This window comes from Desmodus rotundus, chromosome 4 (genome assembly GCF_022682495.2).
Source record: "Desmodus rotundus isolate HL8 chromosome 4, HLdesRot8A.1, whole genome shotgun sequence".
NCBI classification, from domain to species: Eukaryota; Metazoa; Chordata; class Mammalia; order Chiroptera; family Phyllostomidae; genus Desmodus; species Desmodus rotundus.
The window spans coordinates 58,382,889-58,527,067 of record NC_071390.1 but is presented as its reverse complement, the minus strand read 5'-3'; the positions used below and the strand labels follow the sequence as shown (position 1 = coordinate 58,527,067).

Genomic DNA, 144,179 nt, shown 5'->3' with positions numbered 1-144,179 from the left:
CCTGGGGGACTCCATTCTGCACGGGTTTCAGAGAGAAGGCCCACACCATGATGGGATAAAAGGCAGTTCAGAGATATTTCCTCCAGGAATAAAAGGTAGCTAGGGGGGAAAAAAAGAAATGTATCCTATTCTTTGCAGCATGTTTTTCTTGTCTTATAAACCATTGTATCTGAAAGGTCACTCTTCAAGGTTGATGGCTGCCTTAGGAATGCCCTTTCTTTCTATTCCTTAGGTGTGGGGTGTGCATGTCACAAGATAGAGAGGCTGATGGTGGCTACCCTTATAAAACCTTAAACTGCAACCACGCAAGTAGCTAAAATAAAACTTCACAGGGCTCTGAGGTTCTGGCCTTTTTAAAACTGAATTTATAGGTTGCTCTGCTTTCAGATGTCCCTTGCCAATTCTAGCTTTTGAAAAGGACCATAAATGCCAAGAGGGAGCCTGAATTCCAGATCATCTCAGGAGGCAGTGATTCTGGTTCATCCATCCATACATTTATAATGTACCCACCCATCCAACCACCCCCTTAGGCTCTCATCTATTCTTGCAATGATTGGCTATACAGCAATAAACTCACAGCTATGGTCCCTGGGCTCATGGAACTGGCATTCAAGGCAGATACAGACAAGTACACTAGTATAGCAGGATGTGTTAGAAATATACTATAACCTGGCTTAGAAATAACTGTATCTTTTTTCCCCCGCAAAGAAAAACCCAGGCTTTCAGTGCTGAAGGCTTGGGCTTCCTCTCTCTGATTGTTGAGTACAGGTAAGCTTTTGTTTTCAAAAATCTGGGCAAGGGGTCCTATACTGGCCACAGAGGACCACCCAGTAGCCACTGTCTTCAGCCTGCATAAGGTATTTAGAGACACTGGGTCTGTGCAGCAGGGAGACTCGGCATCTCGTGGTGAGGTTGACCACTCACCCTCTGCAGGCAGCTGGGTCTGTGAACCTTCTCTATGCCCAGTGACAAGAAATGGGGCTGGCAGTACCTCTCAAGCTTGGCTGTGGATTAAAATCACCTGGAACTTTTTTTAAATTTTTATTGTTATTCAATTATAGTTGTCTGTATTTTCTCCCCATCCCTCCACCCCACTCCAGCCAAATCCACCTCCCTCCGCCGCATCCACCCTCTCCCTTGATTTTGTCTATGTGTCCTTTATAGTAGTTCCTGTAAACCCCTCTCCCTAGTATCCCCTCCCCACTCCCTTCTGGCTATTGTTACATTGTCCTTAACTTCAATGTCTCTGGTTATATTTTGTTTGCTTTTTTCTTTTGTTGATTATGTTCCAGTTAAAGGTGAGATCATATGGTATCTGTCCCTCACCGCCTGGCTTATTTCACTTAGCATAATGCTCTCCAGTTCCATCCATGCTGCCGCAAAAGGTATAGGCTCCTTCTTTCTCCCTGCTGCATAGAATTCCATTTGTAAATGTATCATAGTTTTTGGATCCCTCATTTGCTGATGGGCACTTAGGTTGCTTCCAGTACTTGGCTATTATAAATTGAAAATCACCTGCAACTTTTAAAAGTCACTATGCCCAGACCACATGCAGGTCAATTAAATCAGAGAATCTTGAGGTGAGAGCCAGTCATCAATAGTTTTTAAAGTGCCCCATATGAAAAAAATAAAATAAAATAATAAAAATAAATAAAAAATAAAGTTCCCCATGTGAATCCAATGAGAATGGCCTAAGGTGAGGAGGTAGCAGCTTTGAGCCCTAGGGCCTAAGAGAAGTGCTGTTCCAGCCCCTCCAGATCAACTACAGAAGGGAAGAGTTTGGGTTTCTGCCCATACTGGAAATCAGAACATTACCACAGTGACCTTCCCAGGAAGCAGTGGCATTGTTAGCAGATAAAGCAAAGGAAAGGAAACAGGCAGCCACCTTGGATCATGTAAGCCTTGGGGCATTTGTCTAAGCAAAGACCAGAAATGACTAGACCTGGCTTCTTCATAAACTGAATCTCAGAGCTGGATTTTGCATTATTTAGAAAAATTATAAAATATGTTATTTTTTGTGCATGTTAGTAATTTGGAACTTTTACCCACTCAGTGGTCGTACAGGGTAGCAAGTGCTGCAGGAATACAGTGGAGGGTCCTCAAGCTGGCTAGTATTTCTTTCCTTTTACCAGCCCCACTCAGCCATGCCCAGGACTGGCAGTGGTAGAGAGGGCTAATCAGGGCCCAGAGGGAGATAGACACAAGCTTCAACATGGAGAGAAGTGGTAGGCGAGTTGTTGGGCTGCAGGCAGCCAAGTTCTCCTCAGGCTGTCAGAGTTCTTCCTTTGACTCTGAACCTCAACCGTAGATGCACTTCCTCATGCTCTCCTTCTTCCTGCCCTGTTGCCCCTGCCCTCCCCACCTCATGCTCCAGCATCCTTCCCAAAACAAGGAATTTTAGAGCATCTGAAATGATTGCCCCACCTTTTTTCCTTCTGCAAGGAGGCATCTATCCCATCCCTCTAAATTCTTACTCTTGGCAGCTAAGCCTGGGCCCCAATTTTCTCCTGAAGCATATGGCTTTAAAAACCTTCCTTTGTTTACTGTTGGGACTATTGACTGTATTTTATAGAAATAAAAAAAACATGAGCTTGTTCTCTTTGTTGGCACAACCAAAGAGGAACAGCTGGCAGCTTTGTAAATGACTCTGTAAAAGCCCAGCTCTGTCGTGGGTTGAAGATTTCCACAGCCTGGTGCTTCTCAACCTCAGCTGCAATTGTAATGATCTGGATGTGTTTCTATAACTAAAATGCCTGGGTCCCTATCCCCCAGAAATTTTGTTTTAATTAGTCTGCAAGGGGTAGGGAGGACCATGCATGAGGATTGCCTTTTAAGCCCCTCCCCTCCCACCGCTAGGTGGTTCTAATGTGTGGCCAAGGTTGAGAAGCACTATGATGTAGCAGGGCAACACCTTCTCTGCCAAGACTCCTGCCTCATCATTCAGGAAAGTATCTCTGGAGGGCCATGACCAGGGATGGGACATGATGAAATGAAGCTACACCATTCACTATTCTTCAGAGGTTCTGCAGGTTTCCACCCAGTACTCTCAAGGCCTCCAAACTCACCTCCAGTTGGTACAGATGCTGCTGGAACCGCCCCACCTCTATGTAAATATATTTCCCAGGATAAATTATGTCTGCTTGGTGTTCTTTTCAATCAGCAAACCTTTTCTGACCACGTAGGACAAGAGGAGTCCAGCCCTGACTCTTCCGCACAGAGGCCCTTATCCAAATGGGGAGATGAGCAGATGAGCAAGGGCTGACCTATACACAAATGCCTGTAAATTCAGGGTATACAGTTGGCTTTCAAGAAGGGCTGACATTGTGTGCTACAGTATAGACAGTCTCCTGAAGGAGGCAGGGCAAAGGCAGGACAGAATGTAGAGGAGGTAAGGCCAGGAGAGGGCTTTCTAGGAAGAAGCAACAGAGTAAGTAAAACTCTTACACACTGTGGCTTATAAGGCCAAAAGAGGGCAAGAAACATCTAACTGTATGGAAAGGAGATGATGGGGAAAATGGTAAGGTAAAAACAGTTTTGTGGTTCATCCCTTCCCACTAACCCTATCACACCCTTGACTGAGGCAATTGTTGTCATAAGAAAGGGACCTAGACCCTAAGATCTCCTTCTTGAAGCAGGGTTCTTTTTTTCTGAATCTTTTGGGCAGGAAAGGTGGGAGCATCAAAGGTTCCTTTTGAGTCTTTTGTTTCCTAATAAGCAGCTTAAAATCAATATCCCTAAAAAGCAGTTTCATAGTGGAAGAACTTTAGTACCTTCCATCCTGCCTTTTAATAATAAAATTTTAAAAATTCCAGAAGCAAAATTAGTAGATTGCTCCATATTTCACTGACTTGATTATTTATTTAGGTTGAATTGTTGAGTGTCATTTCAGGAGGCAGTGATGCAGATGGACTCCCAAAACTGAGGCATATATTGTATAAACAAGCAATCACGTATTTAATATAGGATATGCCTATGAAAACAGAAGGGAAAAAAACAAAGGTTAATGATCAAAGCAAATTATAAACCAGTTTCTGAGCCTGTCACGCTGTCAGTCAAGAAGATTTCTAGATGTAAGTCCCAACACTCCCTTTGCTGGAATGAAAGCAAACAGTGACAATTTGATAGATCCTTCTTATCCGCAGTTTGAATGTCTCTGATGATGTGCTCAGGTGACGCGGATCCTGGCCATCAGGATCCAGTATTGTGGTTGCAATATGCAAATACACACGGACTACAGAAATCCTGTGGAGAAAAAGGGGCTGCGTGGCCGCTCTCCAAGTTAGAGAGAGGGCCCCTGACTCCCACCTGGACAGGTTTTTATTGTTTTTCTGGGCACATTACATTGAGGATGATCCTCATTTACCATGCACAGGTTCACCACAGGTGATTACCTTTTAAGGAGGACAAAGGACAGAACACTGCTAATTACTTCAAAGAGAAAGATGTTACAGCTCAAGGGGGAAGCTGCTCATACTCCATACTTGGGTGGTTTAGCACAGATTTTAGGAAGATGAAGATACTCAGTAAACATTTGCTGCCTCAGTGTGAGGGAGTTTTAGCAAGAGCAAGTCTCATAGCAGTCAAGGTACAATGCAGGCCTGATTTCCCACTGGAGAACCTATCCATGGAAGTGGGTCCTGCCCGCCAACCTCGCTCCCCACTGGCTTTTCCAAGTGGGGGCTGAGCCACATTTCCCACGCTTGGAATGGTTCCCCAAATTCAGGTGTTCAGGTAAATTCTGCATGGTTTACACAGCATCAGTCACTAAGATTGCTTAAGTATGAGCTGTTGTGATTTCTGAAGTTTCTACAAAGTCCTTCAGCCGTAATTTGTACTGCAAACTCAGGAAAAAAAGTTTGAGTTCTCAGTAATTCCAAGTCAAAGGATGGGAGAAAAATAAAACATTACTCTAAAGGGTTGTAGCCAAATATTTAAGACAACTAGAAAAATTTAGGATCCAGTTCAGTTTATAGGTGAAAAAAAACTTTAAAGACAATTAACTGGAGTCTAATATCCACAACTGTGCATTACAGATTCTATTGAAACACAATTTCTCCCCCTAAAATCATCCTCATTTTTATCAGAGCCAAATTAAGACCAATTTACTTACTGGATTGAGTGCAGTTTCAATTTGGCCTGATCATTTGCATAAGCACAACAAATTTGCAATTGCTCATATAGGCCCTCTTAAATCTGCTTCGCTGAAATCTCATAAGGAATGTTGAGATTGAGCTTTCTTTAGCCTCCTAGGGCAAAGAAGACAAGCCACATATTTGTCACCAGGCTTTGCCTGTGATACCTATAAATTTGGGTAAATTCCTCAAGTTCTTGAGGTCCCTAAAAATGTCTTGAGGTTCTTTCTTTGCCATCTTCTAGGAAATAAACCTTTGTTCCTTACCTGGAAAGATTGCCACGAACCATGTAAATAAGCAGGGCGCCAGGCTGTTTCTCAAGGGACTTTTATTAACTTCCAAAGTCAGTCTTAATTTCTTAAAATGTTCTGGTGACATCCAGAGTGTAGGCATGTCTCTCTCAAACGTGACATTCCAATCAAAGTCTTGGTTAATAAAACCAGTTTCCAATTGTGTTCTGTCAAAGAGAACAGATTCTTATCAGATTCATGCAAACAAATATATTGCTATGAAAATAATAATACTCATTAAAAGTTCCCAAATTCTAGAGGAATTGGGTTGGGAGAAAAAATATAAATGCCTTAATATTGCCTATAAAGGTATAATTTACCAAACTCCTTTAAGAAAAAAAAAGTTTCCTTAAATCTGGAAATCAAAGAAAAAAATTTAAATCAGCAATATTTTGAACAAAGTAATAAAAATGATAATTATCCTCAGTTCATTCAGTCTCAATTTTTGTTTATCCTGATGATTTACCACTATTTCCATTAATCCAGTTATTTATTAGAGTTCTATAAATCTTCATCTAGTTTAAAGGTATAATCTAAAAATTTATTCTCAGAAAATTCTATCTTATAATAAGTCAGGGTCCTTTCCATGGATCTTTCTAAAGATGTAATGTATTAGCAAATGCATCAGAGTAAAACAATGACTATCTCTAAATGACAAAAACTTAAAATGACATGCTTATATATGTGATTATAATATAATTGATAAGGAACTTTTCTGTAACAACATTTTAAGATAAAAATTAGGATTACAAATAAAAGTATATCAGAACTTTGGAGACTCTTGGAGATTTTTATATAATCTTCAGAACATCCACTTTAATAAAAATATATGTATGCAAATAGAACATAGATTTTTTTAAAGATTTATTTATTTATTTATTTATTTATTTATTTATTTATTTTTAAAGAGGGGGAGAAAAACATTGACATGAAACAGAAACATCAAACAGTTGTCTCCCATAAGCACCCCAACCAGGGACCAAACCCACAACCCAGGTATGTGGTCTGACCAGGAATCAAACTGTTACAGAGCAGGGGCAGGGTGGTTCATGATAAATTATTACAGAAAGGATTCCGCCTTTCTGTCTCTGGAGGTTCAGTCCCCCACGCCCACCTGCTAGATTCGCAATGCCCGCCGCCAGAGGAAAGACGTCTCTCAATGCCAGAGACTGGTGAAAAGGAAAGGAATGGTTTATTTAAAAGTTACACAAACTTAGAATAATGACCTAATGTCTTCAATAAGATACTAAAGTCCTCTAGAATACCCACAGATGCACAGTCCTTCCCTCTCCCTGTGCCCAGTCCGGGGTACCGTGTCTCAGGAAAGGAAGTAGAAGTCCATGATTCAGGCTCCCGGCACCATCAGCTGTGTGGCTTCTGCGATCTCCAGTTAATCCAAAGCCATGTGGCACCTTCTCATGGCCCACCAGCAAGAGTCCTCTCTCCCCTTTCTCTATGGCTGCAAAGTCTCTCTTGCTGCCTAAGCCACGTGGCAAGAAGAAGCACTCCAAAACCTCGTGGTCCTCTCTACTCTCCTTCAGAACCGCGTGGTCCTTTTCCCCACTTCAGAACCACATGGACCTCTATCTATCTACTTGCTTCAGAGCCTCGTGGTTCTCCCATTTACTTCAGAGCCACGTGGTCTACTCCTTTCTCCCCCAAAACCTTGTGGTCCTCCCCCTTCTATGGCTGCCGCACCTAGGTTTAAATCCCAGCACCCACCTTCCTTTGCAGCCCCATTTCTGACTCCTCCTACAGTCAGTTACACCTGCCAGCATCCCCGTATTCTTCCAGCTTTACTGGGCTGCCATAGTAAGTCTGGGCAGGTGTGGCCCCATGGCATGGACCCAATCATCTCCACGCTCTCACGCAGGCCCTGTAACCAGGGGGAGTTACTTCCCAGTCCCATCCTGGGTGGAATTTGGTCCCATCCCCCTGGCTCAAAGCATGGCCACAGCTACTTAACACATCCATGAAACCAGTTAAAGGTTATAGATATGTTAAATGACTGTGCCAGGGGTTAGCTGCAAAGCTCTTGCTACCCAAAACAGCTCTGAATGGCCCTGTTCCATGTGTCCCATCCCCCTTGGCTCAGGCCTGTGGGGATGAGGACATCCTATATACATTTTTCTAATATTTCCTGGACACCCTGAGTCCTGGACCCCATTACAAATCCCTTCTTGGGGCCCTCCTCTTGGCTGCACCCTGCTTCAAAACCAGTGACTTTTTACTTTGTGGTACGACACCCATCCAACTAAGGCACACTGGTCAGGGCTAGATATCATTTTTTTATTTGACAAAGCTTCCCATGTACACCAAGCATATTGAATAGCCCTGATTAGTTTAAAGTTTCTCTTTTGTAAGGAGAGAGAACAAATCTTTGAGGTATTCCAAGGTCCTATTGGAACAACTCAAAGCCATTTCTAGGTTAAGAAAAACTCTCTTAGAATTTAAACCTTGGGAAGGTTTTCAAATATATTTGACCAAAAGATTATATTTCAATATGAAACAATATTAAATTATTTATTTACCCAAAGTGACAATAAAAGGTATTGAACATAAATAATGGCTGGCAAAATTTTATTACTTAGGATTGAGAAGATGGCTTCCTTAAGTAATCAAGCGCCTGAATAACACAATATGACACATAACTACTTTTTAAAATGGATAACTGGGGCAATTGCAGGGGGAAGGGGGTTATAAGGGTACTAAATGGTAATGGAAAAAATACAATAAAAAACATTTTTTAAAAGACAATAATATGAAATACAAAGACACTGAGTTTAGAAGAAAAGGAAATGTACAACACAATTAAAATAAAGGCTATATAGGTGAAGGAGAAGCCTTACACAGAAAACTGAAAAACTAATGTGAAGCACGAATTTGTGAAATTCTATCAGAATGCAAGCAAAGAAGTGGAAGAAATGAGGGAGAGTCTGATGCAATGTAAGGACAGAACAAAGGAATTGGATTGTTCCTAAAATAAATACATGAAAACAATTGCCATAGAACTAACAATTACTCTAGATGAGAAAACTCATCTAGAATAAAATACTGACCTAAATTGGCCTAGTTGAAAGATCTTACACTGTCCTAGGCAAAAAAAAAAAAAAAAAAAAAAACAGTAAAAGAGGCCTGAGGGTGTGTAATGGTAATGAAAACAATACAATAAAAAACTGTTAAAAATAATAATAATAAATTAAAAATAAAAGAGACCTAAATTTCAGAAGATCATGAGATTTATTGTTTGTTTAAATCAGTCTTATATTTGGGCTTCATGTTTACTTTTATTCAAGTTTGATCATTAACTTGTGGTGAAATGATCTTTGCATGATATTTTCTCTCAATGTCTTGGTCTGTGCTTTGTCACAATATTTACCTTTATGGACAACAATTTTACATTATGCACACATCCACATGGATAAAGTTCTTTGCCCAAGGATGTGCACAACTGATTTCCTAATCAATTTTTACTGTATTACTTCTGAGTATAACTGCCAACAATATATTTTCTTTTTAAAAAATAAGCTTTCAAATTAGGTTAATATCATAGCAACCCACTATAAGTTAGCATTTCTGTATCAGTCATGAGAAGCTCCATTACACTCTAATAATAAATGACCCTGTGAATTAGGAAAATAAAGAAAGAAAGAAATAGAATCTTTGTTTTCTAGGTAGAAAATTTTTATAATATTTTATCCGGAGTAGAACAATACATACAGGAAAATCCTTATTCCTTTAACCAAATATGGAACCAAACTCCAACTAAGCGATGTTGGAACCAAGCTATGTATTAGCTTACTTTTGATATTTAAATTTATTTACTTAAATAAATTCATTATTCAGCTTAACCATATAATTTTCTTTCAAGATATCTCTTCATAAACCTTCAACAACATTTCTAGTTCCTTTTAGTTTACCTCTTCTTGACAATTTTTGAGACAGGTAGCATAAAGAAAACTCACTAATTTAGAAAGGAACAACTGGAATAAGTACCTTGATCTCCTGAGATGGCTAAGGTCTTTTCTTTGTAATAAGAATTGCCTCCTACAAACTTGTATTTTAAAAGATAGCCCAGATAAGAGTTCTTGAAGAGGACCAGGTATTTCCATCTCAAAGGTACAGGGAAAGAAATGCAAGCTCCACCTGGAAGGACTTTGGTTTCATAAAGCCAGTTATTTACAAACCCTTTGAGATAAATAGTAGAGGTTTCTGGAAGGCAAAAGGAATTGGTGGGCTTTGAACTGTTTCTGGAGTCACACTTCTGGCACTGTAAAACACTATTTATAAAACAAGGACAGGTGTTTCAATGCCTCAAGAATTAAGTTACCACCTAAATGTTGGCAAATGAGTGACAAATCTGTCCACCCACTTTTGGAATGTTTCTTTCCATCTGGGTACCTATTTTTTTCAGGCTTTCATATTAATTATATATTAGTAGTAATGCTATTGGGAGTCAAAAAAAATGCACCACATATAATACACAGATGAACACATATCACACAAAAAAGACCATACACATAACCCAGATTGCTAATTTTGTAGAGAAGCCATAAGACTTTTTTTCTTTGTCCTTGATAAATTTTAAGGAGGCTGAAGAATGGGGATGGAAAGTCCCTTAATTACCTCAGCCTCATTTACATTCCTAATTACCCAGCAGGAAAACTTGTTGAGACTCTCAATGAACATTTCAAAGGCCTTGAATAAGCAGTGGAAACAAAAAACATCTCAGCTCCAATTCAAGGAATTACATACATAACAGCCTGAAGAGTTGTTTAACAAGAGTCTAGGCATTGAACAAAATTGAGAATATCTGGTTCCCAAAGAAGAGAGAGATATACAAGAAGAAAGTGTGCTTATAGAAAGCAGAAGCAAAACAAGGTGAGTCCTTTTGCTTACTAGGTGTAATCAGTTCCTAGCACAAACTGTTAATCTGCTTTTGTTATGCAATGTGCCTCAAACACTGTACTTTCTGCTCTGTGGGTATTCCTTCACACCCCTTTTGCACTTTTGCAGAATTTAGGGGGATTCCCATATTTTCAGGGGACCCATGCTCTGTACCCCATTACAGAAGGGAAGGCACAGAAGTGCTCCACAGAGAGCACACACTGGGTCCTTTGTCTGAGGGGTTTTTACCTACTTTCTAAAGGAGGAAATTTTAGGGGAGGATCTAAGTAAAATATTCATAAGCTTTCCAGGTGTATCCTTCAATATGATGATTCATCAAAATGAGCATATACTGGAGTCAGGGTCATTCTCTGGTCAGTTTCACCTTCAGAGAATGTCACCGAAGAGGGACTGGTGAAGCAGGGTGCAGCCAAGAGGAGGGCCCCAAGAAGGGATTTGTAATGGGGTCCAGGACTCAGGGTGTCCAGGAAATATTAGAAAAATGTATGTAGGATGTCTTCACCCCCACAGGCCTGAGCCAGTGGGGATGGGACACATGGCACAGGGCCATTCAGAGCTGTTTTGGGTAGCAAGAGCTTTGCAGCTAACCCCTGGCACAGTCATTTAACATATCTATAACCTTTAACTGGCTTCATAGATATGTTAAATAGCTGTGGCCCTGCTTTGAGCCAGGGAGATGGGAGTGACTTCCACCCAAGGTGGGTCTGGGAAGCAACTCCCCCTGGTTACAGGGCCTGCGTGAGAGCGTGGAGATGATTGGGTCAATGCCATGGGGCCACACCTGCCCAGACTTACTATGGCAGCCCAGTAAAGCTGGAAGAATACGGGGATGCTGGCAGGTGTAGCTGACTGTAGGAGGAGTCGAAAATGGGGCTGCAAGGGAAGATGGGTGCTGGGATTTAAACCTAGGCCCGGCAGCCATAGAGTAAGAAGAGACCATGCGGCTCTGAAGTAAAGAAGAGACCACTCGGCTCCAAAGTAGTAGGGAGGACCACAAGGTTTTGGGGAAGGAGAGAAGAAGAGACCACTTGGCCCTGAAGTAAATGGGGGAACCACGAGGTTCTGAAGCAAGTAGATAGATAGAGGTCCATGTGGTTCTGAAGTGGGGAAAAGGACCACGCGGTTCTGAAGGAGAGTAGAGAGGACCACGAGGTTTTGGAGTGCTTCTTCTTGCCACGCGGCTTAGGCAGCAGGAGAGACTTTGCAGCCATAGAAAAGGGGAGAAAGGACTCTTGCTGCTGGGCCATGAGAAGGTGCCTCATGGCTTTGGATTAATTGGAGATCGCGGCAGCCATACAGCTGATGGTGCTAGGAGCCTGAATCACGGACTTCTACTTTCTTTCCTGAGACACGGTACCCCGGACTGGGCACAGGGAGAGGGAAGGACTGTGCATCTGTGGGTGTTCTAGAGGACTTTAGTATCTTATTGAAGACATTAGGTCATTATTCTAAGTTTGTGTAACTTTTGAATAAACAATTCCTTTCCTTTTCACCAGTCTCTGGCATTGAGAGACGTCCTTCCTCTGGCGGCGGGCATTGCGAACCTAGCAGGTGGAGGCGTGGGGGAAGGAACCTCCAGAGACAGAAAGGCGGAATCCTTTCTGTAATAATTTATCGTGAACCACCCCTCCTCTTGCTCTGTAACACTGGGACTCAGGTGGATCTGCCTTGGCACCACCTGGAATGTGTAAACCATTTGCTCCTAAGTGTCCTTGGTTAGGGGAGATAAGACCTCACAATTTATTATCTGTCTGTAAATTAGTCAGCTTGTTTCAGAAACCTGTCTCAGTTTCCCCATTCCTCTTGCCAAGGAATTTTCTTAGCTTCTTACTTTCTTGCCTGATTGTCATCTGCTCCCCTGTATGTCTCTACAGTTAGGGGACATGAGTAGTAGGTAGTAGGGGGATGACCATTGCTAAACCAAAATCTAAGTTTTTACCATGTCAAACTGAGCCAAATTAATAAAAATTCTTTAGTATTGTAACAGGATATAGGCTTAACAGGGTGTAGACTTAATGGGGTGTAGGCTGAGAGACCACAGGGCACCCCCACAACCCTAGCTTGGAGACTGAGAAAAGCAGCAGCACAGGGATTGAGAGTTAGTTTGCATATCAATAATAGGCTAGCTTCACAGCCTGCTCAGAGCCAGGGAGGTACACATGACTTTGACCCATGATGTAGCTGGCAGGCAGCTCCCCCTGCCCCTTACAGTTCCTGCTCCAGAGCTTGGGGATGGTTCGGTCCACACCACAGGGCCATGCTTGCCTGGACTAACAATGGCAACAGAGAAAGGCAGAAGAAACCATACTACTGACTGGCAGGTGTAGCCAATTGTGGGAGGAGTTGGAAATGGGGTTATGGAGGAAGATCCTCGCAGGCACTTAAAGCCAGGCACAGCAGCCATGCTGGGGCTTAACCGTGCAGTTTTGGGAGGCAGAGAGAGGGCTCCCTTGACAACGTGGCTTAGGAAGCAGGAAAGCAAGATGTAGCAGCCATGTGGAGCTCTCTCTTAGTGGTTTGAAAGAATGCAGAAGGACTCCCACCAGCCCTCCATGAGGATGAGGTTTTGGATTAAGAACAGGAGTCTAGCCAAGCTATGGACTTCTATTCTCTTCCTGAGACACGGTACCCCTGACTGGCCTGGTTTGGCAAGGGGTGGCAGGACTGTGTGTATATTTGTGGGTGTTTTGAAGGGACTTTGGGATTTAACGTGACATTCCACCAGTACTCTAAACCTGTATAACTTTTGAATAAACAGTTCCTTTCCTTTTTACCAAACTCTGGCATTGAGAGCCACAGTTCCTAACACAGTAGCGGGCAAAAAGTACCATAGAGTAACAAGACTCCCAGGGCTGTGGGGGTGGTTTTGGAACAGTATCAACAAATTTCCAGATCATGTGCAAACATCCCTACATTTTTCACAAATGTCCTATTTATAGGTGACTTATTAAAATCTAAATCCAAACAATGTCCATACATTGCAATTAGTTGATCTCTTAAGTTTCTTTTCATCTAAAAATTACTTCTCACCCCATGTTCCTTTCATGTCATTTCTGTTTTTTAAAAGTCCCATAGAGTTTCCATTATTGTGATTTTTGGCTCACTACATCCTCATATGAGGTTTAACTTTTAAAAAATTAGGCAGAGAATCAACAGCACAGGTGAGAGGCAGAGAGACCTATCTGAGAAATATTTTCTAGATGAATAGAATAACCAAACATGAGCTTCATTTTGTACTAATCCTTCAATCTGTGGCTTGAAGTGACAGGGAAAAGTAGGATGCAACTATTTTTATCCCAAGTCTGCTAATTGTACCAGACTTTAAGAATATAGTGAGAAAAAGATAGTTGATAAGAACAAAGGACACATCAGATAGGAGGGAAATAACAGAGGTTTGAACTAGCTAACAAGTTGTGAAGAAGAATTAAAACAAGTGAAAGTTTTTCCAGTGTCCCATCTGCCACTGAAACATTTCCTGGGGGAAAATCAAAGCCTTGCTCAGCCACAGCCTATGGCTGTATTGCCCCCTCAGGTGAAAATCCTTCAGCAACAAGGATGGAGCCTAGATTTATCCATAGCTTTGGAGAAAGCAAGAGTGTAGGCGTGGCTTCCAGGAATATTCTGCATGCTGACTCGTTGACAACTTCTCATGAAGGGATAACACCACCAGTTCTACCTTCCTAGGAACATGTCCTACTATACCTCACACCAGAAGTAAGTTGACAATGGAGGAGAAAGAAGTGTAAAGCGTATTGAGCCAGAAGCCAATCCGTGAAAAGTCTTCAGATCATTAGGTATATACAACAGATGGTAGAAGCCAAAATTCTCATTGGCATTTAATCAAAATGGAAGTTTTCTCTTCTCAAGAAGATACTAAAGTTTAAAATGAAGCATATATTTTCCTCTGTGTTGATGGGAATTGAATGAAATTGATTTTTTCAAATTTTCTGTTTGAAAAGCACAATCTTATAGCAATACTATGAACAATGAGTATGTCTGCGTCTGAAGTCATATGGTTTGTATATACCAAATATCAAGAATAAAAAATAAATTTTGATCATTTCTGTTAGAGCAAATAATAGCTTACTTTTTCAATCTTTATATGGAAAACACTATTATATGACATTTATATGGAGAGATGATTAAAGAGTATTAAGCCAAAAAAATAAGATGAAAATACTATCAAGGTATATTAGGCAATTATTTGATAAACATATTATACCATCTTTCTGGATTGGAAGATGTTTGTTATATTTGGCAATTTATTCATATTTGTGTTTTGTTGTGGTTTTCATATTTTAAATTCACTTTTGTATCTAAAAATAACTTAGGCAGAAAAGAATGAAAGTTATAAAATAGATGAATTAGGGAGTCATAATTAGCTTTGCACAGTTTGATTTAACAAAAAACATATATATTATTTTAAATAGAGTGTTCTCCCGAGGCATTTAAATTATGATTTCATACAATGTTACAACTTGAAAAAAAAGTTTTAGGTAATCACATGACCCATATTCCTCAGGTAGCTGAGTGAACTAAGGCCAAGAAGAAAACTAAGTCCCAAAAGTCACACTGAGTTTCTGGCAAAGGCATAATTAGAATCCAGGCTCCTTGCCCCAGACTACAAGCTCCTGCCTCCGTGCACTGGAGTGATGCATTTACTTTTCCAGGAAGTTAATCCCATTGCTCACTCTGAAATGTACACAATGACAAAATCCCCCTCCAACTCTGCACCACAGTGCTACAAAGCCAGTTCCTGCAGGCCAAGAAAGAAAAGAGCAAGGCTTTTTCACCAGCGTGACTTACTCCCTAAATAACCAAATGCAGGTTTGGCTGCCCACCACTTCAAAAGCCAATATTCAAGAGGCAGGTGCTGATTTAAAGGAAAGTGCTTTTATTCAGGTGCCAGCAACCTAGAAGACAGGGGACTCTTGTCTCAAAACGCATCTTAGCATCTCAGGCATCATGGCTAGTTTTTATAAGGAAACTGTAGGAAGAAGGGAGCTAAGGAATCTGGTGACGTGCATTTTGTGAGCTCTGTCCTTGGGTGGTTTCAGTGTTATCTCCTGTGGGTGTCTTCATGTAGTTTCACAGCTCTGTCTGCAGTTTCACTCCTGATATCTGGGGATGGTTGTGCTGGCAGTATTCTGCTATTACTGACATGAGTTGCTGATGTTTGCCCAATTTCTTATGGTCAGGGTCATTCCTTAGTTAAGCAGGAGCTGCAACTGCTGATGTCGATAACATACTAATAGGGAAACTTTTAATACATGAATCTTCTACGAGTTTGTTAGTACAGCTTATTCTATAATTATCACCTGATTAGTATATTATTTTTACTTTAATCACTGTTTCAATATCATTGCACCAGGGTCTCAACTTCCTTCTGATCTTTCCTGCTGCTAGCGAGGCTGCTGTAGCAGATGCTTCAGATGCCCCCTGCTGGCCAAACTGAATATCACAGGTTTGACGACCCTCCCTTTTACAGATTTCTGTTCTCCAGAGGTTTAAACCCTGCACATAAGATATGGAGCCAAAGTGGAACCATTCTCCACATAAAGAGAAAAGGAAAAGTTCCATGAAACTTTTTTTCATGTTCAATTGACTATGGCAATTGGAATTCTATCCACAAAATCTAGAAAGAATGAAGCCTGGGTAGTATAGCTTAAAGCAGCACCTTGAAATTTAATGTGAATAGATATCCAAGATGGCGGGGAAGTTAAGTGGAAGAAGCTACACTAACCTCCTCCCAGGACCAATCTGGAATTAAAACTAAATTATAAAAAAATCATCCTTCATAACCAACTGACTACTAGCTGGAGAGAAGCCTTATAACCAAACATGGAAGAAACCATATCACCACTGTGAGACTGGTAGGAAGTATAGAGGTGTGAGCGACTGGCGGGGCTCCCATGGATGGCAGCTGAAATTCCAAAGGGATACTTCAGTGGCTGGAGGGATTTCCTCTGAGAAGGGTGGTGTCTAAGCACCAACCTGGGCTCCCCAGGCTAGAGCACCAGAACCAGAAAGGGACCCAAATAGAATCCAGCTGTGATGAGCAGCAGGGTTTCTGTCCACCAGGGAAAAATGGCTAGAGATGCAGAGAGCCTCTTAAAAAGCCAATGCACAAAAGTTTGATTGCAGCCACTTACCCTGGACTCTGGTAGAGGGAAGGCAGGGTGGACTAGAGCCACGTGAGAAGAGTTTAGGGTTGATGGCTCCGCAGAGAGAGCTGAAGGGTCAACAACCAGGACCCTTGTTCTGAGTCATTCCCTATACTACAGAAGCCATCTATCTCAGGAAAAGCACTACCCTTCATGTAGCATCAGCCTGAGGGGAAGCCTCGCCCCACCTGCAGGAATCCCTCTTGCCCCATTCTGTGGAGCTTAAGCCAGGCTGCTGAGTACAGCTAGAGGCCATTTCAGTGTTAAGTGTAACAGAAAGCCTGCAGGCAACGGTGGATCTCTAGGACAGGGGTGTCAAACTCATTTTCACAGGGGGCCACATCAGCCTCTCAGTTGCCTTCAAAGGGCCGAATGTAATTTTAGGACTGTATAAATGTAACTACTCCTTAACTAGGGGCAAGGATCATCGTGCTGGTGCTGGGTAGAAACAAGGTTCCAGGCCAGATAAAACAAGGTGGAGGGCCAGATTCAGCCCATGGGCCTTGTGTTTGCCACCTCTGCACTAGATTTGAGACTTTAGTGGACTTTCCCCCAGAGCTGGTGCTGGTACAAACCAGCCTTGGTGCACAACGTGGTTCTTTCTACACACACCCAGGCCCAGCAAAGGAAGCAACAAGCTATGGATTGCTGATAGCTCTAAGCAACTTGCCCAGGGCCACATATAGGTAGCATCTGATGTAGGTCTGCTCCACAGTCTTTGCAGATCTACCTAAAACAAACACAAAGAAGCAGCCAAAATGGGAAGACAAAGAAATAGGCCCCAAATGAAATAACAAGTGACTTCTCCAGAAGAACTAAATGAAATGGAGGAAAGCAGTTTATCAGATAGAGAGTTTAGAGTAATGATTATAAAGATACCCAACAGCATTTAAAAAAAGACACAGAAACCATAAAAAAGGAACAGTCAGAAATAAAGAATGTAATATCTGAAATAAATAATACAATGGAAGAAATAAACACCAGGTTAGATGAAACAACAGATCAAACCAGCAGTTTGGAAGACAAGGTAGTAAAAACACCCAAGCAGAGCAGGAAAAAAAAATTAAATTAGGAGAGTTTAAGAAACCTTTGGGACAACATAAAGTATAATAGCATCCCCAGCATGGGAATACCAGAAGGATAAGAGAATGAGCAAGGGTATGAGAACCTATTTCAAGAAATAATGACCAAAAACTTCCCTGACCTGGTAAGGGAAAAAGACACACAAGGCCAGGAAGCACAGACAGTCTCAAACAGGATGGACTCAAAGAGGCGTACATCAAGACACATCATAATTAAAATGGCAAAGCTTAAAGACAAGGAGAGACTCTTAAAAGCCACAAGAGAAAAGCAGTTAGTTATCTACAATGGAGCTCCCATTATACTGTAATTTGATTTCTCAACAGAAACATTTCAGGCTGAAAAGGATTGGTATGAAATATTCCAGGTGATGAAAAGCAGGGGCCTATAACCAAGGCTACTTTACCCAGCAAGGCTATCATTTAAAACTGAAAGAGAAATACAGAGTTTCCCAGAGAAGGAAAAGTTAAAGGAGTTTGTGACCACCAAACCGTATTACAACAAATGTTAACGGGCTTGGTTTAAGAAGAAGAAGAAAAAGAAAGAAAAACTCAGAGGTAAATAGTTAAAAAAAAATGTCACTAAATACCTATCTATCAATAATCACTTTAAATGTAAATGGCTTAAATGCTCCAATCAAAAGACACAGGGTAGCTGAATAGATAAGAAAACAAGACCCATATATATGCTGTCTTTAAGAGACACATCTCAGATCAAAAGATACACACAGACTAAAAGTAAAGGGATGGAGCCCTGGCTGGTGTGGCTCAGTGGATTGAGCGCCAGATGGAGAACCAAAGGGTCACTGATTCGATTCCCAGTCAGGGCACATGCCTGGGTTGCAGGCTAGGTCCCCAGTTGGGAGTATATAAGAGGCAAACACACATTGATGTTTCTCTCCCTCTCTTTCTCCCACCCTTCCCTTCTCTAAAATAAATAAAAATAAAATCTAAAAATAAAAATGATTAGCTTTTAGAAAAAAAAGTAAAGGGATGGAAAAACATATTTCATGCAAATGGAAAGGAAATAAAAGCTGAGGTAGCAAAACCTCTATCTGACAAAATAGGCTTTAAAACCAAGGCTGTAGTAAGAGACAAAGAAAGACACTACATAATGATAAAGGGAAAAATCCAACAAAATGATATAACCCTAGTAAACATTTATGCCCCCAACATAGGAACATCTGCATATATAAAGCAAATCTTGATGGACCAAAAGGCATAGAAACACAGTAATAGTAAAGGATTTTAACACCACATTGACTTCAATGGATAGATCTTCCAGAGAGAAAATTAACAAGCAGCCTTAAATTATATATTAGATTAAATCAATTTAATTGATATCTACAGATCATTTGGCCTCTAGAGCAACAAAATACACATTCTTTTCAAATGCACATGGAATGTTTTCTAGAATAGACCACATGATAGGACACAAAACAAGTCTCAGTTAATTTAAGATTGAAATCTATCAAGCATTTTCTCAGACCACAATGCTATGAACCTAGAAATCAATCACAAGAAGAAAACTGAAAAAGACATAAAGACATGGAAGCTAAATGGCATGTTCTTAAACAACGAATGGGTCAACAACTAGATCAAGGAAGAAATCAAAAGATACCTTGAAACAAATGAAAATGAGGATGCAACAATCCAAAATCTGTGGGACACAGAGAAAGCAATCCTAAGAGGGAAATTCATAGCATTACAAGCCTATCTCAAAAAAAAGAAAAAGAAAAGCTCAAATAAACAACCTAACTTCACACTTAAAGGAACTTGAAAAAGAAAAACAAACAAAGCCTAAAGTGAGTAGAAGGAAGGAAATAATAAAAATCAGAGCAGAAATAAATGAAATAGAGTCTTAAAAAAAGATACAAAAGATCAATGAATCCAAAGCCCAGAAATTGAATCCAAAAATTAAAAATGGATGTGCCTTATGACCCAATGATTCCACTTCTGGGAATTTATCCAAAGAAACCCAAAACACCAATTTGAATGAACATAAGCACACCTGTGTTCATTGCAGCTTCATTTACAGTCACCAAGATATGGAATCAGCCCAAATGTCCATCAATAGATGAATCCATAAAACAACAATGGGGCATTTACGCAATGGAATACTTCTCAGACATAAAAATGAAGAAAATTTTACCCTTTGTGACAGCATGGATGGACCTGGAGAACATTATGCTAAGTGAATAAATCCAGAGAAAGACAAACACCATATGATTTCACTCATATGTGGAAACTAATGAACAAATTGAAGTAACAAGCAAAATAGACTCACAGAGAGCAAGCTGACAGCTCTGGGGCGGGGGCTGGTTAGGGAGTGGAGGGATTTTTTTTAAATATATTTTATTGACTATGCTACTACAGTTGTACCATTTTTTCCTCCTCTTTATCTCTCTCTGCCTTGCACCCCTCTTCCCTCCAGAATTCTCCCTTGCCTTATTTCATGTCCATAGGTTGTACACGTAAGTTCTTTGACTTCTCCATTTTCTATACTATTCTTCACCTCCTCCTTTCCATTTTGTGCCTACCAATTATGCATCTTATTCCCTGTGCCTTTTTGCCCCATTTTCCCCCCACCCCCTCCCCACTGATAATCAATCCTTATATGATCTCCTTCTGTAATTCTGTCCCTATTCTAGTTGTTTGTTTAGTTTTTGTTTTTATTTTTTAGGTTCAGTTGTTGATAGTTGTGAGATTGTTTTCATTTTACTGTTCATACTTTTGACCTTCTTCTTTTTCTTAGATAAGTCCCTTTAACATTTCATATAATAATGGCCTTGTGATGATGAACTCCTTAACTTGACCTTGTCTGGGAAGCACTTTATCTGCCCTTCCATTCTAAATGATAGCTTTGCTGGGTGGAGGAATTGAGCAAAAAGGGAAAAGGACTCATGGACACAAACAGTGTGGTGGTTGCAGTATAGGGAAGGGTATAACAGGGGAGATGGTAAAGGAAAAAATAAAAATTTTAAAAAAGAAATTTAATGTGAATAGACATCTCCTGGGGATCCTGTTCAAATGCAAATTCTGCTTTGCTGAGTTTAGGGTGGCTCTTGGTATCCAGCATTACTAACAAGGTCTCAGGTGATGTGATGCTGCTGGTTCAAGGATCACACTTTGAGTAGCAACATTCTAGATGAAAGTGCATGGACCTTGGAGTCAGGCAGAGTGATCTGAATCCCATCTTTTCCACTTACCAGCTGCGTGATCTCAGGAGCACTTAACCATCTTGAACCTTGAATTCCGAGTCTGTGAAATGGGCATATCCACACCTACCTCACATTTTGAGTGGATTATATAGACACCATATATAAATACCGAGGGTGGTATCCAGAACATTATGGACATTCAGTAAATGGTGAGTATTACCATCATGGGAATTTCCTCACAATATTTTTTTGTTTCTTTTCTCTTTTTTATTGTTGTTCCAGTGCAGTTGTCTCCATTTTCCCGGCACCACTTTCACCCACCCACCTACCCTCACCTCCCACCCTCAATCCTACCCCCCTTTGGCTTTGTCCATGGGTCCTTTATTCTACATGAGTCCCCAGTAGCTCACTTGCTCATTAATACTATAAAAGGCTTTGTAAATCATAGCATCTCAAGTGTATGGATGCTACAGTCTCATTTATTAGCCTCTCACTGCCAAGGTTAGATCCCTAAAAGTGAGAACTCTGAGGCTTTGTTCAGTTAGAGGTGGTGGTCTCAGGCATCCCTGGTGAATGAATGTACATCTTCTCTCACACCCACACTGGAAAGACACAGAAGAAAGATAGATGCTTTATCACCACACGAGCAATAAGCTGTATTTCACATGTGCTGTAGGCAGATGCTGGAACATGACCTGCAAATAAAATCTTCAGGAAGTGCCAGGGAGACACTTGCTGCTGTGGAGCTAGAAGCTCTACATTTACACACTAGCATCACCACTGTGTCATTGAGCTTACTCCACAAACCTTATAAGTTTTCTGAGCCTCAGTTTCCCCATCTGTAAAACGAACTGATAAAAACAATGCATCCAAATTAGACATAGAATGTGAAGTGCTTTGAAAATAACCATCTCCCTTGCCTGTACTGCTCTTGTGTGATAGGGGTTGGAATTTCAGATAAATTGGTACCCTTTCTCCACAAGTTCTTGACCCAAGGATCCAGGAAGTTAGAGGCAGCAATATACAGAGTCTGGCACAAATAACACCCCATTTTTATTATAAAACCTTTTATTACAAAATCATAAGCATGTAATTCTGTAATATAACAATATTATACTCAAGCATACCATATGACATTTTAGGTGAGAAGTTCAAATTAAAACTATAAATTATTACACTCATATTACAACCCAGCCAACCACTCTCAAACAAGCCTTAATTCTGCCAGACCCTCTATATTATAAACAAAATGTACTACAATTTATTAAACAGTTAAAGAGCCTAAGTCACTAACTGTTAAAAACCTATATACCCATCAGAGTTGCATTTTAAAGCAAAGAGTGACTGAAATAACATAAGTCCCATCTCCAAACAGAGCCCAGAAGACCCTTCCACACTGGCCCTCTCCAGCTCATCCCTGACTCTATTCCCAATAATGCCAAAGTCCAGGAGCTCCCCAGATGCCCCCCAACCTGCCTTGTGCCTTTTCACATGCCCCTCTCCCCAACCCGTCCCAAATATCAGAAGAGTGAGAAACCAGTCAAGGCTCTCATTTGCAGCAGAATCTGTCTCTGGATGACTTAAGAGGCTAAATGACATATCAGAGGATACCAGGGGGAGCGCAGAATCATCAGGAAGGCTGCAGAAAGCAGCTGGGCAAGGGGATGAAATGAAGGGAAGCACAGACAGAACACAGCCAGGGTTGCAAGGCAAAACAGCCCAGGCACAATCCCTCTGCTGCCCCCACCGACACCAGAAGCTATAGGTGCACTGCCAATGCCACCAGCCCTGCATGCTGACGCTGCCCCCTCTCTGTCACAATCACCAATCTAGGAAAAGAGACTCATCAGCTGCAGTGCCAAGTTCCAGGTGGATCTGTCCAGCTGGGCAAGTTTTGGGGACTTTGCCTTTCTTACAAGTTGAAAATTGGGCTTTTCAACTTCTATGGGGCCTGCATTCCAGCCAGATCAACCAGGTAAAGGTCTCAGATGCCAGACAGCCAGAAAGATAACAGATCTACATGAAGACTCTACATGAGCATCACAGTGGTACCCAAACCCCCATGACACACTTTTCTCTGTGTGTGATACACAGCCTCTGGACAATGCTCCCAGCACCCCTGAAACTGAGTCAGGTGGTTTTGTGTTTTTCTGGCTAGGTTTCTGTGACTGCCTTAGGACAGACTCCTCAAAAGCAGGCCTCGAGAGAGGAGGAACCACGTACTTGTGATTTATGAAGGAAATTCTCCAGGGAAGGTCCATGGCAGAGCAGGGAAGCAGGACAGAGGAGGAGGACGCCGAGCAAGGAGGGGATCTCAGGGGTGGCTTCCAACTGATCCCACTGGGGATCTCAGGAGGGTAAATTATACCTCAGAGTTGCCTCTACCCAAGGGACTGGATGCTCACACTCCATGCCCAGCAGGCATTGATTAATGGCAGCCAGGGTTGGAGAAGGAAAGTACAAATAAAAACTCCAAGGCACATCCTCACAAAGGGGCTCCAGTCACCCTGTCACAGTCCTCCAGGAAGAAGGGCAGGTGCAAGCTATTGAGAACAAGACATTAACGGCAGCAATAGTAAAACGGGGTCCAAAGAGACAGAATAAACTCTGACAGTGTCTGCTCCAGTGCCCTCCCCTAGACTGGGAGCCCCCTCAAAACTGCCTGTGACTGATTTGTTGCCATGTTCCCGGAATTCAACATAGGACAGGAAATTTCCAAAAGTGAATAAATGTTGGCTGGAAGGAACTATTGTTTCTGAGGTGTGAAACGAAGCAATAGATAATTATAGACCCAGGTGGGAGTCAAGCAGGCAAGGGTCAGGAAATTCTACCTTGTATTTACTTTTTCTTCATTATTTTACAAGTCCTGGCCACACTGTCTCTGCCAAAAGAAAGAATTTGTGGTGTTTCCAAGGTCAGAGAGTCCTTATGGTTAGAAGGGATCCAATGTGAAGAGAACACTTGTATCAGGAAGGTGAACAAGCATTGGAGTTCTCAGGCACAGCCAGCCTATAGCCTCTCACCCCCTCAGGAAGAGAATAGAAGCTGGAGATAATGTGATGGCTTCCAGAATTCATATAAAGTACCCAAAGGACACAGGCAATTGGCTACAGCAGCTTGCTTCCCTTCACCTACCAGCAAGAGGAAGGCAGGACTAGACAGGAGAGACCCCAGCAGAATTCATTCAGCCTGACTCTGGAAAGGGGTCTATTTTTAATCATATGCTTTCAAATTGGCCAACACAGAGAAAGAGCAGAGTCTGGAGGCAACCTCCCTTTCCCATTTTAGGATGAAGAAGCAAGTGGAATGATTCAACAAAGGCTTGATTTGAGTTCTTCCAGTCTGACCACCAAGAGAAGGGACCACTGAGTAAGGCCCTTCTTGGCCCAGGTCATGTCATCAGCAGGTCAATGCTTAACACCACCATGGGCCTCTGGAGTTAAGGGCCACTGTGCTGGTTAATCTTATGAATCAACTTAACTGGGTCACAGTGCTCAGATATGTGGTCAAACATAATTATGAGTCTTTATGTGACAGTGTTTTTGGATAAGATAACATTTAAATCAGTGGACTTTGAGCAAAGCAGAATGTCCTCCCTCACTTGGGTGGGCCTCATCTAAACAGTTGAAGGGCTGGATAGGACAAAAGACTGACCTCCTTAACCAAGAGGGAATTCTGCAGCTGACAGTCTTTGGCCTTGAACTGTAGCATCGGTTCCTTCCTGGTCTCCAGCCTGATGGCCTACCCTTCCTATATATTTGAAGGCTACGTGGAGGTGCCCAGAGGACAGATGCAGGCAGTATCACAGAGTCCCCACATATCTAGATAGAGAGCCCAAAAGGAAGCAAACCTCTCCCTGTGTGGCTTTGAGACAGAGTGGACCTACAGGGGCTTTGGAGCCAGGGCAAGACTATCAACGGGTACAGTGGGAAACTTACGGCCACTTACAAGAACTAGATGGAGACTTCTGCCAGGGTCCAGCAGGAGAGCAGGACAAACCCAAAAGATCAGATAGATGGATGCTGACTAGGATGGAACATGTCCTAAAAGGCAGACACCTAGCCAGCCCCTTCACGCACCAGGAAAAGTCACAAATCCCCCAGTTCTATAAATCCACCCTGGGAGAAAAAAGGATTGTGAGTTGACTGAATTTAATTGTAATAACCAAGTTTTATTCAACAGAATGGGAACTGGATATAAACTACATTGAGCTAACAGAGAATTAAAGTTGCGCAGCTACCTTAGTGATGAGAATTATAAATGTTATCATCCTCACAAAGATAGCACGTTCACACTATCCTGCACCCCACAGAGGGGACTTAACGTCAGAAACACAGAGTCCCATGTCCTTGAAGTATACTGATGCAGAGGCCCCATCCCAGACCAAGAGCAGCAGCAACCCTAGAGTAGGAACATCATTACTTGTTCGTCTGCTTGTCTGTAAGGTCCCTGGATGATGCTCATGTGAGTACACCTGAAAACTACTTTAGATCTTCCTCTCGTGGCTACCATGTAAAATGCATGTAGACAACTTACTGGCAGATGATTGAGGATTTTCCCTCTTTCCTCATTTATTTTCTGTTCTTCTGTTCTTGCAAACTATCAAATGTAGCCATATCAGGCTCAGCCTCAAGTCCAAACTATATTTAAATTTCACTTATTCCTTCTAACTTGCCAGAGGTTACACTGGTAGTTTCATCCCATGCTCAGATTAACCAGTGAGGAAACGCAACAGCCATTTTAAAGGCCATCCCTTCGCTCTTCTAAAATCATAAAACAATGGCATGGAGCTGCCTAGCAGTACCGCCCCCGGGCGGGAGACCCAGCGTCCCATGCTCTCCCAGGAGCAGAGCCCCAACTTCCAGCCTCCGAAGGACCTGTGCAGGAACCCAGAGGTATGGGTTCAGGTGAAGAACCCTGGGGAGCCCTGAGTATACCAACTCCAGCTGTGTCCTTTTCTAATCTCACAAGTTTCCAACTGTTACTTTGTCTTTGAGGACCTAAGTAAGAGAGAATCTACTCCATGGGAAAATGGAATATGGTAGAAATGAAATAAATCTTTAACTAGAGACTGTTCAAAAGGTCACAACCAGGACAGAAATGTACCAAGAATGGGTTCATTGCTAAAAAATGAAACTAAGTGGAATACCAGAAAATTAATCAAAACTGACATATCAAAGGAATGTCAGAGTGTAAAGGATGAGGCAGCCTGCCAGCCCAGTCCAGTGACCACTGTCATGCTGTCTGCCTCCTCAGTACTGGTGATAAGGGTCACCTCGTGGTGGGGGCACCAGGACATCACAGCCGAGTTTAAAAGCTCAAGGTTTAGTAATGAGAAGACTTCTGCCTTCAAACCAAAATAGAGAAGCTCATTAACAGACTCTGCCAGGGGACCTAGAAAGGCGACAGTGGTGAATGGAACAGGAGAGCAGGCAGAGATGCAATCCCTGAATATGTGAGGGGACTGACGTTTGGCAAGAAAAGCTGCGACATTATCGGACTAACTCCTCCCCCCACAAGATTACTCTAGGCCCCCTCCACATTGAGAGGCTGACCTGTGTAGATTACACAAGAATTGTAGACTCTCTGGCTTGAGGCTAGTTCAGCCACAGGGGTGTCCAGAAGATATCAGAAGGAAAGAGGTGGGTGAAGTCTGGCAATTTATTTATTTATTGCCCTGGCTGCCTCTGAAAGGTCACCTGAGGCTGGCTCTGTTCCTGGACACAGTCCTGATCCAACTGTCTGTGTGTCTCCTGCCTCACACCATAACTGCTCCCTCCCAATCATTACAGCCTCGGAGATCACAGCTGGGATGCTACACAGCCACAGGTCACTGTACTTCCAGCTCTGGCTTCTACACCCAACCTGTGTAAATGAAATTTCATCGAATGGCCCTTCGTTGAGGGTCCCATTCTTTTCTATTAGAGCCCCAGGTAATATAGACACCAGTCGTCCTTACATTATTTTTCCTGGCCATTCTCAGGTGTCTGTGGAAAAGGACAGATTACATATTCAATGGGACAGAAAAAATATTCCACTTGAAGAAGAAACAGAGACAAGAGGAAAGGCTTGTAAGAGCCTTTGAAATGTCTCTTTTTCTCCTTTTTGAGTCTCCATTGTACTTTTGAGTACAATTGCTTAAAAATTAGTGTTCAGGGGCTTTTAAAGTTGGTGGAAGAGATGGTACCTCCCTTACACTAATAATGGAATTGCTTAATTGAGAACATAAATCTCTATTGTGAATACTGACGGTTTCTCTTTAACTGCTCTGTGAGCTACACCGATCAGCCTGGGCTCTATTGTTTTATAGATGTGTCAGGTAAGTGCTTAGCACACAAAGTATTCCTCCCTTGGTATATACTAAGTAATAAAAGTTAAGTTGTTCCTGAAATGATTTTGCTTTTCTGTTTTAGCTGTGAGTTAATGTCTGCTTTTTAAGATTAAGAATGTTTCTAATGCAGAGTGTCATTAATTAGTTTCCCGGTGGCCCATTTGTTCAGGGATTCCAGGCCTCCTGAACAAATTGCTAAGCTGTTAATGGAAAGTGATATTTTGTTAGGCAGACCTGTCTGATTTTTTCCTAAAACAGTGTGCTGCAGTCAGACTCTGGGCTCCTAGCTTATAGGGGTTTCTATGGATTTAGTTATTTATTAGAATGCTAATTTTTATGTTTTGGTATAATATTTTGGTTGTTCTGTTTGTTTTGTTTGCTTATAAGCTACAAGTGCTTCTTACTTTTCATAAATCTTTAGAAACTGGAAATGAGAGAAGAGTCTTTATTAACCCAAAGAACTTTCTGAAGTTCTGCTCAACAACCAGCTACCAGTACAAATAGGAGGCTGAACATACACATGCCATTTCCAGAGGGGTGCGTTCCCCTTGTCAAATTGCCCAGCAGCTGCCCAGAGGAAAAATAACTGTTAAAAAAATGGAAAAATGCAGCAATAATTATAGTGAATCAAAACAAGCCAAATGGAAAACTCACCAAAACCCCATGAAGATGTGAGAATAAAAGGGAAATTAACCAGAGAAATGCCAGCATAAGATATAAAAGGTAGACAGGAAAAGATATCTGGGGAACAAACAAAGTTATGGAAGTTCTAGGCTGAAATTTTGGTCCACACTCAAGTGACCGACACAAATTGCTGTTGCTCCATCAGCTCACAGAAGTGTCCAAGACTCTGGCTGATGGCTGAGAACCCGGGCAGAAAGTTTCCCTTGTGAGGAATTTTGTTGTGCAAATGTCCAGCTTGTATGATAGGAAGCAGTATAGTATGCTAACAAGCACATATCAGGCCTTCGCACATACACACATACACACAGAGCCTAGGTTTAGGTCTGAATGACCCAGGGGGTCATATTTAAGGCTTTTTGCCCTCAAACAGACACTTATGCACCTTCATGCCTCCCCGCCTTTGCTTATGCCAGTTGTTTCCTCCCTCTTCTTAGAAACCTCTTCTATTCTTCAGCCAATTAAATTCAGATCTATATTGTTGGCCCCTGAAGAATTACTCTTCCCACTACCCTCTGCTGCCTCCTCCTACCTGGGGGTAGAGGAGAGCAGGAGGGCTGTCCATGGAGGGTAGAAGCCCCATGGAATGGTTAAGGGTCCACCATGCACAAGCCCTGCTGGTCTCCTCACTCTACAGAGCTCTGTACTCCTGAGGCCTCTTCTCCTTCAGTTTCCCACCAGGGGCTTCCTTTGATTGCTGGGCCTCTGACATTGGGTCTTTCCAGGGCAAAAGTATTTCCCTGAAGAGGAACACCCAGAAGAACTATTTTGGAATCTGCCTCTGACTCTGCAACCTCACCAACCTCCACTTTACACAGTCTCCTGGGGAATGAGCTCACAGCCCAACAAACCCATGAATTCATCCTCTGAGATGAGGATATCAATGGGCACAAAATACTACTGACTATCAAGACTTACATAGCTGCTCTTAGCATGGCCAATGGGGAGAAGCATTCAGCTTGTATTAAGTTGTTATCACAAACCCAGGGTGTTACATATATCATCTTTTAAAAGCCCACCCAGAACACACACATAACCAAGTTAGGTTTATTAGCTTGTTGCAGCAAGGGAGAATGCATACCAAAGGAATCATGAAAGGTCTCAGAGGGTGGGAGCTAGGAAAGGTTACCTATTGAGACTGGGGAGCTGGAGTTGATCACAGAATGGCCTTGGCAGGGATAGGGCAGAATTGGTAAAGTAAGCAGTTGCTGAAGCCCTCAGGAGGTTGTACAGACACACAGGAGCCATACAGGTCTACACCCACGTGCATAGCAGCATTAGTCACACAGCCGAAGGGCAGAAGCAACCCAAATGCCCACTGATGGACAAATGGATAAACAAAGTGTGCTATACACATTGCAGTGGGATATTATTCAGTTTAAAAAAATTCTGACACATGCTACAGCATGAACCTTGAAGAAATTACTCTAAGTGAAATAAGCTAGTGACCAAAAGACAAAAACTGTATGATTCCACTAATATGAGTTACCTATAATCATCGCATTAATACAAAGTAGAATGCTGGTTCCAGGAGCTGGGGAGGAAAGAATGGGGAGTTATTGTCTAATAGGCCCAGAGATTCAGTCCAGCAAGGGGGAAAGTTGTGTGAAGGGTGGTGGTGATGGCTGCACACCAATATGAGTGCACTTAATGCCACTGACCTATACACTTAAAATGTTAAAATGGTAAATTGGATGTATATTTGTCCCTAATAAAAACAAGTCATGCAGAGTTACTATTAGATCAGTTTGTCTGATGTTTTATTAGAATGTATGGGTCTGCATAACTGGTTAAAGGGATTTGAGCTTGGACAGCTTCTCTGGCAGGCTACGGCTTCATTCAGTTCACAGTGGTCCTCATTATTCTCGGCGGATATGTCCCAAGACCCGCAGTGGATGCCTGAAACCATAGATAGTGTGGAACCCTATTTATACTCTGGTTTTTCTTGTATGTACATACCTACAATAAAGGTTAATTTGTAATTTACACAGTAAGAGATTAACAATACCTAATGTGAAATAGAACAACTGTAACAATACTGTAATGAAAATTATGTGAATGTGGCACTATTAAGTAAAATAAGGGTAACTTGAACACACTCTCTGCACCACCACACGACAGTAGAACTGATCCCCAGACCACTACTGCGTGACTCACTGAGCAACGTGGAAAGGCTGGACACAGGGATGAGTCACATCCTGGGCAGGCAAGATTTTATCAGCTACTCCAAACAGCTCACACTTTAAAACTCATGAATTGTTTTCTTCTGAAATTTTCCATTTAATATTTTCAGTTTTACCACAGTTGGCTATGGGTAACTGAAATTGCAGGAAGCAAAACAGCAGATAGGGGGGACCACAGTATCTGCTTTGCTAGTCCCAGAACGGTTTTGCCAAGATGTGACTGCTGTTCCAATTCTCAGTTCCCTCATCTCAGACTAGCTGTTAGCAGAGTTGTCTTTGACTTTTTCCGTCTCATTTGTTTGTTTATTTGTTCATCTGTTTATTCTTCTTAGCAACTGAAAGTAGTGGGTTCAGCCTGGGCTTCTCAATTGCGGGGCTCCTCTGAAGGTTAAAGCAGATCTCTGAAATCTGCACAGTCTAGTGTCCCCAGTCTCTAACGAATGCAATTCAACAACACTGACTCTTCCAGGCACCATAAAACGCAGAGGTAAACATGGCATGGTCTGACCTCCAGGACCTCACAGACTGAAGGGCAATAGATATATGCAGTTAAGTATAGGAAAGGATGATACATTCTAGATAGCAAATGATTCTATGCCTATATGAGGTATCTACATCTGTGATAGTACTTGCTTACATTTGGTTAAAATCCTTTGACAAAGAAACAAGCCTCCTTTTTGGTTACTAGAGATGAGATGAGATTCAAATTTAAAATGGGAACACTAACAGAAAATGAATGTAACACATTTACTTAGGTGTCTGAATAAATGATGTTAGAATCTTTCCTAAAACTAGATGTTTAAAAAGCAGAGAGAGAAAGCAAAATAATTCCTATTTATGCACCATAATTTAAACCTGGCATCAGCAATTTTTTCTGTAAAAGACCAGATAATAAATTTTAGACTTTGCAGGTCATTGCCAAAGATACCATGTAAACAGATGAGTGTGGCTGTGTTCCAATAAAACTTTATTTGTGAACACTGAAACTTGAATGTAATGTAATTTTCATAGGTCATAGAATAGTATTCTTCTTTTAAATTTCTTCCAATCATTTGAAAATGGAAAAACCACCCTTGGCTCTCAGAAACACAGGCACAGGCTGCATTTGATCTGCAGCCTCCATTTGCCAAGCCCTGCTTCCAAGGCTGGCTTCTCCAAGTATGGCCGGCAGCCCAGCAGCAGCAGCAGCATCCAGGCACTTGTCAGGAATACAAAACTCAAGCCCTACCCCAGATCCATGGAAGAGAATCTGCATTTTAAGAACATCACCTTATGTTTGATCTGCACATCCCGGTTTGAGAAGGACTGGCTTAAGGTCTACACAGACTCCAAAACCAGACTGATGAGTCCCAGTGAAATAATACAACTGCCCAGGGAAGAGGCCCTGGAAAAGTTCTGAGCTGCTCTGGGTCTCAGTCTCCCCTTGTGCAAGATGGAGATGATAGCATTGTCTCTTTCCGCATGGTTGTGAAGCTTGTTGTGAAACTTATACATGCACACACATACATACACAGAGCTGAAATAATATTTGTCATTACTGTTACAAAATCTCACATTATGTTATTTTCACAGCCACACTCTGAGACAGGCACTGTTTACCCCATTTCACAGAAGAAACCGTGGCCCAGAAAATTGGGGTCACAGAACAAACGTCTTTCTGTTTCCAAATTTAGTGCTAAGGATAATGGAGGTTTCATGGGTACAAAAGGGGACACAGTCCCCAGACACCCAGGTCTTCATAACCACATCTCCCTTCTAATGGTTCACTTGCACAGGCTATGCTGAGAACTGCCTCTCAGAAAAGTCCCTCCAGGAGGAAAAAGGGAGAAGAATTGATTTATTAGCCATTGTCTCCCATTGATAAAGGTTCACCACCCCTGAGATAGCCCCCCACTCCCAAATGCATGGCTCCCCAAATCTGCTACCCAGCAATCTCCCTAAATCTGTGCCCAAAGTTACTCTTTCATCCCTTGAAATACATCTTCCATTAAGTTGTATAGTATTTTTTATAACTTTTTCTAGTTATAGATTGTAAATTTTCCTTCTGCTGAGTCTTATAGCTGTTTTTTATTATATTTGTAGGGCTCAGGGAAAAAAAGGCAATTCCTTTATTTGAGCGTCCTGACATTTATTAGCATAATAAAATTCTCAGGATGAAATTGCAGTTTTCCAGACAGTAATTTCATTTGCAGGACAACTTATAAGAAATTTATTTTAAGGCCAGGTAAAACCCAAAATATATGAGACATGCAGAAAGTGCAGGCCCCAAATAAAGTGAAATAAATATGTTAGGCATGGACACCTCAGCTGTTGTCTCTCACATATTAATTAGGGTGACAGAAACCACAGCTCAGGGATTCAGGTTCTCAACCCATCTCGGTCAGCTTTGAAAGCTGCTGCTAGTTCTTGGAATTAAAACTTTCTCCTAACACCTGGAAAATCATCACATCCTGTCCCCTTGACCCATCACTGCTAAGCATGAAATAATTGTTGCTATTGTGGTAGTTTCTATTAGAAATACCTTTCACTTGGACAGAGATTTTATATTTACCATTAAACTGATCTGCCAAAAAACTTAGTGATGGCCCTCCAGAAAATTCTCTTCTCAGTTACAGTGAGCTTTAGTGTGGTTAAGTGACTTGAATAAAGTCAGACAGTGGGTGAGTAGCGGAGCCAAAGCTAAAATTTGGTTCCTCCAAGTCTAACAGAAAGAAGGTAATTTTAATAATATCAGCTATGGTTTTTAAAGCACTTTAGAGTTCAGAAAGGAGGTTCTTTCTATCACTGCATTTTATCCTCAGGGGCCTGTGAGACAGGCAGATAGGAGGGAAGCTATGGAGGCAGACTGCAAAATTGACATCACTAAGCACACTTGTATGATGGGTCCTTATCCTGGCTTTCCAAAAGGCAGAGCCTGTGGTAAGTGCTTACATGCTGCTACTTTACTCAGGAGTGCAATCCCAGGGGAGCAGGAGAAAGAGAAAGTGGGGTGAGACAGAGAAGGAGGAAGAACAAACAGGAGGGTGGGAGACTGACCTGACCACTGCTTGGTTTCCTTCTGACTTGCTGCTTGATTGTGCAGGACCGTCTTCTGAGAGGATATGTTGAGAACTGCCTCTCTAAAAGTCCTCCAGGAGGAGAAAGGGAGAAGAACTGGTTTGTCAGCCACTGTCCCCAGTGATAAAGGTTCACTGCCTGGGGAGCTCACTTCTCAGCTCTTCTTGGTTGCATGGTGTCCTATGCCTCTGTGGCAACAGCAGAGAGGCCAGAGTATCACATCTGGCAAGGTGCCATTGGCTCATGCTCACATGAAGCTGTGGACACAGTGGGGAAGAGCAGAGCCCCTGCAAAACTGATTGCAGTGGTGGCACCTGGGGTGAAACCAGAGGTCAAGGATCTGAGGAACAGAGGAGGCAGGACGTGAAGTAGAGCATAAGAGATGTTGGATACAACTATCAAGGAAGGTAAACCAGGCAGTTGACATACACAGAGTTCATTCATCTTTTTACTGTCACCAAATACAAAGCTTTCTCTATGTATAAATCTGTAACCTAAGTATGTACAAGTAGACACCATCTCTGAAAGTTACTGAGAAGTTATCAGGAGAGTTTTTTCTTAACAGGAAGACATAATCAAATTAAGTGAGCAGTAGAATGAAAAATCAAAGGACTATGAAGGCACAGGTAATCACTTGAGTAACCTGCATAAAAAGGACCAAATAATAGAGAACAAAGGACTTATCAGATGCCTACAAACCATTCTTAAATTATAATTCACCCTAGGTTTGGGGCACACTTAGAGAAATACATAAAACCACTGCCTCCATATTGCAAAACAAGGGCCAAGGTATGATTTCAGACAGAGGAAGGGTGGCAGAAGAAGAGGCAAATAAGGAGGGCAGAGCAGTATCAGTCACCTGCTCTAGAAGCCATGACTCAGAAGTCTTAGTGATTCCAGTGACACTGTCAATGAGGGTGATGATGAACATTATTAAAGACACAGCATCTATGTGTTCCACATAAATCCCTTACAATATGTCCCCTATAATCTCCATGACTATATAAGCAGTGACAAGTAGGAAATAACTTACTAGAAATCGTTGATTAATGGTGGAAACTTTCAGAAGTACATTCATTCAACAAACATTTATTGAATGGATACCATATGTTAAATTCAGAGTTAGGCACTGGAATTACTTTGGATTATAAAATCATAACCCATGGTCTCTAGGGGCTGAGTCTAGAGCAGATGTGACAAATAGGCTTCATCTTCTGAGGTCATATCTAAATTCTTCATGAAAGATTTGCATCAAAAATTAGCAATTTCTTTCCTGGGCACTGGGACAAGGACCAGTAGCACATATGCCATATATTTCATATCTCTTGAGACATTCGAATCTACTTAATCCTCTGAATGGTGATGAATCTTCCAAAAGGCCATAAGGATTTGAGCTGAGAAGTTCTTGGGTTCAAAAAAAGGATGCCCAAAAGAATCCAATTGATGAGAGGGAAAAAGTCATTCAAACAACAGATGGTAGTCTGGTGGGCTGTCCCTCTGTCCACAGGGTTCCTGCAGCAACTCTCCCCCTGAAACAGTGATAATTTCCTCCTGAAAAAGATGGAAATATTCACTTATAATCAAGGAAAAGAAATAGCATCCACCAGAGAGAAACCAGTTCAAGAGAGAAAAACTAAGAATATGTATCTGCCTACTCCTCACTAAAATTTCTGGAAATCACAGAAAATAAATCTGCTTTTAAAAATAAATAAATTTATAAAAGTATGGAAAAATAAGAAAAGCCACCAACAAAGCAAAAATGTTGAGGAGTACTTGGAAACCAAAAGATATACAGGGTGAAATTTTCAGAGGAGTTAATATGGGTCAGGGGCTACAGCAAGCTATCAGTGGGACATGTTGGGGACCCTCAGACAGCAGAGGTCTTTGTCTCAGGCAGGGCAGAAGGTGAGGAGAGTCATACAGAGACCCGCAAAGTTCAGAAACTCCCATTCCCAAAATATGAACTACTCCCTATCAACTCCAACACTAACAGCATAAAGAGACTGGGTAAGGAAATAGGAACTGTATCCGTGATGAAGCAACAACAAATTCAAAGTTGAAAGGTCACCTCCCGGCTCAAAATTTATAAATATTTAAGGAAAATCATAGCCATGAAAGAAAGATGCCAACCTCAACAACAGAACTGACTCCCAAGAAAATAACATGTTTGTAAAACAAACAGAAAGAGCCTGTAGATGTGTATTAATCTCCTCAGTGGAATAAGAAGACAAATCATCCATGAAACAAGAATGGGTTATAATTAAAAAAAAAAAAAAAGAATACCTGGAAGTAAAAAGGATGCCCACTTAAATTACATGGAAAATTTTAATAGAAGAACTGAAGAGCAAAATGGACATAACTAAAGGGCAATTTAGTCGCTGGAAGAATTGACACAGTTAATAAGAAAGAGACTAAAAAGAAAAATGGACAAAGGATATGAACAGACAATTCACAGGATAAGTCCAAGTGGCCATTAAGCATATGAAAAGAGCCTCAGCATTAGAGAAATGCATGTTAAACAACAGTGAGATTCGGTGTCTGCCCATCTGATGGGGGAAAAATGTAAGGGACTGATAATCTCCAATGTTGGCAAGAGTGTGAGGAAGCAGCCTCACATAGTTTTGGCAAGAGCATGAACTGACACTAGATTTTTGGAGGGCAATCTGGCAGATATTTTCAAATTAAAATGTGCATAGTGTTCTACCCAGCAATTCCAATTCAATGGATCCATCCTAGAGAAATACTCACACATGTGCCCAAAGTGACATACACAAGCAAGTCTCTGCAGCACTGTTTGTGATCAGGAGAACCTGGGAGCTACATAAGTGGACCTCGTAAGGAAGGTGGATAACTAAATTATGCATGCATACCATGGAGTACCACAGATTTTTACAAGGATGCAGTACATGGATTGACATGCACATACCTCAATAACAGCCAACATCCTGATAACTTACAAATGTCAAGTATTTTAGTAATATCTCATTGAAACCTCACAGTGACCCTAAGAGGTGAATGCTATTGTTATACCCATCTTACTGAAAAGGAAACTAAGGCACAAGAGTCTGAGTAGTTGCCCAAAGTTACACACAGTAATGAAGTTGGGATCAAACTTGGCAGCCTGATTCCAGGGACCACACTTCTAAAAAATATATTCTATGATATATTAAGCATGTTTAAAATCAAATTGCTGAGCTATTGGTAAAGGATTATCCAATTTGCATAAAAATAAAATGCTATGTATTTTCTTATGTACATAAATTTCCATGTTAATGCCCAGGAAATACTTTGCTTAGGTACATGGCAAACTGATAATTCAAGATGGAGAATGCAAACCAGGAATTGAAATGAACAATGCTTACATTTTGTATTATATTTGATTTTTCTTAGAATTTATTCATAAATTAATTGTGTAGTTAAAATTTTAACTTATAAGACTGGCCACCAGACCTCTACAGGGGCATAGATGAGCTCTCATTAGTGTTAGAAACTAAATTTGAAACCTCAAACCTTAGATTTGGAAAAAATAAACACTTTCAAAGACATGTGGTTTAACCTTCCTATTCAGGAACCTGTTCATAGCATCTCTGAGAGATGGACATTTACTCTTTGATTGAATATTTCCAAAGACACAGAGCTCACCACTGCTCAAGCAGCTTATCTTGAACAAGAAAAGCAAGTCAGGTGGTATAGTGGGAAAAGCACAAGCTTTAGAGGCACATAGCCTAAAGCTTAACTCCCAGACCCAACTGGTACCAGCCATGAAAACTTAGACAAATGGCTCCATCAGAGAGCTATGGTGAAAATTAAATGAGAACATGGGCATAGAGCAACAGGCACAGTGCTTGACACAGAGAAGGTTCCAATATCCACATATCTCCTCCTTTCTTTCTTCTGTAGTTGTGAGAAGGCTCTTCCCAATCTGCCTCAGTCCTGGTTAGTCTAGTTTTCCAGGAAGTACTTTCCTCCAAGTGTCTAGGTATTTGTAAGTGGGTGATTTTCTATGTACTTAAAAGATCAGGATAAGAGTTGTCCCTAGAGTTCTGTGGACACCCATGAAGAAAAAGCGATACAAATCCAAGAGTCCCTATTATAGAAAATCCCAGTGAGACAGTCACGTAATTCTGTGGACCTTGCTATATTGCAAAGCTCAGATAGATGGTGGACTCCTGAGCTACCACATTTCTGTTTCTCAGAATCCTTGGGTCCTGCCCTTCTGAGTCACTGAGTTCCACTTTTGTCTTTCTCCAAGTTACTACTGATGCCAACAGCCACATTAACAAAGAAATTGCTTCTTTCTACATATATTATTTAGAAGGCATCTTTTTCAATGTGAGGTCCACATCAGGGGAACAAATAAAAAGAGTTCTGCAATACAAGAACTTCCATACCACTTCACAGTTAGAGTGCTGTTATTGAATACATACATTCCCTCATTTAATACTCATAGGGTCTGAGCTAAGTATTATTAACATCCATTTGCCCAGCTATGAAACTAAAGCCACTGAAACTAAGGAATCTGCCCAAGGTCACACTCATACAAACTAGTAAAGATATAGTTGGACCAAGAGACATGGTAACTTATAAGGAAAGCCTCTCTAACTACAGGTTTGCTTGCTAGGTTTCAACAAACTCTACAAAGCTGCAAGAGGCCTTTCTAGACTGTCCCCAGGAGAGACATCCTGGGAATGAGTTGGGGATGAGAACTGGTCTTGGACAGAAGGCTGTCTGACCAGCCTCAAAGTGCTGGCGGTAGGGAGCACTCAGGCACTCAAAGTGAGAGAAGGGCTGGAGAGCCTCCTAACTTGCCTACATGGGTCAGAGGGTGGGCCAGAGAGAAGACCTGCATTGTCTGGTCTAGACAACCTCTGGTCCCTTCTGTCCCCCGATGTTCCATATCCCTGGGGCCCTGCCTGCTCACTCTCCATCCCCATCTATTAGAAGTCCTGCAGCCTGGCTCTCCCTTCATCTGAAGTTTCTACCATCTTCACCCCCTTGACCAGCACCTCTGAGAGCACTACCTTGTGGAAATCAATGAGATCGGTGAGTGTGGCATGACGATTGGGGTCCACTCCCAGGAAGCTGTAAAAATCCCCAGAGGCATCCACAAGAAAGTGCTTGAACCCTTTCTGCAGGCGATAGGACAGGGTGTATCCCCAGATTTTCTCACTTATCCGGACCAGAAATGCTCCCTCAGTCATGTTCTCAAGGAGATCTTCTGCGTCTTCTCGGCTAATAATTCCTGGTTTAAAAAAAGAAAGCAAGAAAACTTAGCAGGTTCTGTAACTTCCCTTACCACTCTCCACTGATCACCCTGCTCCTCAGCCTCTGTCAAAGGAAGGGAGGGGCCTTGGGGGGTGTCCAGCACTTGCCTCAGGCCACTGAGGGGCCAGTTTGGTCCAGAGCAACTAGCTGTCAGCCTGGGGGGCAGAATTTCTACAGGACCTGAGCTTAGCACCCTTTCCTCTGAATTAAGCCACACTAATTTGGATTCATTACAAAGAATTAGCAATGACCCAGAATTATAGCACCTATTGATTACAAATACAACTCATCAAGCAGTGCCCTGTGGAGAGCCTTAAGAGTCCTACTTTAATGATGAGACCAGGATGACTTAATATTCCTGCCCCAGTTATCTCTCTAGTAAATAAGCACCTGAAAACATTATTTCCTCTTAAGAAGTAAAAAGACTTCCTCTGTCTACCTGTGGACAGTAGGCAAACAGTTTCTTAATGAAGGTACATAAGTAAGCTTCACTTCAGCCATAAGAACAAAATTTTCTCAGGTTCTGCAGTCCTACTCAATGTCATTTTACCACAGTATAACAGCAAGTTAGAAAAACATCTCTCTCTGAGTGGCTGAATTAGAAAACAGTGTCTCTCTGGGCCAAAATGGCAAAGCTCACATTTCTGTATTTCAATTCTTCCTCCTCCCAACTAGCCCCCCATTGGCAGGATCCTCCCATTCAGTGTACAAACTGCTCAACCCTACCAGGAAACAGTTTCTATCCCAGGAACCTGCGGGGGAATATCCCACTTTGGGGTTTTCATAACATCCTTCCCAAACTTTACAGTATATTAGTAAACAGGTCGTGAATAGCTCAAAGAGAAAGCCTGTGGCCACTGTGGGAGCATGCTGCTCAGGCCTCCAGCTGCTACCTCTTCAGGATCCATTGCTGAGGCATGATCCATTCTGAGGCTTCCAGCACAAGAGACACTGGATTGAGCAGCCCCTGACTCAGAGCATGGGGGATTATATGACTGAGCACAGGGGTACAGAGCTGCCATTCCTACTAATGTGGGTCTCCTCTAGTGAGCAATGTTTGCTCTGGAGCTTTCCATCAGCCTGACTGGGATTTTCCCTGAGCTGTGCTCCAGTACCAGGCTCTTCCTCTAAATCATCCTTTCTTCGCTCTCTCCCTTCATAGGTGTCAGACCTGTACCATATCTGAAGAGTCCCCCACCTTCCCCTGCTCTGTGTCACCTTTATCCTTCACAGGCACTTCCCCCAATAAATCTCTTATAGTTCTGCTTCCTGGAAGACCCAGACGGGCATCAAAACCTTGTCTTTGCACCCCAAGTGCCTGGGAAGTAGAGGGATTGATTTGAAGCAGAGATCAAGTGCATGGACTAAAATCACAGCTCAGGGACTTGCTCAGTAGGTAGCCTTAGGTTACTTAAGCCCCTCTAAAACCCAGTTCAATGTTCTCATCTATTAAACAGTACTGATAATACTACCTACATTATAAGGTTGTTTGAGAATTCATTGTGCTTATCACAGTGCTTGAAAGTATAATACCTATCTAATAATTCATTTGCATTGGATTCATTAAGCATACTACACATGTACTAGTTATGGGTGCCACCTTGTGCTGGTAGCAGCAATATTCAGTGCTGCCAGGCTGTCCTGCTCACCCCTCACATAAGAATCCTCTCAAAGAGAGGATGCTGAGGGTGACTTCCTCTGAAGGGGACTGTCCCTGGGCCCCAACCTGGGCCATTCTTAGGAGACTCTCCAGATGTCTCAATAGTAAGCATCTGTGTAATCTCCCCCCTCTTTGATACTTACCTAGAAATAAAAATTGTTATTTGGCCCAAGATCAAAGGTGATACAGCCGCATAGTTCAGGATGACAAAGAACATTTCACAGAAATCCCAACCCCCAAAAGAACTGGTTGGTGGCTGGGGGAAACGTAGAATACTTGTAAGGATAGCCTGTTATGTTTTTTCACCTCATCCACTCTGCCCTCCCCATCTTCCCACCTCTGCTCACCTCCGTGCTTCACATAGCCTCTAAGCCAAGTATTCTGGGAACAAAGCATTAATCACATCCCACCCCATCCCACCTCTGCCCATCCTAAATGCTGTACAATCTCCTGCCTAAGGAAAGAGTAGAGCTCACCTCACCCCTTCTGGCTGGGAAGAGAGTACACCATATAGATCATAAAACCTTTGTAACTCAGCTAATGACCAGGGATGGCTGGGGCATGTGACCTTACCAGACAATGATCTGGGGTGGTTATTCTAGAATGATTACTGGAGAGTACAACCGCAGATCCTTTCTGAGCCAATTCTCACCCCCAAGCAATAGAAAATGCAGTTTTTCCTGTAGTTTCTCTCCTCCCTTTATTTTTCCTTTCTTTCTTTCCTCCCATTAATAAATATTTCTTAGGCACTATCTAGGAGCAGGCCCCATGCTGCACACCTAGAAGTCAGCACTGAATGAGAAACAGTTCCTGCCTTACAGAACCTATGACTCGGGACAGAAAAAAAGATTAGTGTAAATTTTAAAAATAAATAAATATATATAAATCAATAGGCTTACTGTAACTAGTGGTTATAAAGGCCACATGGGGTATGGCCTCAGCTGCTGTGGTTATATCTAGAGAAGGTGCCCCAGCCAGTTCTGGAATCTCAGGTTGGAAGTGAAAGTTAGACTGAGAACAGAAAGGTTAAAACACAGGGGCAAGGCCAGGAGGGCAGTTCACACATGGCTCTTTGTGGCTGGAGAGAAGGCTAAAGTAGTGGTGGGGCAGTGGCAAGATGCATGGAAAGAGGCAAGGGTCAGTCTCCAAAGCACTCTCCATATCGTTAAAAAGAATATAGACTTAATTTTGAGGGCAATGGGGAGATACTGATGTTTCCCAAATAGAAGAATATGAGAATGTTCAAGGGTGGAAAATGGATTCAATGGGTATAAACTAGAGGTATACAAGCCAGGGATTTCAACCCAGTGAGGGCTTTCTCATCTAAGGATTACTTCACAGCTACATTTCCAAAGCTGTTGCATTGAAATCCATCTCCCAGGCCACTGGACTGCCAGAAATGGCTTCCATTTTGAGGCAGAGAGGCAAAAGGACCCAGTAAGAGTCACATGAGAAGCTTTATGCCAGAGCCATAACTGGGCACCACCTGGACACCCTGTGGGCACCCTGTGGCCCTCATCTCATCAGTCTTCCTAATGACCCTACCATCATCTGTTCATAACTGGGGACACTGAGGGTCAACAAGAGCAGTGACTTACCCAAGGTCACAGCTATTAAGTGGTGGAGCCATAATTTGAACTTAGGTTCTCAGACTCCAAGTCCAGTGCTCTTTGCTATATATCATGTTATCTCATGAAGAGGACAGTAAGTGCTGTGAAAGACACAAGAAGGAGGAGATCAGTGAGGTCTATGGAAGTCAGGAGAGGCTTTGTAGAAGCAACAAAAGGGGGTGTGAAGTGGGACTGGAAGACTGGGTAGACTCTGAGCAGTGAGGAGTGATGATGAGGTGAAAAATGAGAAGGAAGAATAAGGTGAGTGAAGAGTCATAATGAACACTAAGAATGATACATCCATGGAACATTTATAAAAATGTAATGGAAGAGAAGTTTAATCTAAGTCTCAGGAGGTTAAGAGACATGGAGGATGAAATAAAAAAAATCTAACACATGTAAAATCTGAGTCACAAAGGGGAGAGGAGAATAGAGAGGAGGCAATATTTAAAGAGTAAATGGTGGAGAATTAATTAGAGACACATAACAGTGAAACTGCACAAAGCTGCTCAGTCTCTCACTTTGTCAACTAGAGAGAAAAAGCAGAGTACCTACAAAGAAGAAACAATTAAGATTAGTGACTGGACTTCTGGCCAAGATGGAGGCATAGGTAGACACACTGTGCCTCCTCGCACAAAAAAAAGGACAATAACAAATTTAAAAACAAAAAACAACCAGAACTGACAGAAAATCAAACTGTATCTAAGTCCAACAACCAAGGAGTTAAAAGAAGAAACATTCATCCAGACTGCTAGAAGGGGCAGAGACCAGCAGCCAGGGGGAGAGGACTCCCAGCAAGGTGGCGTGTGAAGGACTGGGCTGTCCTACATTCACGTGCAGATAAACCAGGAGGAACAACTGGGAAGTGGAGATAGGCCACACAACCCAGGGTTCCAACATGGGGAAATAAAGCCTCAAAGCCTCTGACTGAAAACACCTGTGGGGGTTGAGGTGGCAATGGGAGAAACTCCCAGCCTCACAGGAGAGTTCATTGGAGAGACCCACAGGGTCCTAGAATGTACACAAACCCACCCACCCAGGAATAAGCACCAGAAGGGCCCAATTTGATTGTGGGTAGCATGACAAGTGACTGAAAACTGACAGAGAGTGGAGCAAGCACCATTGTTCCCCTTCAGACCCCTCCTCCACATACTGTGTCACAACACAGCGATGTGGGTTGCCCCACCCTGGTGAACACCTAAGGCTATGCCCCTAACTACGTAACAGGCACATTGAGACAAGAAAAAAAAAGTGGCCCAAATGAAAGAACAGATCAAAGCTCCAGAAAAAATTCAACTAAGTGATGAAGAGATAGCCAATCTATCAGATGCAAAGTTCAAAACACTGGTAATCAGGACGCTCACAGAATTGGTTGAATATGGCTGAAAATTAGATTTAAAAAATGAAGGCTATGCTAAGTGAAATTAAGGAAAATGTACAGGGAGCCAACAGTGATGGAAGGAAACCAGGACTCAAATCAACAGTGTGGACCAGAAGGAAGAAAGAAACATTTAATCAGAACACAATGAAGAAACGAGAATTCAAAAAAATGAGGAGAGGCTTAGGAACCCCCTAAGGGACAACTTTAAATGTTCCAACATCTGAATCAGAGGGGTACCAGAAGGAGAAGAGGAAGAGCAAGAAGCTGAAGACTTATTTGAACAAATAATAAAGGAGAACTTCCCCAATTCAGCAAAGGAAATGGACTTCCAGGAAGTCCAGGAAACCCAGAGTGTCCCAAAAAAGTTGTACCCAAGGAAGCACAAACCAAGGCACATCATAATTACATTAACCAAGATTAAAAATAAGGACAGAATCTTAAAAGCAGCAAAAGAAAAGGAGAAAGTTACCTACAAAGGAGTTCCTATAAGACTGTCAGCTGATTTCTCAAAAGAGACCTTACAGGCAAGAAGAGGCTGGAAAGAAGTATTCAAAGTCATCAAAGGCAAGGATCTACATCCAAGATTACTCTATCCAGCAAAGCTAGCATTTAGAATGGAAAGACAGATAAAGTGCTTCCCAGTTAAGGTAAAGTTAAAGGAGTTCATCATCACCCAGCTCTAATTACACGAAATGTTAAAGGGATTTATCTAAGAAAAAGAAGATCAAAACTATGAACAGTAAAGTGACAACAAACTCACAACTATCAACAACTGAACCTAAAAAAAACTGACCTAAGCAAACAACTATAACAGAAACAGAATCACAGAAATGGAGATCATATAGAGGGTTATCAGTAGGGATGGGGGAAGAATGGGGGAAAAGGTACAGGGAATAAGAATCATAAATGGAAACAGTACAGGAAATAAGAAGCATAAATGGTAGGTATAAAATACACAGGGAAAGTTAAACTAGTATGGGAAATGGAGAAGCCAAAGAACCTACATGTATGACCCATGGACATGAACTAAGGTTGGGGAATGATGGTGGGAGGCGGGGAGCAGAGCAGAGGGAAATAAAGAGGAGAAAAAAATGGGACAACTGTAATAGCATAATCAATAAAATATACTTAAAAAACGAATATGATAAGTATGCATGTTAAATTACCTAAGCAAACCACTAAAGATAGGCTATGAGAGTGGCATAACCTCCAAAGAACAGAGATGAAAAAATACACTGAAAATAGATTTTTTCAATGAAGCACGAAACAAGCTAATAATTTGTTGAAAGATAAATGCATTGTGGTTCCATATATTACACTGAAAAGCCCAGAAAGCTAAACACTATAGTTTTTTGGAGATTAATATATAAATAGTAAATAAAGCAAAGAAATAGTGGGCAAAATATTCAGGATAAAGATCCTATCTGGTGGAAGGAAGAGGGCTACAATGTGAGAAGCACACAGGGCTTCTGAGAATAGGTGAATTTTCACTTCCTAAGTTTCTATATTCCCTTCACATGCATAAGTGTATATACTGTATATTTTCAATGTTAAATATTAAAAATATTTTAATATTGTTACTTTGCTATGATAGTCATTCAAAATCAACCCTTTGGGGGATGGGGAGATTATCACCTAATATAAGTGGTCACTACTAAGCATTAACTGTCAAAGTTGGCTGTCTTGAGTCTCTAGAGCATGGTTCTCAGCACTGTACCACTCCAAGAGAGTCTGGTATAATTCATTTTGAGTACAAGAACCAGTAATATTTAAACCCTTCACATATAATTCTAATATGTAGCCAGATTTGAGACTCACTGAGCTAGAGAGTAAATAGTCTTGCAAGCTAGGATAGGCAAAGAAGTAAAAAGTGATTTTTACATTTTAGAAACTCCCTATATATTTTCAGAGTAATCATCAGAGGTTTGAACACAGAGTTTTATAGACCTACTTCAGAGGGCTATAGGATAGATCCTATGAGAATTTTGTGCCAGAGAAAGGGCTTTTCCTGGGCTGGGGCTGGGGTAAAGGCCAAGAAGGGCTGAAAAGAGTGCCCTCCCTTACTCTTCTGTACCTCCAACCCAAAGAGATTGAGAAGGTAGCTTAAAGTAGAGGAGTCCTATGCCCCAATTTTTGCAGAGAACTAGCAGGTGCTATGTGCCTGCATAAAGAAGCCACAATCTACTAAAAGAAATGATGTGTTCAGCAAGAGAAGTCTGAAGATGGTGGCTACCAGCCTTCGAGTTCCTGTGAGTGCAGAGGGGGTCCAGGACTTCCTACCATGTTCTGGTGACAAATTTGAAATGTGGAGGGAGAGCAACCCTCAAGTAAGGCTACTGGGAATAGAGATTGGCTCAGCCTTCTGGAGAGCCACAGGCACTTCTAGTCAAATTAAATGAGTGTATATCCTCTAGCCCAACAATTCCAATCCTGAGATACCTTCTAAAGAAATCCTTATGCAGGCCCGTAAGAGTCCAGTGCAGGGAACTTAATTGATATTTAGGTTAATTTGTGGTGGTATTGAGTTGGAGGCAATCTGGGTACCCATGACTCAGGGAGTGATGGGCAAAATCAGGTGACAGGACCCTATGAATACGGTGCAGCATTTAGAAATATAAGACCAGAGGTACACAGAGCATGGATCTCATAGCAGCATGCTCAGTGAGATAAAGTAAGAAACACAAGTGGTATTAAAGCACCTCACCTTTCATGCACATGTATGTAAGTACAGGGTGAGAGGGGTAGATTCTGGGAATTGGTCATAGTGGCAGCATCATTTTTCAATCTCTTCAAATTGCCAAATAAAAACAAGAGCAACTAAAGAGCAAAACCCAAAGTCCACAGACTATGTTTACAACAAAACTAGTGCCAAGGTATCCCCATGAGCCCCAAATACAAATGGTGGTGGAAACAAACAATCAACACAGGACCTTCAAGATACCATATCAAAATTAGCCACAAAAAAGTATTAAGGTCAAATCACATACAACATTTCAAGAGAGAAAAGAAAATAAAGAACATATAAATCTCCCATAAATAAATACACAAGAACACTTTCAACAGATATAGTTTACACTTATCAGAAAGGCAACTTATTAAGGAGGAGAAGGAACATGGGTGGAGAGTGGAGATAAATGAGAGTAAGTGGTCCCCAACCAGTGTGGCTCAGTTGGTTGGGCATCATCCTGCAAAGTGAAAGGCTGCCAGTTTGATTCCCTGTCAGAGCACATGCCTGGGTTGGAGATTCATTCTCAGTTGGGGTGCATACAAGAGGCAACTGATCAATGTTTCTCTCCCTCTCTTTCTCCCTCCCTTCCCCTCTCTCTAAAAATAAATAAATAAAATCTTTAAAATAATAGAGTGTAAGTAAATAAAGAAACAAGAAGTAGCCTTATTTCTTCCCATAATAATAATAAACTATGGGGGCAGGGGATGGAAGAGGTAACCAATGAACTCAACCCTCAGGGTTGTTTTTTTTTAAAGGTATAGATTATTAAGGGCCCGATTCCTAAGGGCCCATGAAGAAAAGAGGCAAGGTGACCCCAGGACCTAATCTTTGAGGTGGGCACCTCAGCCAACAGTAGTTGATGGGAGTTGCTGAAACTCAGAAGCCTGAGTAGGAGTCAAGGTAGGATTAAGTCAAATGTGTAGGAAAGGGGCTCCCCACAGGCCCCAGTTGTGCTCAATATCTAACAGTCACAGGTGGCTTCAGCAGCTGTGGACCATTAGAAGTTTAGCTAAAACAGGACAAAGTCCAGAGATGAGCCATTGACCAGGGCCTTCTTTGGCTCCCTACCAAGGCCACGAATTTCCTCTGCATTCAGACACCATTTAGGGAAGAGGAGATAACTTTGAGAAGGGAGAGATAGGACTTTGAACTTAAAATGACTGAATATTTGCTAAAAGTAACCAAGTTAAACTAAGAGACTCTTAAATCAGAGAAGTCGGGATTATCTTTAACCGGAGATTTTAAGGGCTTTTCTTTTTTCAGGCATTAACAGGAAGTAAAAATCCAGAGTAAGATGAAATCACTTATAAAAGCAAGTAAACAAGTCATGCCTGCAGCATATTCTCCTAGCAAACATTTAAATGTTTAAAGGAGAGATAGATACAAATCTAGACAAACACCAGGGTTTCTTAATGTGGGCGCTCTTGACATTTTGAGCTGGATAAGTTTCTGTCATGGGGGCCTCCTGTACGTTGTAGGATGTTTAGCAGCATCTCTGACTTCTACACACCAGATGCCACACAGTTGTGAAAACAAAAGTGTATCTAGACATTGCCAGCTGTCCCCTGGGACAAAACCGCCCCCCATCACCACCACCCCTGTTGAGAACCACTGACATGGAGATAGACCTAAAAGATCTCTAATTGATAACTGGAAAAAAAAGTTATTGAAAAATAGTAACGTATGATGTAATTTATGCCAGAAAGGTGAATTCCACAACAGTTTATATAAAAATTATCATAATTTTGTAAACATAAAATCTATGAGACCGAGGGTTAAGTCTGCTTTGTTCCTACTATATCCTCATGTCTGGAACTTTCTGGGCCAGCAATATTATTGAGTAAGTCATTAATTAAAATTATAACCCCATATCCATCATTTATGGAATGCTTACACTATGCCAACCACTGTGCTAAGAGTTTCACACACACTGATTCATTCATTCTTCATAGTAATACTTTCATGTAGGCACTTTTACCCTCCCCATTTTACAGAGTGGAAAATTTGGCTGAAGATATTGAGTTATTTGCCCAAGTTCTCACACCAGTAAGTGGCAGAGCAGGAGAGAGGTACAGCCTTCTTTTCAATGCCAGTACTATGTGAAAGGCTTGTATTCCTATTAAACTGTAAACAGCCTGCTCTCCCATAGACGTTGTACTCCCAGGTGCAATCCATATCTTTATCTCTTTTCCAGGCCCTTTATATGCAGGTGGCCCTGGAAGAAAGTATGCACAAGGCATGGATTAGCATAACCAGCCCTTGACACAGGGCTTACTGTGCTCACAACAAGAACCATGAGGATTCAGCCAAGAAGCCTGCTGAGACCTCTCAGGGCACTGCTGTTCTCAAGGTCCAAGGTCTGTGGGCACTGAAAAATTGTAAAGTTGACCATGGTTCCACAAGCAACCCAAAAGGTCTGGCTTTGTCAGGGGCTATACCCAAAGTGGCCTAAGCACTGGGAATAGTTGCAAATCTCTGCAAATAGAAATTGTGCAGTTTAGATAGGCCTATCCCCAGGACCCACAAGATTCAGTAAACTATCCTGTAGAAAGCAGCACTAAACCAGACAAATCTGAATTTTCAATCAGGTCTCTGCCACTTATGGCCTGACCTTCAGCAAGTAAATCTCTCCTCAATGATATGTGAACAAAAAGGGGGCTATGTGGCAGGTATGACAAGCTCACTGACCAAAAGTAACCACACAGATCATTAATTCCTACCTGGGCAGGTCATGGTGGGAAGACACATGCTAGGCCTACAGCTTCCTTAGTAAAAAGTTCATCTTTACCTTAAGCTGGCCCTGTCCATTGTTCTTGTGCATCTAGGATAACATACCTTTAAAATGTCAGCGATCGCTTCTCAGGCTCTTGGTTAAGATCAAGTGTAAAATGTCAGAGTGATTTTCTTTGCCAAAGCCCTCAGAAACCCACCTACTACCAACACAGCACAACTATGAAGAAACTCATTATCTTGTTCCTGGCATACCATCTCTATTTGTTGCAACTGTTCAGTGTTAACTATCCTGTACCCACCAATGTAAAATAAGTATTGGGTTGGCCAAAAAGTTTGTCTAGTTTTCTTCTATACAATGGCTCTAGTAGTGCTTAGATCTCTTTATCTTCATTCAAAATAGTTTTATTACATTATATTGTGACACCTGTCATACCAACATGTATTTTTTAAAAACTTATGAAAATTGGTGATTTTTTGTGCAGCCATTTTAATATTGAAGATGGAAGAAGATACACAACAATTTTTGGTGTATTATGTTTTATTATTTCAAGAAAGGTAAAAACACAACTGAAACACACACAAAAAAAGATTTACAGAGAAGGTGCTGTGACTGATAAAATGTGTTAAACATGGTTTATGAAGTTTCTTGGTACTATCAACATTTTGGCCAAATAATTATTTGCTGAAGGCTGTGTTATGCATTGGAAGATGCTTAGCAGCACCCCTGGCCTCTACCTGTTAGAAACCAATAGCAGGAGATAGCCGACATACTCAAAATGTCCAAATCAGTAAAGTTATTTGTGAAAATGAAAAATGTGTCTTTCATTTTATGGAAAAAACTAAAAGGATTTTTATTTTACTGAAAAAACTAAACAGTCTCTCTCCATTTGCCTTTTTATCCAGTCATAGAGATTTTCCCGCTTTTGCTTTCTCCTGCCTCCTTAATCCACCACCAATGGATTTCAAGTTTCCTTAAATTTTCTCCTTTGATTCTAAACATATAAAAAGAACTGCAACACTGCCATTTCTGGAGCATTTTCTCAGTCCTTTGAGATTTTGCTTCCAGGCCAGGTTCTTAGCCCTTGGCTCAAATTAAACTCTTTAAACCTTTCTTTAGGTTTGGAATTTCTTCTGTGGACAATAAAATGGATTCACATTTGTATTACCCAAAGTTATTGGCCCTATTGAGTGAAACAATGCTGGGAAAACAATGGCAGCTTCGACCATGGTGGCTGTTCATGCTGAGCTACACACAAACCAACCAGCTTGGCCTAAGCCGCAAAAGTCAGGGGGCTGCAGCTGAAACAAAAAGAGCTGTAATCTACAAACTGAGGCAGAAAATCAACATATAGATCAGGGCTCTTGATAAGGACTAAAGGGCAGGGGGTGCACCCAATACAGCCCACAGGTACCCCAGGCTCCTCTGGGCACAAAGTATATCCAACTAACTGCAGCATCCCTATTGAGCCTCTGTAGAAAAAGACATGGCCAAGGTCAGGGTACTGACACCCTTCAGGGCAACAGCCCTTTCCCTATGGTTGCATCCAGCAAGGATGAGAAGGCAGAGAACACAGAAGGGAAGATGTACACCAGCACAGCAGAGAAGTCTAGGTTTACTTTCACTCTCCCAACATCACACATTAATATCACAGGCAGGTTGTTTGCAGTCAACAGCTCCTGACTCCTCTGTTACTGCACTGTGAGCATAAGTCCATGGTGTGTTCTTCCTGACACCTCGCCTGTTCCTCCCCCTGCCTTCCATGCAGCTGCTCTCAAACACTGCCAACAACTTCACATTTGCTATCAAAATATTTACTTCATTGGTGCTAATCAACAGCATCCCCAGGAAAGGAAAGGCACTTGAAGCATACTTTTAAAAGATGCTGTGCTGTAATGGACCAATAAATCCACATGTTAGCAAATCCTAAAGCAGATCTGGGATTTGGTTTCCAGCTCCTCCACCTCCATACTGGTCTCTGAAATCATTAGCTCAGAACTGAATCATAGTAACCAAGTGAGCTCCTTTTATTTCAGTTAGGACTTCTCCCTGAAAAGAAAGAAACGCAGGCAGCCCAGACACTACCTTTTACTTTTTATGGGTTTCAATTTGTCTGATGTGCATATTTCTTAAAGCTTTCACTGCAGCTATGCCTCACCAGCTGACAACTCCTCCATTACTGCTTAGCCATTTCTCATTCATTTCTGTGACTTTTCTTTCTTATTGCCATGCTATCCAGACGATATCATTAAGGAGGCTGGAATTATTAAGCTCTTCATTTTCAATAGTTTCTCAAAGCATCCTAAAGTCACAGAGATTGTGATGAATGAGTTCAAATGCCTTCATTTCTTTATAACTCCAAATGAAATTTAACTGCTGAGACAGGGGTTTCACTGGACAAGCTTCTTGATTCTGGATATATTTATTCACAAGAGGCAATATCCCATGCCCACGACTATCTGCTCCAAGCTGACGTGCCAGTTTCAAACCACTAATGCCACAGTTCATGACAGAGGACTGCAACTACCCAGCAGAATGACTTGTGAAACTGGCTACACAGGAACCTGTGTAGCACTAACCTCAACTGGAAGTATAAATTAGTTATTTGATTTATGCCGGTCTTACTGACTGTGCTGACAGTTTCACAAGGAGACAGGACAGGTTATTTCCCTCTCTGTGGTAGACATCAAATTGGTCTTGCCCATTCAGGACCATTTGTCCTTCTTATGGATAGGGAATGGCAAGCTTCTTTGGGGAAGCCATACCTTCTCATCCAGTCTATGCAGCTGCAATGGGATGGACTCTGCCCCATACCAGGGGTGGTCATATGACTCAAGACAAGCCAGTCAGAGAGTTTATCTCTCTGACTGTAGTGATTGGTTCAGGAGTGTGCATGTGTCCAAACCAGACCCAACAAGTCAGAATATTGGGACTAATATTGGGACTGTTGAAAGAGAAGTGTACCCTCTCTTCTGCTGGATTTGAGCTAAGAGAATACAAGTATACAGCCACAGCCAGTGTTACTTGAAAATGAAAACAGCACAGAGAGCAACAGAGCTTAGAGATGGAGAGAGGCCAGGACCTTGGACCGAATCAAGCAAAGCCTGAAGCTGGACCTACTTTTGGATTTTTCAGTCACATGAGCCAATAAATTCTTTTTTATTGTATTGGTTTGATTTTTTGTTAATTACAAGTAACTGTAAGTTCTATGAAGACAGGGAAGTTGTCAGTTTTGTTCTCTGTCACATGCCCTGTATTTAGCACAGTGCCCAGGACACATACAACAGAAGCGTAATATTAATAATCAGCAAATTAATTATTTAAATGTCTTACACAAGGAGCCTGCCTCCTAGTGTCCCTGCCCAGGTAATGCAGTAATGCCATACACCAACAATTTCATGTTTTACTACATTTATTACATGAGGACTTCACAGTGTATGGACACTTGGAAGGCATCCTTCAGGAAGTCTTTGGGAAGGGTGGTGCTGGCCTCAGGAGGATCACCAGCCAGGAGTAAGGCATGGCAGCTGAAATAGCTGACCCCATGATCTAGAGATGCCTGGGTGTTTCCCAAAGGAACAGCCATCTCTTCATCCTCAAGGGGACATCTTGGACAGGAAAGAAACAGACCCTCTGCCCCAGCACTGTGTGCCCCAGGGAAGTTACTTAACCTTTGGGGCTCTAATCCTCATCTGTGGGATGCCAACAAGGCTGAATTGCATCATGGATATGCACATGTTCTCTGAAGCCAGACCACCAGGTTTTCAACCCACTGCCCTCACTTACTAACAGTGAGCTGCAGGCAAGTGGCCTCACTTCTCTGTGCCTCAGTTCCTCATCTGTGAAATGGGGCTAATGCTAGTAGCAAGTTCACAGTGATATGATAAGGATTAAATAAGTTAATGTAGAATATCTCTAGAAGATGGTGGCGAGATAGGTGGGAGCAGAGTCCACTTCCCCCTGCACACAGGTGAAACACCTAGCCGATCTGCTGAGGAACAAAGCAAACAGCCAACAGCACCCCAGAGTTTATGAAGATAGGAGACCAAAAAGTATAGAGGACACTGAAATAACAGATAGTATGGGGATTGCTTCAGGACAAAAAGGTCCCTGGGACCAGCACAGGGACTGGCACAGGGACCAGGGCGACTGCAGCCCCAGGCCCGGCACCCACCAGGCCTGCCACAAGACTCCTGGGAGATAGCTGGGTTACAGCTCCCTCCCCTACCAAACAAGGCTTGAGCAGCACTGAGAGAAACCTGGTTGCTTGAAGTCGCAGGGAGGGGAATAAGGACAAAGTAGTAAACCCACGGAGACTATGGGCACCAGATGGGGAGAGTTGAGAGTTGGGCCATGTGGGGCCCTGACCCGGACAGTCCCCAGTCTAGCTGTAAGGTGAGCTGTGTGAGACGACAGGCCCTTCCTTGTCTGGAGTGGCAGGATTGAGCAGGGAGATTTCCTCACAAAGAAAAAGACACTCGGGGGCAGTTTCGGCAATTCTCCTGTAGCAGCAGCTCCAGTCTCCTCTCCAACTGGCAGCCCAGCGCTCCTTCGAGGGTGTCCGGGGGGGATCAAGCCCAAATCCGAAGCACCGAGGAGAGTGGACACCTCGAAAGGCCTCTGGGCACACATCCGAGGCATCAGGGAGAGTGCACACCTCAGAGGGACCTGAAACCACAGGCACCAGGGAGAGTACGTACCACTGAAGGCCCCTCCCCTCCTCATCGTGTGCACCCATAGCCCTGAGGAGGGTGAGTGCCTAAACGTGTGGGTCCAGGGGCTGCTAGAGAACTGGGCCAGAGGCTACCTGAGAGGTGGTCAGGAACAGGGAAGAGCTGGGCTAGGCCCCCCGAGTTGGCTTCAGCCACAAAGACCAGCAAAACTGGCTTGGCCAGATTGAAGCCAGAAGGCTTGTTGTTGTTGTTTTTTTAATTCTTTATTATTATTTTATTATTTTTCTTTCTTTTAGCACCTTCTTCCTCTTTCCTTCTTTCTTTTTGTACCCCTTCTTTCTCTCCCTTTATATCTCTTCTTCCTTCCATCTTTCTTTTTTTTTTTTTTAATCCTCACAAGTGAGACAATAAAACCTGGAACTGTGAAAAGACCAAAGTTGGACCCAAAGAGGGGGCATCCCAACAGCCGAGACAGTGAAACAAATTTCACTTTGCTACTCCAGAGAACTTGCAAGTTATGGTATATTTGTGTTATTATTTTTTTCATTATTCTTACATCACTCATTTTATTAGTATTTTTGTATCTCCCTTCTTTCTGTTTAGTCTTCTTCCTTTGACTGGTTAATTTGCACTGTTACACTGGTTTCCCCTTCTTCTCTGTTTCACAGGACATTGTTAATTAACTGTCTTTCACTTCCCTTGTGTTACATTAGCACACTACTCTAGGACCTATACTTCCTACTCTGGTTATCCAGATCACATAGATTCTGTAATATGATTGTTGCTCCATTACTATTGTCAATAATAGCTGTTCCATACATCTGTAAATACTACACAAAACCCCTCACAGATGTCAGCACACTTCACTGTTTACTGAACATTATTACTGTGTGGTTAACTCTATTCTCTTACATATTACACCTATTTTCTACCCTTTACTCTCACCTTACCTCATAACCTGACCTCCCACAAGCTCACAGCTTTCTAGATCCAACTCATACTCCTTCCTCCTGCCCAACAAGAGTCTTATCTTCTTTCCACCCTTTCTAAAAAGTGGCTAGGTGGGTGAATTATCACAGTTAACACTATATGTATCCAAAGGATCTCCTATCTCTTCTCTAAGGGCTGGTACTTTAAATATCATAGAAAACACTTCTGCTGTCTTAGGCCATTTTGCCGTCCCCCTACAACCTATCACAAAAAAGAGTAGGTAGAAGCTGTGAACACCAGGATACCTCCTGGAAGAGGAAACCCACCAACAGATAAGAACAGAAGGTGAAGGAGGGAGTGGAAGTCACACTAACTCAACCCAGGACCTATCTGGAAATACAACTAAATAGTGGAGAAATTACTCAGAACAAACAACTGAGCAAGAGCAAGAGAAAAGCCTCCAAACCTTGTACACATGGAAGAACCAGCCCCAACACAACCTGCCCACACCTGCACAAAAGAAAACAAGAGGTGTGGGACAGACTGACGCTCAGACAACCAGCTGGTGGGAAAGACCCACCAAAGAAAGACCCAACAACAACCAAAAAACAAAGACATACACAGAGCCAACATAAACCACAGCCCAAGATCAGTAAGATCAGGAGATCAAAGAGACTGTACCACTGAATCTCACGGGTATTCTACCACAGAAGTTTACACCATAAATCCAGGGCAACTAAAGAAGCAGAAGCTAACGGGAAGAGTCTCACAAACAATGAGAAGACAAAGAAACAATCCCCAAATGAAAGGAAAGGAGGAAGTCTCAGAAAAAATGCTAAATGAAAAAGAGGCAAGAGAACTATAAGATATTGAGTTCAAAGAATTGGTTATGAGGAAGCTTAATAAGCTCACACAGAATTATCAAAAACTACAGGGAAACTACAATGAACTCACTGCAAACGATATCAACATGAAACAGGAAATAAAAACTATTGACAAGGGCCAAGAGGAAATGAAGAATACAATTTCTGAACTGAAGAACACAGTAGAAGGAAAGAAAGCAGACTTGATGAAGCAGAGGATCACATCAGCAAGCTGGAGGACAAAGTAGAAAAAAACAACCCAGAAAGAGCAAGAAAAGGAAAAGAGGCTCAGAAAGAATGAAGAGGGATTAAGGGAAATGCACGACAACATGAAACATAATAATATCTGTATAATAGGGACACCAGAAGGAGAAGAAGAAGAGCAAGGGATAGAAAACCTGTTTCAAGAAGTAATGATGGGGGAGAACCAAGACGGAGGCGTAGATAGACACACTGTGCTTCCTCGCACAACCAGAACTGACAGAAAATCCAACGGCAAGGAAGTTCGACACCAAGTAGATAAAAAAGAAACATTCATACAGACCGGTAAGAGGGTCAGAGACGGGCAGCCGGGGCAGAGAGGACTGGAGTTGCTGTGTCGGGACCCAGACTGGCAGAGTGTGGGAAGAACAGAGCAGGCAGTCCAACCACTAGCAGACACTGCAGCCCTACATTCGCACACAGATAAACCAAGAGGGCCAGACTCAGAGTGGCAGAGAAAAGGGCAGGCAGAACGGTGGGTGCAGCCCCACATTCACGCATAGATAAACCGGGATGAACAGCGGGGGAGCAAAGCAGACCAAGTAACCCAAGACTCGAGCACTGGGAAATAAAGCCTCAAATCTCTGATTGAAAACACCCGTGGGGGTTGGGGTGGCAGCAGGAGAGACTCTCAGCCTCACAGGAGAAGTCATTGGAGAGACCCACAGGGGCCTAGAGCATACACAAGCCCACCCACTGGGGAACCACCACCAGAGGGGCCCAATTTGATTGTGGGTAGCAGAGGGAGTGACTGAAATCCAGTGGAGAGTGGAGCAAGCACCATGGCTCTCTTTCGGCCCCTCCCCCACATACAAATTCAGAGCACAGCAATCAGCGTGACCCCGCCCCAGTGAACACCTAAGGCTCCGCCCCTTTAAGTAACAGACACACAAAGACAAAAAAAAAAAAATGGCCCAAATGACAGAACACTTCAAACCTCCAGAAATAATTCAACTAAGCAGCGAACAGATAGCCAACCTATCAGATGCACAGTTCAAAATACTGGTAATCAGGATGCTCACAGAATTGGTTGAATTAGGTCGAAAACTAGATGAAAAAATGAAGGCTATGCTAAGAGAGACAAAGGAAAATATACAGGGAACAAGTAGGGATGCGAAGGAAACTGAAACTCAAATCAACAGTGTGGACCAGAAGGAAGAAAGAAACATCCAACCAGAAAAGAATAAAGAAACAAGAATTCGGAAAAATGAGGAGAGGCTTAGGAACCTCCAGGACATCTTGAAACATTCCAACATCCGAACTATAGGGGTACCAGAAGGAGAAGAGGAAGAACAAACAATTGAAAACTTATTTGAACAAATAATGAAGGAGAACTTCCCAAATCTGGCAAAGGAAATAGACTTCCAAGAAGTCCAGGAAGCTCAGAGAGTCCCAAAGAAGCTGGACCCAAGGAGGAACACACCAAGGCACATCATAATTGCATTACCCAAGATGAAACAGAAGGAGAGAATCTTAGAAGCAGCAAGAGAAAAGGACACAGTTACCTACAAAGGGGTTCCCATAAGACTGTCAGCTGATTTCTCAAAAGAGACCTTGCAGGCAAGAAGGGACTGGAAAGAAGTATTCAAAGTCATGAAAGGCAAGGACCTACATCCAAGATTGCTCTACCCAGCAAAGCTATTATTTAGAATGGAAGGGAAGATAAAGTGCTTCTCAGATAAGGTCAAATTAAATGAGTTCATCATCACCAAGCCCTTATTATATGAAATGTTAAAGGGACTTATCTAAGAAAAAGAAGATAAAAAATAGGAACAGTAAAAATGACAGCAAACTCACAGTTATGAACAACCACACCTCAAACCAAAACAAAAGAAAACTAAGCAAACAACTAGAACAGGAAAAGGACCATAGAAAAGGAGATCACATGGAGGGTTATCAATAGGGGAATGGGAGGGGGAGAGAGGGGAGAAAGGTACAGAGAATAAGTAGCATAAATGATACGTGGAAAATAGACAGGGGGAGGGTAAGAATAGTGTAGGAAATGTAGAAGCCAAAGCACTTATAAGTATGACCCATGGACATGAACTATAGGGGGGGGAATGTGAGAGGGAGGGGGTGGGCAGGATGGAGTTGAATGAAGCAGGGGAAATGGGACAACTATAATAACATAATCAATAAATATGTTAAAAAAATAAAAACTAAAAATTAAAAATTAAAATAAATTAACAAAAAAAGGGCCATAGAGACCCAGGAGGTCATTTCATAATACTCAAAGGAGAATCCACCAAGAAGACATAAACATTGTAAATATATATGCTTCCAACATAGGAGCATGCAAATATATAAAGAAAATCTTGGAGGACTTCAAGAAAGATATTGACAGAACACAATTATAGTAGGGGATTTTAACACCCCACTGTCAAAGATGGACAGATCTTCCAAACAAAATATCAACAATGATATTGTGGCATTGAACCATGCCCTAGATGAAATGGACTTAACATATAGAGAGAGAGCCTTTCATCCCAAAGAAGCAAAGTACACATTCTTTTCAAATGCACATGGAACATTTTCAAAGATAGACCACATGATAGGGCACAAAACAAGCCTCAACAAGTTCAAGAAAATTGAAATCATATCAAGCATTTTCTCTGACCACAAGGGACTGAAACTAGAAAAAAATCTCAAGGAAAAAACCCCCAAACACTCAAAAATATGGAGATTGAATAGTATGCCATTAAACAATGAATGGGTAAAGAATGAGATTAGGGAAGAAATCAAAAAGTTTCTGGAAACAAACAAAAATGAACTCACAACAATCCAAAACCTATGGGACACAGCAAAGGCAGTCCTGAGAGGGAAGTTCATAGTGATACAGGCTATGAGAATAGAAACATTTCAAATAAACCACCTAACCTTACACTTACAAGAAATTAAGGAACAACAACAAAGACAACCCACAGCAAGTACAAGGAAGGAAATAACCAAGATCAGAGCAGAATTAAATGACATAGAGACTAAAAGCACAATTCTAAGGATCAGTGAACCCAGATGCTGGTTCTTCGAAAAGATCAACAAAATCGACAAGCCTTTAAGCAGGCACATCAAGAAAAAAAGAGAGAGGACCCAAATAAACACAATTAGAAATGAAAGAGGAGAGATTGCAATTGATACCACAGAAATACAGAGGATTGTAAGAAATTACTATGAAGAACTATATGCCAAGAAATGTTAAAACCTGGATGAAATGGACAAATTTCTAGAAAAATATAACCTTCCAAAACTGAATGAAGAAGCAAAAAGCCTGAAGAGACCAATAACACCTGATGAAATTGAAACAGTAATCAACAAGCTTCCAACACACAAAAGCCCTGGACCAGATGGTTTCACAGAAGAATTATATAGAACATTTAAGGGAAAGCTAACCCCCATCCTCCACAGATTATTTCAAAAAATTCAAGAAGATGGAAGACTCCCAAACTAGTTTTATGAAGCCAAAATCATCCTAATCCCAAAACCAGATAGAGACATAACAAAGAAAGAAAAATTCAGGCCAATATCGCTGATGAACATAGATGCTAAAATCCTCAACAAAATATTGGCAAACCACATCCAGCAATACATTAAAAAGATCATACACCATGACCAAGCGGGATGCATCCCAGGATACAAGGATGGTACAATATTCGCAAATTAATATACATAATATACTAAATAAACAAAACAAAGGACAAAAATCACATGATCTTATCAATAGATGCGGGAAAAGCATTTGATAAGATACAGCACCCATTTATGATAAAAACACTCAGAAAGGGGGAATAGAGGGAGCATTCCTAACATAATATAAGCCATATGTGAGAGACCTACAGCCAGCATTATACTCAATGGACAATAACTTAGAGCTTTCCCACTAAGATCAGGAACGAGACAAGGATGCCCTCTCTCACCACTCCTGTTCAACATAGTATTGGAAGTCCTAGCCACAGCAACCAGACAACAAAGAGAAATAAAAGGCATCCAAATTGGAAAGGAGGAAATGAAAATGTCATTGTTTGCAGATGACATGATAGAGTACATGGAAAATCCTATAGACTCCACCAAAAAACTACTCAACCGAATAAATGAATTTGGCAAAACAGCCAAATGGAAAGTCAATACTCAAGTGGAAACAAGATGGCGGTGTAGGAAGACACACTGCGCATCCTCGCACAACCAGAACTGACAGAGAATCGAATGGCAAGGGGGTCGGACACCAAGGAAATAAAAAATAAATATTCATCCAGACTGGTAGGAGGGGCGGAAAGGGGAACCTGGGCAGAGAGGACTCGAGGTGCCATGGCGGGACCGAGACTGGCGGAGTGTGGGACAAACAGGGCAGGCAGTCTGACCACTAGCAGACCCTGTGGCCCTACAGTCGCGCAGATAAACCGAGAGAGCCGGACTCAGAGTGGCGGAGAGCGGGGCAGGCAGAGCAGTGGGTAGCACCCAGGGCCCCACATTCGTGCACAGATAAACCGGACGAACAGCAGAGAGCAAAGCAGACCACACAACCCAGGGCTCCAGCTCGGGGATATAGAGCCTCAAATCTCTGATTGAAAATGCCCGTGGGGGTTGGGGCAGCAGCGGGAGAGACTCCCCAGCCTCACAGGAGAGGTCATTGGAGAGACTCACAGGGGCCTAGAGTGTGCACATGCCCACCCACTCAGGAACCAGCACCAGAGGGGCCCAGTTTGATTGTGGGTATTGGACTGAAGGATTGAAGTCCGGAGGAGAGGGAGGTGGGCGCCATTGCTCCCTCTCGGCCCTCCCCCACGTACAGCATCACAGCACAGCTACCACCATTACCCCAACCCGCCCCGGGATCACCTAACGCTCTGCCCCTTTAAATAACAGACACCAAGACAAAAAAAAAAAATGGCCCAAATGACAGAACACTTCAAAGCTCCAGAAAAAATACAACTAAGCAAGGAAGAGATAGCCAACCTATCAGATGCACAGTTCAAAACACTAGTTATCAAATGCTCATAGAATTCGTTGAATCTGTTCGAAAACCAGATGAAAAAATGAAGCCTATGCTAAGAGAAACAAAGGAAAATGTACAGGGAACCAATAGTGATACGAAGGAAACTGGGACTCAAATCAACAGTGTGGACCAGAAGGAAGAAAGAAACATCCAACCAGAAAGGAATGAAGAAACAAGAATTCAAAAAAATGAGGAGAGGCTTAGGAACCTCCAGGACATCTTGAAACGTTCCAACATCCGAATTATAGGGGTGCCAGAAGGAGAAGAGGAAGAACAAGAAATTGAAAACTTATTTGAACAAATAATGAAGGAAAACTTCCCTAATCTGGCAAAGGAAATAAGACTTCCGGGATGTCCAGGAAGATCAGAGAGTCCCAAAGAAGCTGGACCCAAGGAGGAACACAACAAGGCACATCATAATTACATTACCCAAGATTAAACGCAAGGACCTACATCCAAGATTACTGTTTCCAGCAAAGCTATCATTAAGAATGGAAGGGAAGAAAAAGTGCTTCTCAGATAAGGTTAAGTTAAAGGAGTTCATCATCACCAAGCCCTTATTATATGAAATGTTAAAGGGAGTTACCTAAGAGAAAGAAGATAAAAAATAGGAACAGTAAAAATGACAGCAAACTCACACTTATTAACGACCACACCTAAAACAAAAACAAAAGAAAACTAAGCAAACAACTAGAACAGGAACAGAACCACAGAAATGGAGATCACATGGAGGGTTATCAATAGGGGAGTGAGAGGGGGAGAGAGGGGGGAAAGGTACAGAGAATAAGTAGCATAAATGGTAGGTAGAAAATAGACAGGGGGAGGGTAAGAATAGTGTAGGAAATGTAGAAGCCAAAGAACTTATAAGTATGACCCATGGACATGAACTATAGGGGGGGAATATGGGAGGGAGGGGATGGGCAGGATGGAGTGGAGTGGGGGCGGAAATGGGACAACTGTTATAGCATAATCAATAAATATATTAAAAAATAAATAAAGAAAGTCAATACTCAGGAATCAAAGGCATTCCTGTATACCAACAATGAAACTGCAGAAACAGAAATCAGGAAAAAAAATCCCATTTGATATAGCAACAAGAAAAAGAAAGTGCCTAGGAATAAACCTAACCAAGGAGGTAAAAATCCTGTACTCAGAAAACTACACAACACTGAAGAAAGAAATTAAGGAAGACACAAACAAATGGAAGCATGTACCACGCTCATGGATTGGAAGAATTAACATCATCACAATAGCCATACTACCCAAAGTGATTCACAGATTCAATGCAATCCCTATTAAAGTACCCATGACATATTTCACAGATATAGAAGAAACATTTCAGAAATATATATGGAACCATAAATGACCCCAAAGAGCTGCAGCAATTTTGAGACAGGACCAAAGGAGAAGGGATCACAATACCTGATATCAAAGTTTATTACAAGGGCACTGTCATCAAAACAGCTGGGTACTGGCATAAAAACAGGCACATAGACCAATGGAAAAGAACAGAGAGCCCAGAAACAAACCCAAGTCTCAACGGTCAATTAATATTTGACAAAGGAGGCAGGATCATAAAATGGAGCAAAAATAGCCTCTTCAACAAATGGTATTGGGAGATCTGGACAGCTACATGCAAAAAAATGAAACTCAATCACCAACTTACACCATACACAAAAATAATTCAAGGTGGATAAAAGACTTAAATATAAGTCATGACACCATAAAAGTCCTAGAGGAAAACAACATTGGCAGGAAAATCTCAGACATTCCACACACCAACATCCTCACAGATATGTCCCCTAAAGCAAGGGACATAAAGGAAAGAATAAACAAATGGGACCTCATCAAAATAAAAAGCTTTTTCATGGCTAAAGTAAACAGCATTAAAATGAAAAAAAACCAACAGTATGGGAAAACATATTTGCCAATGACACCTCAGACAAGGGTCTGATCTCCAAAATATATAAAGAACTCACACGACTTCACTCCAGGAAGACAAAAAACCCAATTAAAATATGGGCAAAGGACTTGAACAGACACTTCTCCAAGGAAGACATACATAGGTCCCAGAGACATGAAAAGATGCTCAGCATCACTAGCCATCAGAGAGATGCAAATTAAAACCACAATGAGGTACCATCTCACACCAGTCAGAGTGGCCAACATAAACAAAAGAACAAACAAATGTTGGAGAGGATGCGGAGAAAAGGGAACCCTAGTGCACTGTTGGTGGGAATGCAGACTGGTGAGGCCACTGTGCAAACCAGTATGGAATTTCCTCAGAAAACTAAAAATGGAACTGCCCTTTGACCCAGCAACTCCACTGCTGGGATTATACCCTAAGAACCCTGAAACACCAATCCAAAAGAACCTATGCACCCCAATGTTCACAGCAGCACAATTTACAATAGCCAAGTCCTGGAAGCAACCTAAGTGCCCATCGGCAAATGAGTGGATGAAACACTATGGTACATTTACACAATGGAATTCTACACATCAGAGAGAAAGAAGGAGCTTATTCCTTTTGCAACAGCATGGATGGAACTGGAGAGCATTATGCTAAGTGAAATAAGCCAGGCGGTGAGGGACAAATACCATATGATCTCACCTTTAACTGGAACATAATCAACAGAAGAAAAAAGGAAACAAAATATAACCAGAGACATTGAAGTTAAGAACAATTTAACAATAGCCAGGGAGGGAGTAAGGAGGGGACAGTGAGGAGAGGGGATTACAGGAACTACTATAAAGGACACATAGACAAAATCAAGGGGGAGGATGGAAGTGGGGGAGGGAGGTGGGTTCAGTTGGGGTGGGTTGGAGGGATGGGGAGAAAAGGCATACAACTGTAATTGAATAACAATAAAAATTTTTTACAAAAGAACAATCTGGCAGTAACCAGAGGGAAGAGGGAGGAGAAAATGGGGGAAGAGTTTTCGGGAACTACTATACAGGACACATGGGCAAAACCAAGGAGGAGGGTGGAAGCAGGGGAGGGAGGTGGGTTTGGGTGGGATGCAGTAGAGGAGTGGGGAGAAAATGCAGACAACTGCAATTGTACAACAATAAAATAATTAAAGAAATAGTAAAAATAAATAAACAAAAACAGCAAAAAATAATGAAATATAATTATTTTCTAGCTTCAAAAAAAAGATTGCAAAATATCTCATTAAAGTTTTTTTACATTCATTACATCTTTTTTAAATTTTTTTGATATATTTATTGATTATGCTATTACAGTTGTCTCTTTTCCACCCCTTCACTCAACTCCATCCTGCCCACCCCCTCCCTCCCACATTCCCCCCCTATAGTTCATGTCCATGGGTCATACTTATAAGTTCTTTGGCTTCTACATTTCCTACACTATTCTTACCCTCCCCATGTCTATTTTCCACCTATCATTTATGCTATTTGTTCTCTGTACCTTTGCCCCATCTCTCCCCCTCCCAATCCCCTATTGATAACCCTCCATGTGATCTCCATTTCTGTGGTTCTGTTTCAGTTCTAGTTGTTTGCTTAGTTTTCTTTTGTTTTTGTTTTAGGTGTGGTCGTTAATAAGTGTGAGTTTCCTGTCATTTTTACTGTTCCTATTTTTTATCTTCTTTTTCTTACATAAGTCCCTTTAACATTTCATATAATAAGGGCTTGGTGATGATGAATTCCTTTAACATGACCTTATCTGAGAAGCTCTTTATCTGCCCTTCCATTCTAAATGATAGCTTTGCTGGATACAGTAATCTTCGATGTAGGCCCTTGCCTTTCATGACTTGGAATACTTCTTGCCGGTCCCTTCTTGCCTGTAAGGTCTCTTTTGAGAAATCAGTTGACAGTCTTATGGGAACCCCTTTGTAGGTAACTGTGTCCTTTTCTCTTGCTGCTTCTAAGATTCTGTCCTTCTGTTTCATCTTGGGCAATGTAATTATGATGTGCCTTGGTGTGTTCCTCCTTGGGTCCAGCTTCTTTGGACTCCCTGGGCTTCTTGTACTTCCTGGAAGTCTATTTCCTTTGCCAGACTGGGGAAGTTCTCCATTATTTGTTCAAATAAGTTTTCAATTGTTTGTTCTTCCTTTTCTCCTTCTGGCACCCCTATAATTCGGATTATGGAACGTTTCAAGATGTCCTGGAGGTTCCTAAACCTCTCCTCATTTTTCCAAGTTCTTGTTTCTTCATTCTTTTCTGGTTGGATGTTTTTCTTCCTTCTGGTCCACACTGTTGATTTGAGTCCCAGTTTCCTTCGTATCACTATTGGTTCCCTGTACATTTTCCTTTGTTTCTCTTGGCATAGGCTTCATTTTTTCATCTAGTTTTCGAACAAATTCAACCAATTCTGTGAGCATCCTGATTACCAGTGTTTTGAACTGTGCATCTGATAGGTTGGCTATCTCTTCCTCACTTAGTTGTATTTTTTCTGGAGCTTTGAAGTGTTCTGTCATTTGGGCCATTTTTTTTTCATCTTTGTGTGTCTGTTACTTAAAGGGGCGGAGCCTTAGGTGTTCACCGGGGGTGGGGTAATGCTGGCCTGCTGAACTGTGATTCTGTACATGGGGGAGGGGCCGAGAGGGAGCAATGGCGCCTGCTCAACTCTCCACTGGATTTCAGCCACTCCCTCGGCTACCCACAATCAAATTGGGCCCCTCTGGTGCTGGTTTCTGAGTGGGTGGGCTTGTGCACACTCTAGGCCCCTGTGGGTCTCTCCAACCACCTCTCCTGTGAGGCTGGGAGTCTCTCCTGCTGCCGCCCCAACCCCCACGGGCATTTTCAATCAGAGGTTTGAGGCTTTATTTCCCAGCGCTGGAGCCCTGGGTTAAGTGGTCTGCTTTGCTCCCCACTGTTCATCCCAGCCTATCTGTGCACGAGTGTGGCACTTCGGGGTGCTACCTGCCCCTCTGCCTTCCTCGTTCTCTGCCACTCTGAGTCCCTCCCTCTCTGTTCATCTGTGCATGAATGTGGGGCCGCAGGGTCTGCTAGTGGTCAGACTGCCTGCCCCGTTCGTCCCACACTCCGCCAGTCCTGGTCCACCACGGCCATGCGAGTCCTCTCTGGCCGGTGCCCGTCTCTGCCCCTCCTACTGGTCTGGATGTATGTTTCTTTTTTATGTACTTGGTGTCAGACTTCCTTGCCGCTGGATTTTCTGTCAGTTCTGGTCATGAGAGGAGGCGCAGTGTGTCTACCTATGCCGCCATCTTGGTTCTCCCATTCATTACATCTTATAATAATATTTTGGATATATTGGATTAAACAGTACCTTTTATTGAATAAATAAGTTAACGTATGTGAATCACATAGAATAGTGCCTGTACACTCTAATTGCTGTGTACCTAATTGCTAGTATCATTACCTCTCCCAGAGAGAATTGTGTAGAGTAAAAAAATATATTTAAAAATATTTATTTAAAATATTTAAAATATTTATGGAAGTTCAATATTTACTTGACACAAGATCAGCACAAAGTAATGTTTAATAAATGATCAATTAAAACATAAAAGCCAGCGTGACCCCATAGGTGCAGCCAATCAATCACACCCCACAGATACCAATCATCTCACACCTGAGGAGTGGAACAAGGTGACCTCTGCCAGAGAAGTCACCAATTCAAGAAGCGTCTCTGTGTACCTCCAGATGGATACAGTCCCAGACAGGGTACAGTTCTTGGAAGCAGAGTGGGGATCTGGGTCTCAGCCTCTCTCACCCCCTCAGCCACACTCCCTCATGCAGGACAAAGTCTACACACCTGCATGGCAGCCCTGCCTCTCACCTCCTTTCCACAGTGAAGAGAAGCCCCTGTCATGCCCTTTTAGAGAGAAGCAGGGAGAGGGAGGAGGAAATCCTAAAGACTTAGTTTTCCCCCAAAGGGACTGAGTTAACTAAACAGTCTAAATCATTGAATAGGATGAAGTTAAAATGGACTCAAGTTTATTTTCTCCCCATCACCTGAAGGGGAAAGAGGGGAGGTGATGACTTCATGGGATCAGAGAAATTGTAGAAAAATTATAGAACTGCATTTTCTTTGCTTGAAATGTGGCAGCACAAATGTTAGCAGAGCCTCACTGTCTGTAGCAGACAGACAGTGCATTTGTGATGATTACAGGAGAAAACATACATTAGTTACATACACAAGTCATGCTGATCCCCTGCAGGATCCTAGGGCAGGGGAATCCCTCCTGCCTCATGCACCCCTGGGGGCTGGTGAGAGGGAGTGTGACTCATGAGGCCCAAAGGCAGCATTATTATTTTTAATGAAACCTGTAAGCAAGTGAGCCTGGCATGTGATTCTATAAATAATTTAATTAAATACTAAACAGAAGGTAATTCGAGTCTGATAAACTTTTAATAATTAAGTATAAATATTTCATGAGTCTTCACTTTCAGAAAGGCTTCTCAACTACTATCGTGACTAGACTTCATTCTCTAGCAAATGTCAAGCCACCATATTTGTTTCTCAGACAAGTAGAGAAAGAAGAGCTCATGGTGGGAAGTCAGGGAGAAGACTCATGTAATCTGATCTAAGCCTGTCACTCTGCATGGTCCATACTTTCATGGTCCTGACTGAGGGGCTATCTGGCCTCAGTTTATACACCCCAGCAGTGGGTGCTCACAACTCCTAGAGGGAGCTTATTCCATCCCAGGACAACTAACTGCTAAAAAGTCAGACTGAACCAAAGTTAGCAACTCGTGGTTTCACCAACTGGTCCGTGTCCTGGCCTTGAGGCTCTTTACATGATAGAGGATGTTAGCGGTTTGAAGACAGAGGCTGTGTCCCCTGTCCCAAGCCTTCTTGCCCAACCCCATGCCTGCCCTCACAAATACATGAGGCCAAGGGCTCTGGATGGGCTGAAGCCCTGGGTGCCAGGGCTGGGATGAGCTTATGCTGCAGAGTAGTGAGAAACTAGACTCCAGAGCCTGGAGCACAGAAAACCTAAAGGCAGCTTCCTAGAGTTGAAGAAGGGTCCAACCTATGACAGGGACTTCCTGGAGTTGGGGAGGTAGGAGGATCTTTTGCAGTCACCAAAGATATGATGGGACTATCAGAAGATGATGAAAGCAATTATATCCTCGTAAATCACATATTCGTTTATTGTTACCCTCTGCTTTTAAAAACCCAGATAGAAGATAAAAAATCAGTTCTATCAAACCCAAGTTATCTAGGTCCCCCAACCTCTGCTCCTTCCCTACATCTTAGTTACACACACCTGTGGGTCAGAAACCAAAGAGATCTCATCAGAATATCCAAACTAAAAGTGTTAGAAAGATAGGAGACAGAGGGTCTGAAATCAAGAGTGTGGAACTATAGAAAGATGAAAGAAAAAAAGTTAAAATCTTGTAAACACCATTATCATTGATGCTTTCTTAAAGCAAAAAGTAATTTCACTCTTTTTTGAGACTTTATAGCCAGTGCACAATTTTTTTAAGTAGAATAAAGAGACCTTTATTTCTTGGTTGGAACAGCTTAAGCAAGAACTTAAGTGGAAAGTAGATCAAATGACCTACATTTTTCTTTAGAAATTTTTGCATTTGGGATCAGAGCTGGTGGAAAATTTTCATTCCAAATTCTGTGTAAGAGAGGAAAATTATCAATCTAACTTGACGCGATGGGTCGTGACATGTTAACCATCCTTCCAAATGACCCATGACTTACCCCACACAGCTTTAAAGAAACATTTCAAAAAGAGTATCATTCATAATGAAAGAAAATTCAGACTTGCACTTTTTTTTAGATTAAATAAATATCATGGTCCTGTTGTGTAGAGTCATTATGTTGACTTTTTCTTTCTTTCCAAGTGATAGCAGCGTATGAAGCCACAGTTTACATGCTTCAAATGCTGACATGTATCTCCAAAGGCTACATGTTTACTCATTCCATATAATAAATGGGAGCATTTATTGTACATCAGACATGTTCTAAACACTTATAATTATTACGCATTTAATGCCCATAATACCACTACAAAGTTAGTGTTACTACTTTCTCTATCTCTGGTTTCTTCAGCTATTCCTTGCGTAACATGGATATAGCACCTGAGTCTACACTGCCAGGTCCCCCAGTCTAGCTGCTGCCTCTAAACAGGTTCCAAAGCCTCACCATAGTTTCCTATCCTCCTCTTGAACCTAGAAGCCAAGAACAGGGGCCTAAGCTGGCTCATCCTCTGCAACTCAGCCCCAGATATTCCAACTCCTAAAAGTAATCACAAAGACTAAGCAAGGCATTCTCAAATTTTCCATCAAGCTGGACCAGGATCCCAGTGGCAGGTCTGTTCTTCAAGGTCATAGAATGAGGAAGGGCAAGATTAAAATGAAGAACTCAGACTATGCACAAAAGTTCAAATGAATATATGATAAGGGATTGTAAATCCAGAGAAGTACTTCTTTGCCTCAATTTCTTTCCCTAGACAGCAATGTATTCAAGGAGATACCAGAACAGAGTAGGAAAAACTAAGAGCCAAAAGCCCTGTATCTTGTCCTGGCTCCCAACCTTACTGCTGGGTAAAGAGGGGTTGGTTTCTAGAGCTCCCTGAGCCTCAGCGTGGCCACCTGTAAAGGGCTAACCATGACCAACTCAAGATGCAGTTGAGCGTGCCCATGAGATGGTGCCCATCAAACCACTCTACATCTACACAGCCCAGGGAAAAACACAAGACTGCACAGCAGCAGAGTGTGAAGGATCACCAACAATCAGTGCTGCTCAGCTAGTCCAACTCCTTCCTATTCTGTGCAACTCAGACAAGAGACTTCCCAGTGCATGTGGTTAGAAGGGTCAAGCCTAGACTCCATTCCCACTCAGCCATTGTCTCCTAGGGCACAATCTTTCCCACCTCTCAGGGGGCTGCTTTCCTGTAGGACAGCATGGGGTGTCTGCCCTTTACCTGCAGGACTCCTAGAAGGACCATCCACATGGGTCTCCGCTGCCTGTGCCTCAGCTCCTAGACCAAAATGCTTCCAGCACAGAGAAATGAGCAAGGCAAACATGCCCAACTTCTCCCAAACAGTTGCCAGGAGAATAAACCCTCAGTCCTCCACAGCCCACAGACTCCCACACCCTGGCCAACCTTTCCAATGCTCCTGAACCCCTGATAAAATTTTGAAAGGTCAGCAGGGGCAGTGCTGATGGTCCTGGAACAATGACAGCAGAACATGGTGTCAGAACCATACTGCATCACAGATGCTGGGGTAGAAAGCTTCAAGGCCTCCATCTGAGCAGTCCACTAGCCATCCAGACTGCCCAATAGTAATCTGTAACCATCAAAAGGCCCTTTCTTCTATTGAAGTAAAATGTGTCTCTTCAGAACTCCTAGCCCCAAACCCTGGTTCTGTCCTCTTTAACAATCTCCCTTTCTCAAGACAGGACTACAGAGCCTGAAAACTGGCAGCTCTGTCCCCCATCCATCCCTCTGCAAGGCCTCTCTTTTCCAAGACAAACATCCCCCAGGTAATCATTAAAAATGACTACTGTGACTTTTATTTCCTTCCTTTCCTTCAAACACATTTGGCTGCATTATGGCCAAGAGAAAGGTAAACAAGGGGTCTAAAGGTATGGTCCATTCTAGAACCTTTCAGCCCTTTGACCTTCAACAGTCCTCTCCTCTAAATATGCTCTAAAGTCACAGTGTGGGAAGGTAGGAAGCAGTGCCCATGCCACCTGGGAGCATGGAAAGTCACCCCAACCACTGGGCTCCCTGCAGACCACGCTGTCTATGTGGGTAGGGAGTTCCTCCTCCCCAGCGAAGATCCTGCCTCATGCTCATCAGAAAAATCTCGACAATAACACCCCACCAGAGTGTAGGTGAGGCCATCCTTGAGATCCACTCCCAGCCCCTGAGCAGGGTCCTGCAGGAATAGTTTTCCAAGACCAGCTACACCATCCACTGCATAGCTCCATTCCCTGCTGAGCCCTAAGGGCAAGCCTCAAGACAGCCGGCGGGTTGTTGTCAAGACAATAAACCACAGATATCATCATGACTATTTTATAGAAGTAAAGCTCAGGAAGAGAAACGGTTTTCAACTGAGCCAATGTGCAGACAGAGGATGTTCTTAAATTAGATACATGTTGAAGTACAAAAATAGATTTCATTTCCCCAAAGCCAAGCTTATATGAACTCACTTTTCTCAGGAGTATTTTTAGATAACTAAAAGTCTCTCTTGTAAGCCCTGGGATGTAACAATGGGGGAAGGAGAAAAGAGGATTGACCTTACCACTTTATGTCTCTTTTTAACAGAAGAGATTCTATCAAGAACCCCATGGTAGCAGCAGGAAGCCCATCCCCACCAGCACCCACTCTGTCCTCAGACCCCATTTCCCAAACTCTGTTCCCTAGAGGACGTGAGGCCTCTGGTGGTTGAACTCAAACTCCAGAAGATATCAGCACTCACACCAACATGGCTCGTCATGGCAGGCAAAGCACGTGTATTGTCTTGATCTTTATAAGTATCCTGTGAAGTCAAAGACATAATCCCAGTTTAACAGATGGGGAATTTAAAGGACACACCCAAGGCCACAGAGCTACTCAATTCTAGAGTGTGCCTGTATCATCAGACCCCTTATCCACACTACTCTCTGCATTACACCACAACACTCCAAATGAGTTTGAGGGAAGAAATGGAAACAGAACTCACCATCGTCATTTTTTACCTATATCTAAAATCCAAATAAATTAACTAGGAACATTTTACTTAGAGGGGAAAATTGATTTATATTAGGATTATGATAGATTATATTATTGTTCAAATTCTCCTCCCCTCTGTCTTCACACCCTTTGACATATGGTTTTGCAGTTCCTCACACAAAAGGAGCAAAATATATTTTCCCACCCCTCAATTCTGTGACATATTGTGACCAATGGCATGAGGTGAAAGTGATGGTGTGCTGGTTCAAAGACTAGACTGCAAGATCTAGCATGCAGCCACTTGTCTGCTCCCTGAGAAGAGTGTGCCTGGGCTACCCTGCTGGTCCCAGGAGGAGCATGTGAGACACATGGGGCAGAGCTACCCCAGCCAAGATGCCCTGCCAGCACCAGTTGAGAGCAGAGCCTGCAGCAAGAGCTCCCTAACAGCAACATTGGTGTTAGGCTGCCTGGAGGGCAGTAGGCTTTGTCTCCATAAGGATCAGTGCAGGAGTCCTACCAGGAATGCTATCAGGGAATTCCTACTTTGGGAAAGAAGTTGAACGGTACCAGCAGCCCCAGACATTGGGATTTTAGGTATAAGTAGTTACTCTAAAGAGTTGGGAGACCAACATGGAGCTATTACCTTTTTGCTTCTGAGCAAAGGCAATATATAAAAAGAACTACTGTTTACTATCACCATCAAGTCATAAAAGATAGGACATTTTGACACTAAAACTGAGGAAAGAATATTATCTCGGACTATGACATAGTCCTTTCCAAGCAGAGAGAGTTGGCCATCCTCCATATGTGAGCCTTTTTCTTTCATTCTGTCACAGAACAATGAAAACTTTGTTACTAAATAGCTCCAGTCCACATATTACCAACTTTCCTACATGCTTTATGGGAGAATGTCAAAAGAACTTGAAATCAGTTACATAAATTGCAAGACTGAAATCATGGTTCTGTTTGTTCTCGGACAATATAAAACTTATGGGGTTTTTTTTTAGCAGGATAGAAAATAAAGCTAAAGATAAATTTGAGCATCTCCACCTCCATCTTGCCTGCTCTATTATCTGCCTCAAGCCACAGAGCAACCAGTGCCCTGTAAACCCCCATCCCACAGAAATTTGAGTTGCATTGTGTGGTGCCTAAGATGCTGGTGTCATGCTTCCATGGTTATAATAATACATGGATGAGAAAGAAAGCAGTGATTCAAACAGAAACTCTCCCAGCAGCTACAGGGACACAAAATTGGGACAGAGGTGAAAGGTAGTGAAGCCCTGGGACAAGCTCCAGGGACACATGGTTAAGTCACCCAGGAAAGTTGATTGTCTTCTTTCTGAGCAATAAAAAGCCCCTCTATCTCCTGTTGGATATGTGGAGTCCAGAGAGTAAAAAGCGGCCTAAAAGTGGATGATGGTTATAATGGGCTTTCCTATCATCCAAGACTGTTCATCTACATCACAGAGGTCAAGCTGGCTCTGGCCAAAGAAACATGAGCAACAATAGTGTGTGACAGTCCCACACAGAAGCTGCAGGAGCCAGTATGTGGCCTGTAATGCCTCTCTTTTCCCTCCGTCATGAGACCAGTAGAGTTTCCAAGGGAAGCAGCAACTTCAATCTGAGGCCTATATCAAGTTCCACAGCCCAATAGGGCACATAACATTGGTAGGAAATTCTTGGTTGGTGGAAATCACTCAGACTTTGGGATCATTTTTCACTGTGGCATAGCCAAGCATAATCTGACCGATTTAATGGGGATGCCATTAATTGAGTTGGAGAGCTCAACAACAGTGGCAGCATAGATAGATGGTGAGTTTGCTTTGGCCTTGTTTCTGGGCAGATGAAAAGCAGAGGTGAGGGTTAAATACAGAGATGCCTAAGGCACAGCACCCTGGCCCCAGTGAGCACATGGCCAACTGAGAAGGCTAGCCTAACCTCGTGTGTGGCTCTGGGTTTTCTGACTACTCTCAGCTCAGCCTCACTCACTGGGCCCTGAGCAGTTGCACACACTCACAAGGGCCCAATGCAGAGGAGCAAGGGCTATTCTTAGGAATTAGAAAGACTGGAATCTAATCTCACCTCTGACACATCATTTCTGCCTTCATCCACTCTCGCCATGGATACTTACTGTGGTAGGCATTAGTGAAATAGACAAGGGCCTTAGTTTCGTAGGCTTACAATTAGGTAAGAGAATAGGCAGTAAGCAAATGAGATAAATACAAATTGGGCGAGAAATAAATACAGTGAATTGAGAGAAATGGGTGAAGGCAGTTTTAGGTAAGGGTTTCAGGAAAGGCCTCTCTGAGGAGGGGATATTTCAGATGAAAAATGGGAATGTATTAGCCATGCAAAAAGCTAAAGAAAGAGCAACAGCAAGTGAAAGGGCTTGAGACAGAAAATAAAATGGCTTGTTTGAGGAACAGGAAAAAGCCAGAGCTATGAAAGCAAGGAAACAATTATGGCATAAAGTTGGAAGCCAGGTCCATCATGTGGGACCTTGTGGACCCCAGCATGAAGTCTGAAGTTCATTGCAAGTATAAAGGGAAGTGGTGGGTACTGAGCAGGGAGTAACAGGATCTGATTTGTATTTAAGATTCTCAGGATGGTGTGTGGAAGATGATTTGTGCAAGAGCCAGAGTGAAAGAGACAGACCAATGAGGACAGTCTTGCAACCTGGACTGGGTGGTGCCTCTGTGACCTCTGTGTCCTTGGGCAATCCCTTAACAGTGCTATGCCTCAGTCATCCCATCTGTAGAGTACAGCTGCTGCCTGCACTTCATAGTTCACAAACTCTTTTGGCCCTTGGAAATGAGAATGAAGCTTTGCTTGCTTCATGGCTTTGCTTGCCCCTGCATGATTTCTTCTAATCATTCCAGCTTCCCTTCCCAGAGCTAGAGCCATGTCCAGAGCTTGTCTGTGAAGGCTTCCGAACAGCCCTCAAGATCCCAGAGCCTCCAGTTCCTACCATGACACTGGATTATCCCTCCATTTGGATGGAACTAACAACACTTGGAAGCTGGCCAGGAAGTAAGACAAATGCAGGGGAAATACCAGGCAATATGGAGGTGATTGTTATACAACAATCACTAACTGATACAGAGGGTGTTGTGACCAGCAGCCCTTCTTATTTCCCTGTACCAAGTCTCTGCTAGAATCACAAACCTGCTTCCCTGGTTGAACCCTCTACATGTTCAGATCACTTGACTGAGGTCATGAGCCATGAGATACATTCTTGAACTCAACTTTGCAAGTCTCCTTGTGACCTTATAGAAACTTCTTCCCCTCTCCGGGCCTGTTTTCTTATCTGTAAAAATGAAGCAACAAAATACTTCCAGGAGCCTCCCAGCTCTAAGGTTCTATGTTTGGCTAACTCTAACCTCTTCATGCAGACATTCTGTCATTTAATCACCAGTATTTGCTCAGAGCCTGCTGCATGCCAGACCATGGCCAGAACCTGAGGATACAGGCTCAAACAACAAGATTTGGACCTGACCCACCAGGAACTCGTGGTCCACTGAGACTTCATTGCCCTGTTAAGTACAGAGAAGACACCTCTGAGGGCCCTTTGATGGCCAAGGAGGCTGTGAGGTGAGGGCAGTGGGCAAGAGTCATGTTTATCCATTCCCAGCAGAAAGAGGGAGTGCACATTCAGTATCCCTGGTGCCTCCAGTCTCCTGAGCTCCTGCACAGAGACGTTATGCCTTGGCCTCCTACGGCAATGAAAAAAGTTGCTTTGTATTTCAGCACATGCCCTGGGGAAATCAGACCTTATGCCTTGAACTCAGCATACTCACTGCACAAGTAAATGACAGACACAGGATTTCTGTCTACTCCAGTCACACCCAGGTGAGCCAGGAGAGCTGATCCTTAACCCTGGGAGATTTGCCCATATTTGTGGGGCAAAATGGAGTTAACAGTTGAAAGTCCTTCACTCCCCTGATTCTAACAGTCGTTCAGCATCTCTTTCCCAGTCTCAGGAAGAGGTGGAGATATGGAAGGTGTCTGCCCTGAGACACAGATAGCTGTCCTACCATGGAACCAGGGAGCGATGGATTTGGTGTTCCTCTCAAAACCAGCTTGGCGAGGCAGCTGCTCCTCCTTAAACCAGCGGACTATGACTTCTCTGGAGACAGGTCGCAATGGGCGCTCCCAAGTCCTGCTGAGAAGAGAGAGGAGTGTGGGAGAGTCAGGAAGGGAGGGGGAGAGGGAAGAAGAGAAGGAGTGGGAGGGAGAGGGAAGAAGGGGAAAGGAGGGAGTGAGGCCACTGTGAGACTGAATGAGCACAGAGCCCACACTCACGCCACCTGTGGAAAGGATTGAATGAGTCCAGGTACTTGAAAGCACTTTGCAGATTATAATGTACCAGCTGTTATTATTTTTCCCCAAAGAAAATTGTTATCACTTGATTTGAAAAAAGCCACACAGGTAGAAGCAGAAAAGAGGACAGGAGAGGATGTCTGAGGGAAAGAAAAGGACTATTTTCCCTCTAGGATGGCCAGGGTATAAACATGAGCATCCACAAGGAAGGATCCTAATGTAACAGGAGAAAAACTATTAGCATGTGAGTGTCCTCCATCCCCTGCCCACACCCCACTACAGAAAATTTTGCTTTGCTCCTCAGTGTGGCCCCTTCCCCGGCCTTCCACAGAGGACACCTGCCTTTGCCAGCTTGCTCCCTTCTGTGCTTTTGTGAGACTGAATCAGGACAGTGAACAGAGAGAGAAACCAGAGACCTTGATTTGCTGTGGATGTGACTGAGATTCACCGCCAAAAATTAAAAAGGAGGACAGACAAAGGAGGTTGGTTGACTTTCACCAACCAGACACAAAGGTGGTTGACTTTCAGTAGATTTCATAGGGGATCTGGTGAGGGTCTAAAGGTACTGGGAGTGAGGGATATAGAGGCACTTGAAGAATTGGTGAGTAATGACATTTTTGACATTTTCTCACAAATAAGCCAAGATTTTAATTGTTTGGGGGTCTGAACTGTGGTTCTTGGCCGCACACAGAGACTGCGCCAATGAGAGCCCTGTTATATTGGAGCCACGCTGACAGGAAGCACCGTTAGATTTCGACGACACATGGCACATAACAGGCACACACCACTATTGGTTGAGTTAATATGAAGCAAGATCACACTGCCCTGAACTACAGAATGAAAACACAGCATATGAAGGGCAGGCCTTTGGCCCAGCTTGAACAAACACCGCTTTTCACCTTTCCCACTGAAGGATAGAGCCTGATAAATTCTTACTTTTTCACTGCTATCTACTTACTAGTCATGGCATTTATAATTCACCACTGTTGTCATTGTTTTTTTATAAAATGAGTTGTCCTCTCACATATTCTAATTTGCCCTGAATCTGCACTTTGATGTGGATCAAAGTGCACATCCTTGCAAACCCCAGAATGAGTTTATATTTTTACTTGCCCTAAAATGAATCCACACATACACACAAATAAACAGTAGCAAACAGTGTGATTTTAGGAAAGTTGTTATAAGAAAGATAGTGGATAAGGTTCCACTGCATCGGCTTAAAGCCACCAGCAGTGGAGTTTGTACTCTAAACACCTTTCCCACAACTGCTTCCCTACGCTCTTCTTCACCCCCCACTTTCAGTGTTGCTCCCACTGATCCACACTTTGGGGTTTCCCCCTTGCAGTAACCCCAGAGGCCTTTCCTCTTTATTAAGCAGCACACTATAGCCTGCCCAGCTTTTTTCCTTACTGCTCAATGGCAAAACTCCTCTGGTTTCTAGGACTCATTTCCCTTAGAAGGCAAGAGGATGTTATAAATAACAGCAAAAAACAAAAACAAAAACAAACCATTCTCACTCTTGTCCCTGTGTTTCTAAGCAGAGAGTCTGATTCACCAGCATATAAATGCTAGGAAGTTTTTCCAAGAAGCCACCTGGCCAGAAGCTTCATTCCTGCACCTGGAACTCCCAGAAACAATATGTGTCTGTCCCTCAGCAAAGTCAGATGAGGGTGGGCTGGCCAGTGCCAGTACTTCACAGCTGGGGACAGTGAGGCCACAGGGACCTACCCCATGGGGCAGCCACAGGAGGGAGGCCGATGCATGGCCTCTGGGGCGCCTGGGTCCTCCGTTCCATCTGCATGGCTCCTGGCCCCCTTGATGGCTCACTGTAGTGGTTGCTGCTCCCCTACTGACAGCTAGCCACAGCCAGCCTGGAGCCAGGCTGAACCACCATCCATGCAGCTCCATCATGGGGGCCTGAAAGACAGATCACCTATTCCCTTTAAAATGATGGATTATAATTTTCCCGGGGACATACAAAGAAGGCTTTTCTTTGTCTCCAAAGCCAGAAAACATAAAAGAAAATCTGACCTCATAAAAATCAAGGATTTTGACATGACATAAAACATCATTGCAAAATTCAAAAGACAAATGACAAGGAAAAAAGTATTTATCACAGACAAAAGGATCCTCTATCCTAATATTTAAAGAGTTCTTAGATATGGGGGACGAAGAAAAGAGTAATAGCACAATGAAAAAAACAGGTAGAAGAAAGAATATACAGATACGGAAATAACGATGGTCCTTAAACATATACAAAATACTTAATCTCCCTCATAGTATAAATGCAATTTTAAATGATCACTGAGATATAGTTCTTACACAAAAGTTTGACAACATACTGTTGACAAGGCCGAAGGTTGAGTGTTCATTGGTACAACACCTGTGAAGAGCAAGTTGAGATAACTATCAGCACTGTAAATGCACACAGCCCTTAACCCAACAATCCCACTTTGGGGAATCTCTCATAGATAATAGTTGTATGAGTATAAAATTAATGTATACAAGGCTATTCACTAAGGGCATTGTTGGTAATAACCAAAGATTTCAAACAACACCAACTTCATTAATAAATTTTGACAAGTAAATTTCTTGTCACACATCTTTGCAGCAGAATACTATGCAGCTATAAAAAGAAAACTAAATAAAAATTAATAGTTAAGAATTGGTACAAAAAGATCTCTAAAACATAAATGGGGAAAAATTCATGATGTAGAAATCTGTAGAATATGCAAATTTTAGGCAAAAAAAAAAAAAGAGTGAGATACAACTCTTCATGCTGGCAGTTACAAAAGGGGACTAGGCAGATACCTGCAGAACGGCAGTTCCCTTGGGGAAAGACAGAACTGAGTAGAGAGGCAGCAAGGATGTGAGTCAGTCATTTTTCCATATTATCTTTTTAAATTTTCTGGTTTGTAAATCACAGTGACAAGGGAGGAAAAGAAGAAAGAAGGAAAGGAAGAAATGCAGACATGATCAGCTCTCCCTAAAACTGCAGGGAGAAGGGGAAGGGAGGTATGAATAATTCTAAACCCCAATTAAAGCAAAATTCTGACAGCCCTCCATCATCTGGGGGTGAAAAAACTCTTCTGCAGATTAACTGTGGCTCAGGAAGCCAGCAGGCACTCACCACCACCCAGCCTCTGAGCTATCATTAGGGGAGGCAGTTGCTTGGCAAAGATGGGGACACAAATCTTGGGGCTGGCCTCAGGTGAGTAAAAGCAGAAGGTGGAGAAGCTCCAGGCAACCACTTCACCCTTGGGCCTGGCAATAATGAGCAGTCACATATATACATATAATTGCCCTTGCCAGACCCCTCCAGTGATGCCAGTGTGTGTGAGCCTCCTGCATTCCACAACACTCGTCTGCCAACCTACTATCAGATCTCAGGATGCACCAGCACTGCCTGTGGTTACAGAGGCAGCCAGCCCAGGTTCCCATGCCACCGGGCCATATTTAATCTACTCAAGGTCTGACATTTCAAGTTCTTAACCTGAGATCTGTGGACCTTTAAGAGCTTAAAATTGTATGCAAACATTTTGGGGTATATGTATACACACATCTTGGAAGGAAGAAGTTACACAGCTTCCTTTAGATTCTCAAAAGACTCTGAGACCCAAAAAATGTTAAGAATCCCAGAACTCCAGAGTTATTAAAAATCTCCAACTCCCACCCATCCCCCCATCTCCTGACCCATTACACAGTCTGGGACACTGAGGTCCACAGAGAGGAAATGACTAGCCCCGAATTTCACAGTAAGTTACAGGCAGAAGCAGGACTGGGTCCCGGGTTCCCCATGCTCCCATCCAAGACCCTGTCCCTGGCCAGGCCTCCCCATGCAGAGCCCCCTAGCCCCACCAGACCCACCTGACAGGCATTGTGAGGGGTAGTGGTGGACCTGGGCCTGGGAAGTGATGGTAGAGTCTGGCCTCCTGTTCATGGCTCTGGCCAAGCTCTCGGAACATGAAGCTGAGGCCAGCGACAGTGCCCTTCTGGATGGCACGGAGCGAAAGGCGCCGGTACTCATCTCGGGCCCGCTGGGCTCGGCGGCTTCTTTCCTCATCAGCTGCCTTGGACCTACGCACTGGGAAGGGAGAGAGCACGTTTTCCTGAAGCCGAGGCCTAGGCCATACACTGAGCAAACCAGAATTGGGCCAGGAGCCTGGGGTCTTTCCCAGGGTCCCAGGATTCACGGGATTCCTCCACATGGGCTGCATGAAAGCTTGGAGCCCCCAGTGGCAAGGTAGGTCAAGCCCAGCCCTAACCAGCAGCCCTGAACTAGCCTGTCCCTGTGAGGATAAAGACACTCATGACAGCTTGGGGTCATTAGGTTGTTCCTGTGACCCCATTCCAAAATGAGCAAGAAACTGTTGGATGGAATTTTACATCTCCATATATATATTTCTCCTTTGGAGTACCCTGCTCAAACTCTGTGCCTACCCACCCAGCTTCATGAGCACCTTTCAAAGTGGTCAGCATCTCCAAACAGCACTGCCATCACCCACATTGACTGTAGGCTTTCTCTGCGCCCAGCCCCAGGCTGCCTTCTTTCTCCAATATCTCATGATAGACACCTCCCCCAACCACCCAGTGAGGAGGGCACATCACTATTTCCATATTAGAAACCTAGCCTCCAGGAGCGTAACTAGCTTGTCCAAAGTTAAATAGTTAATAAGGGGCAGAGCCAGGACTGGCACGTCTGACTCTAGAACACACGTAGATCCTTCTACCACATGGACCCCACCTCTCAGACTTTCTTCATTTTAAAACCAGGTGCATTTGACATCAGAGCCCCTGCTCTTCCCTACAAAAAGCCAAAAGAACACTTAAGACCATGCAGTCCAACCTCCTAATATTAGTCGCATGAAAACTGAAGCCCAAGGAAGGACAGTGACTTGGCCAGCTGGGCCAGTGGCCTCACCAGACCAGGAACCATCAATTCTGCTACCAGGATGAGTTGTTGGAAACACTGATATCTCAGTTCTGGGGCCCTTTCTTTCATTAGTTTTCTGTGGGCTTGAGAGCTGGTGGGTAAGTGTGTTGGGTGAAGGGGGAAAGGATTCTTTGATAGCTTTGTTATGCCACAGATTACAAAACTCCAAGATGCTCCTCTCCCCAGCCTTCTGGCTTTTTCTGTTTCTCAAGGCAGGGCCCTGTCTCAGTCAAGTGGCCTTGAAAAGACATCTGCATGTTACTGCTTCTAAAACTTGAGTGTCCTGGAACTGAGAAAATGCCAAGAGAAGCAACAAAACCTGTTGGAGGCAAGGTGTTAAATTAAAACCAACTATTTTGTAGTCTGATTGCATCTTGTCAGGCCTATCTGCCTCTAAAATCCAATCCCTTCATAGAGAACTCTTGGACCTGGTTGTGCTCTTCTCATTGTTCATAACTAGTGAGCCCTGCCCCAAGCAGGTTAACTTCCCCTTCTGGAGTAAAATCTTACCCAAATATTTCTACTCCAACTCCATTCAGTACACATGCAGCAAGTACCTACAACCTACCAATGTCAGAGTCTGTTCATATTTGGAGGTCAATAGCCTTGGACCTGAAAGAAAGCACTTCTAATCTGAAGTTGCCAAAATCCCCTTCTTGAAACGTGACATTCCCCGGAACTGAGGACAGCAGCATGAAGTCTCAGCTGGTAATTATGGACATGGGGGTCACAAGCAGAGGCTCCAATGGTCTGTGGGCTCAACGAGGGCCAGTGGGAGAATTTCTTTGGTTTATTCATTGCTGTATTCCACTGCCTAGAACACATATGTGTCAAGCAGGTGATAACATTTTGGATGACTGTGCCCAATTAAGTATTTAACCAGTGCCAGGTCTGTGCTAGATATAGAGAGAACAAAGACCAGACCCTTTCCTCAAGACACTTGAGCCTAGCTGAAAAAATAAACAAGTAAATATCTCTAACAAAATAAAAACAGGGACTGATTCAGCACTGTCAGAGTTTAGGAGCAGCAGTGCTCCCAGGTAGCAAGGGAGCCAGAATCCATCACAGGGCAGGGAGCACCTGACCAGGTCTGGAAAAGTCAACAGGGGTTTTCCAGAGAAAGGAGAGGGAGGGAGCCATCCCTGAGAGAAAATCCAGGTTGTGGTGCCCAGTCGGCTTGTCTGTAAGTTCCAGGTACTAAGACACAATAATGTCTGCTGTGCATGTGATAAAAGGCTCACACAAGGCTCATGCCTCATTGTGGACTTTGCAGTCACCAGGCTACAAACTAAGCACAGAAATTTGTGCCCTACCAGGTCCGGTGACCTTTGAGAGTTTACAGCTCCTAAGAGATGGCAACATTCAGTGACAAGTTGCAGAATGAAATCATATACAGACTAGGAGACAAGGTTTTAGAACTCAGCTGGGGAGGCCCTGCGTCATTGGTCAAACAGAGACTAAACCTAGCCTCCCAAAGCCCAGTTCTAATCCCACCATTGTCTTCCTCAAAAGCCTCCACTGGCTCCCACTGCACACAGGATAAAGGGCAAACCCCTTGGTCCTTAAGAAGTATCCCGCCCACCCCACTTTCTTCCGGCACATTAGGGCTTTGAGCTCCTCCCCACGCTGGGTGCTCTGGCCCCACCAAGCTCCCCACTTCCCCCTCTTCTGCAAACTCTCCTCTGTGTTATGGTGATATGGGTTATGAATGGGCAGCCAGGCCAGCTCAGAAATGCCAGGTGGCAGCACTGAGGGCACTGATGTGCTGCAAGCAGGAAGCCAGGTCTCTGCTTTGGAGTTAACACTTCCATCACATCACAATTATATATTTCAGTTTTGTGATGAGAACATTTAAAATCTAGTCTCTTAGCAACTTTCAAGTATATAATACAGCATTGTTGACTATAATCCTACACTGTGCATTGGATCTTCAAAACTTACTCATCTTCTAACTGCAACTTTGTTCCCTTCAACCAACATCCCCCCAGGTCCTCTACCACCACCTCCAGCCTCCAGGAACCACCATTCAACTCTCTGCTTCTATAAGTTTGGCTTTTTTAGATTCCACATATAGCATTTGCCTTTCTCTGTCTGATTTACCTCACTTGGCATAATGACCTCAAGGTCCAACCATGTCTCAATGGCAAGATTTCCCTCTTTCTTACAGCTGACTGATATTGTAGAATGGGTGTGTGTTAGTGTCCCACATATTCTTTATCTATTCATCCACTGTTGTGAATAATGCTTCAATAAATATGGGACTGCAGATATCTTTTCAGTATCCTGTTTTCATTTCCTTTGGTTATATACCCAGAAAATTGCTGGACCATATGGTAGTTTTGTTTTTAATTTTTTGATGAACATATACTGTTTTCTATAGCAGCTGGACAATTGGCATTGCCCCTACAGTGCACAAGGGTTCCCTTTTCTCCTCAACCTCACCAACACTTCACAACAGCCTTCCTAAGAAAGTCTCTGATGTCTCCAGGCCTCAGTTTCCACCTCTGTCAAAATGAGAATGACACGAATGTCCACCTCACTGAGTTGTTATAAAGAGCAAATGAAACGTATAAATACTATACACTATGAAATGTTTTGGGAAAGCAATGTCTTACTAAATCAAGCATCTGAACCTGGCCCTATCTTCACATCTCCCAATGTCTGGAGCCAGATCCCAGTACCATATACCAGCTGTGTGACATGGGACAAGTTACTTAATCACCCTGGGTCTCCATTTCCTCATAAGCAAAGTGGAGATAATAATGGTCATTACTACATAAAGTGGTTATGAGGATTAGGACAGCTAATAACATAAACCACTTAGAATCAGTAAGCACCATGGTAAGGTAACTAAAATTTTTATTTTCATTAGCTCTGGTATTGCTCTGTCCAAAACGGAGCCAAGAACAGTTCTTGGCCTGTCCAGCAGGGGGCGCGCTTGTTGGTCTGTCACCTGGAATCTGCCCTGCGACAATTCATAAATAGCTTTCCTTAAACTCAAAATCTTAAAAGCTTGCTTTTAGTTCCTTCTCAGAATCAGGGAAGTATTTTGGACTGTATCTCATGCATCTGCCATGAGGAACCAGAATTCACAGAGTACTTTTTTCATCTAACCCAGAGAAAAAAGCCAAAATGAACACTAGGAGCCATGCTAGGAGCAGACACAAGTAGCTTTCACCCTGAGCCAGCAAGTTTTGGACTGTCCTTGTACTCTAGAGGATCCACTGCAGGGGAGAGTGCTCAAACCTAGTCACCTTCTGCTTCCTCCCACAGCCCAAAGTCTGACCCATGGGGACCTTCCATAGGCCTGTCCGGCAGGCACTGCAAGGGCCCACTGTGCACACAGAACAGAGGGGGGCTGTGATCATTCCCTGTTAAGGTAGGTTCCAGGGACTCCTTTCTCCATCTCTTAAAGGGAGAGTGAGCCTCAGCTCACAGAAATACCATAAAGATGACTGAAGACAGCATGAAAACACTGAAGACTTCAGAAGAAAGGCTGAACTTACCTGTTAAAAAATGGACCAACCACCATGAGATACCACTTCACATCCATTAGAATGGCTACTATTAAAAAATGTTTTTATTAACAAAACAGAAAGTAACAAGTGTTGGCAAGGAAATTGGAACCCTTGTGTATTGTTGGTGGGAATGCAAATGGTACAGCTGTTGTGGAAAATGGTATAACAATTTCATAAAAAATTAAACATATAATTATCATATGATCCAGCAATCTCTCTTTAGATATATACCCAGAAGAACTGCAAGCAGCGATTGGAACAAATGTTTGTACACCTGTGTTCACAGCAGCACTATTCACAAGAGCCAAAGGTAAGAGCAAAATGTCCATCCATGGATGAATAGATAAATAAAACATGGTATATTCATACAACGGAATATTGTTCATCCTTAAAAGGAAGGAAATTCTGACACATGCTGCAACATGGATGAACATTGATGACATTGTGTTAAGTGAATAAGCCAGACACAAAGGACAAATATTGTATTGCATAAAGCAGGAAGTAGAATGGTGGTTGCAAGGGACTGTGTGAAGGGAGGAATAGGGAGTTAGTATTTAATGGGGACCAAGTTTCAGTTTGGAAAGGTGAAAAAGTTCTGGAGATGGTGGTGATGGCATCACAATGTGAATGTATCCAATGCCATTGAACTATACACTTAAAATGGTTAAAATGGTAAGTTTTAAGTTACCATTTATTTTACCGGTTTAAAAAATGGACATTCTGTAACATTCCAGTTTGGCAAGCACCAGGCCAAGAATCACGAGCCTGGAGCATGGCTACATGTCCCCATTAGCTAGATGTGTGCCCAGCTGTGGGCCCACCTTGGACCTCTGTCTCTTATCTGCCTATCAGAAGGAAAGGTCCCTTCCAGCTCTGCCCTCCTGTCACAGCATGGTCTGGCCGAGGGTCACCTTCTCAGAACTGAGACATTTCTCTCCAGTATTGCCTAGATGGAATAAGAAACCCAGAATTTCATAGTTTTTGGAGTCCAACCTCACCCATATCAGACCTGGGAATTTCAGCTGCCTCCACTCAGGGGTGGGGAGTCGGGGGATAGAGTGGGGAGGTAAGCATTCTGCTTGGCATGTCTCCTAACTCTCTGTCTAGCCTAGCTAGCCTAGGACAAGTTTTCATCCTTCTGGGTCTTAGTTTTCCCTTCATGGAAAAGTACCATCCTTGTCCAAGGGCTGCCAAAACTCCCGGCTGTTCTGGATCATGCATGTCCTTATCTGTGCCCAAGGCTCCTGCTCAGTTCACAAGCACTAAAAAGATGACAGAGTTGGTTTTCCTCTTGGCAGAATCTCTGTGAACATTTACATAGCTCCAGAAATACAACCAGGCTCATCATTGCAAGAGGAGGGGTTTTTTAACACTTTAAATAATAGATTCAGGCAGGGTGTGCACATTTATTCAGCACGTATTTAGTGCCTACTTTGTGCTGTACAGGACAAAACTGTGCATTGCACAGCTGCAGGGGGTGCAGTCACTGCATGATCATCATAGATTTGTACAGATGTTGCAATACTTTTCTGGCAGATGGCAATTCAGAGTCTTAAGGAATGGGCACCTTTTTCCAATTTTCACAAAGGCACCATATCAGCTGGCTGCCTGGCTGGTGCTAGAGGATGTGGGTACAGCAATGAGCAAGACACAGTCTCTGTCCTCAGAGATCTTACTGTCTAGTAGGGGAAACCCACCAGCAAATGGTGAGTGGAGCTGAGGTGGGGTGTTCACAGGAGGCTGTGGGCTCAGCAGAGAAATCCTGCAGAGAAGAACCTCTGAGCTGACACCTGGGGACACACAGGATTCAATCAGGAAAGGCTGAGCAGAGGGTATTTTAGGCAGAAGAAACTCAGGAAAGGAGACCCACATGTGAGAGGGAGTTGGGGCCTTCCCCTGGGAATGGGCCAGTATGACTCATAGAGGGAAGCTGTTGTTGGCAGGGTCAAGAGGTGAGGATGCAGAAACAGAAAAGGCCATTTAAACCAGTAAATACTGGCTAATGAACTTGAGTGCTTCACCAAGGAGTGACTGGAAGCCACTAAAAAGTTTTAAGTGGGAGAGCAGGATGCTGTTTGCACTTTTCAAAGACTGATTTGGCCCCATTGTTGCAAGTGAATCTGACAGGGAGAAGAAAGAAGGCTCAGAAAACCGAAATCAAGGCAAAAAATAATGGGGGTCAAAGTTAAGACAGTTAGGACAATGGGGAGGATGAGTGTAAATTCAAAAATTATTAAGGAGGTTGAATCCTTACAACTTGGTAAATTTGGGGATTGGTAGTAAGCAAAACAGAGAGACCAGAATGACAGCCAAGTTTCTGCCTTTGAGAGTCAAGTGATGAAGCAGGTTGGAAGGAAGAGGAAGAGGAGGACTGAGTTTGGATGTGTTGAGGTAGACATGCCTGTGAGATTCCAGGAGGAAAGGTCCTGTGGGGCACCATGTCCTGGAAGATCATTCATTGCTGCTCTTCAATGAGACCCCTCCCTAGAGAATTTACCCATGTTGCCTGAGCCCTCTCCCAACCTCTACCAAGGCAGAAAAAGACTCCATTTTTTTTAAGGATTTATTTATTTATTTTTAGAGACAGGGTAAAGGGAGGGAGAGAAATGCTATTGGGTTGCCTCTCATGCCTTGACAGGGAATTGAACTGGCAACCATTTGGTTTACATGACAACACCCAACTCACTGAGCCACACTAGTCAAGGCAAGACTCTGTGTTTTACAGAACCCAAATAATCCAGTTACATCCTACAGAGAGACTGAATGCTTCAAAGCAGTATCAGTTTGTAGTAACCCTTGGGTGAGTAAAATTGAATGTTCCTGAAAATTAGTGAATAATTCTCTATATACAAGGCACCAATACAGATTTAAATTGCGTACAGGTGTGGATGTGTTTAAATTCTTCTCCATTTTCTACTCCATATGACCTTGGACAACTTGAATTACCATCTTTTCATTTCCTCATCTGTAAAATGGGGGCTTCATAGGGCTGCTTTGAGAGGTAAATGAGAGTACATAGAAGGGCTTGGACAGTTCCTGACACATATTAGGGGTTCATTAAATATTCTCTGTTGGGTTGCTGTTATTGTTGTTGTTGTTATTGTTGTTGTCATTGTTGTTGTAAGGGGACTAGAATGGGGTCTTTAGAAAGGGCCCATTTTGGTCAAGGCACAAAGAGGTGGAGGAAGGGATGACATGGGGTGGGATGGAAGCTGAGTCAAGAGCGCTTGTTAGGAAAATGGGAAAAATGAGATCTTGGTAAAAAGGAGAGCTTTCCTGACCCCCTGGGAAAGGAAAACAGGCAGTGCAGATATTGAAGGATACACACACACAGGCCTCTGGTGGCTCAACCTGCTGGAGCAGCCTTCACCTAGGGAAGAGGTGGGTTTGGCACCAAGATAGGGAACCCTAAGAGATGAGCCTCAGGGAAAGCGAGCAAGGTCCACCCACAGCTTAATGCAGGCCACGGAAAGGGACTCTCTTCACCCTGACTGGAGGCTTCTGAGGTCAGCTGCCAACCATCCTTGTCCAGCTGGCAAATCCTGATGGCTTCCAACAGTGACCCCTGGTGGTCACCAGGAGCAAATTCAGGGGTCCCTTAAGACCAGAATCCCCTGAACAATTCTACTTTGGGACAACATTTAGCCTCTGAGGAATCTTGAGCAATTCAAGAGGACAGAAAAGCCTAAGCAGGACCCAAACTACACTTGTGGGGACTCATACTGGCATTATTCTGAGTCATAAAACCAAAAACATGTGGCACCAGAGTTTGAGGAACAGTTTGAATGGGTTATGTTGAAGGAGAAACTGCACAATTTCCCATCCCATCAGTGGATAGAAAAGGCCCTTCTTTTGTGATATCCTTCAGCTCTCCCTCCAGCCCTAAATTCCACTCTGCCCCACACCATCTTCAGGCCACATGGCATCTCCACAAGACCCCCACATTCTGCCTGTCTCAAGCAAATGGCATTTTGGAATCACTGATGTTAAACCCAGACTCCAAAGCATACTCTTTTCTAGGAGGGAAGAGAATGGAACCCGTATCACTGGACACCATACCGGGCTTTGGCACATATTTTCTCACTCAGCTCTAACAACCCAGAAAGGGTGAGATAACTGGAGTGCAGCTGTGGGTGAGGGGCCACCATCAGAATCACAAAGTTCAAGGAGGGAGGGAAAGGGTTAACAATATACAGGTCCAATTTTTGTAAACAATATCATTGACCAAGTCATCCTGCCTCATCTCTAAATCTCTGGGCAGCTAGATGTTACTTAACCCCAACAAGTTCACAGTTGAGAAATAATTAAATGAATCTGCCTGATATACTCAGAGCTTCTCAGAAGTCTGAGACTGCTCTACAGTTTGAACGAAATAACTAAGTCTGCATTCAAGTGATACTAAAGGGAACAATTCCCCTTTTTTCTAACTTGGAGAACTTAATTTAGGTGTTTTATCAAAAACTGCTGCTCCCGTAGATTAATGGCCCACTATATCTTTCATATTAAATTAATTGAGTGCAGAATGGCTTTGCTGGATTTGAATGACAGGCTCCAGAGTTTAGCTCATCATTCTTTAAGAAAGCATAAAATGAGGAACCAAAATCATGGGACCTGTATTATCATATCCTTTCTCTGTGTTTTGGAGGTTTTTCCATTTTCTCTTGCCACACAGTACATTAATTAGCAATCAGGCAGCACTTGGGCCAGATGATTTCCATTCTCCATCCCTAACAAAACACCAGCCCAGCCCATCACTTTCCATCTCATCATGTAGCTACAAAAAGAGAAACACTTCACGAGTGAGAGCCCTTTACAACTTAGAAAGCACCTCTGTTTCTTCCCTCTCATTTTACCCTCCCAACAAACCTCAACTCAAAATGATTACTCTGTTTTACAAATGAAGAAACTGAGCTACTGAGCAAGAACTTGCTCCCGGTCACAGTAGTAAGTGGCAGACCTTGGACAGGACTGCCAGTCCAGGGTTCCTTCCTCTACACCACAGCAACCTCATGTGACTCCACTTTGTAACTGCTCATTGTTATTTTGTCAATATAAACTTTGGCCACACTTTGCCTTCCATTCTGAATTTAAATGAAAGAATTCTTCTTAGTTCTTGACTGTCTTATCTTTCCAGTCTCATTTTCATCATTGAACTTCTGGCTGCAGCCACATTAAAACATGAGCCATACCCTATGCACACAATGACTTTGCTTTTGCTTAGTGTTGTTCCTTCTGCTATAATGCTGTTCGCTGCCTTCTTTACCTTCCCATTTTCCCAAACCAAATGTCATTTCCTCCACAGGGCCTTTCCAAATGCTCTCTCTTCTCAGATGGAAAAAGATAATCTATGCAAGTGGAGACAAAAAGAGAGCAGGGACAGCTAACTTTGTATCAGACAAAATAGACATGAAGCCAGAAATGATATCAAGAGAAAAGAACATCATTATATAATGATAATTGGGTTAATTAATTAAGAAGATACAACAATCATAAATTGTTGCTCCCAACATTGCTCCCAACACTGGAGTAAATAAACATATAAAGAAAATATTATCTGAAGAGAGAAATAACCAGCAATACAGTATGAATAGGGGATGTCAATACCCCATTTTCAATAATAAATAGATCATTCAGTCAGAAAAATCAATAAGGAAACATTGGATATGACTTCACTTAAGACTAATTGGACCTAACAGACAGGCACAAAACATTTCATTCAGCAGCAGCAGAAGCAGAATATACATTCTTCTCAAACCCACATGGAACATTCTCCAGGATAGATCATAGCTTAGGTCACAAATTTTTAAGAAGATTGATATCACATCAAGTATCTTTTCTGACCACAACAGTATGAAACTAGAAATCAATAATAGAAAGAATGTTGCATAAATCAAAAATATGTAGAAATTAAACAACACACTCCTGAACAAATGGACCAAAGAAGAAATCAAAAGGGAAATCAAAAAATATCTTGAGATAAATGAAAAGGGAAACACAATATATTAAAACATGGAATGCAGTTAAAGCTATTCTAAGAAGAGAGGTTGTAATGATAATTCTTACATAAAGAAAAAAGATCTCTAATAACCTAACTTTATACCTCCAAGAATGAGAAGATGAACAAACTAAGCACAAAGGTGGCAGAAGGAAGAAAATCATATATAAAATCAGAGCAGAAATGAACAAAATAGACACTAGAAAAACAATAGGAAAGATAAACAAAACTAAAATCTGGTGGTGTTGTTTTTTGGTTTTAGGTTTGTTTGGTTTTTTTTTTTGAAAAGATGGATAAAACTGAAAAACTTTCAGTCAGACTAAGAAAAAAGAAAGATGCAAATAAATAAAATCAGAAATGAAAGAGAAAATATTACAACTGATACCATAAAAACACTAAGGATTATATGAAACAACTATGAATAATTATTCACCAACAAATTAGAAATCCTAGAAGAAATGGATAAATTTCTAGAAACATACAACCTATCAAGACTGAATCATGAAGAAATAGAAAATCTGAACAGGATAATTACTAGTGAAAAAGTTGAATCAGTAATCAAAAGTCTCCCAAAAGAGAAAAGTTCAGGACCATATGGCTTCACTGGTGAATTCTACTGAACATTTATATATCCTTCTCAAACTCTTCCAAACAATTGAAGAGGTGGGAACACTTCCAAACTCCTTTTAGTAGGCCAGCATTATCCTCATGCCAAAGCCAAATAGAGACAATACAAGAAAAAATACTAGTCAATATCCTTGATAAACATAGATGAAAAAATCCTCCACAAAATATTAGCAAACCAAACTACCCAAAAAAGAAATTAAGAAAACAACCTCATTTACAATAGTATCAAAAAGAATTCAACACTTAGAAATAAATTTAATCAAAGAGGTGAAAGACCTGTACTTTGAAAACTATAAGACACTGATGACAGAAATTGAGGAAGGCACAAATAAATGAAAAGATATCCTGTGTTCACAGATTGGAAGAATTAATATTGTTAAAATGTCCATACTACTCAAAGTGATCTACAGATTCGATGCAATCCCTGTCAAAATTCCAATGGCATTTTTCACAGATATTGAAAAAATAATCCTTAAATCCCTGTTGACACAAAAAGATTCTGAATACTAAAGCAATCCTGAGCAAGAAGAACAAAGCTGGAGGCATCTCGCCTGTCAATTTCAAATAATATTGTAAAGCTATAATAAACAAAACACTATGGTACTGGAATAAAAAAAGACATGTAGACCAATGAAACAGAAGAGAGAGTCTGGAAATAAACTCATGCATATACTGTCAATTAAACTTCAATAGAGAAAAGATAATTTCTTCAATAAAGGGTGTTGAGAAAACTGGATATTCACATGCAAAAGAATGAAATTGGACCCTATCTCAAACCATACACAAAAATCAACTCAAAATGGATGAAAAACTTAAATATAAGGCCTGAAACTGTAAAACTCCTAGAAGAAAACATAGGGAGAAAGTTTCTTGACATTGATCTTAGCAATGTCTTTTTTTTTTTTTAATTTGACACCAAAAGCAAAAATAAACAAGTAAGTACCTTATATTTTTCTTTGGTATAACATTTTAGCAAGGCAGTAGTCGTACCAGCTTTCTTCAGGTTTTTCTAGGCCACTCAAGGACAAGAAGAAAGATGCCCTCAGAAAGTCAGCCAAGAAAGACAAAAAGACCCAGTAAATGAATCTAGGGGAAAGGCCAAAAAGAAGTGGTCCAAAGGAAAACTTCAGGACAAGTTCAATAACCTAGTCTTATTTAACTAAGTAATATATGACAAACTCTGTAAGGAAGGTCCCAACCTTAAGCCTGTAACCCCAGCTATTGTCTCTGAAAGACTGAAGATCCAAGGCTCCTTGGCCAGGGCAGCTGTTCAGGCACTCCTTAGTAAAGGACTTACTCAACTAGTTTCAAAGCATAGAGCTCAAGTAATTTACACCAGAAACACCAAGGGTGAGGATGCCCCAGCTGCTGGTAAAGATGCATAAACAACAGGTCCCACCAGCTGTACATTTTGAAAAATATAACTTTATTAAATCAAAAAACTACAGCAAACTAAAATGTTACTGCACAGCAAAGGAAACAATCAACAACATGAAAAGGCAACCTATGGCATGGGAGAAAATATTTGCTAACCATATATCCAATAAGGGGTTAATATCCAAAATATATATGGAACTCATACAACTCAAAAGCAAAACTCAAATACCCTAATTTAGAAATGGGCAAAGGGCCTAAATAGGTATTTACTCAAAAAAGACATACAGCTAGCCAATAGGTACATGAAAAGGTGCTCAACATCTTTAACCACCAGGGAAATGCAAATCAAAACCACAATGAGATAGCACTTCACTATTTAGTAGGATGTCCATTATGAAAATGACAGAAGATAGCAAGTGTTGGCCAGAATGTGAAGAAATTGGAACTCTCGAATACTGCTTGTGGAAATGTAAAATGGTGCAGTCACTTTGGTAAACAGTATAGCTGTTCCTCAAAATGTTAAACAGAGTTACTATATGACCCAGAAATTCCACTCATACGAATATACACAAGAGAATTGAGAATATATCTTCACACAAAAACCCACAAGTGAGCAGAGCAACATTATTCATAACAGCCAAAAAGTGGAAACAACCCAAAGGTCTATCAGCTTGCAAATGGATAAACAAAAGTATGATATGTGCATACATTAGAATTTTATTCAGCCATAAAAAAAGAAGTAAATGCTGATGCATGCATAACATGATGAACCTTGAAAACACACTAAATGAAAGAAGTCAGACACAAAAGGCCACATAATGTATGGCTCTATTTCTATGAAATATCCAGTATAAACAGGCAAATCGTAGAGACAAGAATCAGATCGTGGCTTCCAGGGGTATGGCAGGAGAAGGAGTGCCTGTGGGTAGAGTTTCTACCTGTGGTAAAGAACATGTTCTGGAATTAGATAGTGGTGATGGTTGTACAACTTTGTAAGTAGACTAAAAACCACAGAAATGTACGTGTTAAAGGGATGAATTTTATGCTGTGTGAATTATATTTCAATTTCTTTGGAAGTGTGCCTACTGAATCTGATATATGGTTAAGAAAGGCTGAGGACCCAAGGGCTAGAAGTGGATGTCACCTCACAACTCCACCCTCTCTGCTGTGGCCTTGGTCCCAGTCACCTCTGAAATGCACCTTTGTATCAGCCTCCTCCTCTCATGCCCAAACCCAGCCTCAGTCATGTCACTCACTGTCCACCCATATTATATGCCTTTTTACTTTGTGTATTTCTTATGTTTTACCATCTGGGACCTGGCTGATCCTAGAGACTGCCCCTCCCTTAGTTCCCCAATTACTAAAGATTGTAAAGGACTGCCATGCAAGCATGCCTTCCGCATACAAACCAACCAACCCAAAGCCCTATCCCAACAACCTCCTGTTATCTAGTTCTCACTCTCTGGGCAACTATCTACCTGCCCTAATTGCTCCAGGGCCAGGTATCAGACAATTGGAGGCAGCACCTGTATCCCAAAGCCTGCCGAAATTATTCAGACTAGCCAAACCTAAGCCTGCTTCCCCTGCCCTGCCTCACCTTTCCCACAGAAACCACAACAAAGGCTCTGGCCCACATTTTCCCTTTACTCCCTTTGCCTTCTGACTGAGCTGGGTGCTTGCCAGTGTGGCCCTGAGTGTCGCGACTGCTCTCTGAGGTTTCTAGGAATCTGGGAGTAAAAACCTCTTCCTGCAAGACAGTCATTTCCATGTCTGCATGTTTTACCAGACTTGATTAAAGCCAGCCTAAGTACACATTAAAACACCACCCTTCTGCCCTGATCGGTGTGACTCGGTGGGTTATAGTCATCCTGCAATCCAAAAGGTCACCTTTTTGATTCCCCGTCAGGGCACATGCCTAGGTTGCAGACCAGGTCTTTGGTTGGTGTCATGAGAGAAGCAACTGATCAATGTTCTCTCACACATCAATGTTTCTCTCCCTCTTTCTCCCTCCCTTCCCCTCTCTCTAAAAATAAATACATAAAATCTTAAAAAAACTACCACCCTTCCGGCCTGGCATACCTTCCCTTTCTCACCACCCCAATGACACTCTCCAAGCTTTGTAGCCACCCACACACTTCTGGCTTCCTAAGCACACCACATTCCTTTGCCACCATTCTTTCACACATGCTGGGTACTCCAACCACATTCCTCTGTCACCATGCTTTTACACATGACTTTGCTTAGAGCATCCTCTGTAGCCTCTGTGCCTCAGCTATTGCTACACCACCATCAACCTTCACTTTACAACGCTGCATGGGACACTGTTCGTCAGAGCCCTTAGCTTGTGTGTCTATCCCTGCCTGCCTGGTGAGTTCCTCCAAGATATCACCATGATCCCTGCCCTCTGGATCCCCAGAGCTTAGCACAGAGCCAGAAAATTATTTGTAACTCAGAAAATGTAGGGTTTTCTATTTTAGTATAAGGAACCTCTACAGAGAAGTAAGCTCCTTAAGGGTGCAGCCCTTACCCTCTGGGTTCTTAGCAGGACCAGGCACACAGCTGGCCCTGGGTAAAGGCTTCTTGGCTGAGAGAACTGGAACAATGATGGCTGAGCAGATAAACAAATGGGAGGAGGGTGAGTGGGGAAGGCAGGCTGGTCTCTGGACCATGAGGACAAGCTCTACTCACACTGTTCTTCCCACTCATGCTCCTCCTTCTCACTAGCTTGGCTCTGCAGCTGGGCCTGCTTCAGCGTCCAATAGAGTTCCTTAGCCCTCTGCTCCTCCTGAAGACGAATCTGCTCTTCTCCTCGCTTCCTCTCCTCTTCCTCTTTCCTCTAAAATATAGTGGGGATAGAATAACGTTAGGTGACAGTGACACTCGCTGAGGAAGGAGAAGTGCCTCTGTGATTCTGCAGAAGGAACAGCTGAGCTGTTGTGGGGTGGGTGGACCAGCGGTGGCCACTCCAGTCTCAATGTCAACACACTTGAAATGGCAATTGTTACGCCTGATCAGGCTGTGGCAGGAGTCAAATTGGTTGAAATATGTGGAACAATTTGTAAACTCAAGCTTTCTGCAAAGATAAGTGGGTGCTGGGCCATCCTTGGCCACACCTCCATTCTGGGAAAAGGGGGAGAAGAGGTAGCTGGTCTTCCTAGAGGCCAGTGAAGCAGGATATGATCATTTCTTAACTTGATGTCCAGATATTTCAAAGAAAGAGCAGGTTTGGGGCCTCAAATCTCTAATTTTTGTCCCATTTTTAAGCTCCAGAAAGGCTGCGTGTATGTGTTCGTGTTTTCCTCCACCTCTGTTTACATCAAAGTAACATGTATATGCTAAACGTGTTTGTAAGCCCAAGGCTTCTTGTAAAAAACAGCAATTCTCGAAGCCACTTGATTACCATTGACCCCACCCTAGTCCATTCCCAAAGGCCACCGTTTCAATTACTTCAGCTGTTCCTTCACGTGCTTACATCTATGCCTGAATAATGCTGCTATTCTTGATTTATCAATTCTAGACATTAACTACTGCCTTTCTTTTTTGTTGCATGAGTATTTAGCACTTACATTTCCCACTCATATACTTTTACTCTCCTCATCTCCACAATAAATTTACATCACTATTTGTGGTTAAATAAGTAATCAGTGTAAACACAGTTCACAGCAAAGCCAAATAGGGTGATATTTCCACCAATTCCAACAAGTACATTTTGTAACTTTCTAAGATAGGTCTCTGAAATATTGGCATGTTAAAACTTTCCTTTTCTATAGGCAACAGTTTTTTCTTTTTTCTTAAAATAATGATACATTTTACAATTAATGGCACCTTAGGTTTTATAAAATATAGCAATACAATGGCTTTTTCTTTCAAATATTTTTCCTAAGTTAATAATTGTTTTATGTTGAAGTTAGATATTAACTGTTCCCAAACTTCTCTAATATCTGTAGAAAATCTCTCACTGTGTTTAACCAAGTGCTTTTTATTATAACAGATAGTACAGAGGTTATCTTTTTCCAAGAGATACACCTGCCCTCAGACACAATCTTACCTTCTTCTCTGATCTCAATGGGTTGCTGTCTAGGACTCCTGACCATCCATCCACCACCCTCACCTCTCAGCCTTTCCTGAGTTGGAGCCCTTGTTTTGTTGTTCTAAGTTTTCTTTTTTGGCCACTCCCTCATTTTGTAGTATTTCTCAGGAAAAGATGCACAAAGAAACACTTTCTGAGTCTTATATGAAAACATCTATACGCTACCCTCCACATAACTGCTAATTTAGCTGACCTCATAGAATTTGACTAATAATCATTTCTTGCAGAATTTGGAAGACTATACCTTCTTGCCTTCTAGCACCCAGGACTGCAACTAATATTTCCATTCTTCTGTGTAAGGCAATAATTTTTTTATCACTGATGTTCTGAAAACTTTTTAAATTATGTGCCTTGGTTTGGATTTTCTTTCATTGACTCTGTTGGATATTCAAGATGTTCTCACCCAGGAGTCTCAGGTCCTTCCAGTCTAATACATCTTGGCTTAGGATTTCTTAAACGATTTCTTCTCTCATTTCTCTTTTTGCTTTCTAGAACTCCTACTGGTCAAAAACTGGACTTCTTGAATTGATCTTCTAAGTGTCTTGTCATTTCTCTCTTATTTTCCATCTCTTGTCTTTTTGGTTCTATTTCCTGGCTGATTTCACTGACTTTATCTTCCACACCTTCTACTGAATTTTTTATTTCAGCTATTGCATTTGTAACTCCCAAGAGCTCTTTCTTATTCTTTGGTTGTTCCTTTTTGCTTTAGTACACCCTGTACTTTTTTCATGAATGCAATAGCCCACCTCTAAGGGCTTTAGAGCTCTTTCATCCTCATATTCTGATTTAGGTCTATGTCATCTATTTTGGTTTTTTGCTTTTTGGGTTTTTTTTAAAGTTTGTTTTATTTGGTACTTGTTGGAGTCATTCATGTTGGAGGCTTTCCTCAGATGTCTGGTGCTCTCTGAATGCTCATATTCAAGAGGGAAAATACATATCTGAGTGGGAGACTCAGCATGTGTGGACAGGGCTTTCTGGAGAGATGAGCTTCACTCTAAGGTGAATGGATGAAGAACCATTTTACTAAGGAACCCTCGAGTGCAAGAATCTAGGGGTCCTCTCTCTGAGATTATTCAGTGTTTGTTCCCTATCTTACTCAGGATGTGTCTGACCACCAGCATTCCAGGAGTCTACGTTAGAGGCAGGTTGCAGGCAGGACAGGCCTCAGACCCAAGCTAGCAGGACCCTTCATGGGAACACTATACTTTGAAGTGCCTTCTTTGCAAATTTTCCCCCAAGTCCCACCAGGAATGGCCAGAAAGAGTCCTCCTAGGATTGGCAGGCACAGCAGATCCACACAGGTAAGGTGTCCCAGACCCTGTACTGCATGAATCTAGTCCCTGTTTCTGCCCTTCGGGGTATGCACTGGCCCTGTCCTCCATGCAGAGGGTTAACCAAATGCCCCAAGGAGCTAGAACTCATATTTATGGAGTCATCCTGGGTCCCAGGGGCCAGGCCATGGTGCCATAAGGATGGCCTGGCAAGCAAATGAATCCTTCTGGCCAGCAGAGCATTTTCATCACAGGATCACAGAAGACTGAGTCACCACAATGGAGTTAACAGGCTGATTTTATGTGGCTCAAACTGTTCATTTGTTATAGAAAAAAGCACACAAAAAAATATTAACTGACTCTGTGACCCCTAAGATGAACCCTGGCTACAGGAGTCACTGTTCAAAGTTCAGACCTTTACCTAATCCTCCTGTTTCAAAGCCGCCCCTCCCATGCTCTCTTTCCTTGGCCTGACATGCTGAGCCCTGAACCTTTTCCTTAACTTCCCACCTCCTTCTGGTCACAGGGAGGATGCAGTTGCCTAGAAGGAGTAGAGTGCACAGAATTAAGTGATAGAACCTAGGAAGCTACTGTGGACTACACAACCAGCAGTCCTCTCAGAAGAAGTGATATGATCTGAGACCAGACCAGTAAGAAGAGGCCAGTAAGTGAAGACCAGGGAGAAGAAATTTCCAGAAAGAACCACAAGTGCAATGGCCCCAGGACTGCAAATGTGTTTGGCATGTTGAAGTATATAGAATTACCCACTGTGGCTGGAGGGAAGAAAATGTCAAAAATCTATTTTTGATGAGTTAGACATGTCAAGAGACCTGCTATTAGCAGTGGTAAGTGTGAGCCTGGGGCTTCAAGGCAAGTTCAGGCTGAAGACACTGAGAAGTCATCTGCGTGGGATGATACTTCTCAGCCATGGGACTTAATGTAGTCACTAAGAGAAACAACATGGATCAAGAGCAAACACTCAAACTGTCTTGGGACACTCCTCCATTTAAAACTTGATAGAAAGAGTGGGAGTCAGAAAAGAAGCTTGAGAAGGAGGCCAAGACATAAGATAAAAATCCAGAAGGGGCAATGTCCGTAGGGAAAGCCAAGCAAAGAAAGCATTTCGAGTAAAAGGAAGTAGACTGAGTCTCAGGTTGCTGAGACATCATAAAAGATAAGGCCAGCAAAGCCACAAGGGACCTAGGGATGAGGCCACAGGATGTGATGGCAGACCTTGACAAGAGCAACCCTAGAGGAGTGGAAGGGCAGTGTCCAGGCAGCAAATGTAGAGAGTGGAAGTGACCACAGACAACCCTTTTGACATTTCCTATAAAAAGAAACAGAAACAGGAGGTGGCGGCCAGTGGGGAATGTGGAGTTAAGCTGGAAATGGGGTGAGTTGGTTGGTTTTAAGATGGGAAATAACCAGAACAGAGCATTAATGACTAATGCAAAATTAGAACCAGAATCTGTCTGATTCCAAAGCAGAGAAAGTTGAGTTTTATCCCAAAGCTATATTTCACCTTCATCAGTCACTAGCATCTCAAAAGCACAAAAATCACCCTTCACGCTGGTACAACACTTCACTGTTTATACAGTGGGTTTCCCATTCCTCCCCAGGGCTCCCTAATGTCTGATCACAGTCACTGCCTCCCTCACTCAATACACAGAGCACCAACCAAGACAGCTTCCACCCAGGCACTTCAGATCTATCACCTGCCCACAGGGGTCTTTCAGGCAGGTGCAGGTTTCAAGGAAAGTCCAGATAGGCAAGGCCTGTCAGAGCCAGAGAGCTTCAATGCCCTGGTCCTACTCCCTTGTACAGATAAGGGGTATAGAGATAAGGCTGCCAAAACAAAGTGCCATAGACCAGGGGGCTTAAACAACAGACATTTATTGTCCCATAGTTCCAGAAGTCCAGGGTCAAGGTGTCAGCAGTGTTGCTTTCATTCTGAGGCCTCTCTCCTTGGCTTGTTTCTTTACATGGTCTTTTCTCTGTGTTCACACATGTCTGTATCCAAATTTCCTCTTCTTATAAGAACACCAGTGATAATGAATTAGGGCTCACCCTAAAGACTTCAATTCACGATCTCTCTTTAAAGATCTTATCTTCAAATACATTTACATTCTGAGATACTGGGGGTTGGGATGTCAACATATGCATTTTAGGGGACACAATTTAGCCCATAACAAGGAGACTGCACCCCAGAGAAAGATCATGATTGGCATACAGTGGACAAGTGGCATTTGACCAACTCACCTCAAATTACAATGCAGCGTTCCTATTCTAATTAGCTGTGGCTAACATAAAGCAGCAAGTCAAATGACAGCACCCATTGCCCCATCCCTCAACCCCTGGTAGCCACTGTTTTACCCTTCGCCTCTACAAGTTCCACTTTAGCATAATGTCCTCCAAGTTTATCTGTGTTGTCGCAAATGGCAGAATTTCCTCCTTTTCAACACAAATATTCTGTTGTCTGTCTATATGTATACCACATTTTCTTTATCCATTCATCAGTCAGCAGGCACTCATATTGTGTTCGATGAAAGGCTACAGAGTTTCAGTTATGTCAGATGAATAAATTCTAGAGATCTAATGTACAGCATGGTGACTGCAGTTAATTCTGTAGTGTATAGGTGAAATTTTCCAAGAAAGTAAATCATAAGTGTTCTCACCACACATATATTAAAAAAACTAACTAGGTAGGGTGATGGATATGTTAATTTTGTTTTACAATGTAAACACATATCAAAACCTAATGTACACCTTAAATACATGCAATTTTTATTTGTCAATTAAACATCAATAAAGTTTAAGAGAAATCACCCCAAATAAAAGTCTAAACAAATAAATAATTGGCAGTGCCCCTGTTCACTCATTCCTCTTCACCTGAGAGCCAGAGCCAGTGCCTGCAGCAACCTCCCTCCCACAGGAGAATGACTGGCCTGTGACTGTAACAAAAGCAAGCTCTTCACAAGAATGAGGATGACAAAAGAAAACGTTGTGCAGCTACAAATAAAGAGCATTGCCTCTTACTCTCCATGGCCTTGCTAAAGTGCTCAACCCTCACAGGATCAATTGCTAAAAACTCTCATTTTCACTGCTACAATCAGAATACTTTGGCCCACTGTGATCACTGAAAAAAGCCCATCTTCCTTATGTTTAGCAGCCAATGGCCAATGCAGCCAAAAGGCAGATATGCAGACACTCCCCCTTCTACCTTAGGAATCGATTGCCTTTTTCTGGCAAAGAAGGCCCTCTGAACTGTCCAGCTTATTCAATCCCCCTTCTCCTGATAACCCATCAGTAACAGCACACCACAAAAGCCCACAGAGGCCCAGTCCGTCTCACCCCAATGGAAAATATCACCGAGTCAGATGCTTTTTCTGGAAGACACAGTGGTTTTTATTGTTAGTCTGGCCCCAATAATACCACTGTGTTTTGTGAGGTGATAACAGGGCAGGGCCAGGCCTGTGTCATATGTCCCTCCAGCACCAGTTCCCAGCACAGGGCCTAGCAGATTGTAGGTGCTCCATAAACGATGACCAGAGAAGTGAATGAATTAATGAGCAGGTGAAGATAAGATTTGTGATGATCTTTGACAGGGAAAGGGAAAACCACGTCATGTTGTCTTATTGATAGCAATCTTATCCAAGAGAAACTCAGATAAAGTCTACAATTTTCAAGAGAAAAATCGAAAAATTAAATTTTCCAGCCACTTGTGGTATTATTGGGAATAAGGCAGAGATAGTTTCTACAGCTGTAGAGGATGTTATTAAGTGGCCAAAATGAACTCCAACCTTAAAGAAGAAAAAAGAGAGAGTGGCTTTAAATAGAAAATGGAGAAAAATTAAAGGACAACCTAACCATATCAACTGTGTCTGCTGCCCATCAGGGAAAGTGGGAGAGGTGGAAGGGAGCCTGGGAGATGGTGAAGGAGGTCATAGGACCTGAGGCAGAGGGAGAAAGCAGGATCCTTGTTGTCTTAAGCAGAGGAAGAAGCATCCAAAAAGCAGTCTTATGAGTTAAGAAAGCAGGAAAATAAAATGTAAATTTTATCTAGCCTCATGATCCCTTTTTTTCTAAAGCAACACTTCTATATGCAACACTTTTAAATTGCACTCAAATGGCACCAGCCACAATAGAAGGATTTTTAAAAACAGGCTTCCAGCTGTCTGTATCTTCTATTTTGACACTCTCTCTTTAACCCTATACAAGATTCAGGGATTGCCCATGGCCCCCACTTTCTAAATTAAATTTTCACTGTTATCTTTCCTGTGACCAGGAGAATTTGAAGAACCTACCTACACCCTCAGCACAGGCTGCCCAACCAACCTCTACTGCCACCAGCTTCTTATTCAGGTTCTCTTCTCCATCCTCCACCATGTCCCTTAGCACATGCAGTCAAGCACATTCTCTTTCCTCTTAGTGTGCATCTCCCTCTCAGTGGGAGAGGGGTGTCATGTACCCATCCCACAGCCTTGGGCTCACTTTTGCTCTTTGCTTTCCCTCATCCCAACACCTACCTGCTGCCAAGCCATATTGATTTTACCACCACCATTTTTCTACGTCCACCCCCTTCTATCTCCCTCCGTAGTCACAGACTCATCATTTCCCACCTCGACCATTGCAAAAATTTCCTAAATGGCCTATCCTTCCCCGCAAACTTGCATCATTTGAATCACACTGTCGCAACCAGTTGGCTTCATAAAACTGGATCTGACCATGTCCTTCTTTGTATTGAGATCCTGACAGCTCTGCTTTGTCCACAAGAACAGTCCACTCCTTAACGTGGCATCCAAGGGTTTGACAGCCCACTTTTTGAGGTTTATGTCTGCCTCCAGCCATCATGTGCTTTCTTCCCTCTCCTCAGCAGAATGTTCATCATTCCATGTATCTCCGTGTCCTGTCTCTTCTGTGCCCAGACTCCTGGAGATGCTCCTCTGCCCTCCATTTTGCTCACAGAGTTGTTCCTCTGTCCCCTGGGACCCTGGAAGCCTTTTGAGAGTAGGAAGTCAACTGCTACCACCACCATCCCAAACAACCTGCACTTAGGTTCTCAGAAAAAAAGAAAATTAAATAAAATGAATGTTGTTGGTGCACTGCTGCATGCAAGACTCGCATTTTGTTAGAATCTTGGCATTGAAAGACATAATAAAAATAATCTAAGCCAATCTCTAAGCTGATGCATAAATTCTTTTTGCAAAGCTGTCTCAGGTATCTATTGCTAAGTAACAAACTACCAGAAAATTGAATGCTTTAGAACAACAACCATTTTACTTGCTTGTGATTCCATTAAAATAATTCAAGCAGGGCTTGGCTAGGTGGCCCCTCTGTTCCACATGGTGTCCGCTGAGGTCAATCACTTAGTTTAGGTCATTTACTGAGAAAACCAAAAATGTTTCATCACATGTCTGGTGCCTCCTCCACACAGCCTCTTTCTCTCTGGCTAACTTAGGTTACATACCTTACAACATGTAATCTGATGTGGAAGGGCTTCTTATAGGCAGCTCCCAAAAGTAAACATTGCCAAAGGGACAAAAAAGCAGAAGATGCAAATCTCTTAGAGCCTGTCCTTAAAAGTTACAGAGTCATTTTTAAATATCAAAGTGCATTCTATAGATCAAAGCTAGCCATAGGCAGAGGAGGGGAAAGAGATCCCTTCCCAAAGGAGGAGTGGCAAAGAATTTGCCACCAGCCATATCTAATCCACCACAGACACATTTTCAGATACTGTTTCAGCCTGTGTTTAACCATTTCCTGTGATGAAGAGCTCATCACTACAAGAGAAGTTCATTTACAGACAGCTCTGACAGAAAATTTCCCAGCGGATAAACCTGGACCATGTAACCTGAGTCCATCCATAATACGATGTTTCTGACACACGCTGCCTTGGTCAGCCCCTCCAAAACCTTGCAGACACTACTTGCATTTCTGAGGCTCCTCAAAATGCACTTAGGCAGGCAGGATTATTATGTGTATTTGAGTTTGAGCCTTCATATTTAGCAAATTAACTTTTAAAACAAAAACAAACACAGAATGATGATCACCGTCTTTAAAAATAACATCCAAACCCTGCATTTCAGTCCCACAGGGAACCTCAGGGCCTGACTTTGCTAAACCTTCTGTGAACCCTAAACAGAAGGGCCAGCCCACAGTTTATCATCCCTCAACACTGAGGTTCAGAAACAGACCCTTCCTCTACCACAAAAAAACCCTGCTGGGAACTCAATCCCTCCATAATCTACTTGTGAACCAACCCCTGCAGCACTGAGTCACCCTCCCAGCATCTGAGCCTCAGCCCTTCTCTGGGGAAGAGGGAGGCCAGAGGTTGGAGCAGGTGACTCTCACTGTTAAAGATATAGAAAAAGAATTGGTTCTCTTCCCCAGCAGATATAAGTAATCATATGCAAAATCCAATAATGTAAACTAAACATTTCTCTTCTGTGGATTGGATTTTAGATACTATTATAGACTTCTTGTTCTTTTCAGCAGGTGTGATAATGATTATTGTGGCTGTGCAGGGAAAATGTTCTCATACTTGGAAGATGCCCGCTGAAGGACTTTGGGTTTGATCAGGAGTAAGCAAATTAAGACTCCCAGGCCAAATCTGGATTCAATCTATTTAAAAGAAAGTGTTACTGGAATAACCATGCCATTTGTTTATATGGTATCCATGGCAGCTTTTGTGCCTCAATGGCCTAGTTCATTAGTTGTCACAGAGACAATATGGCTCACAAAGCCTAAAATGTTTACTATCTGGCTCCTTATAGAAAATACATTGTTGCCCTGGCTGGGTAGCTCAGCTGGTTAGAACGTCATCCCAATACACCAAGGTTACAGGTTTGATTTCATGGTCAAAGCACATACAAAAGACAACCAACGAATGCAGAAATGTGTGGAACAACATCTCTCTCTCTCTCTCTCTCTCTCTCTCTTTCTCTCTCTCTCTCTCTCTCTCTCTCAAAAATCAATAAGTTAAAAAAAAGAAAATAGATTGCTAAACTCTGCATTAGATCGTATGATCTCTGCAATTTCCTTTCCAATGTTTCAGCAAAATGACAGCAAAAAAAGTATATACGTGTGTGTGTGTGTGGTGTGTGTGTATATTTTATATATGTATGTGTATACATGTACAGTTGACTCAAACAACATGAGGGTTGGGGTGCCAATGCCTAGCCTATTGTTCACTGGAAGCTTTAACATAAATAGTCAATTAACATATTTTTATATTGTATGTTTTATATACTGTATTCTTACAATAAAGTAAGCTACAGAAAAGCTAATGTTAAGAAAATCTTAAAGAAGAGAAAATATACTTACAGTATTTATTGAAAACATGCACATATAAGAGGACTCAGGCAGTTCAAACCTATGTTGCTTACCTGTACATATATATGTGTGTGTGTGTGTACAGAAAGAGGAGAGAATGCAAATGCGGCAAGGTATTAATAATGGGTGGATTTAAGCGGAGAATATATGAGTATTCATTTTATTTTTCTTTCAACCTTTCTGCAAGTTCAAAAAATTTTTAATAAAATGTTTTGGGAGTAAATATTACTTCACTTAACAACTCAGGAAATTTTTCTAAAATATAACTCAAGGGAAAATTAAACAAGTAGAGATACCCAGAAACAAGAGGCAAGGTGGTGGAGGAGTAAATGGAAGCCACACTAACCTAGTCACACAACCAATCTGGAATTACAACTAAGCTGTGGAGAAATCGCCCAGAAAAAACTACTGAATGATAGCAAGAGAGAAGCCTTATAACCTTGCACAGACAGAAGAATCATCTTCAGCACTAACTGACTGGTAAAGAGTACAGTGGAGACTGGAGAGGGCTGGCTGAGAGTCTACATGTAGCAGCACCAGAGGGATAATTAGGCAACCAGTTGGGTTCCTCTGAGATGTGTGGGGTCTAAACCCTAAGCTGCGATTCCCAGCCTAGAGCACCAGAGCCCCCCAAAATATGCAGATAACAACCAGCAGCAAAAAGCAGCAGGGTTGTTCTCTGTCAGAGACACATGGCTGGAGACACAAAGAGCTGTTTAAAGGGTCAACACACAAATTTTCATTTGCAGGCACTCACCCAGGGCTCCAGCAAAGGCAGGAGCAGAGTGGACTAGAGATGCTTTAGGAGAGACTGGGGATGGAAGCTTTGGGGAGAGAACTGAGAGAGTAGCCACCAAGATTCCGGTGCTAAGTCATCCCCCAAACTGCAGCAGCCATCCTGCTCAGGCAGACCTCCCCTATGAGCCACAGCAGCCTGAGGAGAAACAACAACCATGCCCCCAGGAGAGACTCTGCCCTGATTCTGTGGTGCTTAAGCCTGACTGCTGAATGCAGAATGACCAAATGAACAACTAAAGGAAACAGCCCCAGATGGTAGATACCTGGCAAAGGGGGCAGGGGGCAGATTGGACTAGAGGAGAGGAGATCGCTTGAGGAGAGACTGGGGACAGAGGCTTTAGGACAGAACTGAGAAAGTAACTGCTGGGATCCTGGTGCTGAGTCATCACCTCTATGGCAGCAGCCATCCTGCTCAGGCAGACCACTTTCCTGCGAACAGCAGCAACCTGAGGAAAAACTATAGCCCCAAACCCAGGAATGATTCTTCCCCACCTTATCGGGCTTAAGTCTGGCTGCTGAATGCAGAGTGACTGGATTAACAACTGAAGTAGACAGCCAGAGATAGTAGATGAGGGGCAGTCTCAGAGCAGACTGCCTAAGGTCAGAAGGGGTCAACATCTGACATCACCAGAGGAGGATTCAGAAAGGAAAAACAGTGGTAAATACTAGAGGCTACCAAGATGAAATCCACTGTGGTCTTCTCCATGACTATGAATATTTTCTTTCCTGCTTAGCTTTTTAACATTCATTTCTTGTCCATCAAGTTTGTACATATAAAGTTACTAGATTTTATACTACAGTTCCTTTCTCTCCTTTCTTATAATAGTCTTTAATCTCCTTACACCCTTATTAATACTGGTTCATTTGCTGTTGACACTGGGATTGCGTTGGGAACAGGGGTGCAGATATTTTTGTGGATGTGGGTTTATTCCCTGGGCTTTGTGGTTTTCTTCTGGCAGCACCTGCACAACAGCTTACAAGACCTGATGGGTGGAGTGACCCTCAGTCAACCACCAGAAGGGAAGGACTTACCGAAGAATGACCCCAAAACAATCAAAACCCAATTACATCCAGAGAGCCAACAAAAATGGCATAAAGAGCATCCTAACAAACTCAAGTTCAGGAGATCAAGAAAACTGAACCTCTGAATCTCACAGGTCTCCTACCATAGAAGTTCACAACACAAACTCAGGGAGTCAGAACAGATCAATTTAAGAAGCACAGACTAACAAGAAGAGTCTCACAAACATTGGGAATACAAAGAAATAAACCCCAAACAAAAGGAAAGGAGGAAGACTCAGAAAGAATGCTAAATGAAACAGAAGCAAATCAATTATCAGGTACTGAGTTCAAAACAATGATTATAAGGAAGTTCAATGATCTCAGGGAGAATTACCAGAAACTACAGGGAAGCTACAAGGAACTTACTGTGAATTACACCAGCATGAAAAAAGGACACAGAAACCATCAACAAGAGCCAAGAGGAAATGAAGAATAAAACTTTTGAACTGAAGAACACAGTAGAAGGAGTCAAAGCAGGCTAAATGAGGCAGAGGATCAAATCAGCAAGCTGGAGAATAAGGTAGAAAAAAGCTCCCAGAAACAGCAAGAAAAGGAAAAAAGACTGAAAAAAAAAAAAAAAGCCAAAGAAGTTTTAAGGGAACTGCAGGACAACATGAAATGTAATAATATCAGTATAATAGGGAAATCAGAAGGAGAAGAAGATGAGCAAGAGATAGAAAACCTGTTTGAAAAAGTAATGATGGAAAACTTCCCTAGTTAGTTCAGAGAAAAAGGCACACAAATCCAAGAAACACAGAGAGTCCCAATCAAGAAGAACTGAAAGAGGCCCACTTTAAGACACACCATAATTAAAATGGCAAAATTCAAAGACAAGTGGAGAATCCTAAAGGCAGCAAGGGGCAAAAAGGAAGTAACATACAAGGGAGCCCCGATAAGACTAGCAGGTGACTTCTCAACAGAAATGCTACAAGCCAGAAGGAAATGGCAAGAAATATTCCAAGTAATGAAAAACAAAGTACTGCAACCAAGAACACTCTATCCAGCAAGGCTCTCAAAATGGAAGGTGAAATAAGTAGTTTCTCAGACAAAAGAAGGCTGAAAGAATGCACCCTCACCAAACCAGCACTGCAAGATATGGTAAAGGGACTGCTTTAGGAAAAGGAAGAAAAAGAATAAGACAGAGGAACACAGGTAAGGAGGGAGTAAAAGAGCAGTGAATAAGTAACTATCAATGATAACTTAAATGTAAATAGATTGAATGCTCCAATTAAAGGACATAGGGTAGCAGAATGAATAAGAAAACATGACACATATGCTGCCTACAAGAGACCCACCTCAGAACAAAAGGTATACACAGACTGAAAGTAAAGGGTTTGGAAAAATATATTCCAAGCAAATGGACAGGAAAAAAAAGCTAGTGTAGCAATACTTATATATCAGACAAAATAGACTTCAAAACCATAAAAAGAGACCCAGAAGGTCACTTCAGAATACTCAAGGGAAGAATCCATCAAGAAGATATAAATATTATAAACATATATGCCCCCAACATAGGAGCACCAAAATATATAAAGAAAATCTTGGAGGACTTCAAGAAAAATATTGACAGTAACACACATATACTAGGGGAGTTTAACATCCTACTGTCAAAAATTCCAAATAAAATATCAACAAAGATATGGCACCATTGAACGATGCCCTAAATCAAATGGACTTAACTGATATCTATGGAAATTTTCATTCCAAAGAAGCAAAACACACATTCTTTTCAAATCCACATGGAACATTTTCAAAGATAGACCACATGGTAGGACACAAAACAAGTCTCAACAAGTTCAAGAAAATTGAAATCATATCAAGCATTTTCTCTGACCACAAGGGACTGAAACTAGAAAACAACCTCAAGGAAAAAACCCAAAAACACTCAAATTTGTGGAGGTTGAATAACATGCTATGAAACAATGGATGGGTTAAGAATGATATCAAGGAAGAAATCAAAAAGTTTCTGGAAACAAATGAGAAGGAATTCACAACAGTCCAAAACCTATGGGACATAGCAAAGGCAGTCCTGAGAGGGAAGTTCATAGCAATGCAGGCCTACCTAAAAGGATAGAAACATTTCAAATAAACAACCTAACTCTACATCTACAAGAGCTGGAGGAACAATAACAAACAAAGCCCACAGTAAGTAGAAGGAAGGAAATAACTAAGATCAGAGCAGAGTTAAATCACATAGAGTCTAAAAGCACAATTCTAAGGATCAATGAATCCAGGAGCTCGTTCTGGATTCAGAACAAAAGATAAACAAAAATCAACAAGCCTTTAAGCAGACTCATCAAGAAAAAAAAGACAGAGGACCTAAGTAAACATACCAGAAATGAAAGAGGAAAGATTAAGCTGATACCACAGAAATACAAAGGATTGTAAGAAATTACTATGAAGAAGTATATGCCAAGAAATTTGAAAACCTAGGTGAAATGGACAAATTTCTAGAAAAATACAATCTTCCAAAACTGAATCAAGAATAAACAGAAAGCCTGACCAGACCAATAACAGCTGTCAAAGTGAAGCAGTAATCAAAAAGCTCCCAGAACACAAATGCCCTCGACCAAATGATTTCACAAGAGAATTTTACAAAACATTTAATGAAGAGGTAACCTCTATCTTTCACAGACTATTCCAAAACACCCAAGAAGAGGGAAGACACCCAAACTCCTTTTATGAAGACATCATCGTAATCCAAAAACCAGACAAAGGCACAGCAAAAGAAGAAAACTATAGGCCAATATCACTAATGAACATAGATGATAAAATCCTCAACAAAATATTGGCAAACTGCATCCAGCAATACATTAAAAAGATTATACACCATGATCAAGTGGGACTCATCCCAGGGATGTAAGGATGGTACGATATTTGCATATTAAAAAACATGACACGTCACATAAACAGGAAAGACAAGAAACAATGATCATGTCAACAGAAAAAAAACATTTGATAAGATACAGCACCCATTTATACTAAAAACACTTAACAAAGTGGGAGTAGTGGGAACATCACTCAACATAATAAAGGCAATATGTGAGAAATCTACACCCAACATCATATTCAATGGACAAAAACTTAGAGCTTTCCCACTAATATAAGCAACAAGACAAGGTTATCCACTTTCACCAATCATATTCAACATAGTATTGGAAGTCCTAGTCACAGCAATCAGACAAGAAAAAGAAATAAAAGGCATCCAACTTGCAAAGGAGGAAATGAAACTGTCATTGTTTGCAGATGACATGATAGTGTACATGGAAAATCCTAGAGACTCCACCAAAAAACTACTCAACATAATAAGTGAATTTGGCAAAACAGCTGGATACAAAGTCAATACTCAGAAATTGAAGGCATTATTGTACACCAACAATGAAACATCAGAAACAGGAATCAGGAAAGACATCCCATTTGATATAGCAACAAGAAAAATAAAGTACCTAGGAATAAACCTAACCAAGGAGGTAAAAGACCTGTACTCAGAAAACTACACAACACTGAAGAAAGAAATTAGGGAAGACACAAACAAATGGAAGCATGTACCACTATCATGGATTGGAAGAATTAACATCATCAAAATGTTCATACTACCCAGAGCGATGTATAGATTCAATGCAATCCCTATTAATGTACCCATGACATATTTCACAGATATAGAACAAACATTTAAGAAATTCATATGGAACCACAAATGACCCCAAACAGCTGCAGCAATTTTGAGAAAGAAGAACAAAGCAGGAGAGATCACAATACCTGATATCAAAGTGTATTACAAGGCCACTGTAATCAAAACAGCCTGGTACAGGCATAAGAACAGACACATAGACCAATGGGACAGAACAGAGAGCCCAGAAATAAACCCAAGTCTCTAAGGTCAGTTGACAAAAGGGGAAGAAGCATAAAATGGAGTAAAAATAGCCTCTTTTAAAAGTGGTGTTGGGAGATCTGGACAGCTACATGCAAAAAAAATGAAACTCAATCACCAACTTACACCACACACAAAAATAAATTCAAGGTGGATAAAAGATTTAAATATAAGTCATGACACCACAAAAGTCCTAGAGAAAAACTTCGGCAGGAAAATCTCAGACATTCCATGCAGCAACATCTCCACTGATATGTCCCCTAAGGCAAGGGACATAAAGGAAAGAATAAACAAATGGGACCTCATATGGCAACCAACCATATGGGAACACATATATTCCCAGTTGTTACCTCATAGAAGGGTTTGATCTCCAAAATATATAAAGAACTCACCAAACTCCACTCCAGAAAGACAACAATTCAATTAAAAAATGGGCAAAGGATGTAAAAAGACACTTCTCCAAGGAGGATATACAGAGGGCACAGAGACCTGTGAAAGGATGCTCAGCGTCACTAGTCATCAGAGAGATGCAAATTAAAACCACAATGAAATACCACTACTCATTGGTCAAAATGGCTATCATAACTCAATCAACAAACAACAAGTACTGGTGAGGTTGTGAAGAAAAGGGAACCCTAGTACACTGTTGGTGAGAATGCAACTGATACAGCCACTGTGGAAAATAGTATGGAATATCCTCAAAAAATTTAAAATAGAAGTGCCTCTTGACCCAGAAATTCCACTGCTGGGATTATACCTTAAGAATCTTGAAAGACCAATTCAAAAGAACATATGCACCCCAATGTTCATAGCAGCACAATTTACAATAGTCAAGTGTTGGAAGCAACGTAAGTGCCCGACAATAAATGAGTGGATCAAAAATCTATGGTACATTTACACAATGGAATACTGCACAGCGGAAAGAAAGGAGCTCCTACCCTTTGTGACAGCATGGATGGATCTGGAGAATATTATGCTAAGGGAAATAAGTCACGTGGTGAAAGACAAATACTATATGCTCTCACCTATAGGTGGAACATAATCAACAAAACAAACAGGCAAGCAAAATATAACCAGATACATTGAAATAAAGAACAAACTAATGGTAACCAGAGAGGAGGTGCGAGGGGATAATGGGAGGAAATGGGGAAAGCATCATCAAGGAACATGTGTAAAGGACACGTGAAGAAAGCCAAAGTGGGATAGGATTGAGGGTGGGACATGGGGATGGCTGGAGTGGGTGGGAGTGGCGGAGGGAAAATGGAGACAACTGTACTTGAACAACAATCAAAAAGACACTTCTACCCAAGATGGCGGCATAGGTAGACACACTGCACCTCCTCGCACAACCAGAACTGACAGAAAATCCACTGGCAAGGAGGTCCGACACCAAGGAAGTGAAAAATAAACATTCATCCAGACCGGTAGGAGGGGTGGAGAGGGGCAGCCAGGGTGGAGAGGACTCGAGTTGCCTTGGCGGGACCAAGACTGGTGGAGTGTGGGGCGAACGGGGCAGGCAGTCCGAGCACTAGCAGACCCTGCGGCCCCACATTCGCACACATAAACTGAGAGGGCCGGACTCAGAGTGGTGGAGAACAGGGCAGGCAGAGCGGCGGGTAGGACCCCGAGGCCCCACATTCGCACACAGATAAACAAGACAAACGGCAGGGAGTGAAGCAGACTGCCCAACCCAGGGCTCCAGCACAGGGAAATAAAGCCTCAGACCTCTGATTGAAAGCGCCCGTGGGGGTTGGGGCAGCAGCAGGAGAGACTCCCAGCCTCACAGGAGAGGTCGTTGGAGAGACCCACAGGGGCCTAGAGTGTGCACAAGCCCACCCACTCGGGGACCAGCACCAGAGGGGCCCAGTTTGATTGTGGGTAGCAGAGTGAAGGATTGAAATCCGGAGGAGAGTGAAGCTGGCGCCATTGCTCCCTCTCAGCCCCTCCCCCATGTACAGTGTCACAGCACAGCAACCAGCGTTACCCCGTCCCGGTGAACACCTACGGCTACGTCCCTTTAGGTAACAGATATGCCAAGACAAAAAAAAAAAAGGCTCAAATGACAGAACACTTCAAAGCTCCAGAAAAAATACAACTAAGCAATGAAGAGATAGCCAACCTATCAAATGCACAGTTTGAAACACAGGTTATCAGGAAGCTCACAGAATTGGTTGAATTTGGTCGCAAATTAGATGAAAAAATGAAGGCTATGCTAAGAGAAACAAAGGAAAATGTACAGGGAACCAATAGTGATGGGAAGGAAACTGGAACTCAGATCAATGGTGTGGACCAGAAGGAAGAAAGAAACATCCAACCAGAAAAGAATGAAGCAACAAGAATTCAAAAATATGAGGAGAGGTTTAGGAACCTCCAGGACATCTTGAAACATTCCAACATCTGAATTATAGGGGTACCAGAAGGAGAAGAGGAAGAGCAAAAAATTGAAAACTTATTTGAAAAAAATAATGAAGGAGAACTTCCCTAATCTGGCAAAGGAAATAGACTTCCAGGAAGTCCAGGAAGCTCAGAGAGTCCCAAAGAAGCTGGACCCAAGGAGGAACACACCAAGGCACATCAAAATTACAATAACCAACACTGAAGATAAGGAGAGTATCTTAGAAGCAGCAAGAGAAAAGGACACAGTTACCTACAAAGGAGTTCCCATAAGACTGTCAGCTGATTTCTCCAAAGAGACCTTACAGGCAAAAAGGGGCTGGAAAGAAGTATTCTAAGTCATGAAAGGCAAGGACCTACATCCAAGATGATTCTATCCAGCAAAGCTAGCATTTAGAATGGAAGGGCAGATAAAGTGCTTCTCAGATAAGGTCAAGTTAAAGGAGTTCATCATCAGCAAGTCCTTATTATATGAAATGTTAAAGGGACTTATCTAAGAAAAAGAAGATCAAAAATATGAACAGTAAAATGACAACAAACTCACAACTATCAACAAGTGACCCTAAAGAAACACAAACTAAGCAAACAACTAGAACAGGAACAGAATCACAGAAATGTAGATCACATGGAGTTTATCAGCGGGGAGGGGAGAATGGGCAAAAAGGTACAGGTAATAAGCAACATATTTGGAAGGTACAAGATAGACGGGGGGATGTTAAGAATACTATAGGAAAAGGAGAAGCCAAAGAACTTATAAGTATGACCCATGGACATGAACTAAGGGTGGGGGGGAGTGCTGGAGGGAAGCTGGCACAGGGCAGAGGGGAACAAAAGGGAGTGGGAAAAATGGACAACTGTAATAGCATAATCAATAAAATATACTTTAAAAAAATAGGAGAGAAGGTAAATTACATAATATATGATATTGAGGCAACTGGCTAACCACTTGGAAAAAATGAAGTTATAGCTCTATATCAAACCATATTTCAAAGTGAAAGAAAATTAAGTGCAAAGAAACAAAATTATGAAAGATATAGAAAACAATGTATATTAGTATTTTATAATCTTGTGGTGACACAGATCTTTGTAGGAATAAAGCAAATAATAAAGAAAAAGATTGATAAAGCTAGCCAGTAAAAATTTTAATATTCTGTACTCTAAGAGCTCTGTAATCAAAATTAAGAATAAAAACACAACACTAAGGAAAATATTTGCAACATAAATGATCTTATGGGGCCAATGTCCTCATTACATAATTATTATGAGGAAAAAGGGGTTATAACATAATTGTAATGGGCAAATGCCATTAATCCACACCAATGATTTTCAACCTTTTCATCTCATGGACACATAAACTAATTACTGAAATTGCATGACACACCAAAAAATATATTTTTTGCCAATTTTAAAAAATAGGTATAATTTTGATTCATTCACACTTCACAGCTATTGTTGTTTTGAGTGTTGTCATTTTTTATCTGACAATCTAAGGGAAAAGAGGTCAGTTTCCCTGACTAAATAGTCAGGTGTTGCATGTTTTAAAAATTCTTGGGGCACACATGTTGAAAATCACTGATCTACACATCACAAAATGATATAATTTGTGGAATTCAGAATGATTATTTTCTTCTTTTTCCTTATATGCATTTCTGAGTACTCTACCCTGCCCCCCAAATGTATTATTACAGTAGCAAAAAAAAAAATCTCAAAATAGGGAGCAGAAATAAAATTTTTAAGGCTACCTAAGCTTCTATAAATCTCCTTCACCAGCTCCAAACTCTCCCAGAATGAATAGGCATGCAAAGTTACCAACAGCTCCCTATCCAAGGCCAGAAAATGTACCTTTTTCGTTTCCTTGAATCCTCCAAAAACCTCAAATTGAGAGATCTTATTATCCTAATATTACAAACAAGAAAGTAAAGGCTCAGAGAAGTTCAGCAAGCTTCCCAAGATCACACAGCAATAAGCAGTAGAGTGAGAACTGCATCCCAGGTTGACCTGACTACAAACATTGCTTTTTCCAGGCCTCATTTCAGGAACCTTGGTTTGGAATGCAGAAGGCCTGAGCTCTGATGCTGGCTCTGTCCCTAACTACATATGGTCTTGGCAAGTCTCTTCCCTGTATGACCCTCAGTTTTCTCAGCTTTACAATGAGAAGTGGATGGACTCAAATGATAAGTCAAGTTCCTTCCTGCTCAGACATACCAGATTTCTGTTCTCATAAAGCACTCAATAATAAACAATGGCCAAACCAGTGGCCTGGGAGCTAGAGCAGGTGGCCACACACAGATGCCCGATGCACTGGTTCACCTTAAATTCCTCACGAATCCGCTCCTCCAGGACTTTGGCTGCCTTTCGGTCCTCCATCTCCACTTTCCACCTCTCTGCCAGGATTCGGGCTTTCTCATTGGCCAGAGCATCCCGGAACTTGTTGGTGATCTCTGCCTCCTTCTGTCTCCTTCCAAGAGAACACCAATAGGTATAAGCTCAGGTAGGAAACTGAAGGCCTACATAACAACAGAAGTTCAAATAAAAACTATGGGCAGTACTTCTTTTTTTAATATTAGTTTCAGGGGTACACCCCAATGATAAGACATTACATAACTTACTAAGTGATCATCCCGATAAATCTCACACCCATGTGACACCACACATAATTATTTGAATAGTATTGACTATGTTCCCTATGCTGTACTTTACATCCCCATGACTTTACTGCAACAACCAATTTGTACTTCTTAATCCCTTCACCTTGGGCAGTATTGGTTACTCTATTAGAATGACGAATGTCTCAAGTCAACAAAGCTTGATGTTGGCAAAAGCGGGAGAAATAGGCATTCTCATATGTAGGGCTATAAATCAGCAGAATTGTTCTGGAAACCAGGGGAAAAAAAGACTCCAAAATACCATCTCCCACTCAAGTTTACAAAGGCATAGATAAAAGATGTTCATCAGAGGATTTTTATAGGATAAAGAATGGCAAATGACCTAAATGTCCATCAACAGGACCAGTATATTGGGTTTCCCATGTAATGAGAACACTGTATAGTAATTTTTTTAAGATTTCATTTATTTTTTTAGAGAGATGGGAAGGGAGGGAGAGAAACATTGATGCACAAGAGAAATATTGATCAGTTACCTCTCTTGCAGGCCCCCAACCGAGGACCTGGCCCACAACCAAGGCATGTGCCCAGACTGTGAATTGAACCTATGGCCTTTCGGTTTGTGGGATGATCCCCAACCTACTAAGCTAGATCAGTCAGGGCAGTGATCTTAAATAATGTTGTGAATCTATGTTAATCAATTTACCGTGTATAAATAAAGCAGTTTACAAAACATGTACTGATGGTCCCCAACTTATGGTAGTTTGACTTATGATTTTTCAGCTTTACAATGGTATGAAAGTAATATACATACAGTAGATATTGTACCTTGAATTTTGAATTTTGCTCTTTTCCCAGGCTGTTGACATACTATAAGATAGTCTCTTGTGAGGCTGGGCAGTGACAGAGAGCCACAGCTCCCACACTATGATGGTAAACAACCCATACTCTACAATATCATCATTCTGCTAGATGATTTTGCCCAGCTGTGTGCTAATGTAAGTGTTCTGAGCACATTTAAGGTAAGCTAGGCGAGGCTGTGATGTTCAGTAGATTAGGTATAGTGAATGCATTTTCAACTTATGATATTTCAATTTATGATAGGTGTTATCAGGACATAAGCCCATCATAAATCAAGGAATATCTGTATTGCCTAAATGCTCACTGTGGTTATCATAGGTGGCAGGCGTTGGATTGTTATTAACAATTTTACAGTTAAAACTCTGTCACTAAAAATTGGGGTGAGGGGAAATGTTGGCATCCGAGCTCAGTGAAAAGATATCAAAAGTTGTTTATGAAGTAAGTGTGACTCCAAATCTCACTGGGGGGCTCAAATGTCCATGAAAGAGAAACAAGTATATAACAAAAGTGAATCCAAACTGTTCTACTGTCCCAGTGAGATAAAAAGCAAAAGCAGGCATATGCATCGCCTCAATGAATCCGAACCACACCCAAATAGAAAGTGTTATTATACCCACACCACAGATGTGAAAATCAAGCCCCCAACTAGCTCATATATATATATATGTATATATATATATGTATGTATGTGTGTGTATATGTATGTATACATATATGTATATATGTATACATATATGTGTACTTATATATGTATATGTATTATATATGTACATATACTTGTGTGCGCGCGCGTGTGTGTGTGTGTGTGTGTGTGTGTGTGTGTATATAATTGGTGGATCCAAGATTTTAACCTACAAGTTCTATCTGGTGCAAGACTTTGATGGCTTGGTCACCTAATCTTAGCAGAGCTCAAAACAGGCATCCGGCTGCCTGGCACCTCCTCCCTCCTACCCACAACCTATCACCCTTATCTGGAACCCACCCCAAGGCTCTGAGTGCAGGCCCCACCCAGTACCCATTGGCACCTCTCACCAGAGCTCCTCGGCCTCCCTCTGTGCCTGCAGCCGTGCCCTCTCAGCAATCAGCTCCTCAGAGATCTCTTCATAGGGCTTGTCACCAGGGCCTTCTCCCATGATCCAGACCCAGACCTCGCCATCTGCCCCCAGGAGCCACTGGATGTGCTTGTCACTTGCTGCTTCACAACATAAGGAGGAACAAGAAAGGAAGAAGAAACAGGTCTGAGTTCTAATCGGCTGATGTACACAACGACTCTGCAGTACGCTGTCATCAACAAAAGATCCCAGAAAGATTTTGATCTAAGTGCAGGTCCACAGCCATCTCTCTCTCCCACTCCCTCTAGGGAGAAACAGAGCAGCCAAGCCAGCAGGCTAAAGCAGGTGTCCAAGTCTAGAACTGGTGTCTGAGACCAAGTGCCCCTGACATCTTCAGCAGACAGTGAGGCACTCTCTGAAGGAAATGATTTGTGTCTCTCTTGAACTAAGGCAGTTAGGAGCCAATGAGCCTTCTTTTTTCTCCTCTCTCCTTTCCCCTCTTTCCTTCCTCCCCCCTTTCCACCCCTCCTGTCCACTTGCTGAAAATAAGGAATTGGAGATCATGGAGTTGCAAGATGAAGTAGCTAGGCCCCTGATTCTCCAACCAACATCCACCTGTAACATGAGTGGGATCTATAGGTATAAGCCACTGAGATTTTTCAGTTTTCCTATTGCAATAGATTCTATTGATTACCATGACTAAAATGGAAATCTATCCCAAAAGTGGGCTACTGCTGAAACAAAGGCATACACTGTGGTCACTGCCTTAACAGTTGGGTGTTGAATGATGTTTAGTAGGCTAAATGGCTGGAGATCCATGTTATGTAGGAGCAAAACATTTGGTAAAATTGTTAGACACTATAAAAGGCAGACCCTCATGCCCTCTGAACCTGTCACTCTAAGGGAAGAGACTGGATAATCAAACATTGGTAGTGTGTGTTGGCTGCTAGTGGTTGTGTTTGGCAATGTGGTTAGAGAAAGAAATTAGTTCAAGAAAGAATTGAGTGCTTTGCAAGGAGAAATGAAAGGAAATAGAGAGAATACAGAAATTTGGGACTTTGTAAGATTGGGAAAACCACCTCCTTCTAGGGCCCAAATTGCAAGAGATAGGATTTTTAAAAGTTCTGCATAACAAAGCCCCATAAGACTTGTAAGGGGAGTTAAGTGACCTGGGTACAGAGCTCTGTGGCTGCCATGAGAATGTGCTCCAGATACCCAGCTACAGGGAGCATAATTAACCAAGCATTCCAGTTCTTGTGCTCTTGTGTTTGCCCAAGGTCATGCTTCACAGAGGCAGCTACCAGCCTTTGACTGAGCGTAGCAGGCTCATTCCTGGGAGACACCAGACACCTCTGATGGGCAACTTCCCTGAGGCCTTGACAAACCTTCCTTGGATTGCATGTCTGCAGAGAACACCTCCATCCAGCCTGACAGTTCCTGTTCCCGTCACTCAAAGTCAGACTTGTACTGCAATGTGATGACTCTCCCCACCTCCTACAGCACTTGTCCTTTCTCATCTCACAGGCACTTCCTTAGTAAAACCCTTGTGTGTTTAATCTCATCCTTATCTCTGCTCTACAGAGGAGCCAGGCTAACACAAGCACATTAAGAGTGCAATCTATCACACTTTTTTTACAAAGAGCCTAAGGCAGGTACTCTTCAGTTGAAAGGGAGAGCCATAGAGGTAAAGAGGAAAAGAGGTACTGACAATTTGTGAAACATGTCTCGAAACAAACTGTAGATGTTGTTACTGGGACATTGAAGCAAACAGATCAGAAGCCTCCTAAATTTTTTTTTTTTTGAGTCTGAACTTAAAAGCCTTTGATTGTTCAGGACTTAAAAACACTTTTGATGACCAGGAGGCTGGTTTCAAAGACTGTGCTGGTCCAACAAGAGCATGATCCTCAACACTCACTTCAGATGAGCAAGGAGGAGCCTTCTCACAGGTGCAGTCAGCATTCACTCAAGGCTGTCCTTTCACTGCCAGAGCAGGGGAACTTCACAGAGCCTGACCTATAGGACTTCCGGAATGCCACAGACTAGCAACTGAGTGGGACTCACATTCTCCCTTCTCCACAGTGGATATTGTGACCCTACTTTATCACTCTACACTGTGTCTTAAAGGTGGGGAAGGAGGGTATTTAAGTGACATGTCTTAGCCACATCCAGACCTTATACAGATGAATACAGAACCCTTGCAGACTTTGGGCTTGGTGCAGTGACTGGATGTGACTTCAGGGTGCCAACCTTAAGGAGGTGGTGAATGTATTTACATGGAAGAGAAGGAAAAAATGTGTGAGTGACCAGAATGACAACTTGTAACAGTGACTTGCTATGTCCAGAACCCTATTTCTTCTTCCTGAACTCAGCAGATAACTACTTTTCTGGGCTTCCCTTCAGTTCCATGGGGCCATGTGACTGAGTTTTAGTCTGTGGAACGTCAGGGGAAGTGATTTGTGCCACTTTCAGGCTGAGGCTTTCTGTAGTTGGTATGCCTTGTCCACATTATGTTGCTCATCCACACAGCTGGAAATAGATTACTCCAAGATGGTGGAATTGCAAGAATAAAGCAAAGCAAATCACAGGGAAGAGATACCCAATCCACCTTAAATTGTGATGTATTCAGAAATAGACCTCCGTTGTACTAACACATTGAAACATCAGTGTTTATCCATTGCAGAAGGCAGCATTAATTCCCTTGACTAATATAGAAGAACATTGTTATTTTTAGATGTTAAAAGCAACATAGTAATAGAGGAACACTGGTTTAATTATGACTGATAGAAACAGGAAGAAAACCACTACTAGAATTATAAAACTTCCAAATTAATAGTGGGAGAAAGTAAATAAGAGGTTTACCAATCTGCAAAACTAAGTAAAAGGAAAAAAGAAAACAAAAAAAATGTGTAGCTATTACAGCAGACACTGTCAATTACATACCTACCATCCATTCCAGCCCACCTCCCTCCCTTACAGGAAACCCCAGTTTGTTCAAGGAGTAACAGAGAACCCTGTTTCAGGAGAGGAAAGTTTGTACCCCAGCCTCAAAAGACAAAACACATTGGTCTAAACCTGTCATGTAATATGATTCTCATTAGCAAATGATTGATCTAGAAGTGATCAGATATCTCCATTTTTGACAAAGTAGATGTAGAAAGAAGTTCCAGTGAACGGGTTTCTTTCTCCAAACAAAAGGTAAAGACTCCTTAGGAGAAACCCCTTCACCCTTTCCTCTTTTATCTCACCTCTGTCTTCCTCCCTGGGATGAGGAAGTGATGCCCAGAGTTGCTGAAAGACTTAGCAACCATGAGGAAGAAAGCCACACAATAAGGATGAGTAAGCAGGAAGATAGAAGGAGATGGCCCCTGATGATCTTGTTGAGCAGATAAACCAATACTATCCACTGGTATTCAATACTATCCATCTGGCAGTTCACCTCCAGATTTCTCATCATTTGAGAAAAATAAAGAACATCAAAGAATAAAGTTCTACAATTATTAAATAACATGTAATATAAATATGAAAGCCTTATGTTATTAAACAACTGTTATATATTGTTATTTATGGTCAACCACATCCCTAACTGAAACAGATAACAAACACAAAGTAACACAGAAGTCCTAAACTGTAAGTATACTTATTAACATGAAGACATGAACAAAATTAATTCCTCAATTAAAAAATCTGAGGCTATCACATGTTATTAAAAATAAAATACAATTGTATACTATTTAAATATAACACATTTTTTAAAAGAAAAAGGTTGAAAATAAAGAGGTAGGAGATAATAGATGGTGCAAAGACAAACAAAAGTGACAATGTCAGACAGAGTAAATTCAAGGACGAATGTCTTAAACCAGACAAAGGGGATATTATGTGACAATAAAAGATGAAACCCACAAAGAAGATATAACAGTCATAAAACTTTACACAACATACAACATAGCAAACAACTGCATAAAACAAAAACTCCTAACAATGATAGGAGAATTTAAAAATGTATAAATACACATGGTGGGGAGTTTTACTATGTTTATTTCAGAACTTGGTAGATCAAATAGATTTTTAAAATTAATAATACAATAAACAAATTTTATTTAATAACTAAAATCTTTGCTCTTTAATATTGAGAATATATTTTATTCATTTTGGACATGTAATTCTGAGAAAAAAATTATAGGCCATATTCTCTAATAAAAATACAAAAATTAGAAATCAATGGAGGAAAAAAAACATTAAAAATATTAACTGCTCTATAATCAAGAAAATATCTCCTTGATAACCCAGGAATCTTAGAGGAAATCAAAACTGAAATTACACATTATCTAGGAGGGAAAATGTAGCAAAAAAAAATATGAGCACAAGTAACAATGAACTCAGAAGAAAACTTACAGGCTTAGGGCTTTTGTTTTTGATGTCCCCAAGAAGACATACCTCTCTTCTCCAAATATATAATAATAGTAGATACAAAATAAAAAGAAAAATACATTGGAATATAAGAAATGCATCTATGTATTTCTTACATGGAAATACAAGAAACAATGAGCATGGTGGAAGCCTCAGGCTTCCATGTGGGTCTTGAAGCAAATAGTGGTCACCAGGATTGTGTCCCTTAGAAAGTAAAGGGGACCCCTCTAAATGAAACAGGAGCCTGAACAGGATCATCATTGAAGACAGGGGCTGGTAATGTGCTTGACAAGTTCAATAAACAACAGGAAGGCTATTTCAGCTGTCACAGAGCAGGCAAAAAGAACTGGAAATGAAGTTGGAAGGCAGTGGCAGGACCAATCATATTGGAACTTGTTGGCCCTGGTATGAACTTTGCATTTTATTCTTCGTGAGATGAGAAGCCATTAGAAGGATTTCCAGCCAAAATGGAGGCATAGTGGATGCACTTTGCCTCCTCACACAAGCAAAAGAAGGACAACAACAAATTTAAAGACAAAAAACAACCAGAACTGCCAGAAAATTGAGTTGTATGGAAGTCTGACAACCAAGGAATTAAAGAAGAAACATTCATCCAGATCAGTAGGAGGGGCAGAGATGGGCAGCCAAGGCAGAGAGGATACGTGGCAAGGCAACAGCAGGGTGAGGTGGCAGCTGGCAGTCCCACATTTGCATGAGGATAAACTGGGAGGAACAAATTGGGAGCAAGACAGACCACACAACCCAGGGTTCCAGCACAGGAAAAGAAAGCCTCAAAACCTCTGGCTGTAAAACTTTTGGAGGTTGCAGTGGTGGGAGAAACTCACAGCCTCACAAGAAAGTTCATTGGAGGGACCCACAGGGTCCCAGAACATACACAAACCCACCCACCCAGGAATCAGCACCAGAAGGGCCCAGTTTGAGTGTGGGTAGTGGGAAAGTGACTTCAAGCAGGACAAGAGCCAAGCAAGCAGCATTGCTCCCTCTCTGACCCCTCCCCCACATACAGCACCACAACACAATGAAGTTGATTGCCCCACCCTGGTGAATAACTAAGGCTCCACCCCTTATAAGTAACAGCTGCACCAAGACAAAAAATATGACCCAAATGAAAGAATAGATCAAAACTCCAGAAAAAAAGCTAAGCAACGAGGAAATAGCCAACCTATCAGATGCAGAGTTCAAAACACTGGTAATCAGAATGCTCACAGAAAGGGTTGAGTATGGTTGCAAAATAGAGGAAAAAGTGAAGGTTATGCAAAGTGAAATAAAGAAAAATGTACAGGAAACCAACAGTGAACGGAAGGAAACCAGGACTCAAATCAACAGTTTGGACCAGAATGAAGAAATAAACACTCAACCAGAACAGAATGAAGAAACAAGAATTCAAAAATATGAGGAGAGGCTTAGGAACCTCCAGGACATCTTGAAACATTCCAACATCCGAATTATAGGGATGCCAGAAGAAGAAGAGCAAGAAATTGAAAACTTATTTGAAAAAAATAATGGAGAACTTTCCCAATCTGTCAAAGGAAATAGACTTCCGGGAAGCCCAGGAAGCTCAGAGAGTCCCAAAGAAGCTGGACCCAAGGAGGAACACACCAAGGCACATCATAATTACAATAACCAACATTGAAGATAAGGAGAGAATCTTAGAAGCAGCAAGAGAAAAGGACACAGTTACCTACAATGAAGTTCCCATAAGACCATCAGCTGATTTCTCCAAAGAGACCTTACAGGCAAAAAGGGGCTGGAAAGAAGTATTCTAAGTCATGAAAGGCAAGGACCTACATCCAAGATGACTCTATCCAGCAAAGCTATCATTTAGAATGGGAGGGCAGATAAAGTTCTTCCCAGATAAGGTCAAGTTAAAGGAGTTCATCATCACCAAGCCCTTATTATATGAAATGTTAAAGGGTTATCTAAGAAAAAGAAGAAGATCAAAAATATGAACAGTAAAATGATACAACAAACTCACAGCTATCTACAACTGAACCTAAAAAACAACAAAAATGAACTAAACAAAACAACTATAACAGGAACAGAACCACAGAAATGGAGATCACATGGAGGGTTATCAGCAGGAAGGTGGGGAGAGGAGAACGGGGGAAAGGTACAGGGAATAGTAGCATAAATGGTAGGTAGAAAGTAGACAGAGGGAGGTTAAGAATAGTATAGGAAATGGAGAAGCCAGAGAACTTCTATGTAGGACCCATGGACATGAACTAAGTGGGATTGGGGGTGGGGGAAATGCTAGTGGGAGGGAGAGTGCAGGGTGGAGGGGAATAAAAGGGAGAAAAAAATTGGGACAATTGTAATAGCATAATCAATAAAATATACTTTAAAAAATGAAAAAGAGAGAAGCCATTAGAAGTGGAGAGTGCAGAAAGTGTCAATCTCATTTATATTTCAAAATGTTCACTCTCCTAGTTGTATGGTAAACAAATGACAACAAGAAAACCTGTAGACCAGTTAGCATATGTGATACTCCAGGTGAAGAACTACTATCTCTTGGACTAAGGTGGTACTGGTGGAGGAGCTATAAAGTGATTGAAATTTAGGATAGACTCTAAATGAAAAAGCAGCATTTGTTTAAATTTAGGATATGAATTATGAAAGAAAAAAAACAAGAAAACACCTTTCTTTCAACTTAAGCAACAGAATGAGTGGTCATGTTATTGAAATGGGGAACACGAAAGGAACAACATGCAGAAATCATTTCTGTTGGCCAGATTAAGTTTGAAATGCTTATTAGACATCCAATAGGCATTTGGATGAAGTAAAGTTCAGAGGAGAGGCTGGGACTAATATACAAATGTTTGGAGTCATCAGTTTATGGATATTTAAAGTCACAAAACTGGATGAGAGCAAGTAGAGAGTGAGTATAGGTAGAAAAGAGAAGAGGTCCAATGACAGAGGCCAGGACACTCCAACCCTTAGGAGAGGACCCCAAAATAAGAAAAGGACAAATAAGCCTGTGAGGCAGGTGAACAATCAAAAGAGAGCCCTATCCCAGAAGTCAAGGGGAGATAGAATCTCAGGAATTAAAGGAGAAATCAATCGTGTCAAAGGCTGCTGATGGGTGGATGAGATAAAGACTGATAATTGACCACTGAATTCAGCAACATGGAAGTCACTGGTGATCTTGATAAGACTGGTTTCACGAGTTTGTGAAAAGGAATACTTGGAAAATTTAGAGGAAAATATGAAAGCATATGATTATAACTTTGTAGAAGGGAAGAATTTCTTTTACAAGACATAATAAGAATAAACTACAAGAGACAATATTGATAAATTTGAATACAGATTAAAGCTTAAAATTTCTATACACACAAAAAAAGAACATACCATAGAGACAATTGAAATCCAGCAAGTAAGAAAAGATATTTGAATACACATAACTGTCAAATGATTGTAACAATTAATAAAAGCAGTGATAACAGCTAACATTTGCAGAGGGCTTATCTGCTCATCATGCTTCAACATATTTTACATGTATTAACTTACAACTGTCTAGAACAGTCTTTCTCTCCTGGGTCCTGTAAGAGAAATAAGCCCTATAAAACCATTTGAATAATGATTTTTCTCATTTTTCTCAAAGACAGTAGATATAGATAGTACTAGTATAGATAGATTGTAAAAAAGTTAACTCATATACAACGTATCTTTTAGGGCAGTGGGTATCAAATAATTCACTCTCAGGATCCTTTACAGTCTTTAAAAATATGTTTCTCAAAGAGGTTTTGCTTATGGATTATATTTATCAATATTTAGCATATTCAAAATTAAAACTGATAAAATTTTGAATACTTACTTGAAATAATGGCAAATTCATTACACACTAACGTATCTAACATTTTTATGAAAAATAGCTATATGTTCTAAAGCAAAAAAATATTTCATTGGGCCCTGGCTGGTGTGGCTCAGTGGATTGAGTGCCAGCCTGGGAACCAAAGGGTCACTGGTTCTATTCCCAGTCAGGGCACATGCCTGGGTTGCAGACCAAGTCCCAAGTAGGGAGCACATGAAAGGCAACCACACATTGATGTTTCTCTCCCTCTCTTTCTCCCTTCCCCTCTCTCTCAAAATAAACAAATAAATAAACCTTTAAAAATATATATTTCATTGGAAGAGTTGCCTTGTTTCACATTTTTGCAAATCTATATAATGTCCAGCTTAACAGAAAGCAGCTGATTCTTATATCTGTGTCTGCATTTATTCCATTGCAATAGGTAATTTTAGTTGAAGTATATAAAAAATTTGCATAAGATAGTTATAAAAGAGACTAAAATAGAAAAATTGATAATTTTTCAGATATTTATTCATTCATCTTCTTTGACACTATACCAAAACTCAAACAAGCGGTAGTTTCTTAAATGTTAGTTATGATGTAGAACCTAAAACCATTTAGGTTTTACCTAAAAAAAATTATTGTATTTGACATATTAAAATTCATTGGTCATGTTAATTTCTTAGTTTTGATTAATGTACTATAGTGATAAAATATTATCAGTTAGGGAAAGTTAGATAAAGGATATATGGAGATTCTCTGAACTACTTTGCTACTCTTCTCTAAGTCTAAAGTTTCTTCAAAATAAAAATGTTAAAATTTTAAAAAGCAAAATAAAATAAAAATCAATTTTACTTTGAAAGGTTATTTTACTCATGCATGATTTTGAAACATTATTCACTGGTCCTTTGGGAAATATTGGTTCACTGAGTCAAGCAGATCTTCCGAATGTGGTCACATTTTATAACTATTTACAATATCAGAAAATCATGTTTCTTAATATCACTATGAATATCATGAGAAAAACCTTTAATATTGGGAATATAATAAACTCATTGTGACAGATACAAGTTTTGCAAAAATTCTAAATTTTGCCTGAATTTTATCATTGGCTACAATTTTATCATTGGTATAAATTCTATCAATTGTTTTCCTTGACATGACAGATTCACTTTATTCATTTCCAAATACCCAAGTCTGAGAAAAGGTAGTTTGTCTGTAAGTCTTATTTCAAGTAAAAGTTATATTCCATGAAAAAAGAGACTAGCTCAGCTGTCATAATATAAACACCACCCAGTCTTTCTTTCCCCAGTTCTTCATTATTGGAACACAGATGTGATGCTAAGTATCACAACCACCACCTGAGGACCCAGAATACTAAGCCACCATCTGAAGATCATCCAGGAAGAGTCAGACATATTAATGATATCATACAGCCACTAAGCCAGCTCTGGACTGCCTATTTCTAGATTTTGGGGTTAGGTGGAAAAAAAAGAACTCCTACTGTGGAAGTCCCTACTCCATCTCTGGTGATTGACTTTTCTGCTTCAGTTTAACAGCTGTCAGCTTATTGATATGAACAGATATTTCACAGAAGAGGAAACAAATATCAAACTAACACATTAGAGATACTTAATCACTAATTAAAGACAAGCATATGAAAACAGGAATGAAATATCTTTTCATTCCTACAAGATTGGTGAGAATAAAAAAGTCTGGTGGAGTAAGTTTTGCAAAGGATATGAAGCAAAAATAATTCTTAGAAATTACTAATGGTAGAAGGTACTGATACCAACCACTTTGAAGATATTCAGCAATATGTAGTAAAGTTCAAAATGTGATACATTATGTATAAGGAATAGCACTTCCAGGTACATAACTTATAGAATCTCTTTCTGATATGCCCAGAGAAATTTGAACAAGAAGGCTCACGGAAACATTATTCAAAATATGAGAAATTAGACTTCCAGACAAGATGGTGGCATAGGTAAACATGGCTCACCTCCTTGCACAACCACATCAAAATTACAAATAAAATATAGAACAACCATCACTCAGAACCATCATAAATCGAGTTTTATGGAATTAAAGAAACCACATCCACCCAGTCTGGTAGGAGGGGTGGAGAAGTGGAACAGGCTGGTCCCATATCCATGTGCAGTTGTTAAAGTTTCAGGAAAATTATCTCAGGAGTGAGGAGTCCCAGCCCCACAGCAGACCCCAGCCCAGGATTGCAGTGCCAGGAATATAGGTCCCCATAATATCTGGCTACAAAAATGGTGGGGATTGAGTAGGTGGAAAATCTGATAGAGTTCTAAGCAGTTGCCCTTAAAGAATCCACAGACGGACTTACTCAGACTTACTTCCTCTGAGCTCCAGCACCAGGATGGCAGCTTGAAAGGCACCACTGGCATACAGGGAGGAAACTGAGGTGCCTGGCATCTGGCAGGAGCGGGGGTACAGCTTTCTCCCAGATGGAAAGGTAGGCAGAGGCCACTGTCCCTTTTCTGAACCCTCCCACTACAAAGCCACAGAGCCAGCTGGTGGGAGCCATATCTGGGACTCCATCAACCTGGCTAAAACTGTTTGCCCACCCTAGAGATACCCTGAGACTCTGTCCCACCCAATTTATGGGCCCACCCAATATATAAATGGCTGGTCTTGGCTCATACTTCACAAATTCTTAAATCCTATCTAACAAGTAACAGCCAAGTGCACTTGCTGAGGGGCCCCAGGCCTGGTGCTAGCATTAGCCAGTCTAGATTCACAGCTTAGGTTCACCTGGGATCTACAAGTCCAGCACAAGTACCAGCCATCTCAGATGGCTTTATAGCTCAGGCATGGTGGTCCCAGGCAAAACACAGGTAGGGGCTGACCATGGCCTGCACCACCCAGGAAACCCCAGAGCCTGATCACCCAGTGGCCAACTACAGACCACAATGGAGAACCAACATCTTGTCCCTGCACACCTGATCCTCCAAGGAGGGTGGAGGTGGGTGGTCTGTGGTCACAGCCAGTCCTTGAGGCTGACTGGCCTGGGTAAATCCCTCCCAGGGCTTAACTTTAAGACGAGGGTGTACTCAGCCCACATGAAGGGTGCACCACAAGTACCCAGCTTGTGTGATAGGGGAGGCTGTGCCACTGGACCCTACACGACACCTACGACATTAGGCCATACTACCAAGACAGAGAGTCATAGCAGCTCTTCCTACTACATAGAAACAAACACAGGGAGGCTGCCAAAATGAGGAGACAAAGAAACATGGCCCAAGTGAAAGAACAGATCAAAACTGCAGAAAAAGGACTAAACAAAATGGAAATAAGCAATCTACCAGATGCAGAGTTCAAAACACTGGTTATAAGGATGCTCAAGGAACATAGTAAGGACCTCAACAATATAAAAAAGATATAGTCAAAAATGAAGGATAGACTTCTGGCCAAGATGGAGGCATAGGTAGACACACTGTGCCTCATCTCACAACCAAAAGAAGGACAACAACAATTTAAAAACAAAAAACAACCAGAACTGACAGAAAATCAAACTGTATGGAAGTCCGACAACCAAGGAGATAAAGAAGAAACATTCATCCAGACCAGTACAAGGGAAGGAGACAGGCAGCCAGGCAGAGAGGACTCACGGCAAGTCAGCAGCTGGCAGACCCAGGGAGGTGGTGGATTGTGGAGCAGGGTAGACAAAGTTGCAGCTGGCAGTGAGGCATAAGCTGGTGGATCAGGTGACAGACCCAGAGTTCCAGCATGGGGAAACAAAGCCTCAAACCACTGATTGAAAACACCTGTGGGGGGGTGAGGCAGCAGCAGGAGAAACTCCCAGACTCACAGGAACGTTTCTTGGAGAGACCCACATTGTCCTAGAACGTACACAAACCCACCCACAAGTGAATCAGCACCAGAAGGGCCCAATTTGATTGTGGGTAGCATGGGAAGTGACTGAAAACCATCAGAGAGCAAAGCAAGCACCATTGCTCCCTCTTGGACCCCTCCCCCACATACAGCATCACAGTGCAGGGATGAGCATTACTCCCCCCCAGTGAATACCTAAGGCTCCACTTCTTTATGTAACAGGCATGCCAAGACAAAAAAAAAATTACCCAATGAAAGAACAGATCAAAGCTCCAGAAAAAATACAACTAAGCAAGGAAGAGATAGCCAACCTATCAGATGCACAGTTCAAAACACTGATTATCAAGACGCTCACAGAATTCGTTGAATTTGTTCGAAAAGTAGATGAAAAAATGAAGCCTATGCCAAGAGAAACAAAGGAAAATGTACAGGGAACCAATAGTGATGCGAAGGAAACTGGAACTCAAATCAATGGTGTGGCCCAGAATGAAGAAAGAAACATCCAACCAGAAAAGAATGAAGAAACAAGAATTTGGAAAAATGAGGAGAGGCTTAGGAACCTCCAGGACATCTTGAAACATTCCAACATCCGAATTATAGGGGTGCCAGAAGGAGAAGAGGAAGAACAAACAATTGAAAACTTATTGGAACAAATAATGAAGGAGAACTTCCCTAATCTGGCAAAGGAAATAGACTTCCAGGAAGTCCAGGAAGCTCAGAGAGTCCCAAAGAAGCTGGACCCCAAGGAGGAACATAACAAGGCACATCATAATTACATTACCCAAGATTAAAGATAAGGAGAGAATCTTAGAAGCAGCAAGAGAAAAGAACACAGTTACCTGCAAAGGACTTCCCATAAGACTGTCAGCTGATTTCTCAAAAGAAATCTTACCAGCAGGAAGGGGTTGGAGAGAAGTATTCAAAGCCATGAAAGGCAAGGACCTACATCCAAGATGACTCTATCCAGCAAAACTATCATTTAGAATGGAAGGGAAGATAAAGTGCTTCTCAGATAAGGTAAAGTTAAAGGAGTTCATCATCACCAAGCCCTTATTATATGAAATGTTAAAGGGAGTTACTGAAGAAAAAGAAGATCAAAAATAGGAACAGTAAAAATGACAGCAAACTCACAGTTATTAACGACCACACCTAAAACAAAAACAAAAGAAAACTAGGCAAACAACTAGAACAGGAACAGAACCATAGAGATGGAGATCACATGGAGGGTTGTCAATAGGGGAGTGGGAGGGGGAGAGGGGGGAAAAGGTACAGAGAATAAGTAGCATAGATGATAGGTGGAAAATAGACAGGGGGAAGGTAAGAATAGTGTAGGAAATGTAGAAGCCAAATAACTTATAAGTATGACCCATGGACATGAACTATAGGGGGGGGCATGCGGGAGGGAGGGGGTGGGCAGGATGGAGTGGATTGGGGGGAGAAATGGGACAACTGTTATAGCATAATCAATAAATATATTTTTTTAAAAAAAAGAAAGTCAATACTCACAAATCAAAGGCATTCCTGTATACCAACAATGAAACTGCAGAAAAAGAAATCAGGAAAAAAATCCCATTTGATATAGCAACAAGAAAAAGAAAGTGCCTAGGAATAAAACTAACCAAGGAGGTAAAAGACCTGTAATCAGAAAACTACACAACACTGAAGAAAGAAATTAAGGAATACACAAACAAATGGAAGCATGTACCACTCTCATGGATTGGAAGAATTAACATCATCAAAACAGCCATACTACCCAAAGTGATTCACATATTCAATGCAATCCCTATTAAAGTACCCATGACATATTTCACAGATATAGAAGAATATATTGTTAAAAAATAAACAAATTTAAATTTAAAAAAAAGGAGAGACCGACCTCAGAACAAAAGACCTACACAGACTGAAAGTGAAGGGCTGAAAAAAAAAATATTCCAAGCAAAAGGACAGGGGAAAAATAGCCAGGGTAGCAATATTCATATCAGACAAAGTAGACTTCAAAAAAAGAGCCATAAAAAGAGACCCAGAGGGTCACTTCAGAATACTCAAGGGAAGAATCCATCAAGAAGACATAATCATTGTAAATATATATGCACCAACATGGGAGCACCAAAATACATTAAAAAAATCTTGGAGGACTTCAAGAAAAATATTGACAGCAACACAGTTATAGTACAGGATTTTAACACCCCACTGGCAAAAGCAGATAGATCTTCAAAAGAAAATATCAACAAGAATATTGCACCATTGAATGATGCCCTAAATCAAAGGGACTTAACTGATATCTATGGAACTTTTCATTCCAAAGAAGCAAAATACACATTCTTTTCAAATCCACATGGAACATTTTCAAAGATAGACCACATGGTAGGACACAAAACAAGCCTCAACAAGTTCAAGGAAATTGAAATCATATCGAGCATTTTCTCTGACCACAAGGGACTGAAACTAGAAAACAACCTCAATGAAAAAACCCCAAAACACTCAAACTCATGGAGATTGAATGACATGCTATTAAACAATGAAAGGGTGAAGAATGAGATTAAGGAATAAATCAAAAAGTTTCTAGAAACAAATGAAAATGAACTCACAACAGTCCAAAACCTATGGGACATAGCAAAGGCAGTCCTGAGAGGGAAGTTCATAGCGATACAGGTTTACCTAAAAAACATAGAAACATTTCAAATAAACAACCTAATCCTACACCTACAAGAACTCGAGGAACAACAACAAAGACAGCCCAGAGCAAGTAGAAGGAAGGAAATAACCAAGATCAGAGCAGAGTTAAATGACATAGAGACTAAAAGCACAATTCTAAGGATCAATGAATCCAGGAGCTCGTTCTTTGAAAAGATAAAAAAAATCAACAACCCTTTAAGCAGACTCGTCAAGAATAAAAGAGAGAGGACCCAAATAAAACATAATCAGAAATGAAAGAGAAGAGATTAAAACTGATACCACATAAACATAAAGGATTGTAAGAAAATACTATGAAGTACTAGATGCCAAGAAATGTGAAAACCTAGATGAAATGGACAAATTTCTAGAAAAATATAATCCTTCAAAACAGAATGAAGAAGCAGCACAAAGCCTGAACAGACCAATAACACCTGATGAAATTGAAACAGTAATCAACAAGCTTCCAGCACACAAAAGCCTTGAACCAGACAGTTTCAAAAGAGAATTTTCCAAAGCATTTAAGGAAGAGTGAACCCCTATACTTCACAGATTATTCCAAAAAATTCAAGAAGATGGAAGACTCCCAAACTCTTTTTATGAAGCCAGCATCGTCCCCATCCCAAAACCAGGTAAAGACATAACAAAGAAAGAAAACTTTAGGACAATATCGTTGATGAACATTGACACTAAAATCCTTAACAAAATATTGGCAACCCGCATCCAGCAATACATTAAAAAGATCATACACTATGATCAAGTGGGATGCACCCCAGGGATGCAAGGATGGTACAGTATTCACAAATCAATAAACATAATACATCACATAAACAAAAGCAAAGACAAAAATCACATGATCATACCAATAGATGTGGAAAACACATTTGATAAGGTACAGCACCCATGTATGATAAAAACTAAAAAAACTTAGCAAAGTGCAAACAGAGGGAGCATTCCTCAACATAATAAAGGCCATATATGAGAGACCTACAGCCAACATTATACTCAATGGACAAAAACTTAGAGCTTTCCCACTAAGATCAGGAAAAAGACAAGGATGTCCTCTCTCACCACTCCTATTCAACATAGTATTGGAAGTCCTAGCCACAGCAATCAGACAAGAAAAAGAAATAAAAGGCATCCAAATTGGAAAGGAGGAAATGAAACCGTCACTGTTTGCAGATGACATGATAGTGTACATGGAAAATCCTATAGACTCCACCAAAAGCTACTTGACCTAATAAGTGAATTTGGCAAAACAGCAGGATACAAAGTTAATACTCAGAAATCAAAGGCATTCTTGTATACCAACAATGAAACTGCAGAAAGAGAAATCAGGAAAAAAATCCCATTTGATATAGCAACAAGAAAAATAAAGTACCTAGGAATAAACCTAACCAAGGAGGTAAAAGACCTGTACTCAGAAAACTACACAACACTGAAGAAGGAAATTAAGGAAGACACAAACAAATGGAAGCATGTACCATGCTCATGGATTGGAAGAATTAACATCATCAAAATGTTTATACTACCCAAAGTGATTTATAGATTCAATGCAACCCCTATTAAAGTACCAATGACATATTTCACAGATATAGAACAAACATTTAAGAAATTTACATGGAACCATAAATGACCCCAAAGAGCTGCAGCAATTTTGAGAAAGAAGAATAAAGTAGGAGGGATCACAATACCTGATATCAATGTGTATTACAAGGCCACTGTAATCAAAACAGTCTGGTACAGGCATAAGAATAGACACGTAGACCAATGGGACAGAACAGAGAGCCAGAAATAAACCCAAGTCTCTAAGGTCAGTTAATATTTGACAAAAGGGGAAGAAACATAAAATGGAGTAAAAATAGCCTCTTCAACAGATGGTGTTGGGAGATCTGGACAGCTACATGCAAAAAAATGAAACTCGATCACCAACTTACACCATACACAAAAATAAATTCAAGGTGGATAAAAGACTTAAATGTAAGTCATGACACTGTAAAAGTCCTAGAGGAAACCAAAATCAGCAGGAAAATCTCAGACATTCCACACAGCAACATGTTCTCCAATATGTCCCCTAAAGCAAGGGACATAAAGGAAAGAATAAACAAATGGGACCTCATCAAATTAAAAGGGTTCTGCATGGCTAAAGAAAACAGCATTAAAATGAAAACAGAACCAACAGTATGAGAAAACATATTTGCTAATGATACCTCAGACAAGGGCCTGATCTCCAAAATATATAAAGAACTCACATGACTCCACTCCAGGAAGACAAACAACCCAATTAAAAAAATGGGCAAAGGACTTGAACAGACACTTCTTCAAGGAAGACATACCGAGGGCCCAAAGACATATGAAAAGATGCTCAGCATCACTAGCATCAGAGAGATGCAAATTAAAACCACAGTGAGATACCACTTCACACCACTCAGAATGGCCATCATAAACAAAGCAACAAACAACAAGTGTTGGAGAGGATGTGGAGAAAGGGGAACCCTAGTGCACTGTTGGTGGGAATGCAGACTGGTGCAGCCAGTGTGGAAAACAGTATGGAATTTCCTCACAAAACTAAAAATGGAACTGCCTTTTGACCCAGCAACTCCACTGCTGGGATTATATCCTAAGAGCCCTGAAACACCAATCCAAAAGAACCTAAGCACCTCAGTGTTCATAGCAGCACAATTTACAATAGCCAAGTGCTAGAAGCAACCTAAATGCCCATCAGTAAATGAGTGGATAAAAAAACTGTGGTACATTTATAGAATGGAATTCTACACTGCAGAGAGAAAGAAGGAGCTCCTACCCTTTGTGACAACATGGATGGAACTGGAGAGCATGCTCAGTGAAATAAGCCAGGCGGTGAGGGACAAATACCATATGATCTCACCTTAATTGGAACATAATCAACAACAACAACAAAAAAAAAAATCAAGCAAAATATAACCAGAGCCACTGAAATTAAGAACAATCTGAGAGTAAGCAGAGGGGAGTTGGGAGGGGATAATGGGGGAAGGGTTTTAGGAACTACTATACAGGACACATGGACAAAACCAAGGCAGAAGGTGGAAACAAGGAAGGGAGGTGGGTTTGGCTGTGGTTGGGAAGAGTTGGGGGGGAAATTGCAGACAAATATAACTGAACAACAACAAAATTTTTTTAAAGAAAATTATATAAAAGAAAATGGAAAAAATTAATAAAGAAAAATCTAATGTTAGTGCATATATATTATAAACACAGCCAAACTTTGTTCTCTCAAAATGTAATAAAATAAGAAGCTACCCAGCATGCCTAGTTAAGTAAAACAGAGAAAATATAGCGTTATGAAGTAAAGAGGCACTTTAAAACAAGAAGGGATTACAAAAGACTATCATGTGTTAATAATTTGGAAATATAGATATAGGCACAAATCTTCATTACCTTACATTATACAATATTTTTCTTTAGCTATGACACCAAAAGCACAAATGACAAAAGAAAATATATATAATTTGGACTTCATTGAAATGAAAACTTTTCTGTTTCAAAAGACTCCATCAAAAAAGTAAAAACGGTGACTCTAATACTGGGAGGAAATATTTGCAAATTACATATATATATATATACACATATATATACATATATATGTGTCATTTTATATATATGTCAATTTTATATATATACACATGTGCGTGTGTATGTGTGTGTGTAAGGGACTTGTATCTAAAGTATATAAAAACTCTTACAACTCAATTATAAAAAGACAACCCAGTGAAAAAAATGGGCAAGGAATCTAAATAGACATTTCTCCAAAGAAGATATACCAATGGACATTAAGCACAAGAAAAGATGCTCAACATCATTAGTCACCAAAGAAATGCAAATCAAAACCACAACAGCATAACACTTCACACTCACCATGATGGCACTAGTCAAAAACATATCTAATAACAAGTGTCAATGAGGATGTGGAGAAACTGGAACTCTCATACACTGCTGATGTTAAATGGTGCATCAGTTTTGGAAAAAGTCTGTCAGTTTTTGAATGATTAAATACAAAGTTTCCACATGGCCCAGTAATTCTACTCTTAGGTACACACTCAAGAGAAATGAAAGCATATGTCCACACAAAAACTTGTATATGAATGTTTATAGAAGCATTATTCATAAGAGCCAAAAAAGGAAAACAATCTAAATGCCCATTAAGACATGAAGGGATAAATAAAGTATGACACATTCATATAATGGAATATTATTCAGACATATAAAGGAATGACATACTGATACATGCAACTATATGAATGGACTAAATCCAGAAATCCATCACAAATGTCCACTTATATTAATCCATTCATGAAACATAAAGTACATCAGTGGTAGCTAAGGACTGGGGCAAGGTGAGATGAGTCTAGGGAGATGACAGTTAAAGTATATGGGGTTTTATTGAAGTAATGAAAATATTCTAAAATTGATTGTAGTGATGGTTTCACATGTATGTGAATATCATAAAAACCTTTTAATTGTACACTTTAATTGGGTGACTTGCATGGCATATGAATTATAAAGTATCTCAATAATTCTGTTTTTTAAAAATTCTCTCCCAGTAATATGTAGAATAAGGGTATGGGGGAGTCAATAAGTGTATAGAAGGCCAAAACAAAACTACTAACCAACTAAACCTAACACCACACTATAGCAGAATAGTACTTTCAAGTTCTCAGAGAACATTCATCAAGACAGATCATATTCCCAGTGATTAAAAAAAAACAAATTTAAAAGTTTTGATATCATTTATGGTATTCCTCTTAACCATAGTGGAATCAATCTAGAAATCCAAAAAAGAATTCTATCTGGGGGAAAACGTCCCTTCAGATACACAGGAATAAAATATAATTCTAGAGTTCCAGCCAAGATGGAGACTTACGTACATAATGCTTTGCATACTCAAACAACCAAAAGAAGGGTAACAACCAATTTAAAAACAAAAACAATCAGAACTGCCAGGAAATCAAACTGTATGGAAGTCTGACAACCAAGGATATAAAGAAACATTCATTCAGACTGGTAGGAATGGTAGAGACAGGAAACCAGAGCAGTGAGGATGCACAACAAAACAGCAGCTGGTGAACTAGGGTGGGTAAAGTGGTGGCTGGTGGACTGGCAAGTCCCACATTTGCATGTAGATAACCTGGGAGGAACTGGGGAGCAAGACAGACCGAGCAACACAAGGTTCCAACGTGAGAAACTAAAGCCTCAAAACCTCTGGCTGTAAAAATCAGTGGGGGTCGCAGTGGTGGGAGACACTCCCAGTCTCACAGGAGAGTCCATTGGAGGGGTCCACAGGATCCTAGAATGTACACAAGCCCACCCCCACTCAGAGGTAGCACCTGAAAGGACAGGATCTGCTTGTGGAAAGTGAGGAAAGTGACTGAAAGCAGAACGAGAGCCAAGCAAGCAGCATTGTTCCCTCAATGACCCCTCCCAGACATACAGCACAACAATGCAATGAGGCGGGTTGCCCCACCCTGGTGAATAACTACAGCTCTGCCCTTTATAAGTAACAGCTGCGCCATGACAAAAAAATATGACCCAAATGAAAGAACAGATCAAAACTCCAGGAAAAAAAAAACCCTAAACGACAAGGAGATAGCCAACCTATCTGATATCTGATGCAGAGTTCAAAACATTGGTTATCAAAATGCTGGCAGAAGTGACTGAATATGGCCACTAAATAAAGGGAGAAGTGAAGGCTATGCAAAGTGAAATAAAGAAAAATATACAGGGAACCAACAGTGAAGGTAAGGAAACCAGGACTCAAATCAACAGTTTGGAGCAAAAGGAAGAACTAAGCATTCAACCAGAACTGCATGAAGAAATAAGAATTCAGAAAAATGAGGAGAGGCTTCGGAATCTCCAGGACACCTTTAAATGATCCAACGTATGAATCATAGGGGTGCCAGAAGGACAAGAGAAAGAGCAAGAAATTGAAAACTTATTTGAAAAAAATAATGGAGAACTTTCCCAATCTGTCAAAGGAAATAGACTTCCAGGAAGTCTGGGAAGCTCAGAGAGCCCCAAAGAAGTTGCACCCAAGGAGGAACACACCAAGGCACATCACAACTACATTACCCAAGATGAAACAGAAGGAGAGAATCTTAGAAGCAGCAAGAGGAAAGGACACAATTACCTACAATGAAGTTCCCATAAGAACATCAGCTGATTTCTCAAAAGAAATCTTACCAGCAGGAAGGGGTTGGAGAGAAGTATTCAAAGTCATGAAAGGCAAGGACCTACATCCAAGATGACTCTATCCAGCAAAGCTATCATTTAGAATGGAAGGGCAGATAAAGTGCTTCCCAGATAAGGTCAAGTTAAAGGAGTTCATCATCACCAAGCCCTTATTATATGAAATCTTAAAGGGACTTATCTAAGAAATAGAAGATCAAAATCTATGAACAATGAAATGACAACAAAGTCATAACTATCAACAATCAAACCTAAAAAACAAAAACAAAAAGTAAGCAAACAACTAGAACAGGAACAGAATCAGAGAAATGGAGAACACATGGAGGGATTTCAGAGGGGAGGGAAAGGGAGGAATGGGGGTGAAAAGGTACAGGGAAGAAGAAGCATAATTAGTAGGCATAAAATAGGTGGGGAAAGATAAAAAATGGTGTAGGAAACAGAGGACTCAAAGAAATTATATGTACAACCTATAGACATGAACTAAGATAGGGGGAATGCTGGAGGGTTGTGGGGCAAGACGGAGTGGGGATGAAGGGGGAGAAACTGGGAAAACTGTAATAGCATAGTCAATAAAAATTACTTTTAATTTTTTTTTAAAAGTAAGTGGTACTTTCCAGTGAATCTTGTGGAAAGGTAGTTGTCCCAACAGCTGGTGTGTTCCCTTAACATAGGTGCCTATTGTCTTAAGTTGTGAACCTGAACCTTCTGGGGGGAAGAAACAGAAAAGAACTCAACTAAGCATGTAATAAATGTCCTTATGTTTTTCAGGTTCCTTCAACATACCAGGCTTAACTGAGACCATCTCATTTCATCCTCCCCACAAATCTGGGATAAGGTCTATTATCATCATCCCCAATTTATGTAATAGGAAATCGAGGTTCAGGGTGGCTTGAGCAACTTGCTCATGTCAAATTAATGAGTAGAATACAGCTACAGTCAGAGGGAGAGCTGAGCTAGCATTTGAACCCAGACACTCTGTCCATTGTACAAACTTCCTCTTACACAAAGGACTTGAAGGCCAGCAGGGTGTTGGCATAAGATTAGTGGTCAATAACACCAGGCTGCTTTATGTTGTACTCAGCACTACTTGCTGAGAGTCAGCAACACAGACATGGAGTCACTCGGTCACATTAACCATCCTCCTATCTCTCCCTCCAATGTTGTGACTATACAATGGCTTCTGAAACAGCTCCCCAAGCTCAAGGCCACATCTCTTGCCAAGAAGACTTTCCTCTCTTATATGAAGAACACGGGACAAATCCAAGATCTTCCACTGGGGCAATAGAGCCCTGTGTATGCTGGGACTTGCCATAATTATAACTGGGAAATCCACAGTACCCCACCTCCAAGTCCAACTCACTTCAGTCCTGAGACACAGCAGAATCCATGTGCTAGTGAGAGTCTCTGGACCCCAGGCTTACCCCTGCTCCTTCCAGCTCAGCTTTCTCATCTGAAACAATGTCTATAGCACAAACAACTTAATCTGTAAAATGAAAAGATTCCACATGTACTGGGGGCAGGGACCAGACTTCCTAAGTCTTTGGCATCTAGCAGAATCTGAGTGTGAGAACCTAACCATGGTGGCCAGAGAATAAGCACATCAGTGAAATGATAGGATAAAAATAAACAATCCTTGAGACCTAAAGTCATGTAATTTTGAAAGGACATGGGGGAAATAAATGTGAAAATGCACCCGAAGAATTTAGACCCCTGAAGATGGAGGCATAGGTAAACATGCTTGCCTCCTCACACAACCTCATCAAAAATTACAACTAGACTACAAAACAAATATCACTCAGAATCATCAGAAATGTCCAACAACCAAGGAAGTATAGAAAACACACTCATCCAAATGCGCAAGAGGGGCAGAGATGCAGAGAGGCGTGGAGACTCAGAATGGGTAGTCCCACACCCACATGTGGTAGAGAGAAATCGGGAGGGATACCTTCGGAGCAAGGGATCATAGCACCACACGAGCCCACCCAGCCCAGGGTTCCAGTGCCATGAAGATAAATCCCCATACCTTCTGGCTGTAAAAATCAGTGGGGGTTGGGGTGGCAGAAGAAACTGCTGGATTCTCAGGAGTCTCCTCTTAAAGGGCCCACAGCAGACTTAGGACTTACTCAGACTCACTCCCTCTGGGCTTCAGCCCCAGAGAAATAGCTAGAAAGGCCACAGTTGCATACAAGGAGAAATTGAAGTAACTGGTACCAGAGTGAATTCAGGAACACAGCTTCCTCCCAGACAAAACTCCAGAGGACAGGCAGCAGCACTGTCCCCTCTCCAAGCCCTCCCCAAGCCCTCCCCAACACAGAGCCACAGAGCAGGTGACACAATGCCCTGGTGATTAACTAAGATTCCATACTATCAAACTGTCCAGGGTGCTTTTCTACAATAGGCCATGCTACTAAGACAGGCAGCCAAAGCAGCTCTACCTAATACACAGAAACAAACACAGGGAGACTGCCAACATGAGGAGACAAAGAAACATGGCCCAAATGAAAGAACAGATCAAAACTCCGGAAAAAGAGCTAAACAAAATGGAGATAAGCAATCTATCAGATGCACAGTTCAAAACACTGGTTACTAGGATGCTCAAGGAACTCATTGGGTAGTTCAATAGCATAAAAAAAGAACCAGACAGAAATTAAGGTTACACTAAGTGAAATAAAGAAAAATTTACAGGAAACCAACAGTGGAGTAGATGAAGCTGAGAATCAAATCAACAATTTGGAACACAAGGAAGAAAAAACATTCAATCAGAACAGCAAGAAGAAAAAAGAATCCAAAACAAAATGAAGATAGGGTAAGGAGCCTCTGGGACATCTTCAAACATACCAACAACCAAATCATAGGGGTGCCAGAAGGAGAAGAGAAAGAGCAAGAAATTGAAAACTTATTTGAAAAAGTAATGAAAGAAAACTCCCCTGGCTGGTGTGGTTCACTGGATTGAGTGCCAGCCTTTGAACCAAAAGCTTGCTGGTTCGATTCCCAGTCAGGGCACATGCCTGGGTTGTGAGTCAGGTCCCCAGCTGGAGGCGTGTAAGAGGCAACCACACAATGATGTTTCTCTCCCTCTCTTTCTCTCTCCCTTCCCCTCTTTCTAAAAATAAATAAATAAAATATTTAAATAAAAACAAAAAAAGAAAACTTCCCTAATTTGGTAAAGAAATAGACATACAAGTCCAGGAAATACAGAGAGTCTCAAACAAGATGAAGCCAAACAGGACCACACCAAGACACATCATAATTAAAATGCCAAAGGTTAAAGATAAAGAAAGAATCTTAAAAGCAGCAAGAGAAAAGCAGAGGGTTACTGACAAAGTAGTCCCTGTAAGACTGTCAGCTGATTTCTCAAAAAAAAACTTTGCAGGCTAGAAGGGACTGGTGAGTATTCAAAGTTATGAAAAGCAAGGACCTACATCCAAGATCATTCTATCCAGCAAAGCTATCATATAGAATGAAAGGGCTGATAAAGTGCTTCCCAGATAAGGTAAAGTTAAAGGAGTTCATCATCACCAAGCCATGATTATATCAAATGTTAAGGGGACTTATTTAGGAAAAAGAAGATCAAAACTATGAACATTAAAATGGCAATAAATTCACAACTATCAACAATTGAATCTAAAAAACAAACTAAGCAAATAAGCAGAACAGAAACAGAATCATACAGTTGGAGATCATTTGGAGGGTTATCTGTTGAGAGGGGGAAGAGGGAGAGTGGGGGGAAAGGTGCAGGGAATAAGAAGTACAAATTGATAGGTACAGAATAGACAAGGGGATGTTAAGAACAGTATAGGAAATGGAGTAGCCAAAGAACTTATATGCACAATCCATGGACATGAACTAAGTGGGGGATTTCTGGAGAAAATGGGGGGTACCAGGTAGAGGGGGTCAAGGGGGGGAAATTGGGACAACTGCAATAGCATAATCAATAAAATATAATTTTTAAAAACAATTTAGACCCCCCCAAGTCCAATGCAAAATATGGTTCCAAATAGGAAAACCCTGAAAAGCTTTGCTAATTTTTACCTGAGAAAAACCTGGAAAGAGTAATGCTAGCCACTGGGAGAGATAGCCTGGGAAGGCAGCTGTGGGTAACCTTTACTTTAGCCCTGCTACTCTAGGCAGGAGCTGGAGCTGGGACCTGGAGTCAGGTTACAGGGAGTCCAGAGATAACCAGCTAGTAGCCTTTCTCAGAAACTGCCCCTGCTGACCCTCTGCTGGAAGGGGAAGCAGGGAAGTAGAGAGGTGGGGAAGAAGGGAGGCAGCAGGCATAATCCCCCTGAGCCAAGAGGAGAGAAATTAACCCTAGACTGCTGAGACCAGCATCCCCAGCAGGGGCCCTGCACCTAGTAGGAGAGTTGCTCCCGTCCATCCAGAGCTGAGCAAAACTCAGTCTGTTCAGTCCTTGGGCTTTGGCAGCAGCCAGGAGAAAGTGGGGAAGGGGGACAGAAAAAGAAGGGGGAACTACATACACTGAAACTCAAGTTCTCAGCTGGGCCCCAGGCACTGGCCTTCATGTGTACCCTATCCCCATGTGGCCAAGCTCTTTATGTAGGAGAGAGAGTACCCACTTTCCTAGATCCTCATCAACATTACTACCATCAAACTTTTTAAACTTTTGTCAGTCTTACTGTTTTAATTTGCATTGATGTAGTTTACTACAGAGGTTGAACACCTTTCCACATGGTCATTGTGATTTGAAATTTTACTCATGTGAACTGTTTGTTCATCTTTTTTCCGTATTTTTCTATTGTTTATCTTTTGCTAACTACTTGGAGAACATTTTCATGTTCTCTGGATAATAATTCTCTGTTATATATGTTGCAAATATGTTTCTCTTATTTCTTGCTTTGTTCTTTTATTTTTAACTCACTTGGTATCTTTTATCAAGAACATTTTTTAGAAGATGGCAACGTAGGCAGACAAGGCTCACCTCTTCACATAACCACATCAAAATTACAACTAAAATACAGAACCACCATCACTCAGAACCATCAGAAATCAAGTTGAGGAATTTCTGGCCAAGATGGAGGCACAGGTAGATACACTGTGCCTCCTCGCACAACCAAAAAAAGGACAACAATTTAAAAACCAAAACAACCAGAAGTGACTGAAAATCAGACCATATGGAAGTCCAACAACCAAGCAGTTAAAGAAGAAACATTCATCCAGACAGGTAAGAGGGGCGGAGACAGGCATCTGAGCAGAAAGTACTCGTGGCAAGGTGGAGGCTGGAGAACTGGGTGGGTAAGACAGCAGCTGGTGGGCCTGGCAAGGTGGTGGGTTGCAGACTGGGTGGTCCCACATTCGTGTGTAGATAAACCAGGAAGAACAACTGGGAAGTGAGACAGACTGCACAACCCAGGGTTCCAGCCTGGGGAAATAAGGCCTCAAACCTCTGATTTAAAACACCTGTGGGACTTGAGGTAGCAGTGGGAGAAATTCCCAGCCTCCCAGGAGAGTTCATTGGAGAGACCCACAGGTTCTTAGAACGTACACAAGCCCACCCACCAGTGAATCAGCACCTGAAGGGCCCAATTTGATTGTGGGTAGCATGGGAAGTGACTGAAAACCAGTAGAGAGCAGAGTGAGGGCCATTGTTCCATTTTGGAACCTTCCCCCGCACACGGCGTCACAACTCAATGTGAGATGCCCTGCCCTGGTGAACACCTAAGGCTCTGCCCCTTACTACGTAACAGGCACGCTGAGACAAAATAAAAATAAAAATAAAAATAAAAGGCCCAAATGAAAGAACAGATCAAAGCTCCAGAAAAAATACAGCTAAGCAACAAGATAACCAACCTATCAGATGCACAGTTCAAAACACTGGTAATCAGGATGCTCACAGAATTAATTGGTTGAATATGGTTGCAAATTAGATGAGAAAATGAAGGCTGTGATAAGTGAAATAAAGGAAAATGTACAGGGAACCAATAGTGATGGGAAGGAAACCAGGACTCAAGTCAATGCTTTGCACCAGAAGGAAGAAAGAAACATTCAACCAGAATAGAATGAAGAAACGAGAATTCAAAAAAAATGAGGAGAGGCTTAGGAACCTCCAGGATATCTTTAAACGTCCCAACATCTGAATCATAGGGGTGCCAGAAGGAGAAGAGGAAGAGCAAGGAATTGAAAACTTATTTCAATAAATAATGAAGCAAAACTTCCCCAATCTGGCAAAGGAAATAGACTTCCAGGAAGTCCAGGAAGCTCAGAGAGTCCCAAAGAAGTTGGACCCAAGGAGGAACACACCAAGGCACATCAAAATTACATTACCCAAGATTAAAGATAAGGAGAGAATCTTAAAAGCAGCAAAAGAAAAGGAGACAGTTACCTACAAAGGAGTTCCCATAAGACTGTCAGCTGATTTCTGTCAGCTCTTTTGATTTCTCAAAAGAGACCCTGCTGGCAAAAAGGAGCTT

The 144,179-nt window shown here is 41.7% G+C and overlaps 1 protein-coding gene across 2 annotated transcripts; it reads right to left on the bottom strand.

The window, feature by feature from the left end:
* Positions 1 to 34,375: 34,375 nt before the first annotated feature.
* On the bottom strand, positions 34,376 to 116,879 carry SH2D4B (SH2 domain containing 4B). 2 transcript variants are annotated; one of them, XM_053923447.2, is made up of 7 exons: positions 116,761 to 116,879; positions 114,575 to 114,722; positions 94,135 to 94,282; positions 78,864 to 79,080; positions 74,711 to 74,838; positions 38,008 to 38,228; positions 34,376 to 34,537 (listed from the first exon to the last, which is right to left on the bottom strand). In XM_053923447.2, the coding sequence occupies exons 1-7, from the start codon at positions 116,859 to 116,861 to the stop codon at positions 34,445 to 34,447; spliced, it is 1,056 nt and encodes a 351-aa protein (XP_053779422.2). In that variant the 5' UTR covers positions 116,862 to 116,879; the 3' UTR covers positions 34,376 to 34,444. The 2 variants fall into 2 exon arrangements, with proteins under 2 accessions (XP_053779422.2, XP_071077341.1); XM_071221240.1 differs by having other exon boundaries at positions 74,711 to 74,835.
* Between the last annotated feature and the right edge of the window lie 27,300 nt (positions 116,880 to 144,179).

Excerpts from the sequence above, each read along its gene's own strand:
- SH2D4B (XM_053923447.2), bottom strand. The coding sequence starts at position 116,861 with ATGGGAGAAGGCCCTGGTGACAAGCCCTATGAAGAGATCTCTGAGGAG. Across the intron at positions 114,723-116,760 it reads AGGGAGGCCGAGGAGCTCTG|GAGACAGAAGGAGGCAGAGA; the intron begins GTGAGAGGTGCC and ends TTCTCTTGGAAG. Across the intron at positions 74,839-78,863 it reads CCCCTCACAATGCCTGTCAG|CAGGACTTGGGAGCGCCCAT; the intron begins GTGGGTCTGGTG and ends CTCTCTTCTCAG.